Raw genomic sequence first — 144179 nt, 5'->3', positions numbered from 1 at the left:
ACACTATGCCACTCAGCACTGGTATCAGCGCTAGGACCGAACACTCATTCTGACAAGCTTCCTCACACACATGCATTCACACAAAACCACCTTGAATCATGAATCTCATCATTCTCATAAGTGTCTGAAAAAAAAGGGGAAGCGCCATCACTAACCCACCACCACCACCACCACCACCACCACATCCCCCCAACCCCAACAAATAATCACCTCCAAGGAGGAAATGAGAAGGGAGAAAAAAAAAAAAAAAACAGCAATCTTGTCTTTCAAACGAAAAGGGGAAATATTTTAAGGGGCAATGAATTTCGTGGAGCTGAATAGGATGTTGGTACATGTTTTACTAAAGGAAATATAATGGCAGACTATTATTAGATCACATTAATCACGAGTGTGCCAAAGGCAGTGACAGCCGTGCTGAAAAGGATTGAAAACGCTGGTAATGGATATAAATTACCCATTGTGTGATAAAAGGATTTTTTCTTCACTAAGAAGGTAAAAAGGAATAAAACACTAAGCGAGCCACTAAGCGTTGTGTGTACATATTTGCATGTGTATGTGTATGTATGTGTGAGTGTCCTGCTGCCTGTGTGTGTGTAATATGTAATAATAGAGGGTTATCAGTGCAGGATTAAAATTTTAAGGGAATCAGATAGTGACAGTGAGGCCTCGCATTAAAGACGCCAGTGACAGAAAAGAGGGAAGGATTAAAAACAGATTAAATTGGTTTGTAGTGACGGAGATGAAAGGAAGGCGGAAGAGAGGGGGGAAGGAGAGTGTGCTCTGACAGAGGTCTGTCGGGCTTTTGGCACGGTGATAATGAGTCACATCTCCCATGCACTGTTATTTATCGCCGACTTGGCTCACAAACAAAAGATCAATAATTTTGAGCAAATCTAATGTTGTCCTCATTGCTAATGTGCTCGTCCATCACATCTGCCATCTTCACCAAGGAGATGGACTGATTCCCTGTTTATTTGGAGATCAAATGCAATTGTATCACATGTCTCTAATAACAGAGGAACCCCCCCCATCCCTACCCCCACAGCCCCACCTCACTGTGAATATGTGTGGCGCCTTGGATCACGTCCCTGCATATGTATGTACAGTTATAAAGTCATGCACAAAGGTGTCATGTATGTGTAAATGATAATATATGGATCTAAAGGGCAATGGTTTGCCACTCCATTTTTTCGCATCAATCTTCATTTCTTCCTCAGACCTTGCTTTTGAAATATGAAGTGTGTCAACGGCCTGTCCCCCCACAACACAGGAGGCACATGGAGATCTGTCACAGCAACATACCCGATGTTCACCAGTTAGCCCTGCAGCACAGAGAGATGAGAAGACAGCAGATCCTTCACTGACAACTAGCCCTGGGTGAGACACTTCGCAGCCACCTGAACTCAATCAGGCCCCAGTGGAGGCGGCATTTGGGTATTTCATTTCATCTCCATCCCCTTACTCACTCAAGGTACGTTTGATTTATTTCTCAACGCCTCATGCAGGAACGCAAATCTCATTTGGAATCTAGCGTCACTTTTGTTGTGGTTATCTACATAGGAGCTACTTATTTTGGTTCTTTTCATCCTGGTAGGGTGTATGCAGATCAGAACAGACACTAATAAGAAGGCTGAGAAGTTGAATCCACTGTACGCACGGTGTACACGATTCACACTCACTCATTCGAAGTGATCTCATATTTGCAAAATGTCGACTATGTATGCAAGTCATTTGGGACTGTCTCTGCTTTATTTTGCCTACCAGCACCAACCCACTTTGCGCCAGTTACCAGCACTATGACGGTAAAGTCAGGTGGCAGGTGTAATGCACTAAGCTCCTTCCCCTTCTCCCTGGGTGAGGTGTGAGGAGCAAAACAATGACAGACAAAGGTCAACTGGCCCACAATGCCCCACCTGCTGAGGTGTTGACCTGCCAAACACACCCCTGAGGGAAGAGGAGGAAAGAAAGGAAATAATAAAAGACTCAGCAAGCAAATAGTTACTTAAAGAAAGAGCTCATTAGCAAGAAAGAAAAGGGGCCACCATCTACCAAAATAAGAAGAACTTGTCCAACTATGATCTGATAGCTCATATTAGCTCAGGGAGGGTTTCCAAAGTAATGTGGTTTCAATTAATAATTTCTTTCATTACAGATTCCTAAAATCATGTGACAAGGTAATTATAACTCAAAGACATTGCTGGCACACACTTAGACAAGCAAACTTTGGATCCTCTTTGATACAGTTCCTGTAAACTCCATTAAAACTATAGTTTTTTTTTATCTATTATTATTATTATTATTATTATTATTATCTAAATTTTAAAAATGTAAAATTTCTGAAGCACTGAGTGACATGGTTTAACTAAATTGAATTAATTTATATATGTATTTGTGTTTTTCAATGTTGTACTTGATTGATTTACCTTCGGTAAACCTCTTAAGAGTGCCTCTGTGTTTAAAGATGGCATAATTTAGAGTTGCATTGCCTTCAAATTACTGCTTTTGTTCAACCAACAACCTTTTTTTGTTTAACATCATAAAGTATTTGGTTTTTCCACAACCATTTACCTTTGATAGGCCATTGTATTAATACCGGTTTTCTGGAAAGTGTGAGAAAGGAAGATCCTGAACATAGCAGGTCGGGACCTTGGCAGGTGAAATAGTAAAGCCTTGACATAAGGATGAGGGCAGGGAGGCACACCATGACCCAATGCAACCCAAGGCACCTCCCAACTGCACCTAATTCTCTCTCTCACCGTGTCTTTCCTCCCCACTGTTCACATACCCAGACACCTACAAGCATGGCAGACTTCCTAGATGTTCAGAACAGTGTCAGGGCAAAGCTAAAGGTCAATATTTCTGGAAACCACGCAGATAAATAGCGACTGTGTGCTGTTTTTACACTACAGATCTTCTAATTAAACACTTTTTGATGCAATCAACGAAGAACTAGACAGCCTCGCCGGACATGGTGTCAAGTGTTGTTTTCGAGGAACAAGCCTCCTCAAAATCAGAGGCGCTGTTATAAATAGCTTACAAATGCGCACAGGGATCCTCGCCTAAACTGATTTTGCCTTCTTGTGTTTAACTGACATTCGTATAGCAGTAGTAAACATGCAAATATGCAGAGACAAATGTGGTGTTAATGACACAGCCACATCCACTCATCAGTGTAACAGAACAAGAGTGACACTGGTTTGCACTATCATACAAAATAACAGGTCAGTGCCTCTGATTCACCCAAAGTTGTGTGAACATTCTAGTCAATGCTGAGGCACATATTGCACTCACTCATCTGCCTGTTGAAATATATTTGATGAAACCTGTCAGAGCTGTGAAAGTTATCTCAGCTGAATATGTAATAAGTTACTAGTAAAGAATGATTTAGAACATCACTATAATGACCACCTTCCATTTTGTTGTATTCATTATTGTCACTGACAGTATCACTATCATCATCAACACCGTCATCTGTAATCATCAAGCCAATCAGACGCCATATTTTATTACAATGAATGTGGATAGTCAGTCCATGGTGATGATGCGGTGTTAGGATATGTTCACACCAACCATGTCTGCTTTTTTTTTTTTCTTTTTTACCCAAGTGGAAATAGATGCATTCAAACAAAGCCATTTCAAAGTCTAATGATAATTTTATTTGCTCACATCTACAATACGGTGTAATTTGAAATATTCCACGTGAAATCTAATTTAGCTAAAACTGCCCTCCAAAAATGAAATAGGAGCTCACCTTTACACCACATTGGATGAATCCATTATTTGCTGCACTGTCACTGTTTTGGGTTTTTCTGTGGGCTTCTTCTAGGAGGAACAGCTATGGTTAGCTTTAGTGGCCTATCTGAGACCAAAGTCTCAGATCAAATCATGCCATTGTCAGATCTTTACTACCTTGTTTAAGAATATGTTCCCAAAGTTTGCAAGTTAAGAAGGACTAGATTTTTGCCGGTAAAATTATCTAAAATAATTCCTATAGACCAAATTCAATTGGGCCAAATTTTCAAATCGAGAGTTGTAGCCAGACCAGACATTCAGTAAGCAGCTGGTAATGACAAATTTCAAACCAATACAGGTCATGTGATGAAAAATATGCTCTTGTTATTCATGGTCTATCTTTTAAATTTGAAAACATGACAAATAAACATCAAACGTTGCACAATTACAGAGCTGTAATCGAACAGAACCTCTGGGAGGATTGTAGAGAAAGTTGGATATTTCTCAATGTGGTGCTTCTAGTAATTTTTGGGCCTGTTTAGGGCCTGTTCATACCTTGCATTTAGATCCGAACACATAAAAGACAGGTGTGAACACCCCCAGGACACACTGAGATCGCATTTGAGAGATCTGATTTCTGACCACATTTGGATGTGGTCTGGGTCACATGTGTTTTCCAGCCTTTCCACTAGCTAGTCAGAACTTCAGCTCACACAACATAAAACACATCTGTTATATCTTTGTAAGTTAAGTCTTGTCCATAACTATTAAGTACATAGTTGCAGACATTTATGGATTTATATCCCCTCACTTTGTCATTAGTGTACATGCTTGGTTTGTCTATCAAGTGTAAATGTACCAGCCGTTGCGCAGTAGGTAATCCTATCAAATTGTCCATCCATTGTATTATTGAAAACAGGTCGACCAACCTGGTCACATTCATTAATGTAATGTAAAGTGTTTTAACTGACACTTGCAGTCCTGGGGAGTAAGTGACTGTATCTATTCAGATAAAGAAATAAAAAACTTGCGTTTTCTTCCACCACTGTCAAAAACAAGCAAACACAAAAGCTAGCCGGAGTTAGCTAGCATATTCCTGTGGATTGTTTTGCCTCCAGCTACGCCCCGCCCATTAAAAAAGTCATCATGTTTTCTAACACAAAATTGTCTATAGGAGGTTTCTTGGTCCATCTGACAGCTGACATTTTCATCTTTAAATACAAAACAAGAACCTTGAGCATATTATCCAACCAAATCGATTGATGGGTATTTTACTTATCCATGTTGGCTGATCAAAGATAAAAACTTTGCACAAAACTAAGTATACATCCAATGCCTGATAACAGCATTTACTGTGGATGAAACATACATATTCTAATCTTATATATATATATACGATAGGTCTAATCCACTTCAGACTGACACCAGCCAGTGTTGTTATCAGAGCACCCCTATCTCACTGAGCAGACAGCCTACATGAAGCCGTCTAGCCGGGCTACACTGACATCGCAACAGCAGCTTTCAGTTCCCAGCACCTAACACTCCGTGCGTAGCCCGAATACTGCCTGTGGGATTTCACCGCTCTAAAGAGTCATGTCAAGGATCTCGACAACGCATGACGTCTCCCTCAGCCACTGCTGTCATGTTCCCTCTGCTACTCACTTTCACCCTCCACCCCCCTCTCTTTCCAAGCCTCTCTTGACTCGAGCAGAAGACTTTCTCCCTGAGCGTTTTAAGTTGTCATTTTTTTTAAACACACATATCAAAGCTGAGAGTAAAGGGAGCAAAAAAAAGACAGATGTTTCTCTTATGCCTTTCTACTGAAGTACAATGAAGCTATGGAAGGGAAAGACAGAGAGAGGGAGAGAGAAAAGAGTGAAAAGACATTTGCAGAGATCTTTTTCCAATCCACATCCTTTCTCCCGACGACTGGCAATACATCATTTGTATGGATGCAATATTAAATTTCAATATCGCATGTCAAAAGGTACAAAATGATAGATCATAGCCTAACTAAATGAATTATTAAAGGCCTAAGCCTGCTATGCTATCGGCTTCTCTTACAATCAGCTGTGTCAGAAGAGTGCAGTTGGTGATACTGGCAGCATTTCAAAGCTTTGTCGTTTTTCTTTCTAGTCGCATCCCAGCTTTCTTAATCTAGCTTTCTGTCACTTATTAATGTTCCCAAGGAACTGAAAACCACTGATCTTTCCCACCCAATAAGCAGAGCCTTAACTCACATCCTTTTATTTCTCCAGAATCCTTTTTTTTTAATGAATGAATAAAGTCATAATTAAAAATTCAATATTGAACATAAAATAAGAAAATGTGTTCAGCTTTGTTAGATATGTTAAGTGCACAGAAGAAGGAAACGCTGCCATGGTTGAAGCGGTGAGTCATTCTGTGTGGTATGATTTATGTGCTCTTTATGTGTTCTGCGACCCTGTAAGTTTATCTCTATATTCCCTGTCTGATAGAGTGACTCCTTGATTGTCTCTATGTCGGGCCACAATAACACTGTTTACCGGACCCCACGGTTGATTCTAATTTATGACCAAAGTCAAAGGTCGCATCTTTGAAGCCTTGTCAAGTTGTGGATGACGGGAATAGAGAGGATAACAGAGGAGAAAACGGATTTTACGGTTTGTAAAGGACGTGCAAAATAAATGCTCACTCTTCTTCATTTGCATCATCATCTTGGGCCCCATCTCAAGCTGTAAACGGACCTTCTTAAACTTTAGAGGTATTTCCCAAAAGAACTATCACTGAAGACGCGCTTAAAAGCGATCAATGATTATCTCCTTCCCACTTACAGGAGGTTAAGATCTTAAGAAGATCCAGAACCTGCAGAACCTTGATGTAGAAATGAGGCCAGAGTAGCATTCACATTGTAATCCGCATATTCATTAAATTTACAGAAACTGCCTCTACTTGATATGACCTTAAGGGTAATACCTGCCTTGACTAGCTACTAAATCAATCAACCTTTACTTTCTATAAATTAGAACCACCTAGTGACATGAATCATAAAGGTCAGCAATTAAATTGTACCAGACTGTTTACCACACATTAAGGTCTAGCTTCACATTGAACAAATCCTGGTATAAAGTATATTTTTATGTTATTTACAAGTCCTGTGCCTTGTGTGGAAAATGTAATATATAGCATGATGCAAACCTATTTTCTAGTGAGTTCAGAATCCTCTTCACCACCACCCAGACAGTGGAAAGAAGCTCTTAATGGTATGTATATGCACTCATTCTCAAGTACTTTGGGAAACACATTTAGAAACTTAAGAAAGAAAATGCAATTAACTTCAAAGATGTGTGTTTTTTTGAAAGGCAATTATTGGAGTTCTTTTATCAAAATCTTAGAATTAGACCACGCGATACTGAACCAGATGTAGAGGCATCAACGTTTTAAAAAATGCCATGTTTTTTTCATATTTTTCTTTTTAATTTCACTGTTTTGGTGTGTATGCACTGCTGTTCCAGAATAACCAACTGTTGTCACACTGATTTGGGGTTCTTAAAGTTGTTTACACGGAAAGTAATGTGAGGTTGTTATTTCATGTATAGTTTGGCTGAGCTGACGGAGGATTCAACCAGATGCCATCCCAAATAAGGGAACAACCACCCATATTTGGGTTTCTGATTAGGGGTTACAGAAATTTAGATCTCTCTTTAATGAGCCTTGATGCCAGATTTGCACAGGAAGGAAAGTATCTTACTTTTTTATGTACGTTGGTTAGACCTACATATTATATGATATGAAGCAAGAGTTCAGTATAATACTTGAATATAGCATGAATATTGATACCAATGTAATGTCTATAGGATACATATTCTGTTGAAGCCAGATGGTTGGCTTAAGCTAACCATAAAGACTGAAAGCACAATCTGGAACTAAAGCAAATCTCCTGGTGGCTCTTATATCAAATCTCCACTACAGAGTGCCAAGTTAGCACGACCCTTAGAGCCACAATAGCCACATTAATGGGAAATGCGCCAGGTTGAAATAAACTGGAATTATCCTTTAAGTGTGCAGACTGGAGCTTGGTACTGATATCTCATCTAGTTCTGAGCACAAAAGTACATAAGCATGTTTCCTAAAGTATCAAACTATTTCTTCAGGACTCACCAATGCAGTAGTAGTCTTTTGCTGAACGTTACATATTCAGATCAGACGTACAGGGATGCACGTCACAAGGTTTGACAATTGGTGCTAATTTTGACAGTGAAAACAAGAAATACTACAGAGTTTATTGGAATATTTTCAACATAGGCAAATGAACCTGATTTCTGACTTAACGCTGAATTAAATTTAGTGACCTGCAGTGTCAACATCTTAGAGTAAACTGATTGATGCACTACACTCAAGAATTAGAAGCAGCGACATAAGGACTGAGACAGCGAGCACACAGGCACATTCATCCAGACATAAACAGGTACCCTAATGTACCTCTGATCTGAATCCTAGTGAATCTTCTGAATGAGTTCTACAATGGAAACAACAGCTAGCTGGGATAACGCTTATGCTAGGTGAGCAGGACGCACACTGAAAGCGCTTCTGTCAAATCCAGAGTTTAGAAAATAGATAGTGTAACTGGATTTACTGGTGAAAGTCAGTCTGTGGGACACTGACCTCATAATAGAAAAGAATGACACTTGAAACCATGGTTAGCGTACGAAACGATGACAGTTGAAGCCTCAAATGCTTAAAATGTGTAATTAGCTAATAAAATAAAAGAATTACTAAGATTTGACCAAAACTACTGCACATTTTTACTTTACTTCAGTTGCCAACTTAAATCTTCATAAGTCAGTTTCTAGTTTAAGTGTTTGAATAAAGCTTGTATATTTATAGAGAGCAGTACGGACTTGCTATATGCTTATTTCCGCGTGCTTTTGACCTGCTCAACTGTTCTCCTGTGCTTGTGTGATGTCCTCAATCTCTAACCCCCGTGAGGTTTTAATTGCAGGGTCCAGATTGCCAGGGCCGGTCAGGGCCTGGCGACCCCCATGAGAAGTCACAGCCTCCATTTAGCTTCCAGATCCCATGCAAACGAACACAGGGCCCCCGTGTTATCGTGCGAGCACTGGCTGGCAAAAATTCAATTTTCATCCCCTTTTGTATCCAAGCCTGCTGTCTTGCCCTAACGATGCTCTGTCATCCCCCCACCACCCACCACCCATACCATCCTCCCCCCACAAACACACACACAGGAACACACGTACCACACACACATACGCGAACCCCTTGTCTTGCCTTCTCCCTTCAACAACAGAACACAGTGGAGTCGTTAGGACCCTCTCTTCATTACTTCAAAAAACCAATCATTAGACACCAGAGTATATACGTAATTAGAAAATCACTTCCTTTGCAATCCCGGCTAAGTAGTTTACATACTGTAATTACAGGGACAAAATCAATTTTTAATCATTTCACTGATTGGGCTCATCAGCTCAGTAGGAACATTGTATCCTGCTTGTTGTGCGAAAGCAACATCTGGGCTAAAACAATTACCCTTTTGTGTTGTAGAGCGGCTCTGAAAATGCCTTGCTGCCACTTCCCCACATCGTGGACACTCTTTCTATCTCTATCCGCCTCTAGACACCTTTTTCCCTTTCCCTTCATCTTCCTTTCTTTCCACCTCTCCCTTTCTGTCTCTCCCTCCCTCCCTCCCTCCCTCTCTTCTTCCCACTCTTTCTCTTTCACTCCCTGCCCTTGACTTGGACATGGAGGATCACATTTAAAGCTTTATAAATCAATACGCTATAATAAGCTGCTCTTGACAGAGCGAGAGAGAAAGGAGAGAAAAAACAACATATTGCTTTTTTAACACTGCTTGCGTTTTCTTTTTTTTTTCATGCCCGTTATTGCCATTGATATTTTTTTATTTTTTTATTTTTACATTGCTGCCTTTTTAGAAAACAAATTTAGTTTGGTCTTGCAGACAAATTAATCTATTACCATATTACTACCTTGTACACTATATGAGTGCGTATGGGGGTCAGTGTCAGTAACAAATATGTAATAGCAGAAGATGGAAGTTCTCTGCCTCCTTGTTGAAGTGAGACATGAAGTAAATACATAATCCAACTTCAAACTGTGTCTTCTGTCCTGGTATGTTTCACCCTTCACTGGCTAATAAAACGCTTTGTATTCTTGTCTGAGAGAGGCCCAATCGATCCACATTAGTCTGAACTCCCGCTCCCTCACTTTGAAAACTCAGAAAATCAGATTTCAGAGGGGGGAGAAAAAAAAATCGGTTAATGCATTGATCACCCGGGCTGTATGCAAATCACATTTGCCTTTATTTTTTGCTGATCAATAGCATTAATTAACAGCTTCGTTTTAACAGCACCCCGCAATCCCGTTAGACACCGCTGTCGACCTCAGAAATCATCTTTCCCCCCGTCCCTCAGTAGCCATGGAAATGAACGGCACGTGGCAAGGGCCATAAATCAGGAAATCCAATTTGGCCATGAGCTCCAGTAGTAACAGTAAAATACGAGTGCTAACACAGCACACAGGTAGATCATCCTGTACTGGCATTAAATTGCTTATTTTATGACAAAAAAAAAAAACTAAAAAGAAAAGAAAGTTTACAACAAAATTCATAGAACTGTTAAAGGGACTCGTCCTGAGGAGAACTATATAGCCAGCATAAACAGTTAAATCCCTTCCCTTGCCTTGAAGGAGCTTTTGAGCTTTTCTAAAAAAAATATAACCCATTGGTGATGCCATCCAGGTTGTCCTTTTATACTTCAGAGTTCAAATTCATAACAGAATACCTGTGCTAAAACTGGCAGTGTTGACTTTGAATGATGTGGAAGTTTTCAATACGGGTAGGATCAATAATGAAACACCTTCAAGTTGTTTTTTAGAAAGTGCAGGATCCGGACATTTCAGAGCTTCGCCCCGTGCAAGGAACTAGGGGTCAGAAAATATCAGCTGTTTTGATTTTAAGCATTCTCATTGTAATTTGTTTCTCACAGGCCTCAAACTTCACTGTAATGAACCTTTACTCTTGTCCTTTTTTCTGTCAAGATTTTTCTTTTTTTAACTGGGATTGAGCATTTCAAGAAAAATACTGATGGTTATTTACGGGTTTTTAATAAAATAAAAACGTGGATAAACAACAAAAAACCAACAGATAGCTAATTATTGTATGACACGACAAATCTGTGTGTATGTGTGTGGTTGGAGGGCGGTGGGGGTCTGTGCTAACCAGCCTAGCTGCTGCTGCCAGAGATGCTAGTGTGTGGGATTAATAATGGACGCTTTTTGAAATTATTATTATTCCCAAAATGCTCTTTTGTGATTTGCTTTGAAGGGCATGCATGTGTGTGTGGGTGGAGGGAGGGGGGAGGGGGGTGTTAAGTGAGATTGGGGGAGGGGGGGTTGAGGGGTGGCTTGCTTGCTCATTTGGAGAGCTTTTCCAATTATACAATTAGCCAGGAATGTAGGCCAGCAGCCTTAGTGTTCCTGTACCCCGACCCTGGATAGCAAGTGCCCTCACCTCACTCTGTATGTCTCTGTTTCTGTCTCTCTCGTCAAGAAACACTTGAACAGATATACTTTAGACTTGACAACAGAAGAATATGCAACTGTGGATAAGTGAAAGTGACACCAGCTCAAAGTCCACAAGTTGGTTGAAGCCCTGTAGCAGAGACACAGAGCTGAAAAACGTTGACGTTCTTTCTGAACTAGGTTGCGTGTGAACAACCATGGCAGTACAATGTGATGGTCAAGTCACAGGGTTCAAGCTACTCTGGTCACTCTATGGCTGAAGTGTTTTTTTGCTCATCTCCCACAACTTCCACCGGGCCACAAACCCCCACAACTTTGGGAAGATGAGAATGTTAGTGGGACAGCAGGGTTGGGATCGAACACACATGGAATGCTAACCACTGGTGATTCCTTTTTTTTCCTGTAAAATTAAGTGATATGATAAATGGACTTATGATGAAGAACAAATTGTTTTATAATTTGGCCTCTTTCTGATTGTCCCCTCGCTCTTGCCTGGCTGCTAGCAAGTGTGCCGTACTGGGTTTAATATGAAGCAACAACAACAGCCAAGTGCCATCTGTTGGCATGCGGATTTTCTGTAATCTCTCTTTACTGATTACAACAATGACTACACAAACCTCTTAAATAATTATCCCGCAATGTAAAAAAAAAAAGCTAAATAATTATAATCATTAACTCCCACCAAGTCTGCCACTCCTCTAGCAAATGAAGGCTGTCAGAGAGGGAGAGAGAGATAAAAAGTGAGAGAGTGAGAGAGAGTTTTTTTTTTTTTCTGATGTGATGCCAATCATGTCTTATTTATACCAGCGGGGTAAAGTACCACACAGCAGTGACAATCTTAACGCAATAACGCTGAGGAGAAAACAGCGGAAACATTGACCTGTCTTCGCCACCACCCCTTCACCTTATGTTCCATTTTCTCGAAGAAAGATTTTTTTTTTTCCTAAAATGGAGTATGGGTTACATTTTGTAACTTGTCTGCATCAAGTTAACATTTGCAGCTAAGATTCCAGTGTCAGATTTTAGTGATCATTCCTTGGAATACATAAAGCAAGGCCTGGCAATCAGTGCCATTGATAAGAGGAGAAATGCATTTGAATAAAACTAACACCAGTGTCCAAATTCATGGCTGGCGTGAATAAAACACACCATAGTGTTCAAAATTTTAAAGGGAACTTTTTTTTTTACTTAACTTTTTTCTTATGTGCATGGTCATAAATGCAAGAAGCAAAAAAGAGTCCATGGCCTTTTTTCAGAGACATCCTGGGAAATGTAAAGACTAAAATACACCTAAGCACTCTGGATGTCATAATTTAATCTATAACAATTAAAATGCACAATTTTCAGTTGATATTTCAAATATAATTGACATAATATATTGGCACTGTGGTGTAAGCAACATTTTGATAGTGTAGTTTCTTAATGAGGGCTTAATTTACACAATGGAACATTTTGTACAATACATTTTTCAAGGTTGATCGTGTGCTTTCCATGAAAAATCGAATCCATCAAATCCAATGGAAGTATAAAGTGGCATAAAAGGAAATACTCAAGTAACTAGTGCCTACAACATGTACCAAAGTATAGTACTTACATCACGGCCATAGATAAACATGTTTTTATTTTCAGCAGCAGGCTTGGTACGTCTATAAATGCCTGTGTGTGTGTGTGCATGTGTGTTCAGGTCTGTTTATGCATCTCCCTCTCTCTATATAAGTCATCTTTGTGTGTGAGCGTCTTCAAGTTTGTGTGCGATCGCTTTGTGTGAGAAATGGTGTGAGAATACGTCAAGGGTAGCATGTGTTAGCTCTGCTTCCAATATGAGGGAAATCTGTGGCACATACCTCCAATATGACACAAGCCAAAACGACATGACTCACCCATGCTATATTTGATTAATACAACTACAGCCGGTGAAAATGTGTTCCTGAACAACAGGCCATTTTCATGGCACGGTGTGAGTGAAAAAAAATATATTATTACTATATATTATTACTATATACATAGGATGAAAAATCTGCTAATGGAGCATGAAATCTGATATGATAAAAAATGTAATCTGAAAATTATTAATATGTCATTCATTTTTCACTTTAGTAAGGCCTTTGTGAATGCAGGTTGACAGGCTGTTGTCTCAGCTGGTCTTTAGGACGACAGGTGCCATATACAGTATCTTTAATACCTGCTATTCTCAGTCTTATAATAAATGTTATACCATGAATTTTCCAGTCTCACAAGAAAAGGTTTCCATTGATTAGCACTTTACATGCAATCAATTTCTACAAACTGGCCTGACCCCCCCATCTCTTTCTTGCTTTCTCACGAAGCTGACTCCCTGGACGATGGCCTTTTACAAATTAAAAGAATACCAAGAAGTGAGGGTGGATGAGTAATTATTGGAAAGAGGAACAAAGGAAGAGGTGGGATGGTGGAGAGACGTATAGATTTAAGATAAATGCAGATGAACATGAGGCACCTGAGAACGTCAGGAATGACAGAGAGAGAAATCTTATTTTTTTGTCGTGTGAGCTCAGCTACAGTAATGATGACATGCTGATTACAGACAAGCAGGTAGGATGAAGTATTCTAACCTCACACTGCAGAAACATCCCCCAACTTGTCATGTGATCCCCCGTCACTACACATGGCACGCATGCACTGTAACAGCCCATCACCATGAGAAGGAATGGCCACGCTTATCCAGCTCCTGAAATAATGGCTTGCACCTGTTTACCATGTCACCTTTGTTTGCTAATTGTCTTCTACAGCTACATAGAGAGGAAATGACAGAGTTGGGCCTTTTGACAGGCCATGTGTGTCCATGTGTGTCAACATCTAATGAAGAGGCTAGTGCCAAACTTAGTTTGTGTTGCGCAACTTTGTCCAGCATGGATGCAAATTCTATAGGTGATTTGGGAGAAAACAAGAACTGGAGCAGTCAGTTGCTAACAATTTTTGTGCAGGCATTAGAAAGATTTGCCCAAAACATGTAGCCTGGTTTAGAACTGGTGACTGGGGGCTGCTAGCCTTGCTCAAATCATGCCACCAGTGCAGCAATTTCACCACAGAAACTGGATTTAAATCTGATTTGACACAAACTTGAAAGTAGTCCCGCAGATCAGCTTTGAAGGTGCAAAATATAAGATTTCATTTTCTCAGTATAATACCACCCAAACCTCAAGAGACAATACTGTAGAGTCCAGTCTACCCTGTTATGCTGACGTTTGGTTCCTCCTCAACTAATTTCACTGAGGCTGTTTGTCATCATTATCCATCAGAAAATACACAAGTCAGTCAGATATCCAGTTGCAGATGTTCCAATTTGCGGAACTGCATGTGCTGGCGCCTTGACCAGAACTTTCTAGAAGACGATGTCTTGTATCTCAGTGGCTACTTATATGACAAATGAATCCAAATAAAAGTCAAAGTTTTAACTATGTGGGTCAAGACAACACTGCTGTCTTGTAACCTCCACATGATGCGTCGGCCGATATTTGTCAATAATGTTACAGGATTAGCTTTATAGGCTGTTGTTACATTGCAAAGTTTCATCTCAAATGAAGTTACTTTGCTAAGTGGGCATCAACCTTCACTTCCCAAGAGCTGTCTCCAGCGGAGGGAAGCAGCGCAACTGTTAACTTTTTTTGCTTCAATTTCTGTCCCTTTTTTTTTTTGTGTGTGTGTGTGTGGGGGGGGTCACCTTCCACATTATTGACAAGTGGTTATAATTCTTCTTCTTCCTCCCATGTTGGACTGACGGCCGACTAGACTCTACTGCGACTCTCAAAGTACAAAGTGGTATTACGAGACAGGCCAGTTAGCTTCAGTAGCTTCAAACTTCAGTATAGATCCCTGCAACACAATCCTTGGATGTCTTGTCTGATATAATGTGACAATTGTTATTTATTTTCGTCCTGACAAAAGGAGAGGATCTCATGTCTTGAATTTTCTTTTTTTTTTTTCATGTTGTCGCTTGAAAACACAGAAAGCTAAACCAAGCCGATTCAGTCCATGATTTAAAAGAAACCCTATCCAGAAAGTGGATATAATAGTGGGTTTGAATCTGATGAAATGCCTTCAAATCACAACACTAACTAGCACGAGCAGCAGTAACATGAGCCAGAGGTGCCTCTTTGAGTGTCCGTTTGTGACATCACCATCATATTCTGCTGGCTTCTCTGTTGCCAGAGATGCAAACCTATGCACCATGATACCCAGAGATAGATAAACAATCTCAACTACTGCTACTTTGAGTGTTCATTTTGCAGACTATGCCCCGAATGGGATTCAGCTGTCAAATCACAGTCCTACTCTAATAAAAATGAGAATAAATTCATGCATTTTTTTGATAGAAGCCTAATGGGTTTGTAGTTTGAGGTTTGTCTATTCAAATTATTGTCCAACTGGAATAACTGAGGTGATGATTGTGAATGATGAACTCTCTCCTATAACTGATGTACTCCAGGGTCGTGCATAGATCCACCAAAAGATACCGTAGAGGCAAACTTCAAAAGGTGTGAAAGTCTCGGCAGTGTGACTAAGAAGCATGGCACTGCCAAACAAGTGTATGCTTAGTTGACTTTCCAAAGATAAAGATTTAAATGAAAACAAAACATAAGTGCACGGGTCTGTAAATATGACAGACACCTTTAATATCCTCCCTTTACCCGTGATCAATCGGTGTGATCGTACCTGCGCGACTGCCGCCTTTCCAACGAATGCCGGATGTCAGGAAGAGTGCCGACAGCTTCACAGAAGGTGGGACGACAAGAGCCTGTAAACAAAGCACACACACCAGGAAATTCACAGTCACCCGTATTTGAAGCTTGACAAGTTTGCAACACTGGCGACAGAAGAGAAATACCCATTAAAAAATGTCTGCTGATCCCCCTCCCCGCAAAAACCCCCCACTGCTTCATTTTTCCTCAGGACTTCCTGTGAAGACGTGATGTCATTTACACATTTATGAATAATCTAACAAATACATAAACTGTAATTGCTTGTGTATTTCAATCTCTCACTTTCTTTCATTTTCTTCTTCTTATTATACCTTATAATTTGACACTGCAATATCCAGGTGAAGATGAGGGAATTGTACTGGGATACATACTAGCATGCACATGGTTTATCATTTGAGCACTTAAATACAAGGTTGCGGCAATAAAAAGAAAAAAAAAAGATAAACAGGAAGCCTTGTTCTCATAAGCAGAAAGCCGTGAGAGGAGCCTATGAGGCTCGGCAGAGGATGTTATCTGATCCAGCCTTGAAGTTTCGCTGCTTAACACCAGAAAAAATAATCAGGCTGACATAAAGTATTTAAGTAAAAGACCGCCACTCCCCTTTAAAGTGGCATGTCACTTGGTAAGTGGTAGGAGAGGGTAGGAAGTCCTCTTTCAAAAAGGGGGAGACCGAAAGCAATTGGCTGCGACTTTTCATTCAGGTCATGATTTAGAGAAATTGTGGAGGAATTTCCTGAACTCCGACAAAAGTTTTTATGCTCGATTAGACGCAAAAGCTAAAAAAGTTGTATGGCTTTGTTCTTTGTAGGAGAAGTTAATTTATCCATTTCTACACAGCTGATTAAACTGCTTCAAGTTTACATTTCATTTTTTGTGACATTTCAAACGTTTGCTTAAATCTGTTGAAGTTTGCCTAGATGGTAATCTGAGAAATCTTGGTTTTGTATATTTACCTCCAATCTTAGAGCTAAACGCTCGATGGTGCGTTGTTTCTGCACCCCAATGATCCACTGTGGCTGACACAGAGTGATCAATACTGCCATCTTATTTGTTAGAGCGTTGTAGGTGACACTCACGTCTGTGATCCATTGATATAGAAATGCTGAAAATGCCGCCTCTCAAAGAAGGTTCTAAAGAGTGTCCAAGAAATTCTCCTGGCTATTGTGAATGTGTAAAGGCAGCCAGGCATGGAGAAGCTGGCTAGCTCCAGCAACAGTGAGATACTGGGGGAACACAGATGTGGAGGGTCTGCAGGAGGCCACCCAGATTTACCCACCACTACTGTTTCAATGGAGCGTCAAGAGTAAAACTCACGCTCACACACAGTGAGCGCACACACTCAGACACACTTACACACAAAGCCATGATGTTGCCTTAAGTCACAATCTAAATTGGCTCCCAAGGGCATACCGACTACCTTGTTCACCAAAGGCATTGTGTATGTTTTCTGAGTGCTTAGCATATGCTGCCGTAACCTGAGATCTCTCTCTCTCTCTCTCTCTCTGTCTGTCTCTCTCACTTTTTCTCTCTTTTTCTCTCAGTCTCAGTTGCACACACACACATGTACGCCAACACACAATGTTGCTAGAAGTTACTCTGTTTTTTTGTTTTTTTTCCGGTTACGTTTTTCCCATCAGGAGATTAATTAAATTGAAAATAGTTCACATCTACCTATTAAACCATGTTGCACCAGCCACCCACCAGACAAACATCAACAGAGACATAACTACAGACGGGGTGTTTGGGAGGGGGTGGGTTGGGGGTCTTGGAAATTCAGGGGGTAGAAAAAGAGGAGAGACTACAAGGTCTCAGATCACAAGCAATGAGGAATGTCGCATCTATTTTTCGTACTGTTGCATGATATCTTAGTAGTGATGTATGAAAAGTAAACATTGGTTTTCTCTGTAATATATATTTAACCTGCTGGTAATATCACATACATGCGGTATCAATCAATCAATGAAGTTTAATTTTCTGAATTCAGTTCAAAGGATGCATGATAATTCAGAATTATGATTTTGTGCAATTTTCAAAATTTAAAATGATAAATGTAGTCACAAGAGTAGTTTATTGCTCTAGCAGAGTGAAATACAACAGCGAGAGCTACTGACACTTGATTCAATATGTTACATCTCTGATTTGATATAAAGTGCACGGCAGAATAATGAAAATAGCTAACATTTAAGACAGTCTAACCTTTCCTGTGTTTACCTTATTAAAGAGTGTGTACCTTAACTGGTAGAGCAATACACACAGGGGGGGAAAACAATGTGTATAAAGCTGGCAGTGTTTAAGCAGGCGAGCGGGAAAGTAATAGGCAAGAGCAGTGAAGTGTTGATTCTACAAAAGATGCAGGGGAAAAATTGCACCTTAGAGCACACACACACACACACATAAAAGCAATCACACATATATGCACACACACACACACACGCATTCCCTCCCCCCCTCCTCAATATACTCCCACAACACGGCCGGCTGCCTGGCAGCCGAAGTTAACATTTTCAGAGAAAATATTCCTTGCCTCCAATAGTCCGATGTAATTCATTTTCCATCTCTGTTCATTAATCATTGTTAAAATTAGTGATCCATTTCTTCCACTCTGCCATCTGCACTCAGCTTCCTAACAAACATGACACCTCAGTGCATAATAAAAGCTGACAGCTACGAGGAGGCCTTTCCAAATAGCTTTCTGCATATGTGCACCTCCATGTCTTGATGCCGTTGTCAGACAAAAGTAGGTTATTTAGACCACTGGCTGGAGAGAGCTGCTTATGAGTATATGTACATCAGCACACACGTGCACACTCAAACATTTATGGACATTGCATGTATGTATAGTATATGCATGTATTGTATATACTATACATGCATGTGGCAATGAGTCTGAAGCCTATAAAGATATTGTGCTTGTTGAGGAGGCAAAAAAAAGTCACATACAAACGCATTAGCTTCCCCCCATGTACCAGCATACAAATTACAGATAGGCCTAATCTTAAATGGAATGTGTTAATATTCTCATAGGGTACATTTTTCTCCATATTAGTCAGCAAAGGGGTATATGAGTAAAATGAGAAAAGTGTAAAAATCTAAGATATAAACAATCATGACACTGGAACAAGCAAAATAACTAGAGAGGGAGAGAGAAAGAGGGGAGGAGAGGGAGAGAGAGGGATGCCTTAAAAGTTTTAAGTATCCTGTTTACCCCTAGACGGTTTTTGCTTTAATTTTAGCTCGAACAGTGTTTCGGTACTTTTCCATTTGCATTTGCTTCCAACAGCTGTGGCATGCGTGTGTATTTGTTATCAGCGCAGCTACACCGTGATCATACTCTGCTAAGCTACAAGCTAATTCGGCTAAGAAACAAAACAGTGGGGGATAGAAAGAATGCAAGTAAAGAGAGGGTGAGTCACTAGGCTCGAGGATACCCCTTTCTGGTCACCCGGGCCTCGTAAACACCCCATTAATTCACACAGTAAATACCTTGATGTATTGAATGATGAATGCTGTCCCTAGATAACCCCTAGTCACCCTGTGTTCAGTCCGGGAGCCTGAACAGATTTAGACTTAGGTGATTAAAAGGTAGCAGGCTTAACATTCTAGAAAACGTAACATTTATGTGAAAAGTGACAAGTCAATCATATTTCTTTGCTAGGTATTTAGCACAGGCATTCATAGTTTATTGATGCTTAAAGCAAGAATGCACCAAGGTATTTGCAGAAATATTGTTGGATTTCTGGGTTGGAAGTTGGGTGAACAGGAAGTGACCTCATCATAAATCCAAGCTGCACATAAAATCATTTTACACTCAGCCATTGCTCATTAATGAAACACGAATGCGTTATTTAAAGCATGATGTCTATTCTCGCCACCTTAAACAAATGTAAAATCCTTAAAAGTAAATCCAAACTCATTGACAAAATTTCACAGAAAGAATATTGCTTAACGTCTCTAAAACCCCTTTCTCTCTTTTGTGCTCTGTCTCTCTCGCTCTCTCACACATGCACAGCTTATTCTGAGTACCTTCCGCGAGTCTCTTGTTAACACCCCCCCCAAACTGTCCCTTCACACATCCACACACACATATGCACACAATCACAAGTATGCACACACATGGACACGCACACTTGTACACACACTTAAACTCAACAATCCAATGCTGCTGTAGTCCTCTGATTCTCTTCTGTACACACACACACACACACACACACACTTACACACACAGTCAGGATCCCTCCCTGGCGAGGTGTGTGTGTGTTTCTGCCCGAGGCACAGCACATTAATCTATATAATGCCCTCAAAGAGAAGGCTTTTTCACACCGCTAACTGCCAAGGACTACGAGGGGCAGCGGCTGAGCCATGATTCAGCTGTTAGCCCAACTGGCGTCCCTGCGCACACACACACACACACACAGCTCCACACACCCCCTCACCACTCTCACATCCCTCTCGACACAAACACACACACACACACACAATATGTGTGCAAGGCTATATACTGATCAATGGTAAACCTGGTTCTGGTTCTAAACAACTTTTATGGTACAGAGAAAAAAAAGTTATAAAAATATCAAAAATGGCACTGACATCTTGTTCAAATGCTTTATCCCTGATGGGATGGTTCCTGAATTAAGTCATAATGTTGACAATTTTAGATTTTATTTTACTGAGCAAAGTTATTACAGTTTCTATCATGAAGTTATTTTTTAAATTAAAATGATTTAGTATTGCCTGTGTGAGTATCAGAAACACTCTGGTTCTGTTTCAGATTTGAAAATCTGACCAATGGAATTTAGAAAGCAACCAAGCAAATAAAATCAGATGTGTTTTCTCAGTAAATTACCTCCACCACCATTAGAACACACTGCAAATGCATTGCGGAGCTTACCTTTGCCTTGGTGGTCTTTGCTATTTTAATTCTCCAAACTGTAACCTCTTTCCACTGTGTGAAGGTGCCCACTGTAGATTTAATATTCATTTGTTGCATGGAAGGCCACAAAACACAGCCCAGATCAGTGATTGGAGGACCAGTGCTCAGAGACAGACGGCGCGCAGAAGAGCAGCTAAATCATCTTGACATTCACCAAGAAGTAGCCACACAGAAAGCTACTGCTGCTGTTAGTTCTCCCATCGACTAATTTGGTTCTACTTAACCCCTAAACACCCCTCATGCACGCACCCAGAAGTAGATGCAAGGCAAACAGAAGCTGGCAGAGACGCGTGCACGCGCAACCGGAGCACACGCACACACGCGCCTCACAGTGACACATTTAATTCCAGGTTCTCAGCACATCTGAATTACAGCAGCCTGATGAGGGAGAGAGGGCCAGGCCCCTCTGGACTGATTAGCATCATTTAAGAAAGTCTTCCTTTTCCTTCTGCCTGCCTCAGTGACCTCTCTCTCTTTCTCTATCACTTTGACACCCACCTCCCAGCTCACAAGATGGGTGGCATTCCCGGCAGCAGAAGTCAATATGGAGCGCACTCATATACATCTAAGACGGCGGAACAACGCAAGTGCCTGTGCCTCTGGGGATATTTTATTCCTTAAGGTATTCATAGACAGCTGGTTGTTACCTTTGGAGTCCGTTTTTTTAAAAGAAAGACATTACTTGCAAATATATATATACGTAAGAGGCCATATGATACCGTTTTTTTCTGCGTGTGTAAAGTAAATAAGACAGGGCCTGTTTTATTTGTGCATATTTTTCCCCTTCTAAATTATATAAGCCTTGCACATGGCTTAAAATTTTGTAAAGCTTTTCTCAAAATCCTACTTATGGTTGCCATTCTGTGCCAAAAAGTTCATCTGGCCTGTAAATTTAAGCATGGATTACAAATATTCAAATCATGAGCTTACTGTTCAAATAAACATTTCCAACAGGGAGGGGAAAAGTTGCAAGGCATACACTTTCAGCATAATTCCTTCTCTGGCACCTCCCCTCCCCTCGCTCCTAATAAAACAACCACAGAAAAAAAAAAAAAAAAAAAAAAAAAGCAGGGAAGAAGGGGTTGGGGTGGGAAGGGGGTAAAAAACAAGAAATGCAAAAACAAAAGACAGAGTTGAAAGTTTGGCTTCTTCATTTACCGTGCGGCTGGATAAACAGTGTTGATGAAATATGTAATTAATGTAATTGTAACCACCTATGCAATTACAGTCAGCTGGGTGGGCTCGACTGTGGCCCCGATACTCCCTGCCATAGGACAATAGGGCACCTTATTACAATTTTAAAAGGGGAGGGAGGGAGAAGGGGATGAAAAAAAAGGGGGGAGGCTTAAGCTGGTCAGCTGCTCACCACATGGTAGAAATAATAGGGACTGAAGTCACAATCATTTCAGCTTTGGTTTAGCTTCACTAATCACTGCACTTTAAACTGGACAATATAAATAACTGCCAAAGTCATGGGCATCCAGGGACTTCTACGCTATAACTGTTAGTGATTGAGTACATTCACTTCTGATCTGCACCTGATGGAGGAAGTACTTGTGACCTTAAATGAAACGCAAAATGTACTAAAAGTAGAAGTCAAAGAACAAAAGTGTTCTACGATCATATATGAGCTACTCCCCACAACTGGTAGTATCTGTTATGACTTGCTGGAATACATATATACGTCTGTTTTAGTACTTTTGGCACATAGTATGACTTTTAAACTAACCTACAAAAGCCACCATCTCCAACATCACAGAAGGCTCAAAATAAAACAAGGCCTGGCCCCCACATATAGACAGCTACAAATTATGGATAAGGAAAATTCGAGCTAAACATACTGTCACCAGGGTAAAGACAAGTCAACTTTTGGCTTAAGGTGCAGGCCACAGCCTAGGCCCATTCACGCTGACAGCCGGTGTTATCCCGTGGATTAAAATAGCCTCTTCCCTGCTACCCGCCCCTGCCCAGCATTAAAGTCTTCCACATTTGCAAAATTGCAAACAGATGCAACTCAAGTACCTGCAAATAATCTGCCAAGACCAATTTCAAAAGGGAGATTTCAGAATATGCGGGAGTCATTAGAGGGAGTATTATTTCAGCGATGAGCGCGAGAGGGCCAGCAGTGGATCACCCAACCAGATGGGTTCTGCTGCCTTTTATTCAGGAAGAAAGAAGCCAACGTGTTCTTCATCTCCCCCATTCCACCTAAATGAAGATATATAACGTGTATGAAACAATTACGGCAGAATATTGGAAGTTTCAGAAGCAACCAAAGAATGTCAAATTTCCTTTCGAGTTTCTCAAAACAATCTTTTCATCTTCCTCCCAGCGAGGATGCTTTAGTATGGGGCTGACGAGGGGAGGGCTGGGGTGGTGTTCAATGTAAACGAGGACACAAACACAGAGATCTGAGGCTTTTATCGTTCTGTATCGAGTGTTAAATATGAAAAAGAATTAAAAGGTAGACACCTTAAAAGGGGCCTGTGGCGTATGTAAATGAAATATGTTTCAGAGCCATAATTTGCAACTGCTGCTGTTGTTATTTTTCAGACAGCTATCTGAAGTTTTTCTGGTTGCCTCAGTGAAGCTTTAAAGCGATGCACAACAAAGCGTTCCACCAATTAAAGACGATTTTAACACTAAGAACTGCGGCAAACTTCATTAGATACTCCATCCAGCTGCTGACAAAAAGCCATTCGGAATGCATCTTTAAGCATCCGTAATGAATAATGTATAATCAAAACACATTTTTTTCACACAAGCTATTCACAACATTGACCGGCCCTTATAACAAATGAAATGTTTATATCAAATGGAATTTGATTAGGTGACTGGTTATTATTTCTCGTGGGGAGGCAGAATAATAATCTACGACACTTAAAAAAAATGATCAAAATCACCAAGCCCTTGAAACAATACACATTCAATCAAATTCTTCATAATTGTAACAGTAGGAAGCATTTTAGGCATTCCACCCACAACAAACAGGCTTTGTTCTCCTGTTATGAGAGGCAGCAAGGGGACACAATCAAGTGCGTGAGAAAGTCAGGAACGCAGGATTTCAAGCAATTCCTCCCTCTTTCTCTTTCTCTCTTTCTATTCACCCCCCCCCCCATCCCCCCTCTCTTTTTTCAGGGTCGCCCATATTATTTGCTTCCTGTTTCATTGTAGTTGGCAAAAAGAGAATTTGGTAATTGAGTGGTACAGAACATGTGCCCTCCCTGCTCGTAGATGACAGATGGATTATAAAAACTTCAAAGGCAAGCATTTGGAGCACCAGGGGAGAGATGCTAGGTATTTGAACTATCATTCTTTACCCAGGAGACAATGACTGCCTGACATGGTGCATACATCAAGGAATAGTGCAACAGCACAGACATAATCCAACACACCCTCCTTTTACTCCTTTCCCATCTCTCTTCCTTTCCCTCTCTCTCACTGTGCTATATATTTAACATCCTGTTCTGAGCAACTTTGCGCCAAGATGAGGAACATAACAAGTGGGGGGGTAACGCTGATGACGGGAGTCGGGAGGAGAGAAGAGGCGACGCGGAATTTTATCTTTCCATTTTTCTATTTCTGTCTTGTCATCTTTGTTTGACTTTTTGCCACTTTCACAGATCAAACTTCGGTGTCTCCTTTCGCTTCCCCTGGTCAGTAAAATAATCTGCCTTTAACTGGTGTCTTTGTGTTTATTAAAAATACGGCCACATTAGCAGGCCTTGAGGAAAACTGTAATCACTGCAGTGCTGTATGTGAAGGGAAGGGGAGAATGGTGGGTGGCGACGCCTATAATCATCTTATAAGCATGATTTATGAAAAGGGCCATCTGCTTTGCCTTACTTAAGCACAGAGGCAACCTTTAATAATATAAGGACATGAGGAAAGTAGGGGACAGAAGGGCTTGAGTAAAAACAAGAAAGGGGGGAGAGTGTTCTACACAATGACACACGATGATTTCAACAAACTGGCAACCCAAATGCAAGCACCCCTCCTCTTCTTCTCTTTCCTCTCTCCTCTCCTTCTCAGCATCCAGCCATTAGTTCAGATGGCAGCTAATCACCGTTGACCTCCCCTGTCACAGCATTTAACCCCGGCCCCTCCTCTTGACCCTGAAGGAATTAGCAGCCTCACTGTAACACACACACACACATATACGTTCACACACACACATTTGCATACAACCCACAAACTATCTTGTGGAAAAAAAGATTGTTTCAACATTCTGTTGCCTCAGTTTTCAGGACGACACTAGATTCGTGGAGTGCAAGAGTCTCACACAGTTCATAAATTCATGAATGGTTCCAGATTAGTAATTTGACTGTTTATTTGTTTGTATATAAATATAACCAAAAGGTCAACATTTCCAAACTATTTCAAAATCCAAAGAAATTTCATTTGTAGACTCCTAAAATCCAGAACAACAACCTTCTCATATTCAATAAGTTAAATTCAGGAATGGCATTAAATAATAATTATAAAACTTGAGTTGCTTAGGTTTATTGTATTAGCATTAAATAATACTACATGGAAAAGGAAAAGGCTCTAACTTGACTGACGTTTATACCCCAGCCGCTGCCCTTTGACCTCACTGTGACCTGGAAACAGCTCCTAGCACTGGGGTGGGTGTGATAATGTAGGCATACGGCATATGCTATTGTGCTACATGCCACATACACACACACACACACAAGCATTTTCACATATAGACATACACACATGCCCCTCCCCATGTGGTCACCTTTTCAGTGTCCATCAGGATTGTTGGTCTAATCCTCGTCGGATCATCTCATCAATGCCTAGGCTGTTTATGTGTAATGGATCCATCTAACTCCCTCTCTCTAACCCCCACTGCCCCCCTTTGCTCCCTTTGGCCCATTCTCTATCTCCCTCCAGGCCTTCCAAAATCCCCTTCTTAGCCATTGTCACTGTTTTTTAATCTCTTAATTTCGTTTTATTTAGGTATTTTTTTATTATTATGTATTTATCATATTTCTTTTTACGAATTACGCCTACTTATTTTGTTCAAGATGTGAATTTGGAAGAAAGGCTACATTGTGGCTGTTGTGTCAGTGTTCTAAAATTAGTGTAAACTATAATTATATGAAATTACAACCATATAAATCCAGCAGTCAGTGTTCTATGATGTTCTGTGCAGCAAAATAATGTTTTCAGTCAAAGTGTGTATCCTTCAAAAACATTGACTGGAAGATCCAAACATCATTTCACACATTGCTTTCACCCATCCACTCATCAAGGTCAAAACCATTTTGTAATTTCTAATGACATTTATAAAATCTACCGACACTGTTTGTTTATCCTGAAACGCTTCAAACTAATTATTTCTATTTTTAGAATTGTTATCGTAGCACGTAAATTCAAACCCTACTTTTCAGACCGCTCCGTTTTGAGTTTAGAACAAATTCAAAATTTCCATAAAATTTTCTTGACAAACCTGTCAGGGAAACTGTATAATCGTTTGTCTTGTCACTCTTCCCATCCTTCCACACTCTCTTCATCCTCCTCTTTCGCCTCCTCCTCGAAGCCTCGCAGCATGTGTAAGCAGAAGCGCACGTGCTCCTTCGCCCTCATTACGAGCTAACTACACTGTTTGATTAAAAGCGTGTACAGAGAGGAAGAGAGGAAAAAGAGAGAGAGAGAGAGGAGGAAGAGGTGGGGGGAAGAGTGGAACAGGCCGAACCTCCATAATTAAGATCACTTCACAGATTACCTCCGGCAACAAAAGCGCGGCAAGCGGCCGCCCGCAGCCTCAGAAATTGGATGAAAAAGGGGTGTTGAGGAGGAGACTGACCTCTGCCGGGCTCCACATGAACACAAGTAATGGGTGAATCAGATGTCCCCCCCACCCCCCAACCCCCCAACCCCTTCCTCCCAACAGTTACTGAAATACACACACACTGACACAGGTACTGGTACATAACGTAGTCAGACAGAGAGTAAACTGCAGAAAGGCACATTGCTTACAGACAGAAGCAGAGTACTGTACACTGCCTGGAGAGGAGACCCAATCACTGGTGACAATGAGAAGAGGACCTCATTGCCAAATCAATTATCATGTTCCTATTTTTTCATTATTTAACAACAAATCTAAGAAAATAACAAGTTGCACCTCAAATACTGCAATTGGTGTATTTGCTGGCACCACATATGAAATGGGAAACAGTGGAGCTATATCATAGACATTGACCAACGGTCAGTCCATCAACTTGTGTTGTCCCTCTACTTTTGTTCTCTGTCCTCTTGCCTTCGCTCCATCAGTTTCCACATCCTCGCTCCAGTGTTCTCCTGCGCTCTTCACCTCGCGCTCCTCAGTCCACCTCACTCCTGCCCTGCTAACCAATTCTGATCTCTGGCAAAAAGGGGGGAGGCCATTTACTCTAATCACAGGGATCTAGCAAAAGCGCCTCAAAGCCCTCAGGGGCTGATCGGCAATCAGGGAGATGGAAGCTACAAGAGGGAGAGAAAGAAATAAACTCTACCTCAACTTCAGATTTGTAGAGCAAACCTCTTCTGTTTCTAATCCAAAGCAGCTCTGCCATGTGATTGTCCTGTTGGTGGGTGGGCGAGATCACAAATGGATGGGGGGGGGGGGGGTGTGGGGGGGTATGGGCAGTAGAGTTGAGCTGAAGGACTTCTTGTGACAGTGGAGGTGGTCACGGGCAGGGTGACGTGTGGAAGCATTCAGTCAGGACAGGAAGGGAATAAACACGTATAAATGAATGTGCTCCACTTTGCTTTTGATGTGACTGCTTAGTAATTTCAGCAATTTAAGGACTCCTCCAGCACATTCCATTTCTGAACTGATAACTGTGCTTTCATAGGATCTCATTTTACAAATTTGGTCTTCAGTTCTCTACTGGTTGGTTTTACTCAGCAAAGTATTTGTTGAGATCTAGGAACACGGTGGCATTGCATCAAATAAGTAAGGCACAGCAATAAACAAAGCCAGACAAATGGTCAGACATTAAAACTTCAAACGTTGAGCCAGATGGCGTAAGCCACATTTGGATGTAATGGTGAAAACTGACATGCAGGTAATATGTCTTCATTAAATTAAATATATATTACTTCATGTGCACACAATTAGTACAGCAATACAAGGAAGTTGGGTGGTAGTGGTGAATACAGGAATCTAAGATGTTTCCTTCAAATTAACACTTTGCACTGAGATGACATCAATGCATCTATTTTAATTATTTTAACATATTTAGACACAGTGGGATTTTTAGCTAAATGCTAATATCAGGATTGCCACAATTTCACTGAAAGTACCCTCAACCTTTGGTCCCAACTTTTTCAAAGTAAGTATAAGGTTCCCTCAAACTGTTGGTTATACATTGTCTTTCACCCTGGTGTCTTTCACCCAAAGACAAAGTAGTCCACTGACATTAGTGCGTCATGTTTGCTCATGACTAAACACCAACCTGCTCCACTCAGTTCCAGTAACTGATGGTGATGCAGGTGACTATACAACAATTCAAGCTGTGCTGCTGATCATGAGTAATAGCAAAGGGAACATTGACTTAAATTAAGCAAACTGATTTCACAAGCTATTTTAGAGATTTACTTTTTGAGTTTTAAATAATTCCCCCGGAACTTAATTAAGACTCCAAAGGTTCTTAGTATCTAGGGAATTATACTGCGGCGGAAACGTGGCTCATGTTAACATGTTCACAATGACGATGCCAACATGACGAAGTTAAGCAAAAAAAGTTGATCATGTTTGCCAAAAAATCCAAAAGCCGTCTGCTTTGGCTTACTTAAGCACAGAGGCAACCTTGCTAGAAAGGGGAGATTGTAAAATCTCTTTACATAATTTCAAAGCCAGAGACCAAGAGCTATTGGTGCCCTGACAACATTGTTTCAGAAATCTTTCATGATGGTCGTTTGCGGGAAACACATGTTTTGATCTATAAATGAATGCAGTTACTGAGATATGCAGGCAGCAAGGCTGACGCAATGTGCTGTATGAACCGATCGCTACAATGTTATCCTAAACAATAGAAATGACCAAACCTACACCTAAACTGTAATAAACTTGATTAAAAGAACATTCCCTGCCTGTGATTTGGTCCAAAATCTCTTCTTAAATCCAGAGTTATAATTATACACTGCACAGTCCAAACTGAGACATACTGAGACATCTTTCATGTCCTTTTCTTTTTTTGTTTAATAGGTTCCATAGACTGCTGACAATGAACTCAAAGTTTTTGGGACACATATTTTTAACAGTGAACAAACTTTGTTTGAACTCACTCTTACCCTTTGAGCCTATCATGGCTATCAACCACAACATGGATGAATATGCTTCAAATGTTTACTCCATCCCCTCTCTGTCTCTCTATCTGTGCACATCTGACTGTCGCATTTACCAAAGCAGCCGACAGACAAGCTGAACAAGGGCCCGAGCCCCAGCACTTCCACTTAACTCTCTCCCCATTACTACGAACGGTGTGAACGACACAACAAAGGAGATAAAATGCAGTTCTGAGGCAAAGAAAACAACTGCAGCTCAGGATGAGGAATAATAATAATAATAATAACAAAAGCCATGGTTGAAAACAACAAAGAAAGAGGAAGATGAGTAGGAGGAGGTGGAGGGTGGGGGAGTGGGGGGCTGGAGAGAGAGAAGATGATTAGGTGGGCCATTTGAAAATAAAAATAAAAAAGATGATTTGAGAAGACTGTCGGAAATTGTAGGAGATCTGTTAAGGTTTCTTTTACAGCAGAGGTGCGAGCGCATCTCATGACTTAAAAAGAGGTATTAAAGGAAAGAGCCAGTCGCCCAGGGAATTCTACCACATCAGAGGGCTTTCTTTTTGAATTCAACCCCGGTAATAACCGAGATAAATAATAGATAAATAGTATTTAGTTCCCACCTCGAACAACACCTTTTAAAGTAGTTCATGAAAGACTGACAGCTCCTGGCGAGCAAATGCACTTACACAAACACACATGCTCACACGCGTGCACCCACACGCGTGTTATGTGTGTTTTACCTAATTAAATAAAACACCAGGTGTGATCGACTGACTGTTTGTGCGAGTGTGTTTGCGCGTTTGAGTGCACGGACAGAAAAAGGAGATGCAAGAAAAAGAGGGACGGATCAATTATTTTAGATGAATTTCATCAAGTTCACATTAGGAGTTGTTTTATAAGCAATGGATGGTCGGTGGAGGTGCCAAAACAGTAAGGCTCTGTAGCTAGTAGGATGAATACATCAGTGTCATCAGTGTATCGTGTAATTACGCAAGTTTCTTTCTCACAAACCTACAAACGTCCTGCTGTATAGGGATGGAATATCGAACTGCATGGAATTTCAACGTTGCACAATCAATTGATGGATTATAATATGATCCAAGTTTGCCTCACATGTTCAGCATCACATTTTGAATATTTGAAGGTCAGGCTGCAGCACCCACAAAGATGCGTGCCATTCCTGGTTCTCACATTCACATTTTGAGTAAAGAACAGGTGAAGAAAGACTTGTCACAATCTTTTGAAAGTTGCTATAGTTTCAGTATTATGTTATGGTGCCACAAACATATTTTGCTGGGATATTTGGAAGGAAAGGTGTCCAATATTTGGTTGTAACGCTGGCAAGGATCCTTTCTGTTCATTTTTGTACAGTCCCCTAAGCCTGCCTAATATTCTCCGATTCACAGAGGCCTTTTGCTGTCTCCCAGTAATGATGTTCCATAAAATAAAAAACATTAAAAATAGGAATTGGTTTTGAATACCTTTCCAAACATAAACAAGTAGACACGTATTTACCTTTTTTTATTTAATAAAAAAAAAAAAAAGAAGAAGCACAGTAGCAATGCTTCGTCTCTCAGCAGCTACGCCTCGGAGATGTGGTTGTGGCTGCGCCAGACGTTTACAGAAGGCTGTGTGTTTAAAGCCTGGAATGCTCATTTGCCTTTTGGGTTTACTTATTTACTTTTGCATAAATGTAAAACAGTAATGTGGTATTAAAGGGCTTCTCAGGGGGAAAGCTGTGTGTTTTTAAATGCAGCCTTCTTAAATGCTCCCTCAGTTTGCTATATTAAGGACGGCTGATGATTAATGCAGCACAGATCTAATTTCTCTTGATTAATAATAATAATAATAATAAATTAGAAAAATAATACCAGACGTGAGATGAGCTCAACCCCAATACCCCCACCCCCCCATCCATATCCAGACACAGACACACACACAGAGTACACAAACACACTCCCCCTCCCTTGCTCAAAGTCATCAGATACAAAATGAGCATCCAGGCTAAAATGAGCAGCAAATAATCACAAAATTCCCAAAAGACAAATATAAAATGTAAAACGACTGCCTTGATCAACTGGAGCCCAGTAATCTTTAGCGCCAGCCACAGCTGTACCACCACTACTGTCACTTGAAATAAAAACTTAAACCTCTCACAGCTTTCGATTGAGTCTTTAATTCAGCCTGATGTGACATTAAAACCCTTTGGTTGACTTCCACTGGCTGTGACAAATGTACCGGCGCTTAATAGAGGTGTGCAGACAGGCCGGCATTTCAGTGACTTTTATCAAACTGAATTTATCAATGCAGGCTCCCAGGATCTGTGGCAGCAGCTTGTTCAGAGGGAAGCCTACAGATACCGTTAAGTATATCATCCTTCCTCTGTGTCTCTCTGCCTCGCTCGTTCTCTCCTTCTGCACGCCGCGTTTCTCGCTAAGTATTTTTTCCCACTCTGTCCTGTCATCACTCTGTCTATTGTGTATTTAATTCCGTCCCTCTGAGCCTACCTTTCCATGGATGTGATATTTAGCAGACTAACAGGATTGTTTTCTGAGTGGCAATTGTACAATCAAGAGATATATTTAGATCTAACTAATTAAAAAAAAAACATCTTTTACACCTTTACTTTTTAAAACAGCACTTGTAACATCATGGGTCATCAAATCTGCGTGGCTTAACAGCCTCGTGTCATACCAAAAAAGGCATCGTAATTGTCGGATTTTTGTAAAAGGTCAGGATATGTGGAACTGATGTACCATCCAAACCGGCTTGTTCCTGTAACTTGCAGGAGTAGCAGGTGGAGACACCCATAGGATCAAGGAACAAACTCACCGGTTTCTCCCGTTTGACTGGGGGATGGTTGTCTAGAGGATAATCAACTTGAACTGTACCATCTGATCTCATAATTAGCCTACCATTAAGCAAAGATGACAGACAAGATGTCTCTCTCGCTCTATGAATTATTTCTTTGTCTATAATTATTTTCTGGTAAAGTTTTTCGATTCGTGATCGTTTAAAGATGAAGCTCTAGTGCCAGTAAGTAACTTATTGTCATTTTCAACAACAAGTCATCAGTAATGATAAAGAATCACAAATTGAGTGGCAGATGGTATAAATAAGGAGTGAGAGAAAAATGAAGAAATAAAAAGCTGATGATAGATGGGAAAAATTTGATTTGGAAAGAGGATGGAGAGATGACGGAGGCTGCGGCGGAGAGGCAGGAAAAAAAAGAGTGAAATGGTGTAGTGAGGAGTGCGATAAGGAGGCTTTTGAAGGGTCCTCTCAGATGCTGGGATTGCTCAGTTCAGCGCGATCAGAGCCTCCGAGGTACTTGAACCTTGCCTGCCTTTCCTGCACCTCTCTACAGAGCTTCTGCCCTGCAAACCACCTGTAAACCGCTTTGACACATGATCCACTCCCACAGATGTTGAGTGGAAACATACATTTACACACACACACACACACAGAGAGAAAGGGAGAGAGAGGGAGAGAGAGATCGTTGCTTGCAGGCAGCTAAGCACGCACAAATGCTTTAACGCACCATCAACATTTAGTTGTTTTTTAACATTAGCACTCGATTAACAACTGGCTGTCCCACTCTGGAGTGGAGGAGCACTCACAGCAGAAACAAGAGAGCTACCTAATAGTCCTTGTGACACGTTGATTAAAATGTGACGTTTATTTATCTTTTTTTCCATCCGACAGTCCGTTTTAAGCAACAGATCCTTCAGTGAGACAAGACAAATAACCCGCTATTATCCGCAGCCATCACATTGGCATTAATCTTAACCTTCACCTCTGAAGGCCGAAGGAAACGGGATATTTGAAATTTAGTTAAGAAATTAGGCAGATGCCGTGCCCCACACAAATAGGTAAACAGAATGCCAACTTTAAGTCAATCATCCAAACTGAAAAAAAAAGAAGTGAATGAGAGAAATTATCAGTAGAAATGCCACCAATTAAAATAAAAAATCCACATGCATATTTAAGAATGGTGCTGAGGTGCTCAGTTACTGCAACAAGACTAAGCAACCTCCCCACAACCTCAAAAAATGGAGAATAAAAAATACAACGGCTCCTGATTAGTCTTTGTCAAAATATTTGCAACAGAGGAATTCCACCAGGCGAGCGTGGAATCGGCTCCTCTACAAAAGAGCCATCTTCCCTGAGTAACAAGTTGGTGCAATGAGTGTCGACAGAAGAGGAGCTGAAATCCCCCCTGGGCAAGAGAATATCCCGCTATTGTAGTCTTAACCCGCGAGACCTGGCTGGGAATGTACAGCTTTCACAGTCACTTCTCATCCTATTTGTAGCACTGCCGCTGATGTGTGAGTGCCTGGGCCTGGCCAGGTCACTTTTCTGCCTCTTCTTATCTCTCTGTCTTCCTCACGCGTTTTCAAATCTCCTGAAAACTGTGTTAAAAAAACAAGTCGACAAATATTTGATGGAGCATTTATCTTTATGTAACCCCACCACCATCGCCACCAAACCACTTTTTTTCATCTTTCTTTTTGTATTTTTTGTTCCACAAGGCAAGTTTCATTAAAGATCCAATTATGCAAATGAGGTGCTAGAGAGGCAGTTGAATATGCACTATAATGGTGTACAGTAATCGTTCGACACAATATACGGCATCCGGGGCCAGATTTACGAGTGCAACAGAACTGGAACGCCTCCGTCCTTTGGTGAAAACCTCTTGATCATAATTAAAGGTGCAGGAGTTCTCTCCAGCATTCTCACACCCTCCCTTTTCTCCCCTCTTTTTCCTCTACCGTTTCTCTCTTTTCCTCTCCCTCCATCTCGTGCTACTTTGGCGTGCTCATTAGCAGAGGTCTGGAAGTTTACAGAGGTCACATCCAAGACGCAGAGAAGCTAAAGAGCAGACATGACATGCGCCTCGCAGTCTGTGATGGTATGCGAAGTGGGTAACAGACATAACCTGCCTCGCGCACACACATCGAACCTTCCGTCTCATGAAGACTGGAGGTATTTACCACTGTCTTAGCTGAGCAGGGCTGAATGTTAAGCAGTAACAATTCTCTGCTTCAGGACCTCTGATTGATGTGTGCTTGCCTGTTTGTGTTAAGCTGTTGTCTGTGGAAATGACACGGCTGAAAACACAGTGCCGTTCGACACATCAAAAGGGAAAACAGTCCTGACATTGCATGACGCATCCTTAAATCCAAAACGCTAACAAACTTTGAGGAATAAAATACCAAACTAAAGCCAAACTCAATAACGCCTTAATGCCAAGGAGGCTCCGCGGGGAAGCCGAGGGAAAACAAAAAGAGAACTATCACAGCTAGTGAGGACAAGGTGTTATCCATTTTTTTCAGGACACATTCCTTGTTGGTGATATGAGTGCCTACTGATAACAGAGACAAAGGGTAAGGCCAGAGCACGGCCTGGACACTGGATCTGAGAACACGCACACACTGTCGCAAACTCAAACTCCCACATGCACTGACCTGCATGCGTGCACATTGTCAGATTTACTGAACAAAGCTTGTGACTCCTGATAAGAAGATCGTGATGGAGAAAAAGATTTCAGAAAAAAAAAAAAGATCCTCCTTGCACCCATCTCCATGCCCAGCTCTCCCTCTGAGACCACTCTGACTTCTTCTTTTCCTCACTCCCATCCAGACCTCACCAGCCTTCACCACCCACCCCAATTCCCCCGGCTGCCCAGACAGGCAGACGCTCCTTGTGATGGCACCCCGGCATGAGAGGACTGAGTCAAGCCTATCTGTCAGCGCCTCATCTGCCCCACACTCTTTATTCTTAGATCAAACTGACGTCCATGATTACCCCAACACCACCGTCACCCCAACCCGTCCACCCCACTGCTCCTCCACCCCCCCTTTCCTATCAAGCTCTCAGGGTAAAGAACATACTAGAAAAAATTTACACTCATAACGAATGAGATCACCTAGCACACAACAAGAAAACTGTACATTAACTCTTATTTAAACAGTAATTACAGTCTGATCAGTCGCACAGCCAGATTTAAATTGATAGCCCATTTATTCCCAGCTAATGGCATCTTCCATATTTCAAAATTCTTTTAATATTCAGAATGATCATATTCATAGTCAGAGCACTTTCTTTAATATTCTTTAACAGTCTGTTTTATTTTTTCCCTTTTTTTAAAAAAAAAACAAAAAAACGCAACATGTTAAATTCTGATTAAGAAATAACTGGAACATGACAGGCTTTGAGACATCAACGCCCGCATTCGGTTCACGAAATTCATTCATTACAAATTCATTCCACAAAATAAGATCCTAAACATGTGTAATTATGGGAAAGGTCAGAACAACAAATGTCTTAAAAAAAACTTCTTCCATGTCCCCTTTGATTTATCACCACGGCGGAATAAAACATAATTCCTGTCTGCCGTCACTCCCTTTGTGCTGGTAGCGGGGAGAAAAAAAAAAAAAATTCACAATTCAAATATATTACTGTTTGAGTTTTCTGTCTAATTTGTGTAATCTAGTGTGTGATAGTTTTGGTCAAAGCAAACCAGACTGGATTGATATTTGATTGCGTGCGTAGGTCTGCTTGTCATATTAGCTTCATACGGCAAATGCAAGCCCTGCTTGGCAACATCTTCCCCTCTCTGGCTTGACCTCTGGAGATCAAGGGCATGGAACTACAAGGCTCAACCCAGCATAACGCCTGTGTGTTACAGTCCCTCCAGCACCTTTCTTTCCCCCTGCGGGACACAGACACACTGGAACAAGTGTACACTGCCTCCTCGCCTTGCTGGCAGAGGGAGGAAGACAGGACAGATCAGAACCAGAATGGAAATGAAGAAAAAATAACACAGCCAGTATCCACAGCCATTCACCCAGTAGGTAACAGAGAGGAGGGGGTGGGGGTTGCTTTCACAATGACTGCACATATCAATTAATGGCTGGCTGATGAGCAGAGCTGGCCTGATCTTGCCTGCCCACCACCGCCCTGATCCCAGTGGACTGGGAACCCTGGCCTTGCAGCCTGTACAGCTGGAGCCCTCTCCCCGTAATTACATGAGAAGGGGATCAAGTAGCCACAGTGAGGCTGTCTGTCTGACTGTGGACTGCACGATGTTACAGATGCATGTATCAGAGGGCACAGGATAACTGGAATTATGTGTTGTCTAATAGATTATACACACATATTTTCTGTACTGCTAGATTATGTAATTTGTGCGACCACTTCACTGCGGGTTTGCGTGTTTTTGCGAAGGCACTGGGTGTCTCTGCTCGTGTGCCTACTTTATGCGCATTTGTTAAATGAGTGTGTGATTTTCAATATTGTTTGTTCGTTCCTTTTCCAAAATGTCAGCGCGCAAATAATTTACCATGTGTCGGATTGACAACACAGCAGCTTCAGTCGAGTGGGTCTACTCTACGGTGAACCGAGGGGCTGACTGAATGACTGACAGCCTGGTGAAAGGAGGACTGATTTGATACCATCCTTTGCATGCCATGCTCTCTCTCTGTCTCTCTGCCCGCGTCTCTCATCGCCCCCTTCTCCCTCGTTTGCAGCTGAGTGATGTGTATCGGCACAGTCAGTCACAGCCCGTGGCCCCCTTAGCAGCCCTGACACAGGCACAGGTGGAAAAGCAACTAATACAAGATCAACGGCGACCGCTACAGACAGGCTCCCAAGAACAGATTTTGAGCTCCGTCGATCAGAAAGTTGCAACACAAGAAAATGCCATATTTCTTGCGCTGCAATAAATCTCACACCCACGCCACAATATCTCATCCATAAACAAGAATTTATCCATTTGATTTGCAGCAAAGTGAAGATAAGTAATATTTGCATATTTTATAAGAATTGTTATTTTAATGGCAGCAAAAGTTATAATTAACTGGGCAATTAATTAGTGAGTAGTATGTCATATTGAAACATAAATTGACTAAAATATAAATACAAAAAAATAGACGCAGGCATAATACACATTAAATAAATTGCTAACAAACCACCGAGGCCTTGACACCAAATTCACTCCATAAATTCCACTAACAGGCCAATCTGCAGAGCGAGGCCTTTTTCTTAAACACAGTGTCTCTTCCCAGATATTTCACTGGAAAAGAATGACAACATTTCAACTTGTAGCAGCAGAGAGGTGCAGCAAAGGGCAAACAGGTCTGTGAGGCAGCCTGTACTGTCAGAGGAAAGGGGACAATTATCCATTTGATATTTCTTCTCCAATAAGGGATTGAAAGGAGCTGACAAAAGGGGTTTACGCCCAGACACTATTTCAGACATAATATCCGCCCTGTGCATGCCATTAGACAATGACAGCATCTCAACTCGCACAGTACATCTATTTATTCGTTTTCCTTGCACAATGAATTTGAGGAAGAAGCAACTTTTTTGGCTCAAGACAACTTTAGGAAAGGTTAGAGAAACAGAGGGAAACAACGAGATAGACATTGTTGAGTATTTTCAGAAAGATGGCACATGTATTCCCAGTCATTGTAGCTGTTGGAAGTGGGTGGATATCCCAGGTCAGATCATTCAGGGGTCAACTCGACTTCCAGGTCCTCCCCACCCAAGACGCACGGTGAAGCAGAGGCTTTAAATGGGATTACAAGTCTTAATCATCCCTGGTGCCACATATAATTCAATTTATGTTTTTTTTTTTCTTTAATTCAATTCTGACCATTTATATGAGCACATATTAGGACATGTGAGCCTCGATGTGGGAATTTATCAACCGGTTAGAGGTTTTGTAGCGCAGGGGAAAAATGTTGAGCCGTCTGTATATTTAGGATGTCCTAAAAATAAATATGGTCCTAAAAATAAAAACCCTCAGATTCTTACGAGATTATAACGGGAAAACTTCTGAAATCAGGAATGCAATGACATGTCACACACCCGAGCTCTTCCATCCCGTGGAAAATTATGAGCTTACGGGCTCCGTCATTTTATATTTACACAGTAACGGATGCCTATCAGTCTCTCGCGACTCGCTGTAACTTTCCCCCCTCTATCTTAAAAAACAAAAACTCCTATCCTCTACCCCATCCCCATCAAAAGTGACAGCGGTTCCCAAAAATGTCAAGATTTCTCGGCCGCTAATATGCGTATTAGTCTCCACATATGACATTTACCCCCCTCGTCTGAATGCCATCAAAACGTCTCCTCAAAGCATAATGCAGAGGCTGCTTATTCATAAGAGAGGTCGATCACTGCACAAAATGGCAGGTCTCACCGGCTCTTCTTCCATCTCACAAGTTTTGACACGTGGTGCCAAACGCACCGGTAAAGTTTAATCGCCCTCCTGCACTGCATTCTTTCAGCCCAAGTGTGGGTATCGGTAAAAAAGTTTTCCCGTGCAAACTCTAAACGGGAACACGGCTGGACTTCTCCAAAAGTCTCGCACTGCGCCGCTGATCTGTGTACCGCAAAGCCGTGCGCCCGAACGCCTTTTACGCACACGCAGTGTTAGCGAAACATACAGCGATAAGCGACCCATACTGTAATTTATTTTGTGCTAGAATAAATACTGTTCGTGGCGCGTTGAGTTGCAAGGTGTCGAACAGGGCAGCCCATGCCTTGGTCCCAGCTGCTGTTTTGTCGTCGTTTTTTACGATCGTCACTCGCTACAGATAATTGCACTGTTATTTTCTAATCATGATTGGGGAGACATCAGGGACCCCCGCTGCGATGCTCCCACACAAACAACCCCAATCCTTCCCAAAATTGACTTCCCAGCGAGTAATACACTCCAAGCTCCCGGTAAAACCCCACTTGCGTACTATAAGCTCCACACTTCTTACCTTTTAAATTTGGCGAAGCGCCGGCTAACTCCTGCGCGTAAACGATGCGTTGTAGGAAATAGTGTTCATTGAATAATGAGGCATGTCCATATGATTTGACCGGATCATATTCTTGTCGGATGACGGGGGTGTTGAAAAGTGCGCTTAGGACCTGTTAAAGATTGTCCACTCCTCGATCCCCTCTCTACAACTGCTCCCTGCCGCGCATCCTGAGTTTCAAATGAAAAACACGGCTTTATTACTTGTCTCTCTCTTTCTGTCCCCCTCAGTCTATGTCCGCTAACAGTAAACGTTTGCATTGATGCCGATCGCCCGGCATCAGCATATTCCCTTCATCTTTCAGCTTGGACTCCCCCTATCTGGTAGGTGAAATGCATTGTACCGTTAAAAAGGCACTCCATTGTAGAGAGCAGAGCCGACTGGTCTTGCGGTATTCGCCGTTGACGGGGATAAAAAGCAGCTGATGAGCCCAGCGGTGATCTGAACCTCGTTTAAATAAATAATCCCCTGCTCGTTACATACCCCCAGTTATCGAGGCAAGAGAAAGGGGTGATTCATAACCCCATTAGTTTGTTTCTGACCTTGAACTGCCCATAAACACTCTTTTATTTTAAAAAAAAAAGCTGCCCTCTGTACACAACCATTAGGCACCGAGCGGTAAAAATTGGCTCGCGTAACACCCCTTCGTGCGAAGACACACAGGTCGCCAAATTACTCCAAAAAGTAGAATTTCTTACCTTTCAAGAAAACTGTTTCGATTCTTTCCCCTCTTCTCCTCGCCTTAGAAACTCCAGGATAAACGAGTGTTTCCTCTTCTGCGTCCTGAGCGCCAGTCACCGCTTAAGAGAAGTAATGAGTGATAAAAATGACGCTCATCTATCTGCACTGTAACCTTGTGGCGTATTTAATGTAAATAAGCCTCGTTGTGCTGCCAATCCCCGTGCATACAAACGCATAACCGCTCCTCGGGGACTCGCTTTTGCCTTTTTTCCCCTCAATGTTTTAACGATTTATTCTTACTGCCTGAAAGCGCAATATGGTATGAACATAATTATTAGAAAATATGATATGTCAATAATGCGACCGGTCCATTCTGAATGAATTTCTACACACGTTTTTTTGAAAGCGCCTACTCTGCCTGCAAATGAAACTAATACTTTTCTTGTTTGAGGGTGATATTTCCAACAGGAGCCCCTCAACTTGAAGTTGGCACAACTTTTTTTTGCAATGCGTAAAACAAACAAGACGACAGGGAGACGTCCCGCATAGGCTGAAATGTTTCTTGCAACTAAACCCTTCCTTGTACGATGGTTTTGATATATTATGCTTCTATAGGGGGGTGGAAGAGACTGAATAATGCAATTATAGATTCAGTGTCCCAGCGTTGACAAAAGACAGGGCTTCAATAGAGGCTTTGTTAAAGGATTATATAATGATTATGGGGTAATTATGGGAACGGTTTGGTAATAATAAAAAAAGTATCAAGTGCTCTATTGCACGGACAGCTTGTTTTCTATAATGTAAGTGCATAGAAGAGTGTGATAAGACAGACAGACAGACAGACAGACGGTGCTGCTGACAGCTAGTGGCGGGTTGACGGCAGACAGCCCCGATTACTCAAAATGTCGAACCGAGAGGCACATTAATGCCACTGACTGAGATGCTATCAGATGTCCGCAGAACCGGACATGGGCCCACAATGGAATATCTCGGGGTCATATTCATAACAGCCCCGTGCGTAACCCAGTTCCACCCCTTCCACCCCATAACATACACACACACACACACACACACCCATGCAGGCGCGCACACACACGCTCTCATGATCCGGTCCCCTCTCCATGCTGCTTGTGCCAGGCTGTATGTGTCAGAGCGAGAGGGAGGCAGATACATGTGAATGGTCACTCTGACAGAGAGCACATGACACTCCATCTGCGGGCGAAACGAATGCGCACCTTACATCACGTTACAATCAGAATTATTTTAATTACATGTAGGGGCTGCAGCCTTCTTACAACTTCCCCACACGAAAAAAAATCTCACATTCACATTAAATACTGCATATTCATTTTAAATGGTAGCACATGCAGTTATTATTGCAAACTTTAAGGTACGTCAAAAATGCAAGATATATACTCGTTTGTGAGGATATATTTTCCTTTTCTTTTGACGATGTTGATAAGTATATATTAAGTTGTTTTTTTTAAAAAAAAATAAATAAATAAATAAATAAATCACTCACTTTCACTCTTGTGCGTGTGCATGTGTGCGTGCGTGCGTGCTTGTGCTCCCGTGTGTTCCGTGAGACACTAATAGAAACAGATAGCCTAAGTGTTGGCTTTCTTCCCGTTCCCAGACAAAACATATCTTTCTCTTTAAAAGATGCTCCGCATTCATTATGCACTATGAAAATCTGATTCCCATGCCGTTCCTTTAAATGGTTATACGGAATTCAGTTTGATGCATATAAAATTCTTTTTTCTTTTCTTCATTTTTTGAGCATTTCCCAACATAAAAAAAAAGTTTTCCTCCCCTAAAGAAATTAGCATAACCATTCCCCATCAATAATATGGCTATCTCTATGGGAGTGATAGCAGCAAGCAGTAGGGGTGTTTCTTTTACCGATTCTCCATGGATCAACAGCGCGTCATCAGCTCCTTTTGAACTTGTTATAGCAAGTCAAGTGATTCTTTATCGGCTGACAGCCCTGACAATCCATCGGGGATGGGAAAGCAGGTCAAAAGGAAGTTGCCATATGGACTTAAGCATGCAAATTTCTAACAATACATAGCACTGAGTGTTGTACTCTCACAGGCACACCACCATATATGTGTAAGCAGCGACGCAAAACTGTTTGCTAGGTGTATTGTACTGGCTGACACGCATCCCATTGGCTTATATGAACTGTATGGAGTCCTAGTAGTTTTTTTTTTGTTGTTGTTGTTTTTTTTTTTTTAAGCTCAATTCAGTTTAGTGTTTATTACACCACATTATAACATATGTCATCTCATGGCACTTTATACAGCAGCACCAATCTGATGTTTTTTTTAAGATGATGAAAGTCAAATAACATCTTTTTTTGAAAAGATAATTATTTTTTAATAATATTAACGATGGCTGATATTGCTTTCTAAAGGGACACGGACAGGGGACTGGATTCACCTTTAAGTCTGAGGGTATAAATTATTTTCAACATCAGTTGTACTAATTAATTGTATTTATGTGTTCCTAGGCAAATGAGCAGCTTTACCTGCTGCTTAGCTGCCGTTTATTCCCATCCTTTACGCTTCTAGATGAAACAACTATTTATCATTATTTTTGTAAGTACTGTGTGTGATTGATATTGTGAAGTGGAACAGGACAGTGCTCTAATATATTACCGCAACAAGTGCAACAGCTTCACATTCACTTCTCTTAACCCTGAGTACTGGTTTACCTCTACATTTGCATTAAGGCTTATAAACTATGATGACTAGTTATTTGTGGGCTCTCTGGTGAATACTCTGATGAATAAATTAATGTCAGACGTTACAATGTTGTTGTTGTTTTTTCCCCAAATTTAGGTCTACACAGTACAGCACAAAACATAGTAGCAAACATTTTAATATACTGAGCGTGTATGTGAGTGAGCTTTCCGGCATGCCAATAGGTTTAATGTAAAATGAATGGGTATATGCTGCGAATATATCGCACACAGAGAAGTTTGGTGCTGTACTGTATTATCTGTTCAACTGCACAGCCTGCGTTTGTGTGTGTGTTTGTGCTGAAGGGATAGGAGGCAGAGGGACTGTTGGCCGGCAGTCCTGGGAGGGTCATCACTGCCTTATTACTGCCATGTTAGTGACTAGCAGCTGAAGATGGCTCCGCTCCCTGCCCCTCTGCTTGGGAGTCATCCAAGACAGTGTGCTCCAAAAACAGACCGGCCACTGTTCACTTCTCAGATAGATTAAGATGTTATTCCACTGCTCTGGCCGTGTCTATCTGACTCTCTGTCTGTCTTTGCTCCTTACCAAGACCAGATTTATAACATGCCCTCCTGTTCCGCAACATCTCCAGAGGCCTTTATTGCTAATTTCAACTGGGAGTAGACACAACAATCTAAGACCATGGGTGCAATATGATAGCAAGGTTTTCATGCTGTTGCCTGCATGAGGTTAGGGGGAGCTACCAAATTATGTAGTCGAGGGTGAGTATGTGCATATGGCAAGTGTAGTGTGTGTGTCCATGTCTGTGTCTGTATGATGACTGCATGCGTCTTTAAAGCCAGATATTGTGCCCAGTTTATATTTAAATGCAAACACAGCCAAGACTTTGGCTTCCCCCAGAGGAAAATAGATGCTTTTCTTTACTTCAAATTGAGTTTCTCAAAGTCTAATTTGTAGCAACCCTTTGATGAACAAATGTTTTCAGACTATCCTGCTATAATGAAAAGGGAGTGAGTGCAATTTTAAACAATCTGAAGCTCTGAACCCTCTGTGACTGTAAACTTTAAAAATTAAACTTTAGAATTTGTATCAATTACACTTTCAAGTTCTGACAGGGCCTTAAATAACAGCCAGGAGCGCTGGCTATGGAAAATGTTTACCACACCAGATTCATTTCCACTGCAATCGTCTCCTCTGCTGGTGACATCAATTCCTCATGTGAGGCATTTACATTTTCAACAAATACACACTAAATACACACTACTGTCTCAGGCTCTCCCCTGATGACTGGGGTCAATGAGTGTGCATGTTTGTCAGCTCTGATCGTTAATGAAATGCTCACACAAATACAGCACAGGCAAATATTTAGAGCCGGGCCTGGAGATTTCATCACAGACAAATCTGTGATTCTTCAGGGAGCGCTGTATTTCTTTATTTTCCAGGATAGAGCATATACTCAAGATCAAACTCGTCTGGGCTTGATGAATGTGGAGAAGCAGGAAGTATACAGCCTTTGACCGATAACCAGTGTGATTTTAATTTAAATCATATGAATCAATGTCTGCCCAGAACCGAAATAAAATATATTTAAATGAAAACATCTGACTCTAATTGATTAAGAACAATGTTCTTCATAGTAGGTCTAGAATATCCCTGTTTTGATACTGATTTGATTTCTGTGTGTTTGTGTATCGTTACTTAGTTCCAGTTTGTGCCTCTCATGTGTTCTTATTACATTCAAGTCACAGCACTAAGCACCCGATGCCCACTTAAAAAAAAAGTAAAAATCTGGTGATCGCTGAAAAACTAAACTAAACAGAAGGTTGTTCAACACTGTACAAAAACTAGTTTTAGAATCTTCAAAAAATTAAGAAAAGATGGTAGTTGTTTAAAAAGTGGAACTGTGGAATATCTGGAAAAACTCTGAAGGATCGTGTTTGCAAGTCGGTGTGATCTGCATGCTTTCACATACTTATGAAGTTGAATTGGCACAAAATGAATGTGCATCTTTCTTATTGTAACTAATTTTATTCTCTTCACTGGCTCTGACTAGCTTATCAAGGTAAACATGAGCTGACCCCTCTTTTCTAGTGCTGCAAGCGATTAAACCGTGAAAACTGAAGCTCTGTAGCGACGGTTATTTACATGTGTTCACAGTTCCATTCATTTGCGTATGCTGTGTAACTTACTACTTGTATACTTCAACTATTTATTGTATATCTATGTTAGTGGCAGTCCACCACTGTGGTCCAGACTGAAAAATCTCTCCTGGTTGATCCAAGATGAGATTTGGTTCAGATATTCATGTAGCCAGAGGATGAATGCTGCTGACTTTGGTGATCCTCCGACTTTTGTATGCCTCCGTAAGGTTGACAATTTTGTCAGAATGAACTTCCATGACAACTGGCCATTTGAGTGATTTTAACTGCAGAGTAAAAAGCATGCATGCCAAAATAGTTGTTGAGAGAAGTACAATTGTAGATGGAAATATGTAAAAATGAATGGAAACAAGGGGTGGAACAGTGACGTGGTGGTTAGCGCTGATGCCTCACAGCAATAAGGTTCCAGGTTCAAATCCATAGGCCGACTGGGCCTTTCTGTGTGGAGTTTGCATGTTCTCCCTATGTCTGCGTGGGTTCTTTCTGGGTCCTCATGCTTCCTCCCACTGTCCAAAGACAGGCTTCTAAAGACGTGATTCTAAATTGGCCGTAGGTGTGCATGTGAGTGTGAATGGTTGTCTGTCTCTCTGTGTTAGCCCTGTGATAGACTGGAGACCTGTCCAGGGTGTACCCCGCCTCTCGCCTGATGACAGCTGGGATAGGCTCCAGCAGACCCCGCAACCCTTCACAGGAGTTACAGAAGATGAATGAATGAATGAATGAATGTAAACAAGTCAAAGACTGTAATGTCTGTTCGCGGTTGTACCGACTAGTCAACTAGTCGACTTCACTGCTGTGCCATGACGCTTTAAGCAGGAAGTTGACTAGTCACTGATCACGTGACAATAACAACCCGGGTGCCTCGGAGAAGACTGATGAAGAGCCTAGTCAGTCATTGCAGAAAACTAGCAGCGGTTCATCAGGTGTGTGGAAATACTTCACCAAATATGAAGCCCAGAATATGTAAGTCAGTCCAGAAATACAACAAAAGTACTACTACAATGTACACTCATCTGAAAAGGCATCTGCTAACACTAGAAGAGGAACGGTCCAAATCCTCTCAACAGCAGTCAATTAACAACTTCACTAAACGTCCTGTGGTAACAGAAAGAAGGAGGCTGCGCATCAACAATTTGTTGGCGAATTTCATCGTCTAAAGTTATTAGACCTTTAGCTCCATACACGGAAAAGGCTTCAGAGATGTACTGCTTTTTTTTTTATCACGGCCACATTATACATATACATATCTGCAGCGCACAGTATTGATAAGCTCATGTGTTTATATTCAGTTAAGTCATGTTCTATTAGTTGACATTGTTGCTGTGGTTGTAGAGTGTGTTTTTTGACGAGCAAGAGTCGCATATTAGAAGTGTCAGACTGACGGTGTGTATGGTGTTTGACGTGGGCTACTGCCGACAGTAGTTTGTGTTCAAGCTTCAATTACTTTGCAGGTAAGTCTCTGTAGCTTTTTTGGAAAAACTGAGTTGGGATAGTGCCAGTGGTGAGTCATTAGATGCCTGGGTTGGTTAAAATATTTTGTCAGCCAGTGGTCCACTAAGACCTTCATTCATTCATTCATTCATTCATCTTCTGTAACTGCTTGTTCCTGTGAAGGGTCGCGGGGTCTGCTGGAGCCTATCCCAGTCATCAGGCGAGAGGCGGGGTACACCCTGGACAGGTCTCCAGTCCATCGCAGGGCTTCCAGTAAGACAATTTTACTGAATAATAAGGTAAGTTAATGGTGTTGAATTATAATGATTGCAACTGTTTTTGCCCAGGCAGGATATAGTGTATTTGCAAGCTGACAAAAGATCTAAAATATGTTTTACTGTGCAACAGACTTTTTTTTTAAGTGAATGCTGAACAGCATTTAATAACTAAGAACTATCTTTAGTTTTTCAAAAATCAACAGGCATTATGTTTTTGGGAAACTTGATGTTTAGCTCTATAGGCACATGTGGGACTGTGACTATTCCTTACTTATATGGGTGCATACATGTATGTTGCTGTCTTCCTGAAAAATTAAGTCAACTGTGCCAAAAGGACATAATATTAAAAGGGTAGCAGGCTGTATCACTGAGTAATTTTATCCGTTGATCCACGAGTTAACAATTAGAGCAAAGCCCTAACTCTGCCAACCACATTGTGACACACAAAGTGACAGTGTGTGAACTTTCTGTGTTCAACTCTAAGTGTAGTTTCAGATTTGACCTAACTTTCCAGCTGTTGCTCTAAGCTTTTGAAGAAATTCTGTTTTCCCCACCACCATGAATAGACACTCCTGTGTACTACAACTCACTGTCTGCAGTCCTCTCACCTTTCCACCAGAGTCCATATTTCCTGGATAGTGTGCTATCATATTTTACTATTACCTATCAATTGGTTTCTAATCGCGGTAACGAGGCAGCTAGCTGGCTGGTGACAGAGCGCTAACGGCCTCGTAGGGAACATTAAGGAGGCCGGGTTATGCTGTGGGCCGTTAACTACCTACAGGCACTGGCTAATGGCTCCAAATGACCTCCTCAGTGGCTATTAGCACATAATTAGAACCTGCAGACCAGTGCTGACCTCGGCCGGACACACGTGATTACTCTTCTCCCCATGTTCTACCATATTCTCACTTCCTTTCCTTCCCCTTTCTTTCTTTTTCCTTTCCTATCCTCGTATCTCCACTTATTTTATCCCCATTTCTAATGCTGCAGGATTACATTGACTCCCTGCTGGTAAAACTACCACTAAAATTAATCTCTTCATGGTGTCCCAGCACAAAATCTACTCAAATATACTGTAGGTTCTGCAAAACTGAAAGTCACAAAACACAAGTCTGATTGCTGTTCTATGAACAGTTTCAGTGTTGGACGGAATTTAACATTTATTTAATTATTTTTTTGTCAATGGGTTTTGGTGCTTACAGCCCTTTTTACATTGTAGTTACCTCCTTGAATTGATTCAACAGTACTTCCCTAAATCAGCGGATAATGTGCCTCTGCGCTGAAAAGAGAAGCTAAATAGCAGATAAAGTGCACAGTTCTGCCACACCACAAAAGAGCTCAGTCACACTAACCTCTGTGTACACTTCAGCAACAGTCTCCCGTTACCCAGAACAAAAGAGACGCTAACTAGTGTCAGCTCAGGAGCGGCAAGAAAACAATGAAAAAACAACAAAGGAATGTGCTGATTTTTGTGTGTGTGAGGGGAAAATGCAACTCAGTACCAGTGCCTTAAATTATCAGTGAATTATCTCTGAGCCTGTGGGAATTATGTGGGTTATTTGTAACAAGCAGTCAAGGACAAGTGAGCCTTGTGTTACAACTATGAGATGAATACTAAACACAAAAAATTCCCGGCCAACTATCTATCTTTCCAGGCCATCTTCTAGCCTTGGAAATAAGAAACAGGTACATTTGCTCAATTCATTTCAAGATGAGTGAAGCTGGTGAGGACATAGAGTAGAGTGTAAATACTGCTGGACAAATGCTACTGGTACTACCATCAACACAGTCACACAGCTGTTGTACCCTCGGACATGTCACTGGTTTGGCACAATAGCACAGTATAGTGATGCTGAAAGAAAAGCAGTAGTCCTCAGTGAGTCTTTTGTAAAAGCCATACAGTCATGCTCCTTATAGGAAAGAGGACCATACCTTGTTTCAAGGCTGTGTCTTACTAAAACCTTTCTAAGTTTCTGGTAATTAGACAGACTTTGGCAGGAAATAATACAGCTCAAGAGCATATAAGAAAGGATGTTAATGAGCATATGATTAGCCACACAACTCAAATACAGCGTCTCACTAGAACGTACAGGAAAGCCTTCGTCCTTTGGCTTCCTCAAAGGCAGCTTAATTCAGACATATTTTTACATATTGCTTACGTTTGCATTTGTGATATCATGCACAAAGGTGACCCATTTTAACAGGTGACCCATTATCAGCCAAAAGAAAGAATGCTGAAGTTAAAAGAAACATAACATTGTTAAACTTAAAATGACTAACTAAAGTATGCTATGACGCTCCATAGGGCTGTGAGGAACTGTGCATCTGGGAGTAATTCTATGAGGGTTCATCGCTTTCACATTACAAATAGTCAGTCATCTGATCCTTTGTTAATATAAAAAAAGTTCTCCTTAGTAGTGGTTGACCAATATGGCTTTTCCAAAGGCGGTTTCCAGATGGCAATATTTATAAAGCAGGGTGACTGATATGTTTTGTTTTTTATGTTGGACTGATTTTGTTATCTATCTATTAAAAAGTTAAAAACCAAATTGCTAACTTTTGTTTTTGTTCTTTTTTTACGTTTATTGTCTGCATTATCACAGTTTGCTGGAGTAGATTAGTGTAGGTTATGTGTCACCGGTTGAGCCATCCCCTTTAGGAAAGTAGCCCTGTGGGTAACCTGTGTATGTGGGTGATCCAGTGGAAGTGTGTGCGATGCCACAGTTATCCATGCAGCACTTATCAATCATAAAGTGTCCAAATAGGCCCAAGTTTCAGTGCAACAGTTAACCCAAATATTAGGCCCTGTTCATGCTATGCTATGATGATGTCACTCCTCATCTCTGCAGAGTTGGACCTGACAGTAATGACTAGTTAGCAGCTACATGCAGCCAGAGTAAAGAAAGCCTGTCTTTAACATGCCACAACCATCCCATGCAATAGTTTTTCAAGGCTTGATACTGCTACCATTTCCAACTATTAACACTATTTTCTCACTAGAAGACTGGAATCAATCTAAATAAGATAACCATTTGGTATGTTAGAAAGCATGGTAAAATGAACATATTGCTGAACCATTTTCTCTTAGCTAAGGTTGTATGCAGCAATGCCATGTTTTCCATTCTTTCACAGTCCCCACTGATTGCCTGTAGGACGGTGATATTGACACAAGGCTGAGCATTGTTCCACAGCAGCAACATTAACAAGGCAATCTGCAGACATTTTTGTTTACTGGTCTCACGAGTGCAATTATTGGTCAATAACAGTTATCTCAAAATATCACTTAATAAGGTCAGTTAATTGGCTTCCAGTTCATCTGTTAACCACTAGCCATTGGTAGCAAAAAAAAAATAAAAAATACCCTGTTTCTCACTTTGTAACGATAAATGTAACTAATATTACTCATTTCTGTTTAATAGGCAAGTTGTGATGCATTAGTCAAACCAATTGTGGCAAATTATGTATGTAGAGTCCACTATATATGTATATATGCTTTTAGAGTTCCACAATATAAATGGATGGCTCCGATGTAATAGCTCCGCCAAATAAGTATTGGAGCAGAGGCAGCCAGAAGGGGGACATTGAGGTAGTTGCGGCAGAAGTGAAGGCGCACTGGGGGCCCTATCAGATTGGCGGGGGTGGTGGAAGGTGGAACTGGATGGATGTTCCAAATCCAGGTGAGTTGGGTTGTAGCTATCTGTGTAAATGTGCTCTGTCTGGCTTCCAACCTTTACGACAAAGTGCTGGCCTTCAGAATGAGCTCGGTGAAGATAAATGATGAATATATTTGACCATTTCATCTTGACCAAAGCACAGGTGTTAATGATGGTTGTATAGAGAAAACCCAGTTTGCCAGTTTAGCAATAGAAGGTTCAAAATGTTCAACAAGTGAGCCTTAATCTTTTTAGGGGAAATTTCTAGATATGGGTTAGCAAGGAAATCCTTAAAAAACTATGTAGTTTTACTAAGCTATTGTTTAGGTAATTTCCAACATAAACACCATCTTGGAGTAGTATGAAAAAGGCACTGCTGCAGACAGCAATGCACCAACAGTCCCAACCAAGGGACCCACAATGAATGGGCGTTTTAGTCGTGCAAAAATCACTTAAAAATGTTATACATGTGGATTTACAATAACATCATTTGTAGTGACATTTAGCCAGGTTAAAGGGGAACTACCGTTTTTACTTTGGTGTTATTTTTAGACCTTCAGAAGATATTTAGCTCCAGCGGAGCGCCGCGTATATCCATATAATGGGAGTGATCGGGGCACCAAAATGCAGCCTCTAAATAACGCATTATCTGCCGCGAAACTCGTTCATTTCACCAATATTTTGTTATGATACGCTAGTACCATTCCCCATTGAGGCCGGAGTTACCTGTTATCCATTCGCGGACGTGCAGCACTTTGTTGTTCTTTGGCCAGCTGTTCCTCTCTCTGCCTCCGCATCCTCCTTTCAGCAAGCTCCTCATTCATATACTCTGGCTCAAAACTGTAAGGACGTCCATCATAAACAAAGTCGTCGTCCACATTCTCAGAATTGGAAAAAATATTCAGCCATGATGCAAAAAAACAGCAGTAGCAAATTACAGGTAAACAAGCCCGGATGATGATAACAGGTAACTCCAGACTCAATGGGGAATAGCACTAGCGTATCATAACAAAATATTGGTAAAATGAACGAGTTTCGCAGCAGATAATGCGTTGCCCTGATCACTCCCACTATATATATATATATATATATAGTGGGAGTGATCGGTATGGATTGGTGACTAAAATCACACCAAAGTTATATGGGTGAGTAAACAATCGTATTATATGCCACAAATAAGGTCCAGGTTGTAAAAAACAGTAGTTCCCCTTTAAAGCCTAATGGATCCCATCATAATTTCTCCAGGCACTAGAGTTTTTTTTTTATGTGAATAGAAACATACATTGCTCAATAACACCTGCTAAGTAGACTGTACTACTCTATTACTTACAAATAAAATTCAAACGTCACTGGTAATGACTGGTATTGTTTTGACCATGTCATGAAAGCAGGATCATGCCCTTTGAAGTGTCTGGATAACGTGGACACCTTGTCAGGCATTATTTCTTACGTACATTTGGGGCATTTGCTGAAACAACTGATCTGGTTGTTCTTATTTCTCTTTGACTTTATGACAAAATATCAAAGTGCCAAAACTGCAAAACCAAAAATCAGTCTACTTATAGCACTTCAAAATAAATTCATACAGCATACATTAACTTACCACTTTCAGTATCATGACTCCATCTTTGATTGTCACAATATCCTGCATAAAAAGGAGCTCCAGCACGACTAGATCATTATTATCCTGACAGAGTGAAGCCTGTGCTTTGTGCAGTGGCCACCAGAGGTTGAAAAATGCTACTGCCGGTGAGTGGAGTGCAGAGGTGGGAGCCAATGTGAGGTCAAGCCAAGAGAGGAGTATTAAGATATCTCAATTTCTTGTCTTCGGCATGCATACACACATACACACACACACACGCACAAACAGACAGACAGACAGACAGACTGTCTCAGTCTGTTCTCAACAGTCCTCTGTCAGTTGTAATGCAGTCTTTTCTGCAAAACATTTCCTAACCAAAGGTCTCTCTCTCTCTGCCTATAGGGTTTATATTTCATATTTTTGTATTTTTCTGATCAAACACCCATACTTTTACTGTGGAACCACATATCCAAAAAAACGTTTTTTTTTTTAAAAAAAACACAAAAAAAACACATGGTAACCACATGGTGGTCACGGGCTTGCTCTCTAGCATAACATTCATAGTACAGCAGTACAATAGTACTAGTATGGATTGTGGCCTTGGTATCGGCCACTTATTGGGAGGAAGCACTGTATCCAAAAATAGCCTCTAGTTTGGATGTTGTCTTGATTCAGGGAGATTCCAGTAGGGCATGATATAGCAGTGCGCTGGTCAAATATTACGAACGTCCATGCAGAGTAGATATGACACTGGTGATCAACCATATGGTGGCATGTAAACACCCATGCATATGCCCATAACTGACTACATTAGAAACATATATAAGCACACTGATACTCCTGCACGCTTGCACAGGAATAAGAAAAGGTTATCCCTGGTGCAGAATTACAAAGGGATGCAAGAACGGATTCTTCAACCACTAAGAGAAGAGAAAGACATTGGAAATTACACTTCCATGTCATCCATTTCCTGGAGATGGCTGCAAACCCCTGGACACACTTAATCAGGAAAAGGGCACACCTCCGAGTATCCATTCTTTTGTAATGGCATTACAGCGCACAAGTAAGATTTAGAGATCTCTTAATGTGGCAGAGTCTTCTGCATAAAAGTATATACAAAGGTTAATATTGCAATAATATGTTCCTGGAGGGCATTGTAATCATTATCTCTCTGGTGGTATCAATTAGAAGCACTTTACTGCAGGTAATGACTAAGATTCCGGTACAAAATGACATTATTATTATTATCCTCATCTATAATTTCAGAGTGGATACACAAGACATGGAGAAAAAAAGAGAAGCATAAGTTCAACCAAAGGTAGGCTTAAAAAGTGAGAGGACTTTTATTGTTGGACTCGAGGAAGGAAACTGAGGCTGAATGGCTGATTCAAGTGTGGGCATGTGTGCTTCGAAACGCACATACAATACATGCACACATGCAGATGTATTGGACCAAATAATACACAAATAAAAACTTGCATCCTTTTATTCATGCCTTGATAGTCTGTAACAGTTTCCTCAAAGTGGCTTATGTCTTTGCATGAGTGCATGGGTGTGTGGGTAAGAGAGGGAAACCAAGCGAGAAAGGGAGATAGATCTGAGAAAGAAAGCTTCAGCAACCTGGCAACAAATATTTGCATTCCTCAAAGCACAAGGGTGTTGTTCTTTGCTCTCTTCTGTTTATTTAGAGTGACGGAGTAAGAGAGTAAAGTTTGAGAAGTCAGAAAATATGTATATTTGTGTGTTTATGTTTAGGTCCAAATATTCATAATCAACCTCCTAACATAAAATAATGAATAATTAAGAAATCAAACTAAATGGTTGTCCTAGTCGGCACTGAGTACAGAGAGGTAGGGCTTCCCATTTTGATTTTGCTGTTTTAGATTTAATAAGCACACACAAGAGCTTGCGAGGTGCCTATTTTAGAAGAATTTAATTGGACGTCGGAGACATCCATCATAGAGTTGTCATGGCACTGACCTTTCAACAGAGGCGATTCGTAACTAGGAAGTTACATGAGCCAGGTTGCTCCCTGCTCTGTCACACCCACAACAATGATGCTTTATCAGTCACACCACTTATCATCTTATGAACGTCTGATGTGCTCTCTGACAAACAAATCTGCTCATCGTTGCTACTGTTAAGATAATATTGAATATTGAACATTGCTTCCTATTGTTTCCTGTAAACTTCCCATTCGGGTCAGTATCTGAACTCTAATGCTAATGATAATTGCTACAAGTGGATGCAGCTTTAATATCATTGGCCCCAAAGAGCATGGGGTCCAGGTACTGTAATTAACCAAAAGCCGTGGAAAAAAATCCCTGCAAGTTAAGCAGTGGCTGATGTAGGACAAGATATTTGGTCAGTATGAAGAATTTATAATAGGACCCTAAACTTTCAGCTTAGAGGAAGAACAGATAAGGGCCTAACATAATTAAAACTACTACATCAGTTTAAGCTAAGTGTGCCACAGCTCATGGTGGAACACTCTATAATCATATTTGAATTGTGTTATGCTGCTCACTTAAATCCTTAAGATTTCAGTTCTTGTTAATCTGATGACACCTGTGGTTACTTGTACTTCCAACTTAATTTTAATATTTAAGTCCCAGAATTCCATATGAAATGCTATGGCCACCTGGAGCAGTCATTCTGTCAGAAATACTACAGAGTTTTTCAGGGCATTATGTCAGTGTCACTTTGCCTGTAGAGCACATTTAAAAAGGAAAGTTCTAAATTAAAAAGGTTCAAATTGAAACAAACTTTATTACACTAAAAAGGACAGCTCTCAAATTAAATTAAACGTAAAAGAGTAAAAGATACTTTTAAGAAGGGATTTTAAAACAGGCAGTGTCTGGGCCTGCTCAATGCGCAGAGGCAAACTGTTCTGGAGTCTGGGGCTGCAACAGCAAACGCTCACTCAACAACCTTGTTCTAAGTACAACTAGAAGTAAATGGTCAGCAAACCTGACATCAGTGGGATGTGTCAAAGAGATATGTCGGAGTCAGGTCATTCAAGTGTTTAAATTCAAATGGAGAATGAAATGAAAACATGTATGACCATCTGAAAACCTTTCAAAGAAAAAAAAGCAGACTTGTCTTTAGATAAGAGCCTCAACCCTAACCCTAAATATCATGAGCTCAGTTTGAAATTTTTAACATTTAAGGCCACCCAATCTTTGGTGGTCCAGGAGTGGTCTTACTGAATTATATATCTGGATAACAATGGAATGAAATACTTAGGGCACTAAGAAGTCCTGTGCCCTTAGGGGAGAATGTACAGGATGAATTGGACTGGCACAAGAATGGATCCCAGAGGGACTCCACAAAGGAGAGGTGCTGAAAGATACAGCGTTACTAAGGCTAACAGAGAAGCATAAAGGTACATGTCCCGGACACGGGACGCATTATGGGTTATCGCACTGCTGAAAGAAGGTGATCACAAGTGGCCCCACATCTCCTCCAACCGTGGTCTAAGCGATCAGATCTCAAATATGTCCTCAGTCTGTCTTGGGTGTGCTTACACCTGAACTACAACCTGGCCACTTGTGATCAAATCACCCAGGATGCATTTAAAACCACACCTGGACAGGATCAGAGTCATGGAAAGGGAAGAGAGGCACACTTGCTCAAGAAAGCTTGAAGTATCATTTTGGAATAAATAAATGAATGAATGGTTGTTACAGTGGACTGGTTAGTGAATCATTATGTCCTTCCTTACTCGACTGATTACTGATATTAGGCATATGTCACATCTGCGAATGCAAGCTTTGTAGCAAGCTTTCTTTGGTTGCAAGACCATTAAAATAGACACACTGAAGCCTCTCTGAGTATGCGTGAGTGACAGCCTTAAGATTTCAAACAGTATCTATATTTTCGAGACACATTCAGATCACCAGCAAAAACACCTCCAAACAGAGCTTTCTCCTGTCTGGCCAATGAATTACAATTCAGAATAATGGTAGTTTTGAGCATTCGATCTGGAAACCCTCCAGTCAGCAGTTTTTTATTCTTCCTTAGCACAGTACTGTAACTGTTCCGCCTGTGAGTACACTGAAATGCATTCAATAAGTATCATTTTAACTAAACAACAGGATTTAGACAAATTAATGTAAACACGTCATGAAAGAGGACTTTGAAGTAAGTGAGTCATCTTTGCAAGCACTGCAACAAAGGTGGATTACACAGGGTTGCACACCAACTAGCAGTATCCCCCTATCCATTGTATATACAATTTCTGTCACATTGGTTAGTTTCAACTTCCCCTTTATCCAAGCAATGTTCCTGTGTTTTGTATATGCTGTCATTTTCCAGACTGTTGCTTATGACATATGAAATCCAGTTTTGTTGACGAGTGCACCTGCAGTTTGGGCATAGATACATGGTCAGAACTCAAAAAAGCTGTATATCAAAGTCCTGTTTGCCAGACTTTGTTTACAGCATGTGTTTATCTTATTGTCCCACCAGTGTATATGTATACTTGAAACATCATGAAGAACATTACTCTTATTCTGTGTTATATTCAAAAACAAAATCATAAAATTTGAACGGGGCCTTTAAAGCGTCATGCCAGAGTTAAACAAGAAAAAAAGAGACTGTGGTAAAAGGCAGGAAATTCAGATGTAGTCTATGCTGTATCACATACAGATATATACAAAGAATGTGTCAACAATGATAAAATGTCAGAGCGGTTGCCTACTGAGGAACAAACACTTTTTTCAGATTCAGACCCAAACCTCAGCTACAAGCAGATAAAAACATAAAACTATGCCATAAACTCTTCCTTCCACACATGGTTTTCAGCACAATGCATGCATTTCTGGTAAGTACAAGAACGACAACATGGCATTTCGTGGCATTAAAATGAAAACGGTAATATGAATAATCTCTTATTTAGAAAGAGATGATGTGCTTCAAGGTACAACCAAAGGAATCAACAGTAAACAATCAGAGCAAGCTGAGTGGTTACTTTCATGCCAACAGAGCAATCGACTATGGGTCTGTAATGTTTAACCGAGCAATAACACCAGAAAAGAGGGAGTTATAATCTTAAGTGTCTCCTATATTAGCGCAGATGAATCTAAAGTTAATATGAACAGGGGCAAGGTTATAGCACCTTCCTGAATGGTGCCGCAGCACACTACGGCACAGCGGAGCCCGGAGGCAATAGGCAGAAACATAAGAGAAATGGAAAGGCTGAGCAATTCACCCAAAGGGATTAGATTTTAAATAGATATCAGCCCATATATGATTCCCTCTTTCTTTCTCTTGTCTGTAAGTGGGTGTAATTTGGAGTGCGTAATGAAGGAAAAAGAAGCTATAGGTTAATCTCATTGACCTCCACACTCTGGGGACGACGGGTTATAGCTAGGAGATATACACCCATCTCCCCCGCCAGCTAGCTCAGCCTGCCCTCGGAGAGGTAATGAAAGTTGTGAAAGTGACTCGGTGCGGGGGAAAAGAAATACAGTTGTTTCAGTATTATGGCATAATGAATATGAACTCTAAAAGAGAACCCTAAAACAAAGCTGATGAGAAATGTGACAGAGTTCAACTTGATTTTACAGGGTATGCTATGTTTAATTTCATTTGGACATTTAGTTCTTTAAACAAGCCTGCTAGCATTACAGAGCAATTGGCCCAGTGGAAGTAAGAGCTAGAGTCCACTCTCAAGTTCTCTGCTATTATGCACACCGTTACTTCCTTTACTGTTTCTGTGTATGCCTTGCAGGGCATGACGTCCAGAAGTGTGTGCTGTTGGCTCTGTTTTTATGATTCGTCCTTTCAAAACCACAAAAGTATTGAAAAAACACAAAAATCTTGGAGAGAGATCTATTAGTCAGTCGGGATTAAGCTAAAGGTGGCCAGTTCACAGAAAGTGATCAGATACTCTCCTATTTTAATCAACTGAGCATAATAGCTTGCGTTTTACCCACCTTGTGAGGCAGTAGACGCCACCTGAATTGTACTTTTGTTTATTTAAAGTCTTTTAAAATGAACACAAGTAAAGGATTATTGGGTTTTAGGCTATGAGCACATCCAAAAAAGTCGCCCTGCATCTCAGTATGATGCCTGAATGCATGTGCTGCCACTACTCTGCTAACGTGCTGCTCACGCTACAGTGTCTGTCTAGACACAGTGTAAGACGGCAGGCTTTTTCCACCACCATCAAGACAAAATGACAAATTAGGAGTGTTACTGTAATTCATTTTAAGAATAGGCCCATGGAAAGGTGGCTTCAAAGCTTTAGTATTTCTCTCGTTAAATATTCAGCAAGCATCCATCAACAATCAGTTATAAACATATTTCCTATGAGTTTAACACAGAAAATCTCAGTTAATCCTGCAACTTTACAAGACTGTAACACATCCTGATAAAATCCAGACTGGTTCTGGATAATTGTGACAGCCTTTGTGATTATTTCCAAATTTTTAACAATGGATTGATCAATGGATGAAATTGTCAACATATTAATCCACAGTAAACACAATCATTATGCTTGCATTATATCCAAAATGTAACTTAACCTCAACAAGCTATAACGACAAAGGTGTAACTTTACATTGCATGCATAGGTAATAATAATATAAAATGTATAATAGTATAATATTCAGAGGGGAATAGTACATTTTCTTGACAATACTTTCATACTTTTACTGAAGTACTCTAATCATGAAGGGAAGTACACTGTAAAAATGAAAGTATTTTTTTACAGTGTAGTACTAGTAATATGGTTTAAGTTGTCTTACATGAAGTGTAGATAAAGCTACTCTGTCTCACTAACATTATTCATCAAGTTGACCTGTTTTTTATTTATGAGAAGCAGAAACTTAGGATTCTGTCAATTCATATGCGACAAACAGCGAGCTAATATTAGACATCAGTGATTATTTATTTCATATTGTTTGTTGATTTTATAAGACTACCAACAACCAAGCCAGCTATGTATCAGTGTGACTCTGTCTTGGGTTCAGACACAAAATGCAACATTTGGATCGCATACATGGCAAGGCAATTCATTCTCAGTGAAGGAGCAATGAGTGATCTCTATGCTGTCATGTTAGCAGATTGCAGAGCACTCTGCACGGCCATATAATTTGGAGGCTGATTTATTGTTTCAGGTGAACAAGGGAGCTCAAAATCCATCTCTTGCCTACTAACTATGGTTTAATATAATTTTTACATTGAACTGGCTAAAAAGGATGGACAACCAAGGTATTTATTTTTAGCAGTGGAGAGCAGAAATCCGGGAGAGAGATGCAGTGGCTGCAGCTGCATTAGCCATGCAAGCAGATGTGGTCAGAAACTGAGCAGCAGAGAGCAAACAACGACCTTCCCTTCATCACCAACAGAAATGGAATCCCTCTGCTACCATGAAGTCATGAAGTTTCTGCATGGAATGTTTTTATTGGATGTCGCTGCTGATGCCAGCCCCAAGGGAGTCTGTGTTTGCCTGGCACTGTACAAAAAAAACCTTGGGTTTACACCTCCACTTGGACAGTGTGAAGAAAAAACTTCTTTAAGATCCCAAAAATAGATTGGAAAAGAAAAATCCAGAAGGGCTGTGAGGGCAGATGACAAAAGGGTGTCATGTAACGTTATGGTTGCACAAAAAGCTATACAAGGCTAGTAGTACACACTATTTGCGTGCCTTCAGAAATAGTGCTTTTCTGTATTCCAGATGGACAGTGAGTTACTTTTGGTCGCAGAGTCAGCTGGACACCAGGTTTAAATAGCCCACTCATTCAAGCTGGGTTGGCTGCTAGCTTGCAATGCATGCTGCTACTGGGCTGTGCAAGTACAACATCCCTTAAGACAAATGTCTTATTTTTGGGGTTGGTGTACAGTATTTTCATGTCTCAGGTCAAAGTGAAGTTACACACCAGTGGTTTGAAAGTCCAAGTGATTTTGACAAGTCTCAAGTCCATGTCATCTGTCCACACCTATACTATGGACTTAATCAGGGATCTACAACCTTTGGCAAAAAGCATGAAAAAAATTCAAAATCAGGCAGCCAAGGCAGAATCCATCAAACATGCGAAGTCTAGTCCTGGAGGAAGTCGACAACCTCAAATTTCTATGAATACCACAACTAAAGCAAGCAACCTTATTGCTTATTGCACTGTACAACATGGAAAGATATTCACTGATACTGAATATGGTAAGAAGGCTTTTCTCTGTAGATCAGCCATTCTGTTTCAAAGCTTACCGATCAAAGACACAATCAAATCAGCTGTGTTAAAAGATGCTCTGCTATTTGGCATTGCACCTGACAAGAGTGTGGCAGTGAACAAGCATGTTTTTGCAGTCATAGCATACTATGATCTGACTTTAAGAGAAGGGTTCTGCTGCATAAAACCAATATCCCACACAACAGTATGGACATAACCAAGGTGTTTATGGAATATTTTGAGGAGTGAAGGATTGACATCTGGAAAAGTTTTTCAGGAAAAAGGAAGTCAGCCAACCATAAAACTGTCCTGAAGATGAAAAACCTCTGAAGATGTCAAAGATGACATGTTCAGATCTTAGTGAGGTTATGTCTACAGTGGTCAAGGTTAGTTAAGCAATCTGCCCTGACACACTGACAGTCAGTTACAGTCCAGGCAGAAGGAAATGGGCTTCTTACTAAAACTCCCTCTCAACTCAGCAGTTCAGTAGCCACCAAGAAAGTATTTTATCATAAATTCTAATGCCATCAAAACCTTCCTGCGGGGACAGGCCAAGACTACCCAAAAGTCAAATACATGAAGCAGGCTGTGAAACTTAAACGCTTTTTCCTAGTTTCCTTGTTTTTACACTGTTAAAACGAAAGACCAGCAGGCTTACTGGAAGCCTGAAATCAAACTGTGCTAACAGGGACTACAAACAGCACACAGTGACCCCTGACATAGTGTGACCATGGCTTGTCACTAAACATATCGTAGACATGTAGACATAAGAATCCAAGGTGCGGTAGCAAAGATCTGCCAATCTGAAGAGTGCATATAATAACTGATGTGTGTATAAACCCGATTTGGTACATTATGACATAATGATGCCAAGGCAATGCATGGGCTTCAATAGAAGATATCAGCAGATCTATTGTGACTGTTGAGTTATGTTTGTTAGGCGCACTGACACTTTGGAAAGTTTTAGTCAAAGCTGCTCACAGTGAAGAGACTGTTCATAATAAATCTACATAAACAACCCAACATCTACAGAGAATGTGTCATAATAATTGTACAGCTATTAGGTGAACCATTTCACTGCTCTCGAACTAGAAGCCCTAATGTGATTTTATATCTAATGAGTTTGGACCTCATTCTCAAGTTCGCCAGTGTGATAACATCACGGGTTAAAGACTGAAGTTTTTAATGCCCTGCATTAAAAGAGGGGATCTTTACAAAGAATGTCACATTAGGGTTTAGTTTGGTTTGGTGTATGTTACAAATGTCCTTAAGACAATAGTGGAATTAGTGGAACTTGGCATTCCACTAATTCTGAAGAAGCTCACATAGCCTGGAAAGATAGTTTAGCAACTTATAAAAAAGCTCTCTGTAATATTAGAACAGCATATTATTCATCATTAATAGAAGAAAACAAGAACAACCCCAGATTTCTTTTCAGCACTGTTGCCAGGCTGACAAAGAGCCACAGCTCTGTTGAGCCATCTATTCCTTTAGCCCTCAGTAGTAATGACTTAATGAACTTCTTTACAAATACAATTGTAGGCATTAGAGAAAAAATCAAGGCATTTTTCCAACAGCTGTCAAAGATGTAAGTACATTGGCATTAAAAACTTCTTTAGAACCTGATCAATATCTGGACTCCATCCAGTCCAGATCTTTCTGAGCTCTCTTCAACAATTACAACATCTAAACCATCAGCTTGTCTTCTAGATCCCATCCCAAATAACTGTTCAAGCAGGGTTTTACATTAATTAACACCTCCATATTAAACCAGATAAATCTCTCTGTAATAACAGGATATGTGATTCAGTCTTTTAAGATTGCTGTAATTAAACCTATATGTAAAAATCCTACTCTAGACCCAGATGTTTTAGCCAACTATAGACCAATTTCCAACCCTCCTTTTATTTCTAAAATTCAAGAAAAAAAATGTTGCTAATCAGTTGTGTGACCATTTAAACAGGACGGGTGTGTTTTTTTATGTCAGGTTTTAAAATTCATCATAATACAGAAACAGTTCTGGTTAAAGTTACCAACAATCTCCTCATGGCTTCAGACAATGGACTTGTCTCTATATTTGTTATGTTAGATTTTTACATTTTACTACAGAGACTTGAAAGTGTGATCAAGATTAAAGGAACTGCATTAGACTGGTTTGAATCCTATCTGTCAGGCAGGTTCCAGTTTGTCCATGTCAACAATGATTCTTCTATTTATACAAAAGTAAGTTATGGAGTTCCTCAGGGTTCTGTACTGAGACCAATACTCTTCACATTATATATGCTTCCCTTAGGCAATATTATTAGGAAACACAGCATAAACTTTCATTGCTACGCAGATGACACCCAGCTATATTTATCCATGAAACAAATCAGCTGGTTAAGCTCCAAGCATGCCTTGAAGATATATAGGCTTGAATGACCCTAAATTTTCTACTTTTAAATTCAGACAAAACAGAAGTCATTGTATTTGGCCCTAAACCTTGGTTTCTTTGGATGGCATTACCTTGGCATCTAGTGCTATGTCCTTAATTTTCACATAAAGCAAGTAACCAGGACTGCCTTCTTTCACCTGATATCGTCAAAGTTAGGAACATCCTGTCTCAGAGTGATGCTGAAAAACTAGTTCATGCATTTGTGTCTTCCAGGCTGGATTATCGTAATTCATTACTGTCTGGCTGTCCAAAATGCTCTTTAAAAAACCTCCAACAGAATTAAAATGCCGCAGCAAGAGCACATAACAGGAATTAGCAAGAGAGATCATATTACTCCAGTTTTAGCATGTCTTGATTGGCTCCCTTTTAAATCTAGAATAGAATTTAAAATCCTCCTCCTTACATACAAGGCCCTTAAAGGCCTAACTCCATCATATCTTAAAGACCTCATTGTACCATATCATCCCTACAAATCACTTCGATCTCAAAGTCCAGGCCTACTTCCCAGAATTTCAAAAAGTAGAATGGGAGGTAGAGCCTTCAGCTATCACGCTCCTCTCCTGTGGAACCAGCTCCCAATTTGGGTTTGGGAGGCAGACACCCTCTCTACTTTTACAGTCAGGATTAAGACTTTCCTTTCTGATCAAGCTTATAATTAGGGCTGGACTGAACCATCCCTTAGTTATGCTGCAACAGGCCTAGGTTTCTGGGGGACGATGCACTGAGCACATGTCCTCTTCTCTCTTCTCTCTCACACTAAGCTCCTATCCTCTCATTTTTTTTCTGTGGCACTGAGCTCCTGTCCTCTAATTTCTTACTACTATATAGCATGTTAACTGCTGTGTGACCCTCTCCCTCCCTTTTTCCTTGCCACTGTCGCCTTCAGGCTTCCTCTGGGGGTATCAGGCTGGGTTTCTGGGTTTGTAAAGCGTCTTGAGATAATTTGTATTGTTATTGACGCTATATAAATAAAATTTAATTGAATATAGTCAAATCTTTGTCCGCGGCAGAGATAGTATATCGGTGTCCTCCCCATTCTAAGCAACTCATTTGATGATGACTTTGCAGGTATGTGATTATTTCCTGTCACGGAATCTCTTTATGACTTAGTGTAAATGTGTACACGTGTCAATGTTTGTCAGATGTCTACTTGTGTGTGTGTGTTCATGGTCTGGGTGGTTTGGTCTGCCCCCTGAGTTCAGCAGATAACATGCAAGGCTCTTCAACTCTGTCTGACTTTGTAACTATATCTGTCCTTACCTTCCCATGGAAATAAATAAAAACTCTCCTGCTACTCCCACTACATAAAGGGGAGGCATGCCTCACATAATCGTTTGAGACTGGGACAAACTTGGCCCATTGATATCTGTGTATTTATTACGCCTATGGCAATATAAGGCAGAGCAAAGTGAGATATCAGCTTACCTTGAGCGCTGCGAGAGAGAGAGAGTTTAAGATAAAGGATATTTAATATCCAGTGCACACCGACAGGGGCCTAAGCCTCTAATAGCACTTGGGGTTTCAGAGCAGGTAATGCCTTCATCTTTGTCTAAACACACTTTTATGGACTTTAACTGTAATGATATAAAGAGAGAGGGGGTCACAGATAAATGTAGCGTAATGGCTCAAAGCTGAAGATTAGCCATGTATCATGTCTGGGGGATAATGCTTCAAGGCAGTTCTTCCAAAAGGTGTTATCTCCTGCTGAAGAAAGACAAGAGAGGAAGACACGCGCACACATACACACACAGGCAGACACATACATTAAATAATGACCTCCTCTTTTTTCTTGTCTTTTTTCTGCTGCCTTTCTTTTAACAGTGCTTTGCATTTTGTCACATTGTGTTAGAGTCAACGGCGGGGGCATTTGGGCTGTAATGAATCTGTGAAGCCAATGTACATCACTGGCAACAAACATTACCAGGGCACCTCCTGTGTTCGAGGACCCATTACCTTTGCTTATTTTGTGTCTAAATGATAATGAGAATTCATGTGCTAACCTATATCATTTAGATCTAAACATGAATCTTAAAAAAGAATGTGATGAGTCCACGTGTTCTCTCATACCGACGGCAGCACTTACAGGCCATTTGGCATCTTTTTTTAACAGGTCAATCATGTGATCTCTACATCTATTAAGGAGGAGGATGAACCAAACAACAGCTACAAACTGTAGTTAACTTGAAGCGCGAGGGAAGGGAAAAGAATAGCGTTGTTGTCCTAATTATGCGCTGGGGCGATGCATTATTTACCAGTCCAACATACATCGACAGCGCTGGATATGAGTAAAATAATTTATGATAAGATTCCCCCCCGCCTTTTCTTTGTCTCTCTGTCCTCCACACTACACCTCACCGCCCTTTAAATCAAACTTCAATAAAATGTGCCACCTCTATTCATTTTGCATGATGCCTCCATGAAAACCATCAGGACAAGAAGACCTGTTATTCAAAAATTCTCCGGATAGTGCAGGGTCAAAACAACAAAACAGCAGCAAGGAAAAGACGGCAGCTCCTGTAACTCTATAACTCACCGTGGGCCCCTGCTGCAGCCTAAAAGAAAGTGAGAAAGGCAGAAAAAGAGCAGAAAGGTTGGCTGGGGACACCACAAAGAGACTACACTGTCCTGATAAAAAAAGAAAAAAAAAAGAAAAACAACAACTCAGATATTTTACTTTATGCTTAAAACGTAATGACATTTTAACTTGAATCTCATCTCCATGGTTTGTAATCCCAAAGAAACGTTCTTCAGGACTCCATGTTTCCATAGATCATGTGCATAAAAGTCTGTTTCCAGATCATGCTCCTCTTGTTTGTCAGTGTGACTCTAGAAATAGCGTTGTTAATCATTTGGTTAGATGGCCCGCCAGTTTGGTCAAGCCAGAAACCATTAGATGAGTTGACATAACATTTTGCCTCCCCTGACCTAACTTCTAGGACTGCAAATAAACGTTCTGAAGATCTACTAAATGAACTGGCCTTTTTCCAGTTTGGTTAGTTCCTCCCACAGAAGATATTCGAATAACTCTAGTGACTAACTATACTTTCTCATGCTGACATACTATTCTAAGATGTGACAACACCATTGTGCCTAAGGAACTTCAAGCTCAAGTTCTGAATGATGTTGCAACACCAAAGATGTCCGACAGCATTGAACTGGTACCGTTTGGTATATGTGATGTTAGGTGGTACTGACATGTCAATGGCCCAGCAGAGAGTAGTGATGAAAGACAAAAAGTGATTTGTCAAAGAGGTACTCTAATCATATAGACCAAGCACACCCACCTTACGCCTTTCAAACTCTGCATCCTCAGACTGTAATGCATTTTCTTCTGTCATAAGAGTGAAGCCTCCATGTTAAATGACATCATCAATCTGCTACTCCCTTTAAATCTACAGTATAATGCGCAAGACGACATTAAACAGGTGCTACAGGCTGAGGATTACTCACCGCGACCAGTCGATTTCTTTAGTAAAATCAAGGGAATTCCCCAATTAAGAGCAGCCCTATTCAGTCACTTATCCAGGAAGGTTGGGTTGAACATCTGCGTGCATGCAGATATATTACCTTGCTTTTTATAATGCACTTGGTGTACTCAATGGCCCTCCATTCTCTCAGCAGTGAGTGCAAAGCTTAGACACAAGGTTTGATGCAGTGTATCTGCACATGTGTGTACAGTGTATGTAGGCTACCTGATTTCATACAGTGTGCTGGGTTGACACACATGCACATTCTAGCAGTATGTATGTGCCACCTCTGGCTAATGACAGATGCAATAAAACATTTGTAAAGGATGGGAACATCCATCATGTTGCGTGGGGCACGAGGAAGCAGCCTAGCTTAAAAGCACAACAAGAGTCCCCAGCACAGGGCAGGGAGAGATAGATAGAGGAGGGATGGGATAACGAAATTTATATCATATTACACACTGAAATGTGACCTCGTAACGACATCAGTGAAATTCAATCAAGTCCTTGACTCAGTATTACTTAAGGTAAACCAGTGTCCTTCCTGATGTGAAATGAGAAAATTTAATCCTGTGTTGTTGTTTTTTACTACTCCTTCAGCTTTGGTTGCAGTTTGTGTGATTGAAGCCAAATGTGGGGGAAAAAACTGACCATAAAAAACATCAACTTTCCAGATTATACTCAGTAGCTGCAATAATTACAGCAGCAAAGTTGCAGCAATACCAATGGAGACAGTTGAAGTTTAGTCAGGCAAGAGTGACTACTGATGCTAGAAACCTATAGAAAAATATAAATAATTACTCTTAACTAAACAGAATGAACATGTCAGATAAATCCTCCACACAAATAGCTGATAAAATACAACATGAATTTAAACTAGACAGCAGTGGCTGTCAATAGGCTTTAATGCTGTCACTGCATTAATATCTACAATGATAGACAATGAGGCAAACAGAAAAAGTTGCGTCTTTGTGACAATTTTGCTTTGATCAAAGCAACTGTAGCCACGGGAGACATGGATTAACAGCCATTTAATGATGAAGTAAAGTTTGTGTTGTGTTGCGCTTGTTTGGTGTTTGTTTGTCTATCCCATCCAGCTCTGAACAAGACAAGCTGGCAGGGAGGATTTCTTTTTCTTTTTTTTTTTTCTTTTTTTTTTTCTGGTTACAAACTCGTGGGTGTGTTTGATAGAAGGCATGAAGGCATGCAGGCACAGTGTTGCCTGTTGAATCACATCATCAGCATCAACAATAAAAAAAAGGAAAAAATGGCAGGCAGATATAAATGAATATTCCTCACCTGTCTGCTCATGTTGACTCCTCTTGTTTGGATTTCACAGTGGGGGAAAAAAATAAAGGCGTATATTTACTTTTAATTGAAAGGAAATTAAAGACGCATCCACATCCGCATGTGACAAAGGAAGATCACAAGGCTTGGGAGTGATGATAGCTTTTGTTTAAGATGGATTTCATAAAGAAAACCCCCCACTGATAATGATGAAAAAAAAATCTTGGACATTTCTCCAAATACAATTACCTCGGCATCACCTGATTCAATCAAATGCATTTGCATTCTGTTTGCATGCAGCGTTCCGTGAACCGGTAAACAAGGCAGGCAGAATAAATCTGATGTGTTTTCATGCTTATGGTTGCTCTTCTGTTTGCTACATTTTATTCTGAGTATTTGAATTTTTATGAATTGGTAAATAACTGCACAAACATACGCATAGCCGTGTGGAAGGATGTTCTAAAGATGGAGGGGCATATTTTTGCAAGCCAAAAAGGAAAAACTGAGAATGTTAGCTCGTGTTTTGAGACAGATGTTGTTTGGTCAGCAAGCATGGCAGATTAATATTTGACTGTGTCTGATGTGTACTTAAGAATGTATCAAAGAAGATGCATCGTTTTGGGGCCTACCAGAGGATGTTGAAGCTGGCACGATGCCAAAAAGCATAAGGCCAGACTTGGCACCAGTCAGTCATATACTTACAGCCTGGATAGCTGGATAGAAATGTAGTGATTACACGAAGGTCTTGTTCTTCTAATCCCTGACCTTCTTTCTCCCTGGACACTGGGAACAAAATTCTCACTCTGGCTCATCATTTTACACACAGCTTACGTTTAATTTTGCATGGAGAATACTGATTGGTCTGCAAACCTTAAAGACAGGTAGGTTTGTACTATTGTTTTGTCAGTTTAATATAATGCATGGTACATAGAAGTGTTCATTCAAATTACTGGTGTAGTTTTAGCAGTTACTAGATATGTATTGTCTTTTGCTTGCAAGACAGCAGTGTTAAAAATGACTTTAAGTAAATCTATTGACAGCAATGCGTCTCATATTACTCTGAGAAAGATGCACGTTTGCTAAACATACTTATCCGCAAAGTGAAATTCTGAGTTGCAAAATATAGTGAATGTACTTACTGTACCGAGTTACATTTCATTTCTAGCAAACAGCCTGCATTGTGATCATAAATTTGGGACTATGTAAACTCTACGTGGCAAAATAAAGAGCAAGTAGCACAAGTACAGTCATTAAACAGCTGAACCACCCAAGTAGTCTCAGTAAGACAGCAATATTTCTTGTAAACATCGGTTAGCACTAGCCAGCGCAAGCTACAGGTTATAGTTTCACACACACAAAAAGCAAAATCTGAAAAATGTTTCCATTATTATAGGGACAAAACAATACAATAAGTAGTCATGTCATGTTGCCTCAGAATTTCACTATGTTGAAAAGCAAAAACCTTAAACTCAGGTGTGTTTTGTTGCTTATGAATTCAACTGTTATTTCTGAACATAGCGCTATATTAAATAAATCATCAGGAGCTGCATTAACAATTAAACAGCAGAGATAAAATGACATATTACATACACCATAACACTGTGGAACCACTATCTTTATCTGTCCTCTAATTATCTGTCAACTACTCCTCCCACATATGGCCGTCAAACCACTCATCTTGATCCAGCTCCACAGTGGAATACACAAGTGGGGTTAAAGGCCAGTACCATCATGAAACAATATCGCTCCTCTTCCTCCATTTACAATGATAAAGTAATGATGATCATCCTGTTGCTCTTGAGATCACTACCCTGACTGATATATGAACCAGTTCTAATAATTAGAAGAGGCCATATTTGTCCTATGAGTTGTTTTTTTTCCTACTTGTTTAATGTTACGTCTGCTGAGACTCAATTACACAGTGGACTGAGTGAAGTTCAGGTAGCTGACATCTTACTTATGGCGTGCTGTTAGCTTAGGCACGCTGCACACACATCAAACATATTGTAGAATGTCAAACAAAGGGTCCGAGGTATGGTGGGGATATATATATGTACATTATGAAATACATGAGAAAAGAATGTACATTATCATTCCTTGAAATGAATGGAATAATCTGCTAGGCAGTCATAGTTATTTCTATTTATTCAGCAAATGTTGTAATACAGTAGTAACATTATATCAATGAATGAGTACTTCAAATCACTGTATTCCCTGATGGTCTTTAGCTACATTTTTTACTATGCAGTATGATTGTTTCCTTTCTAGATCAAGAGCCCAGGCAATGAGAAAAAAAAGCCCCAGTATATAACCCTGAACTAAACAAAGATTCAGACTCAATAGACAGACCAACTGTCATCGTTTTGTAACTGGTTAAAGCATGTCATTGTCAAAGGACTGTCGGAGAATTAATGGAGCCTTTGAATCCTATTTTTAAAATTGTAGTCTCCTTGTTTTCCATGCACAGGCATTACATGATGACTCACAAATAAGCACATATTGAGAGTATTTTTCATTTCTAATGCTGGTAACAACATCACAGGGCTTAAATACAGTTTGTGGACACAGTGGGGAAAGCAAGGGAACAGAGAAGCGTACAATCGACGGCATACCACTGAGATGTACTGTAATAACTAAGGAGACTATTTACCCTTAATTGATATGGCCTTTCTTACCATGAAAAGAACAATTATTTCTAGCACCGCACGCTTCTTATGTGCACAGTAAGCTATCAACACAAAGTGCCCTGAATGAAATGAACAGAACTCACCATCAAACTCTTCCAAAAAAAAAGGGAAAAAAACTGGCAAAGCCTTTTCATCTTTTTTTTCCATTCCCTAAGCACCAGCAACAAGCTCAGAGATGATAAAAATATGGCTGCATAATGCCAATTTAATATATCAATGGTATTTGTAAGGAATTTAAGTCAATGACACATTGCGAGCAACAGCATAAAACAAAGGGTCCTTGTTAAAGTGGATGCATACCACATTCATGGCACTGCATAATTTTGCTGGAAAGCATCCTCAAGAAAGTCATCAGTACTGGTTGGCACTATGCAGAACAGTTTTGTTGATCACACAGATCCCACTCTGTCGTGTCCCTAATTTAGTCCACGGTTACAGTTTTGTTTAGTTTTTGTCCACTGTCCTGATGAAAAATGAATGTTAATGTTAAGTAGTAATAATGCATGATGCCATGAGTGTAAAATGATTAACCTCAAAATAACTTTCCCAAACAATATATTTTGGATTCCCTGATATACTGGAGCATTTCATGTTGCTCCGATGCTTATAAAAGAATCTGCACATACTACAGAAAGGAGCGATGGCGTGACTCTTTATATGATGCATTTATTGCTCATTACTCACTTTAAAAGGCCGATCTCTGACAGTATACAGCCACTAGCTGTGAGCACAGCTGCACAACTGCTCTGCCTGGATGTGCCGGCGGAAGCTGTGGCTGTCGATAGGGTTACTCCTTGGACTGCATTTGGCTGCATTTGTGGTTTTATCCGCGGTGCTGTGGTTATACTGTATCTAGCTGTACTGCAGCCATTTGACCCTGAAGTGCTTCTATGATAGATGTATTAGTTGTGGAAGTCAGGAATACCGTGGTGTCAGTGCACAGCTATGAAAATGCACTGCACACACACACACACCCATACACACACATATATACAGCACCACAGCACATAGTTAATGTTACACCCATTAACCAATGTGTCACAGCCATAATGTTAACAAGCACAGCCACGACGAGAGCTACAGCCGGTCCTAATCAGCTTCTACGTTGAGTGGTGAGAGATCTCACCACTCATGAGTTCACTAGAACTACCTTCTCCAGATGTATTTGTGAACCCACTGGTGTAGATTTGTGCCGGAACAGTCACAGCTGAGGCCCCGCTGACTTGTTCATAGTTCAGCTTAGTCGTTCTCTACGGACCAGATGAAATTCAAATGTTATTGTAAGGAAAAACAAAGGTTATTGTGAGGTAGTGCAATTGTATTGAGTGGTAATGCAGTACTTATTGTGAGGGAACAAAAAAAAATAGTATTGAAAAAAAAAGAAGAAGAAGTTGGTCTCTGGTTGTGTTTTTATTAATGTCCTTATTATTAGACACTTACGAGCTAGCAACGAACTCACAATTAGTAGCCACTAAAGATTAAATGTTTGCAGTAATGAATGAGAACTTTAAGATTCAAGAGTCAAAGACTCAATGATTAAAAGGTTCTAACAGAGGTGAATCTGAATTTATGACGCTGTAAAGTTTTTGCTCCTTGAAAAGCTCATCCATGACCTGGGTTGAGGATCTGGAAAGACAGACAGGACTTCTTTTCTTTACTTTCATTGTTCCCCAATGTCTTCATTGATTTCCATTCCATTACACAATTACAATTACAATATTCTTATGTAGCACAGTCCCATCAATTCTCTTTTGCCATCTCTCTTACTGTAAGAGCTGAAATCAATACAGAAATAAAGTAAAACAAATAAATAAATAAAATATGACAGTATTGAAAATAAAGTTTAATGGTACCTCTAGCCAAAATATATAAATAAATTAATACATAAATTAATTAATACATAAATAAATAAATAATAGACCTGCACACATCCTCTTTCTTTGTTGATCTCTCTGACTATTTAGTTTGATTTTCCTCCTGTAAGGGCTCCCCTACATTAACAGGACTTCTTTCAGTAATTCCTGTCTCGTGCTCTCATAAAAGATGTTAAGGTTTGAGGAAACAGTGCTATATCATATTCTTTTGTTCTTCTCAGAAAATTAGATTGTCTGATTGTCTGAACTAACGTTCGGGCCCTCTCTGTACTCTCCACATTTAAATACTTTGTTTATTTTGTGGCGAGATAGAAAAGTCAGTGCTGTAGAACATAAAAGCAATCAGTCTGCGTGATTTAACAAGAACCTGTGCCCATTAAATGAACTCCAGCGCTATTGGAGGAAAAACGATCCACAGCACATCAGCAGTTTCCCCACCGTCCCCCAGACATACTGAGACACAGCCTGCTCTCAAAATGGTACTTCTGCTTGAGAGTAGAGGAGGAGGAACAATGTACAGCGAGCTATCGATGTACAACATCACCAATGGAAAAACAATTAAATGAAACTGATAGAAAAATGAAGACAATTGCTGGGTGAGGGGAAGAGTGTATGCGTTTGTGCGCGTGTGTGTTTGTGCGTGGGGGTGTGGGGGGTACTGTCTGTCTATCCCTGTTTGCATACCTCCTGGAGGCACAAATGTCAGCTTTGAGCAGTTTGTGGACTCCCCACTAAGCTCTTGGCCCGCACCGTTCCAGACTGGTTCTATCTTCTGGACTCTTGGCATGCCATGCATGAGCTGTGGCCATCAATGTGTCATTCAAATGCCATGGCTTCACAGTCACCACTTACTTCTGTGCTCATGGATATCAGGGTTACTATTTTGTACTTACGCTTATCTGCAGAGGTACCCATGCTCTCACTGTTCCTGCTTTCTGGAATAATTATACTAATATATATATTTATCTGTCCATTTGGAGTGGCTTTGCTGTATGATGCTGGGATCTGAATAAAAAGTAGACTCTATATCTGTTATCTTTTCATCAAATTAAAACAGTCAGCTTTTAATCGTTACCAATATTAAAAATACAGAAAATGATAGTGAACGATGTAAAGACTACAATAAAATATTACCTGTATATCACACAACATAATTACTAAAAGTATTAAATAAAAATATAATAATAATAATAATACATGTTTTTTTTTGTTTTTGTTTTTTAAAATGCTTATCCAATCCTCCTTATCCCTGTTAAATTGATTTTTTTATAGGCTTTGACAGCCCATTTGTTGTGTCACAAAAACAACACAAAACACATGGGTATTTTAATAAGTGTAACTGAGGACAATGAAAATATTCGTAATTTAATAAGGGGAATCCTGTCAGTTTTTCTCTAAAAATACTTCTGAATTTTGAGGTACATAAATTGCAGCTGATCTTTTTTTTTTTCTCCTGAAGAGGACATGACCTAATAATGTTAGTCCACCTGTTCTGTCCTGCCCGACCCTAACCCAACCCACCAACGTGTTCCTTGCAGTTTTAAATGTAAACTCTAAACTGTTAGCAACGTAGAACAAAGGGTTTGATTGTGCCAGGGGACTCAGATCATTGTGGGCTTTATGAGAAATCTGTGGTGTATGTTATTTTCTTGTGTTTTAAAGCTAATCTGACGAGAAAAGAAAAAAAAATCAGGAAAAAGGGAAGTCTGGCTTGCTAAGAATGTATAGGGTCAGGATTATATTCTGAAATACTGGAAGAAAAAAAAATCCTAACACAAGGAGCAGGACACAGACAGTTTTGCAATCAAGTCTGTGAGAACCTTCTAGATACAAATTTGTTCCACCGGGTTATTTTTATATTGTCATTAGTAAAGTTGAGTAACCACCAGTGTAGCCACAAATGACAATTGTATGACAATGACAGATGATTAAGCAGAGGCAGAAGTACTTCAGTAATGTCACTGACAAAGCACATTAAGAAAAAGAATGCATTACTTCATTTTTCACGAGTGTTTAGGCCTGTGCATTAAAACACAAGCTCAAGCCCTTAGAAGGAAGAATTCATTGAATGATTAATATAACGATGATCACTCCTCTTTTTTTCCTGATATAAACTTAGTGCACATGGCATAGAAATACAATTTAACTCCCAAAATGTAACAAATAAACCACCCTTTTGCAGGGGTTTGTTGTTTGTCAACGCTTTTCATCAAGGCATTAACTATTGAAGACAACTGCCAACAAAAGTGATGACGCCAAAAAAAAAAAAAAAAAAAAGAGGAGGAAAAAAATAAAGACACGGCTAAAAAAAAAAAAGTGCTGCTACTGTAAAACGCAGGTATTGTTTAAAGATAAAGAAAAAGAAGGGGAAGAAGTAGCGAGAGTATGGAGCCCGGTGGCAAAGAGAGGAGTGACAATGCTGGTGCTAAACAGCTTTGGCAAGAGATGACAGGAAGCAAGTGAAAGAAATAAACAGTCAACACACTTTGTTTCTGCTTCTTAAAAATATCCTGTCCCGTTTTAAATCCTGACACATTCTGTGATGGGGCTGTGCAGGGATGAAGGGGGTGGGATAATAAATTGGCGGAGAGAGGTCTAGCTTTTTAACCAGCTCCGAGGCGAGCGTGTGTTTTTTCCCCATAGCTACTACTACCATTGCAATGTGAATCCCGGGGCCCCTATGGATTTGCTTTCTATGTAGTGCCAGCACTCACTAAAGAAAAATCCCACATGGAATATCTAATCCCTTTCAAACGGGTCGCGGCCGGCGCGGACATGACTTTGCAATGTGTGAGCAATGTGTTGAGGGGAGCAATAGGAGGAGGAGGAGGAGGAGGAGGAGGAGGATGGTGAAGTCATATGCTCAAAGTTTGGTTTCAAAACATTCGCCCCTCTCTCTCTCTGCGTCTCCCTTTGATCCCCACCGCCAACTATAATAATCAGCTTCTCCTCCAAGTATTTATCAGATAGAACACAGACAAGATTACATCGAGAGCAAATATGTGTCCCTATTATGCTGCCAAGGAAGGACTCGCAAGACTGACAATAGCAGAGGTGACAGAGTGAGAGTTAGAAATGGGGGTGGAGAGGGAGACAGCAATGTGTACTGTTGGAGATGGGGAAAGGTTGTTGTTGAACGGAGAAGAGCAGCAAAACGACAACTCATTATCCCAAAATCGAAAACATCCCAAGCACACACACACACAAAAAGTATGCGCTCACACTTGCAGTCGCATTTTGTACACCACTTTTGTTTGCGTGCTTTGTCTCTGTCATTTTGCTTTACTTATTTATGGGACTTTACAAGTTCCTTGGCAGAGATGCAGAGCATTGCAGTTTATGTCTAATTTAGTAAATATCCTTTCGCCAGTCAGGCCTGTCAGCCATTGTTTTTCTCTCTTCCCTATGTTCTTCCGTCCCCATCTCCCCCTCGTCTTCCCTCGTCTCCCCCATCGCCATTTGCCAGTGAGAGACAGAAATCAAGTGCGATCCAAACAACATATATTCTCTCTGATTTCACGCCCTTATGTTTGTGGGTGTCACTGTGAAAGTTTAACTTCTGAACTATGTGCCACAGACAGGGCCAGGTAACTAGTGCATGATTCCAGGCTAGCTGTATGAAAAGTGTCAAGCCCTCATTGTCATTTAATGCAGAAGGGGGATAATAGCCTGCCAAACAGGCAGACAGCAGTCTCCTTTGCAGTACCCTTCGTTAACGATCACAGCGTGGCGGTGGTGGCATACAAAAGGGAACGAGAGACGGGAGAAAAGCACGAACAAGAGCAAGAAAGATGAAATATATTTTGAATGTTTTATGGAAAAACAATCTGACACAAAGTAATATTCATCTCCTATGAATCCAATATTCTTTTAGGAATGATATTAGATGGTATCTATTATATCTTCCATTGTGTTCCCATCTGCCCTTTTCAGGATCTAAATTATGTGCATTAGTACGTAAATGGGCTAATGCCTGTCTGTATTTAGCTGGCTACATGCCGTGAATATATTCTCTGCTTCAAGAAGTAATTGGTAATTACAGTGGTCATTTAGGCAATCCACTGTCTCCCTGTGATTCATGTCATTCTTAAAAATAACTAGCTCTTAACCTTTGACAGAATTCTACAGAAACTGTTCATCATCGCCCCCGCTTTGATTAATTTTTACACACATACACACACTTGCACACAATGGGCACAAATATGCTCAGAAACAAAGATGGACACACACCTACAGTATGCACTGACACACAATTGTGTAAGAGTACTTAAGAATGGAGGCACACACCACCAGGCCATCTTTATATGAATAGAAAAAGAGATTTCCTATATCGAGGAGAAGGCAGAATATCCCACCTCTGACACCATTAGTTCCATTTCATAAACAGTAAGACGACACATATATACAGGTCATTTAACTTATCTGCCCCATCCCCCCTCCCTACATCTCTCTATCTATCTTCTCCAAATCTGCCGGATTTATCTCACCTCATTCACAATAAACTGTCAAGTTTTTTCATCTTTTCCATCTTCCCTTCTCTCCTCCATGTTCCCTCAGTTTAAACAAGCTCTCTCAGACACCAGTCATTTCCATGCATAATGATCCTCCGTAGACAGTGGTGGTGGTGGTGGTGGTGGGTGGTGTAAAACTGGTATTGTGTGCAAGAGATCATCAGGTTGGCGATATTAGCATCCAAATACTTATTCGCTTACTCTGATGCCCTCCATTACTGAGTTCTCCACACAACTCTTTTGCATCTTCAGAGGCTTCTGTATGCAGAAAAAATGTGTCATAGTTTTCTTATGCCATCACCCACCAGCATATCAGCAATTTTACAGTAATAAGCAGGCATAGGGTGCGTTTCATAAATACTTCATATCACTAGTACTGGTTTTATGAATCTTTAATGGGAAAGCCAATGACCTCAGTCTTGATATATAGAGTAAAAGCCACGAGGAAATAAAAACATTTTATCATTTTTTGTAAAATGTTATAAAAGGCTTATGTAATATATTTAGACATAAGTGGCTCCCACTAAGTCCAAGCTTATTGACTTTGTAGTTAGTTTTAGTTTTGTGATGTTGTTCTGTTTATCTGCTCTGATGAGACTTGTCAACTTCTACATGCGACATAACTCAACCTTCTTCCCAAATAGTATTAATTTCAAAAATTGTGACAAGGAATATCTGTTTTTCATGATTCTCTAGCGGCAAGGGAAATCTGCTGAGGCCTTATTGGCTTGGTTGGTTCCTGGGTCTCCTGCAGAAGAAGCAGAGGGGTAGAGAGAGGGTAGGAGGACTGTGGTTTCTGCAGTGGTGGAAGCAAAAACTGTATTCCAAAGACTCAGTCAGTGTTCAGTCAGAGATAAAGATAAAAACTGCTGATTGGTGACACTGAGCACTTTGAGGAGCTCCATGAACAGTCCAATATGTCTTCTGTTGGGAATGAAGCGGAATGCTAACCCACATCCCTTGCAGGAGTATCTGAGGAAGTCAAGAAGTTGTGGATCAGCTTTGCCCTCAGACTAAATGAGTTGAGTAGAGTTCACTTTGCTGAGATGCTTCCTCATTGTTGTGGAGACTGAGACAATACCCATGAAGAAGCAGGCGGAGGTGATAGTTCTTATTTTTAAATAGTGGGACCAGCATAAGCACCAGCTATCATGAAATATGTGTTAAAGCATTTTTGAATGAGACTTTGAAAAAAACTTGTATCCTGATTGAAACACAGAAAATACACATTTAGACCCATATGATGGTTAAGTTAAGCCGTCATCTCACAAAAAGACAAAAATAATCAAGACGTCTTGTGGCGTCCACCTTAACTAAGAAGATTTACATTGTGCTGTTCATGTAAGGCACCCCAAAGTCCACCTGACATCCTGGAGGAGGACCACGACATGATATGTACCAGAAGGCTTAGCTGTCTCTATCTGATGTTCTTTTCAAGTTTTCAAGATTCTTCTCCTTCCTCCTTGGGAGCATTGGAGCGTAAAAAAATGCTGCTCTACATTGATGCCATTGATGATCAGCATCCTCTTAGCCCCAACCACTAGTCTTCTCCCAAAACAGAGCTGACATGAGTTATAATGCCGTGAGTACTTAATGATGCACAGGCCACAGTTATATACACATCAGTATTTCCATCTTATGTCATGTTCTGGAGGACTTGCATCAAGGTGATGATTAATATAAATTGACCAGAGGGCTGTTCTCAAGTGTCAACCATTCCCAACAGGTCATCATTCAGTTATGCCCTTACTCTGCTGCACAGCACCTCACCTTCCACTCACTCAATCAACCCAATTAGTATATATATATATATACACATTCGCTCCCACATGTGCACATACATTCACTTATCCTTATTCACATTCACACACCTGTGGCAAGCACTGTGAGCGATTTGGGGTTCAGTGTCTTGTTCAGTTGCACTTCAACACATGGTCCACATAAGAGATTAAACCACCAACCCTCTGCTTTGTGGAAAATCCACTCTACCACCTGAGCCACAGCTCAGTGGACATCGTGAGCATGCTTCTATTCTTTCATGAGACCCTACATTGTGCCCTCTGGCCCTCAGCTGATCTGTCTCCAGATGTTGGTAGATAAGGGACATCTATGATTAACTTGTACGATGGAGCTGTCTCATACTGACACAAAGCGATCCTTTAGATCCTTTCATCCTTCCTATCTGTGCGATGCATCTGGGTATTCCCCGAATCACTCAGTTTTAAGTGTGCTAGACAGCTGTGACATGTTGTCAGATCTGACACTGTTACTCATATACCAAGAGGTGTTCCTCTAATCCCAATATGGATTAGGGGTGTGCATGAGGACTATTACAGTGTGTAATGCCCCACTCTTTTGCAGCATCAAGCATATTCCATGAAGAGAATGTCTAATTCGTTGTTTGCTTGTTTAAAGCCCATAGCTTTTCTCCTTATTGCAGTTTGCATGTATGGCCATGTTCTGGAATATGTATTCTTCTTGTGGGCCTTCTAAGCTGCATGCCCCACTGGCCCTATCTCTGCTGAGTGAAGAAAAAGCTGACATAGTTTGGGCAGAACTCAATTCATGGAGTTGTTACATACTGTGGGTGCAGTGGTAAGAGAGGCTCGTGCTTGACATCCGGCGTGAAAGAAAATCTTCAGGATTGTGCACGTGAATCCAATAGCAACAGCTGTTATAGTGCTCCCTCTACACTCATAGAATCAACAGATTCATCTTAATACATCATCAAATCCTAACTATATACAAATGAGACTAAGGATTGAATGTAAATTATTGCTCAGTATATGCACCTAAAACACATCTCAAATCTACCTCTGCTGGTAGAAGGCTGGGGAGAGGCTGTGAGAATCATGTTCTTTGATTTCTCCAGGGCTTTCAACACCATCCAGCTTGTCATACTAAGGGACAAGCTGGCGCACACAGGAGTGGATCACCACCTCACATCCTGGATATTGAACTATCTGACGAATAGACTACAGTATGTGAGGACACAGGACTATCTGATGTGGTCATCTGCTGCACGGGAGCCCCTCAGTGAACTGTCCTGGCTCCCTTCCTCTTCTCCCTCTAAACTGCAGACTTTACACATCTCTCAAGCACCTGTCATCTGCAGAAATTCACAGATGACTCTGCATTAATTGGCCTCATCCAGGATGGGGCAGGTGAACACACAGGTGAACATCCACAAGATGGACTTAGATATAGTGGACTTATATGTACCTGTATGTTCACCTGAACAAAAAAACTGGACTAGTCTGAGAATGCTTGGGCACTTTATAAGGAAGGCCAGAGCAGACAAAAAAGAGACTGAACTGTTTTGTTTAATTTGTTGTTTTTGTATTCATTTAATGTTTACTTTTTCTGGTTTTGTGCACTGTCCTTAACAATATGATGCTGTAACAGTGCAGATTTCCCCACTGTGGCGTAAATTAAAGGATCATCTTATCTTAGCAGCATCTTGTCCAGTGATGGGAATAACAGCGTTAAAATAAACGGCATTACTAACGGCGTTATTTTTTTCAGTAACGAGTAATCTAACTAATTACTATTTCCTCCGTTACAACGCCGTTACCGTTACCAACATTGAAATGTGGTGTATTCAGAGGTAAAGCTGCCGTTTTCAAGGTGGAAGTATAGGCATTACTTTAACCTCACTGAGGTAAAAGGCAAGAACGTACACGTGAAGTGTACATTATGCTCAGAAAAAAAAAATAATCTAATTCTTGGACGTATTTAAACTTTTTTTTTTTTTTTAAAGTAACGCAATAATTACTTTCCCTGGTAACTAGTTGCTTTTATAGTGGAGTAATTCAGTTACTAACTCAGTTACTTTTTGGGAGAAGTAACTATAATTAATTACTTTTTAAAAGTAACGTGCCCAACACTGATCTTGTCATAGCAGCAAAAGCACAAATTATTATGGTCATTTGTGGCATTGCAAGAAACACCCACTCTCATACATAAACAAGCAAAGAAATAATAATTACCCACAAAAAAACACTCTTCCCATTGATACCGTTATGATAGAAGTAAGTAAGCACACCTCCAATAGCAAATAAAATGTGTTGATTGTGGAATCAGTAATACACAGGTGGAGTCTGCAGCAAGTAAACCCAGAAACTAGAAAACATTTGTCTCGTGCACAGGGTGATCTGTTTTGATTCAAAAAAGCAAGTGTTGGTGTGTTCAAATTCCAGGTATCATTAATGCTGGGCTGGGCAGATATCCTAAAAAGGAAATAAAACAACACATAACTTTATGAGCTCACACTATGCCTGAACTGAATGAAGCAGTTGACAATCTGGCAAGTTTGGATTTTCAGGTGAAAAACTTTGGGATACCTTGTGTTGTAATAACAGAATACCAATGCGGGAAAAGGGTGTATCAATGATGGACATGCGAATTCCTCGTCCTTTTTTTTCCTCGGGGCTACTAACTGACAGTTTTTGACAATATTCATGTCAGCATACTGATGGTTCTGGAAAATGTGTTTGTGTTTGTAAATGGCTTAGGTAATGGATTGTGGGCCTCACTAGTTGATTACCAATATGGCTACAGCCTTATAGCATATATCCTTTGACCACAAATACTTCCTGCCATGCACCGGTTACTTCAGCCCACACAGGTACACACTTAGAAAACAAAGTTTTAGGTGTGTGGTCCTTTTTCTGTAACTTGAAACTGTGCTGTCTCCTCTTACTTTTCCTTCCCATAGGCTGTCTGGTGTTGTAAGGCCTTTCATTCCACTTTCAAAAGAGCGTGTTCCTGCTTGCTTTTGGACCTTGTGGCAGCAAACAAATGTTTACTAGTAAAGCTAGCCCCTAGAGACTACTATCAACTGACCAAATATAGCAGTATCACAGCCTACCCTGATTGTAAGGCCGTTGCCCACACACCCCTACTGAAAGCAAATCCTCTTGACCTCAACCCTGGATAGCTACCTCAGCTATGGCATATCATACATAATCACCATCATAATAAAAAGAAAATAATAAAAACATCCCAAGGGAGACTATTTTGTCGGACCATGATAAGATTACGTGCCAAATCTAGGAACGCCACCCATGGTCTATCTTCAATAAACACACCTATTATTAGCTCTTCGACATTCTAGCTCATATCTTGCCAGCTCATAGTTTGGTAATTGGGGAGCACAACACATGCAGGTTTTACATTAAAAGGGTGTTGTTTCTAGCTTCAGCTTCAGTTGAATTACTGGTGAAGGAACCATGTCTTGTATTCCTTTTTCTAAACTAATTCCCACCAACAAGAAAGTATTCTTTTGTTGGACTGTAGGCAGCCAGGAAAGCTTCAGTAAATCCTGATGTGTCTTTGGAGGCCTTTGGGTGCGGTTCTTTGACCCAGATGCAAAGATGGGAATTCAGGATTTCAAGAAACCTGCTTAAATTCCAGGAGCTATCCACTCACGCAACTCTTTAGGGTGGACCTGCACCTGTTTAGGTATCTCCCCTTCTCCCAGCACACTGGAATAGAACCCTAGTCAATAGGTCTCTGCTCTTACAGTATGTCAAACTTCTGAAAAACAGCATACTTGACTTTCGTTTAGCCCATAGGATGATAAGTGTCCGTTGCTACGTATACACTCCATACAGTATATTCACTGCCTGTCCAAAAAAAGACAGTATATAGCAAGTTCCCCTTGATTTAACTTAGCAAATAGGTACTAGCCTCCTATTGGATAATTACTGCATGGGCAACTATCTTTCAGCTGGCAACAAGTTATTTAACCCAACTGATGCAATGAGTAGCTTCTCATTTCTTAAACAACCATGTTGAAAGACACATCCCGTGGTCGTGGAAAAGGTGTTAGCCTGTTTAAGAAGGGTCAAACCATTGGCATGCATCAAGCAGAGAAAACATCTAAGGAGATTATAGAAACTATTAAAACTGACTTAAGAACTGTCCAACACATTATTAAAAACTGGAAGGATCGTGGGGAACCATCGTCTTGGAGGAAGAAATGTGGTTGGAAAAAAATCCTGATTGATCGTGATCAGTGATCACTTAAACGTTTGGTGAAATCAAAACGAAGAAAAACAACAGTAGAACTCAGGGCTATGTTTAATAGAGAAAGTAAGAGCATTTCCACACGTACAATGAGAAGGGAACTCAAGGGATTGGGACTGAACAGCTGTGTAGCCTTAAGAAAACCACTAATCAGTGAGGCTAACCAGAAAAAAAGGCTTCAATTTGCTAGGGAGCATAAAGACTGGACTCTGGAGCAATGGAAGAAGGTCATGTGGTCTGATGAGTCCAGATTTACCCTGTTCCAGAGTGATGGGGGCATCAGGGTAAGAAGAGAGGCAGATGAAGTGATGCACCCATCATGTCTAGTGCCTACTGTACAAGCCTGTGGGGGCAGTGCTATGATCTGGGGTTGCTGCAGTTGCTCAGGTCTAGGTGCAGCAACATTATGTGTCCAAAGAATGAGGTCAGCTGACTACCTGAATATCCTGAATGATCAGGTTATTCCATCAATGGATTTTTTCTTCCCTGATGGCACGGGCATATTCCAAGATGACAATGTCAGGATTCATGGGGCTCAAATAGTGAAAGAGTGGTTCAGGGAGCATGAGACATCATTTTCACACATGGATTGACCACCACAGAGTCCAGACCTTGACCCCATTGAGAATATTTGCGATGTGCTGGAGAAGGCTTTGTGCAGTGGTCAGACTCTCCCATCATCAATACAAGATCTTGGTGAAAAATGAATGCAACAGTGCATGCAAATAAATCTTGTGACATTGCAGAAGCTTAATGAAATAATGCCACAGAGAATGTGTGCTGTGATCAAAGCTAAAGGCGGTCCAACAAAATATTAGAGTGTGTGACCTTTCTTTTTAGCTGTTAAAATTGGTAAGTTGGGCGAGAGGATTCTGAATTTAAAACCTATAGATGTTAAGCCATGGCTGCCTGAATGTCTGATTTGTATGATAGGCTGTTGTCTTGTTTTTTTCTTGTATAAATGTTTTCTGATCAGTTATCATATAACAGTAAACTAATATGAGACTACATGGGAATTCATATGAAAAGGAGGTTAGACCATGAGCTGTGATCCCAGATTTTCTATATAGCATATACATATATAAACTCCACATAGTACAATTGAAGACTTACAAAGGGATATGTGTCTGGTAACATTTTATTAAATTGGTATCAGATCTAATGGATGGATGGAGTGTTTCTGTGACTTTGTCTTGGCTTTTCATCACTCCCACCGACTGCTGCCACCTGCTCTCATCTCATCCAGGCACAGATGATCTAAAATTTGCCTATTACTGAATATGTACACCTACTTGAATTCATACCTCAACAGACTTAATCAATAGTGACTCAAGACTGCAGACACTGGGAGGATAGAGAAAAGTTTGACACATGGAGAATAAGCTGCAACAGAACTGAAAAAACAGCACCTGAGCAAAGATTATGTGCGATTTATAGTACCGCGTCAGGTTGATGCATTGCTCCCAGACCCAATGCAGGACATGAAACGCAACACTGCCTAATCAAGGTGGTTGCTAGTAACAGAGATTAGCCTAGCTTGGGGGCCTTAGCTAAACGGTAAATTGGGTGAGCGTGTTTTACAGCCAGACATCGTTCTACCCACCCCACTCTCCACCAAAGATCCACCCAATAGCCCATATTTGGATTATCTGAGCAACAGGCACTCCTATAACATTAATTGTGTAAAAATCTTGTGCCATTAGAAGCCATATTCAGTCCAGACAATTAAATCCCTGGAGGGACTAGACAACACAGCACAAAGAAAACACAAAGAATTATAGACAGCAATGATGACCCCTTGTATATATTTTTTTTGTTTAATTATCAGTATCATTTTCATTTTTTAGCTAGAATGTTAGCAATTAGCTTGCTAAGTACAGTAGTGGTTCATAAAATAGTCCTCCAAGTAGTCTCTGTGTCACTACCTATTGTTCATGGATCGGTAATTGCTGCTGGTGTGACCAGGTTAAAATGCTGCACGCATTTGCCATGACTGAAAGAAGATAACTGCAATTTAAAAACAAAGAGAATCACAAGAGAAAATGGGGCTCACATTTATGGATAGGAACTACATTCAGAAATATGTCCTGCTGATATGTATTTAGACATTAAAACCAGATAAACACGTACAAACCTGCGTTTTCTCAGCAAAGGCTTCATTTTATCTGGGACATTTCCAGACATAAAATCAACAGCAGTCATAAAAATAATTACAAAGCACTGGATGTCCACAGTCAGTGTCAGTATCATGTAAATAAGGAGTTAATGTGTGTTTGTGAGAGCACTCAAGTTGACTCCACACTTGGGATGTGACTTGGGGCCATTTAGCCATGACCATCAGATAGCATACTGGTGATGCAGATGAGCAAAGTGGATTTGCCATGATTGATTTGACAGAACAGCGGAGCGATCATGGGGACTTTTTAGTAGAAACATTTATGCACATCAATATTCATCCATGTGCCTCTCTAAACACATGTATTCTCGTCAAGGCTGATAGCAAGTAAGAATTACACAGCGAAGCTAAGGTTGATGTTAACGATGTTAAGTCACACACATGCCTATATTTTTTGTTCTGTGCAATAATGGGCTAAGACAAAAAGAAGAAAACAGAATATGTGTGAGAAAGTGTTAGACAGGCAGCGTTCACTCTCCACTTGGCAGTTAAATATCTTTGCATGAAAGGTAGAGCTACTTACTCACCCAACCCTGAATCCCCTCTAGAGGAAAAAAATCATCACTGATGGATATAATTTTAGAGGAAAAATGAGTCAAAGAGGCAGAGAGAGGATATAAAAGCAGATTATATTTAAGCAGTAATCAGGACAGTGAAGAGCTTGGGAGATTTTAATATGTTTAAATGTTCTTAATTGGGCTCAGAGTGGAGTGGGGCCCCTGAAAGCATCCACCCAAAACAGTGCTCTAAAGGTAAAAGCAGATTGGCTTTTATTGAATTGTAATGAGAAGTGGGAAATTGGATGTTAATTCTGTCCCTGGAGTAAGTGTGCTCCCTTTGCTCGGTGCGAGGTGTAGCTGTAACGGGGTCGTGCGATTGAAGTTGTGTTGCATCTCGTTCAGTTATTTAAGGTAAGGGGGAGGGCGTTGCTCAAACTTAATAGATTTTGCACTTGGTGATATATGTGCCAAATTATGTGTGCCAGTATTTGTGTGTCTGCTGGCACATATCAGCACATATCAACTGGCATGCACATCACCACCAAACACACACCCCGATGTGTACTCATGATGTCTATAGACGGTGTGATCACGTTTAGTGCTGACACTGTTGTCACCTTATTGAGGCCTTGTAGGAATTAGACCCCAGAAGATCTGCTCCAAGCACACTCCAAACACACTCTAAGCCGTGTTTCACTGCAACTCCGGATATTATTGAGATTTCACACTGGGAAGGGAAATATTAGTGTGACAAACATATCTGCCAATACAAACTTGCATCTAAAAAGGCATAGCGACGATGCAGCTCAAAAACAGCATTTCCATGCACTCTGTCCCTTTGAATTATAAAATCAGCTTGGCAAAAGAAGCGGCACCATAAAATTCAGCTGTGGTTTTCTTTCAGCCAAAGCGCTTTTCTTTTGTAGGGAGGGGGAGAAAAAAAAGGAGGGAGAAAAGCCTAGGTCTTAGCTGTGAGAGCAAGAGTGTGGGGAAAAGCATGGGTCCATCTGGCAGGGGGAGAGGCAGCTTTGTGGAGATTGGGCCCAAGACACACTGCTACAGAAGGGTCCTTCTCTACGACACCTGCAGAATACCTCAGAGCTTCGACTGCCTGCTTGCTTGCATTGTTCTACACAAAGTACAGGCATACGCCGCCACAACCTCTGGTTGCCCTCACCCAAACCTGGGAACAGAGGATAGGCCTCTCAGATTACATTATATCCCTGTACACACATGCACAATGTGTGCACATGCAGAGACTGAAGTCATAGCAGTGTCCTGTTGGCCGATATTAACATGCATACATGTATTGATACAGAGAGAGAGAGATAAAAAAGAAAGATAGAATCTAATGAAACAGATAATCACAGGGAGAGGGAGCGACAGAGCAGCTAGAAGAATGAGAGAAAATGCAAGAAAGATAGAAAGAGAGAGATGTCTCTTTTATTTACTCTCATGCTTCAGTGCTTCTTGTTAAGAAGAGGGAGGACATGGGGGCCTTATCACCCAATTTGCTGCCCATGTCTGTGTGCTTCTCAATTGATTTCTCTGACAAAGTCCGGAATCATTTTTCAACTCTCCTTCATCCCCTCCTTCTCCCTTCCCAGTCAGTCTCGTTCTTTATCTGTTTCTTTCTGTCTGCCTTTCCCTCATATATCAGGGCACGCTCTGCCTTTCTGTCTCTGCTCTCATCGACATTTGAAAAGGGTGCTCGCTGCTACTACATATACAGCACATAAAGATGTCTAAGAGACAAGCAGACAGAGTACATAACATATCCATCATATGTGTTAAATATAGACTATTTCACAGATGTTTTATGAAAATGAGAATTAGGACATGCTTGAAGCACACTGATGACAAATCCTCTCTAAGCTTTAATTAGGAACGTTGTAAAAAAAAAAAAAAAACAGCCAGTGTACTGTCACGTACAACTTTTAAAGTGTATTAAATGCTGCAATCATATTTAAAAACGTTATAATCTCTCTATATAATTAGAATTTTATGCGTAATTGAGAGTGCGAGTCACAGGTCAAGGTGAGTGTTAATTCTCACACAAAACCTCATCTGCAACACAATGACAAAACTGCCACAGTGAGATTAATGAAAACTGCTAAAAAAAATATAATATTATTAGGCTTACGACGTTCTCCTGCAAAAACAGGACAGCTGAAACCAAATCTCCTTATATGTTGCCTTCTGTTTCAGGGCTTTATTCTCACATTCACCCCACAGCTAATGTCTCCTAAACATCCATTTTTACACAGCTACTGTACTGATCAAAAGAGCTCTAAAAGTATCAAATATGACATCTTGATAATGTCTTCTATAGAAGAAATCTTTTTTTTCCTAATGTTTCAAAACTTTATGTTATTAACACTTTTCAAACTGTCCTTCTGTCTAGTTTTTGAAACACATTTTGTTTTGCTGCTGTGTTAAGTTTAGACTAGATGATTGTCGTCTATTTTATTATCTATTTTTTTTTCTTGCCGTGGACTCAATTCACAAACCTTGACAGATTTTTTTCCCCATGGTACGTCTTCCCATTCTCTCCCATTCACTCCATAGTACCCTTCCACACGCATAATACAGTTTGCCTCCTAATATATAAACGATTAAAGGTCTAAATTAACTGGACATTGATAATAATTCATTCTGGCTAGATGTATTTGTTTCGTTATTTAAAGTGTGCTGCATTTTAGGATGGCTGAATGGCTTTGCTTGATGCATGTTGTTTTAGCACTGAGCCGTCTCTTGAGCTACTTTTTACATGTTAACAATTGATTTTTAACATTATATCATCGTGAATACTGGACAGGTACACTCTCAGTAAGTGGTTAGCTGTACAGTCACGTTTTAGTTCATTTGGTGCTGTATAAGTATTTACGGTTAGCTCCTTATGTCACATGCTCAGACTGCTGGACATCGTTAAAACAGAAAATTGGCATCAATGAGCTGAAAAACAATACACTTGACTTTCTTTGAAACTGGTTATTAATATAGGTGATAGAATCAAACTAATAAAAATTAAGATTTACATTTTGTAGTCTTTAGTAGTCATTTAAGTTAAATCAGGCACATGGAAGAACTCCCCTTCCCTAAAATCTATAACATTTGAATTAGGTGCCACTAATTAGAACCTCTGTGGAGAGTGATAGGTAGAATTCGTCTTATTTACACCTCTGACATCTAAGGTCTGGTGTTCTCTTTGCTATTAAAGTCAGTGATCAGAGTATGACAGTAAGAAAAATCATTTACAGTTTAGGAGAATTACAGCAAAACTAAAAATTGCCACTTAACATATAAAAAAACAACAAGCTATTTTTCTGGACATGTTTGGTGCAGCCTAAAAAACAGCCAGTGTACCGTCACGTACAACTTTTAAAGTGTATTAAATGCTGCAATCATATCTAAAAACGTTATAATCTCTCTATATAATTAGAATTTTATGCGTAATTGAGAGTGCGAGTCACAGGTCAAGGTAAGTGTTAATTCTCACACAAAACATATAAAAAAACAACAAGCTGTTTTTCTTGACATGTTTGTTGCAGCCTAAGGACAACAGAGATTTTCAGGAAATGAACGTCACACTGCAACTGTGAAAATAATGCAAAGAACAAGAATCTAAAATCTTTAAAAAGTCAACAACTTCCATGTGACGTAGTTATCACACGATTGTAATATTTGATTGTTTCTGATGTTGCAATGCTTATTCCCTCCAGTTCAATATGAACAAAAATGTAGCTGATATATAGTTGTAGTAGAAAATAGTAGAAATATTAAATACTTTCACATTTTAGAACTGATACAGTAAACATATTAATACACTTGGTGAACCCTTAGTCTAGGCTTTAGGGCAGCTATGTTTGGAACCACTGCACGACTTCACTTTTTGAATATTCCACAATGTCTTTTTACATATAGTGAAGAACTGCAGCAGTACTAAAATAAATGATATGTTGCAAACAGGCTGAAGCTGTGAGAGTCTAAAGGGTCCTGCTGGGCCGGATGGGAGGAGGTCTAAACCAAAGCACTGGCTATCAGGTGATCACTCGACAAGGGTCAAGTTGTTAGGCTGATCCCATGAAGAGGCGAGGGGCCACTGCTAACAAGACCACTTATGATGGTGGCAGCTTTAAGTATAGCAAGCCATTAGAGGATCATTGCTCACATTGACTCAAGTGTGAAATGAAATGTGTGGAGAGATAGCAAAGAGGTAATCTTACCATTATCACAGGGTCATCTCAGGAAGACACTGATAGAGGATTCTTGTTAACACAAAGTATGAAACACAGACTTATAATGATACTTGTGCTTGTTAACGCTTCTATTGTCTGACTAAAAGAAGCTTTTGCATGTTAAGAAGGAGCCAGAATGACTGGATATAAGAATCAGAGCAGAGAGCCCTCACTGGCGCTTATGCTATTTATCAGTCAGATGTGCCACAAAGTAAAAGATGCATTGCTTTCTAGAATGACGGGATTTAGGTTTGAAATGTGACAATTTCAAGTGTCAGATTATCGCCAATGGCACTTCAGAGCCACCAGTGATACTCCTCTGGACTCCATGTTGGGTTTCCACTGATACTGATGGCCCCTATTGATCTGAGGACAGCTCATCTCCCCCATCCCCCTTTCCCCCCACACATCGTGCGTGGCGAGATAAAGGCTGGCCAGGCATGAAAAGTTGCAAGCCAAAAGTTTGAGCTGAAGAAAAGAGAAGAAGAAAAGAGGAAAAAATGGAGAAGTTTAAGCTGTGGAGCCCTTCCCCTGAAGGCAAGCTGGCCTGCCATCTGTGCAGGCTCTCTAGCCATAGCCACCACCCCTGGAAAAGAGAGAGGAGAAAGGCAGCAGGGTAGAGGCAGCCAGGGAAGGAGGGAGGGAGTAAATGATGGAAGAAAAGAGGGAAAAACAGCCTGGGTACATGAAAGAGGTAGGAGTGGGTGAGAAATGTAGGAAGCGATAAATGGACAAAGGAAAAAAAGCAAAAAGAAGAAAAGCTACGTAAACAAAGGTAGTATCATTCTTGACTGGTGTGTCAAAGATCAACCTCTGAAGCAAACAACTAACCACAACCACTTCTGATGACAACAACATAACCTCTCCCATAAGGGTGAGAAGAGAGGATCCACCACTGCCTTGAGCATGAAAGGAAGCGCTTGACAAGCAGACATGAGCTTTGCTTGTCTGCCACTGACACTGGGTCCACTTTTTAACGAAAACGCATCCCAGTTTTGTTGCCTTTTTTTTTTTCTTTACTCCCCTTTCCTGGGAAAATCTGCCAGAGCTTATCCATCGAAGCCAACACATGAACTTTCAATCAGGGATTAGCCGGATTTTCCAATGTGGATCTTCTTTTGTGAATTTGGCCAGCGTCGCCTGTGTCGTTGGCAAAGGGAACGTAAATAGAATATGATCCCTGGGCCAAGGGATTGCCTCGCTTATTTCAAAGAAAGACTTCAAAAACCGGGCCCACTTAGCCCGCTCCATGAGTGTGATGTTTCTGTGGTTTGAAGTGTGTCCTCCACATCAGACCACCAAAAAAGTCCAAGAAGGCATGGACATATGCTGCTCTCATGCATTTTGTCCATGAGGACAAAAGAAAGGGAAGGAAAGGACACAGTGTGGTGTAAAAGAGCAGGGAAAGGAAATAAAACAACTGCTCACACCCGTAAGTGAAGGGTGGCGGAAGTAAATTAGTCCTTTACTAGTGAGTATAACATCCCTCTATATGCTTGAACCCTCCCCTTCCATCCGCCCCCTCTATCTCTATCTTTTCATCCTGCACCCTCCTCTATTCTGTCACCATTGTCCCCTGTGCTGACGTCCAGTCTTCACAGATCTAGATGCTAATCCTAGCTTACCGTGCTGGCGGCTCCGATAAGAGAGGCCCCACCATTGAACAGCAGTGTGTGTGACTCCTGTAGACTCCAGTGCTCTATCAGACCACTCCATGTGGCCGTGGGCCACCGCCGAAGTTGGACCGAGGTCTATCCGAATGAGGGTTTATATTCTGGAACACACATGGGCATGCAAGCATGTACAGCCATGAAGAACTATATAGAAACACATGCACGCAAACACAGGCACTGAGCCACTCAGACATAAAGAGAAACTCTCTGATTCAACAACTACCCGTGAAGATTTAAACTTCCACATGGACAGAAGTTTTATCTTAAAAAGGAACAATAGGCAAATATGCCACCCAACTGAGCACTGTGTTTGTTCTTTAAATGTCAGAATGAAAATCCCCCCTACTTTGAAGAAGATAGGGCTTTAATCAGCCAGCTAACGCTGTTGCATCCATCATTCACTGCTTGGCTCGGTCATGGCAACAGACTTAACAAACACTCCATGTTTACTCAACAGCAAGTAAAAAGATTATCTATAACTTCATTCTGTCTTTTCCTCGCTTTTCCTCTCTGTCCATCTGCCGGAGATGGGTGATCGCCTCATATTGTTGTGCCTCCTATTGTGAGATCCTTCTCATCAGGTGGATAGGCTCCCACTGGGCAGCACTCAGGTGTGTGTTTGGAGGGGGTGAGGGTGGAGGTTGACTGTTGCAAACAGGCCTAAAATCAGATATTATGAGTAAACGTGTTGCTAGTGATTTAAACACATTCTCCGTCTAACCCAGGCAGTGAAATCAGATGAGAAAGAATTTCTTAAGGTCACACAAACAAAAAAAAAAAAAAAAAAAAAAAAAAGTGACTGACAGCAAGTACATGGTTAAAGCCTTGCACTTGCACATGACTCAGGGGCACAGCACAGCAGCGCTCCAGCTTCCTCCCTCACCTATTCTTTTCTATATTTCTTTTTTTTTTTAAACGTATTTTACGGCATGGAGATCCTTGTCACACAACAAACTAAAACAAAAAAACAAAAAACTAAGCAGTCCTTTTGTGTGTGTCTAAGAGTCGCTTGTTTTCCAGTTTCTCCACGGTGGTGTGTGGCAAAGTTGCAGCGCTTTTTGAGTGAATATGTGTGTGTATGTGGGGGTAAAGTATGTGTTGTTCAAGCCACCTAGGGGCTTGAGGGTGTGTGTGTGTGCGCGCGCGTGTGTATGCGCACAAAAGAACCTTCCTCTTTGCCCACCTATCTCTCCCAAGATGAGAACCCCCTCCCCCGGGTAAAATCCACAACCTCCAGCACATAGAGATGACGGGTGGGGTGGGGGATTAGATGCCACGGCTGAAAACCACGCTAAATTGAGCCCTCAATGTTTATTTTTACACTTTGCATTGTAAATTAAAAAGATGAAGAAGAAAGGATGGAATTTGAGGTATTGTCACAGCTACATCTTTTTTTTTCTTATTTGTTTTCCTGCAAATGAGATTGTTCTCCTTGACTAAGAAAGCAAATGTTACAGCCCAGGGCACAGAGGAAGATGATGCATGAGAAATCTGCCCAATATGTGTAAGAGTCTGTGTATGTTTGTGTGATGGAAAACGTACAATGCACTTTGCAGTTTTCTGTGGATCACATGTTACTATGAGCACTATAGGCAATATGTAAAAGGATTATGAGTAGATCGTAATCATGATCCTCCGAACACAACTATTTTACACACTAAACAATAATTCTACTAGGTGATACTGTATGGTGCGGTGTTTGATCTAATATGTTTCAGAGCACAGTAATGTTGCAGCACTGCATATATTTTCAATTCAATTTATTTATATAGCGTCAACAACAATACAAATTGTCTCAAGACGCTTTACAACATCCGGTCTTAAACCCGGCCTGAAACCCCCAGAGCAAGCCTGAAGGCAACGGTGGCAAGAAAAACTCCCTTTTAACAGGAAGAAACCTTGAGCAGAACCCAGCTCATATGGAGGGACCCATCTGCCTTAGGCTGGTCGGGTAGAAACAGAAAAGAGAGCAAAACACATACACATACACAATGTAATATGCACTGTGATGTTCACACTACAACGTACAAATCTTCATTACAAGTACTGCACAAATACATTTTGTAAATTAAATATGAAAAATAAATACTTTAGAATATCTTAAATGAATATATCCAACAGTACTGTATATGAAGAAGCTAAGATTAGCTTCAAAAAGTTAATGAAGTGCGCTTTATCCTGTGGATGTATCAATACTGATACCTAATGTGTACACCATTACATGTAACATATGCACGTTCACATCAGACTGTTATTGATCCGTTGAACAACGTATAAAGGAAAACACAGGAATCCGGGGAACAAAGCGAAAAATCATGACTGAAAGCTGATTCGTAGCTAACGTGTATGTGTCTAGCATTAAAATTCACTCGCTATATATCTTTCTCCCCCTCACTTTTTGTGTATGCAAGCATATTTGCAAATGTGGCGTGATATCAATGTCAGCTCTCAAGTATCTGATCCCCCCCACCCTTCCATTTTAAATTGCCGACAACCACTTAAATACAGTATATCCCCCAAAGAGTTGATTAAGCAATTCATACATACAAAAGCCTGCCTGTCACTATTTAAGATATGGGCCAAGATGTCTCCACATTTTTTTTTTCTAGACATGTTATGAGGCTTCTTAAAATATAATACTACATTTAATGTATTCCGTTATATTCCTCTAAATGCTTTCATCAGTCTCTGAATGGTGAGAAAATATGCAGTTTCATTATCTTTCAATCGTGGTTGATGAATGTATGCCAAAGGCCTATAAACTGTACATGTGTGTGCATGTGCATGTGTGTCATTCTAGGTCAATATATGTTTCTATATGCGAATTCTTTACAAAATCTGTGTATGGATGTGCTCCCATTTGTGTGTTGAGGATAGGATGGGGTAGAAAGGAAAGCAGGCACAATCCTCTCTCCTCTGTCTCTCCTCAGTTATTTGTATCAGGGCTGCGCATCACTACGTTAAAGTCTCTATTAATCAATCTCCCCTCCTTTTTATTGTATCACCATGCACTGTGCGGAGATTGCTAAATAAAAAGACATTTCTGTATGGGGAGGAAGGGGGAGAGAAAGAAAAAAAATGCAACTGTATTCATTGGACCTTAAAATGTTTTGATGGCTTCTGGGAGCCACATTATATTTACATAGGAATGTGTCATTAACGTCAATGGTGCAGCAGAAACTATTAAACTAATACAATGCTAAAGCCAACAACCTTGAGAATTTGATTAAAGGCCTTTGTTGAGTTTTAAAAACCTTCCATTCTCCAGTTAAAACAAAAGACTGATGGATTCGGCTGCGGTTATAATTCAGCTGTCAACTTCCATTGACGCTTCTGACTGTCACAACTAGACGACATTTACATACTTTATATATAGACCAAAACAAGGGGTCTGTACGCCGGCAATCATAATAGCAGAAATTTCTGGAAACGTACACACACACACAGACACACGCGCAGACACACACAGCCACTGTTTGTCCTTCATTTCAAATTAGCCCGCTGTAATTTTGAAAGAGGCTGCAGGCGTTGTTTGCTTGGCAAAGTGTTGCTGTTTTAGTGCATCTTTAATTCTGCTTTAATTGTAAAAGCGTCTACCCCCTCTCACTCTGCCAAGTGCTCCTTAGTTCTTTGCTAATCGGAGGCCTTAGCTCATCTTTGTGTGGATATTACAGTGCCCATGACCTTCTAGGCCTGTTAATTAGCTCACATGTATTGTGCGTCTATGAGGGTGTGTGTAACAGGAGACCAAACGCAGCATCTTAAGGGAGACTTCTACCATGAATTTGCTTTCCCTCTCCCCCGCTCAGTGTGTGATATTGTCGACTCTCTCTAGTAATTTAGTCTTATAGTAATATGATGATAATGTATGCTCCTGAATAGATGGGGGACACGCAGCATCCTATTTAGCACCTAGCTGTGTTATCCCCTGATCATATTTTCAATATAATTATGAAATTTCAGAAAATGCATGTGGGGATGTTTCGACAAATAGGAGCCATGGCAAAGCGAGACCCTATTTGTGTTTCATTATCTGTTGGAACATATTTTACAGTCATTGTGAGATATTTAACATTGTTTTATCATACCCCCGAGATATCTTACACACGGATCTAATTAAAGTCACCATTTTTGCCCAGTATCCTATTTAAAAAATCTATATATTCTATATAATTATGAAATTATGCATTATTTAATATATAAACCCCAAAGCTCCTTGCAAGTGGCAATAATTTTAATCAAAAGAAAATGAATAGATTCCCCCTCTCTTGGTCCTGTTTAGAAGCTTAATTGGAGAATGGAGTAATTCTTGATTGTTCTCAGAGTTTTCTCTGCCAAAATGAAAAATACAACTGAGCGAATTAGTATGAAAGCATGCATGAAATCTAGTTTTAAATCATTTACGAGCCATGTAACAAAGTGAATATGATTACATCGACTTAGGCCACCACTTAACAAACTGTCTGTGTGCACACACCTCGTGTCTGCGTGCGTGTGTCGGTGTGTGTCTGTGTGTGTGTGTGTGTACATGTGCACATAAGAGGAGAGCCTGAGCGGCGCGTTACGTGGAAGAGGCTGTGTCATCAGTTTTTTACGGGAATATTACACAGAAACACATTGTTGTCTCCAGTATTGTTGTGAAAGTAGCCCATTAAAATGCAAGCATGTATATTAAAGAGCAGAGCTGCCTTTTGATGGATAGTCATCTGCCTATGAATAAGTGTGCATATTGATTGGCAAAAAAGGTGAAAAGCAGTTTGACACAATTATTTCTGAAAGGCCCTGGTTATCCCACATGATTTAAAAACCATTTTAAACGCCTGTCACTTACATTCCTTTCTATGAGACCCCAATGACTCCTGAAAATAATAATTATGTAAAATGTCCAGGAGATATTGGATGTGGCAGGCTCTATGCAGACGCTACGATACGTATTGATATGCATCTATAAGAGAAGATAGAGAGAATGAGAAAACCATTACCAGGGATGACTGTCCTCTCTGTCTTTCTCCGGTTCTCTTTCACTCTGTGTTTCTTTTCTCCAACAGATCCAGATTTGTTAGGCCCGCATGTAAGGAGCCTCGTTTGCTAATAAGGCAGACTTAAAAACTTACAGTTGCTTAAAAGTAAACAGTTGTGGATGCTTACTAGCAAAAAGATGAATCTCATTAGGAAATATTAGATTGACTGATTTAGTAGCCTACTGGAGGCTGGACTGGATTTACCATACAGTGGCAACGCTGCAATGCAATCATCTGTACTTTTGCAACATGGACTAAAAAATGACAGGTGGGGATTTTCTACTCTGAAAGGGTTTTGAATTGAAAGCCATTGTCAACCATTCATCCCCTTTCTCTTCAGTCCCCCTTATTTGCTGGATTAGAGTGTAGAAGTGGAGATTTTTCTTTAGGTTTTCAAATTTAATCAGCGGGAGACACTGTGAGGAGATAAATCCAATGAAGCAGGCTACCTGAATTCTATTTTCTGTTCTGTAACAGAGAAGAAATATGTTCCCAATTTATGGCCAACAGGACATTACTAAGTGTGTTACTATTTAAATTCACAAGCAGACAGCCAACCTGGCAGCAGTGAACATGCATCCTAATAAACAATCACTCTGCATGAAGATGAATTTATAAGTAGTCAATGTCTGGTGTAATATAATCAGCCTAGCATGTACTGTGGTTAGCAAGTTCAAGAGGTGACAAAAGATAGTACACGTTGTGTGTGTGATCACTGACTAGTGCGTGTTTCCGTGTCCAAGTGTGGTTGCTCTAATCGCCCTCTCCACTCATTGTCGTCATCATGGCTACTCTACTGCATTCCGGTTTTACTTTTAACATTTTGTCTTTCATGAACAAATGAGCTGTACATCAAATTTCATTGCGGCAAGGGTTTTAATGGCTGTTTTACCCTGAGAAGAAAATCCTATCTAATTTACTAATCTTAGACATTAATAGATTGAATTGGATTAATTAATATAGATCAAACGTATTTTGTTATATTTTATTTTATTTTAGTCAATAATTATTGTCCAGATGCCAAGGTGACATGATCTTCAAATTGCTTATTTTGCCTGACCAAGAGGCCAAAGGTCAGAGTATGTTTACAAAGATACTGTATAAAGTTAGAGAATCAAGACATTCAAACTGCTGTATTATTTAAGTTTAAGAACTGTGAGCAAGAAGGGAAACATGAGAAGATTTTCAAATCCATTATTTTTTCTATTACTGAAACCTAATATTTTATTCTTTACAGTTTTATATTGCTATCTTTATATTTTAATTATGTTTTTATCCATGACGGGTAGTTAATTTACATATACATTTTCCTTGACACTTATTCTATTTGTGTAATCCAGAAACCAAACCATGGTCCTTTGTAAAATGAGCATACACTGCTCATGAGCATAGTGACGGGTCAAGTAATCGTTCATTTTGGACCTGTTTCTCCAAGTGCTGATTGTTTCCATCTGTGTCACTGATTGGCTATCACTAATATTTTTATAATCCTTTTGTATCATAATTCTTTAGCGAACATGATTCAACCTTGAATTACTCTTTTATGGTGGTGTCACTACCTGGAAACCACTATGAAGGAAGATAACTAGAAAACAATATCAGAATCTGCCACTTGAACAGTCTTTACCTGAAAACTGTTTTTATGGAATTTGCAAGAACGGGTGTGTGCAGCTGTTTGTGTGCAAACACACACACAGACACACACACACACTCGCTTGTGTCTGCATGTGAGCCGCAAGGTGTATGTGACTGCCTGAGTGCATATGCTATGTGTGTGTATCTGCACAGCGTGTGCTTTTGTGTTTTTAATGTACTGTAGTTTCCACTCGCATCAATCATTCCATACAATTAGCCCAATTCCCGCTCAATTTTCTGCTTTCTGAGGAGAGCAGCATTGCTGACTGCACAGGCAGCTGTCTCTGACCAACACGCGTGCGGCACACACATGTGCGCTCGCAGTCTCCACCCATGCTTATAACACACACGCAACCTCCGAACATGTACGGTGCAAAGAGGACAGCAGGTGTCTTGTCAGTGCACAGTATGTGTGTGTGTGTGTGAGTGCGTGCGTGTCAGTTTTCATTCATCAGCTATTTTTCGTTCTCTTTTGACTGGGCACACCTCTTTCTTTCCTCCTTCTCTGCCATCACCCTCAAGTGTCATTTGTTTACCATAGCAACCGGATTAAATTAGGGGAAGTGATTACGGCTTATTAACAACCAAACGCTGAAACGCTGTCAGTATATTCTTATAATTTGGTATGTAAACACTTTGCCCTCATAGCTCTGTCTTACCAGAAATTGCTTTGTACAATTTGTGTGCGTGTGGGTGTGCGTGTGTGTGTGCGTTAAGCACAAGTGGTGATGGTTGGGGGGTGGGGGGGGTTGGGGTCTCACTCATAATAAAAATATAATTATAAATCAGACAATAGCCACTCGTTGTACCCCCTCGAGCTACCCACCCACTGCCCCTTTAATCACCCTGTTCTTTCTCTCACACACACGTACACTCATCTATGACGTAACAGCAAATGCCCATGCCCCCCCCACGAAAAAAAGAAAATTCCCAGGTACCACCAGAGAACCACTTGTAATGAACAATAAAAAAGCTAACCTCTTCTCTTTTTTTCCCCTCCTTGATTCTAACTAATAAACCCACTAGAATTAACATTCACACTTCATGTAATGAGGTGCGGGGACGGGGTTGGTGAGGGGGGTGGGGGGCAGACTTTAGTTCTCCATATTGACTGCTCTCGCCCCTAGCCCCGCTTTGCATTTAATACAGTACTCCGAGCCAAAGTGATTGTCAAATTATTTCCTTGTTGTGTGGAGAGATATTTGTAATTAATATTAAAATTAAGCATTGCGTTGATGCCGGGTGGTGTATTATTACAAAAGCTGCTAGCAAAAGGCCGCTGCGCTTGCCCACTGCTCTCATCTCATTTTGGCTCTTTCTCTTTTTCTCCCTCTCCCTTGCATCAAAATATTTCTCTCTGATCACCTTTTACTCACCTCTAACTCTCTTCTTCCCTGCTCATAGTTTTCTCTCATTCATTTACAGTAAACCTCTCTTGCTCCCCACCCTCCCTTCTCTTTTACTTACCCCTTTTCTTATCCTGCTAATATTTTCTCTCCCTGCCCTCCCCTCTCCTTTAAGACATCAATTATACACCCACAGATTATGTTTTCACGGGGTGTCCCACCGGTTTTGGCAGAGTGCTTTAGAAATGCAGGATCATTTTAAATAAGCATCTACTCACAGAAAAAGAAAAGGGGTTGGGGGGGGTGAGAGAAGAAGAAAAAGAAAGATGAAGGAGTATGCGAGATGGAGAGAGAAAATAGAAAAAGAGAGAGGGGGCTGCTCTAGGCCAAGAGAATATGAGCAGGTGCAGCAGGGAAAATGAGTGCTATAAACAAGCCTAGGTCCTCGTAATTTATCATTAATCTGGGTGCCTGTGCTCGCAGTGCTGGGCTTATTCTGCATGCTGATAGCCATGTCATATTTCTTATCGCAGATTTGTTTATGCTCTTATCCTTGTTTCTCAGGCTTTACACTTACTGCTATGGCCTCAGCTATTACCACGCTGGCATTTGGAGAAGGGAGACGGTAAGTTGTGTATGTATGATGAGCCACAAACAAGAATGATCCATGAATGTGTCACTTGGTCTTTAATGGATAAAACCAACAAAACACAGTGGTTGAGCCTTGTACAGAGAAAAACATACATGTTACATTTAAGGTGAATGCAGCCTTTCATAGTTATTACAAAAAGTAAATCAAGCAGGAATCAGCAGCATGTTAACAGTTGTGCCTGGGCTTGCTGTTGAAGTCCCTCCTTTGTACTGCAATATCTGAGTTCCTCAAACTAGAGACAGATTGCCACGGAAATCAGTTCAACTTTAAAGAGGCTCAGATGGGCATCAAATCTGTCCAAATGTTCTGTACATTGACAAGACACACCAGATTTATCATGAATTTCTCATATTGGATTACTTCATTAAAAATGTTCCAACCATGTTTACTTGAATAATCAACCAACTAACTGTATCTAAAGCAACAACATGATCTACTTTGGAAAACTGTAGCAGAAGCATAAGTGTTTGAGTGACTGTCTCGAATGTTTATTTTTCATCAAAGTTAGGACGATTAGAATGCCCCCCCCCACCCCCCCTCATCCACATTTGAATTGGTAATACTGCTTCTTTGTTTACTCTGTGCAATTTACTAATGAAAAATATGTGCAGAAGTTATTGATTCATGACCGTAATTGTTTAATTATTAATCAGTTTAGTCTTATATTAGCAATTTAAATGTAACAGGGAGCTTGAGAAAACTGAGACGCAGGTTCAAGTTTATTTTCTTTTTTCTTTTATCTGCCATCAGAGATGGCAGAAGACATCAAAGACAAAATTGCATGTGCTAAAAATGTGTAATATTAAATGCAAGTCTTGCATGTAAAGATCGTACCATATGAAGACAAACACTTTTAATGTTTGACTGAAATTTCCTTTGAAAAAATGTCACTGGTGGACACATTAAATCTTAAAAGGCAGTTGATGTACATGCACAGTACATGTTACACAGGTGTTCCTCAGCACTGGTACAAAGCAAGACAGAATGTCATGCTAGCAAATGATTGCAAATGAATAAGGCAAAAAAACAAACAAAAAAAAAACAGAAAAATAGATAGATATTCAATTCTATTATTGTTAATATTACCTGGGGATATTCACTTGCAAAATTGTACATGATAATTAGTGACTTTACATAATCAGCTACTGCTTCTTCTCTAACCTTCCTGCTGTCATCATAAATAGGATGTACTTTCACCAAAAACTTGACTACCCCCCTGTGGAAGCAGCTGCTTTGCCAAGAATCAGAACCAGAACGCTGGATAGCGGAGGTTGTGTGTAATGGAGGCTGATGGTTTGTGTCTCTCTTTGTCTCAGATAAACGACTTGATCCATGAACAAGACTTATTTCTCTGCGGTGGCAGTTAACACAACAAAGGAGTGGATGCTTAATTGTGCTGTATTGTAGCTAAACAAGATTATCAGGGCACAAGATAGGGCTGACAAATGATAACATTAACAGCTACAGGTTACAACTATGGACTGACACTACTGCACAGAAACACATGAGAGCTTGTCCTTTGGAATCGCCGCTAGCACTACTATAACAGAAGTACTCACACAGTTTCATAGTCTTTCAAAGGTACACGCGTGTTGCACAGTGGAAGAAAAGGTGTGCCTGAAAGAGGCTTCTCATGGGGGTTTATTTCAGTATTTTTCGGTATTTCTTCTAAACACACACTTTTAAGAATGTGTCAGTGCGTTGTAAGCACTTCACATATAATTTCATACCGTTTTGTCCACATTGTGAAGAGATTACCTTAACATCTTGGCTTTTGTGGCTCTGGCTGTAGAGCACTCATCTCAGGGCAGGCAGTTAGATACTGGCCTCTGCATTTGCCAAATCAACACAGAGGTCAGCAGGAATGCTACAATTGAACATTTTTGCTGTTTGCTATCTAGCATGTCAAGGATTACGTTAAGATAGGGTTAAGGTAGGTTACAACAGTAATTTATTAGCCTGGTGTAGCCAGATTCAATTCTTATTGGAATGTTAATCTGGTAACGGTCCATTTGGATTTCATTATGGGATGTGTTTCAACCGATACAGAGAAAAAAATACCTCTGCACGCAATTGGATAGGCCTCCAACCAATCTGAGCCATTCAGTACCATGTCGCTGTTACTCTTCTGTCTATCACTGCAAAAAGGCCACCACAACAATTTGACTGGCCTGGTAGATCTTTGCCTGAGCATAATCAGTTCCCAATTAAGCAAGCACAGAGCAACTTTCTACCACAAAAAAAATAAAAAATAATTAAAAAATGTTGGCGGGGAAAGTCAAGCTGGCTTTCTGACTAGTAATTTTGTGGTTTTATTTGCTTCTATGCAAATAAAAATTCAAAATAAAAAAATAAACTGTCGTCTTGCTGTTTCAGAAAAGCTAACATTGGTCATGTCAGCACTTTGGGTTCAATCACTGGCCAATAATACAATGATTTCAGATTTGAGCAGGTAAAAACAACTTTACAGCATCTGTAGAAACACTAATAATGACTTAATGTTACACAGCAATTTCACATATTTAGACTGGTGCATTGTGTGGTGGAGTAGTCAGATAATTACCTGTGTCAGAAATGGCTCAATTTCACCCCCCAAAAAGTACACTTGTTACTTTTTCAGAGATTGGAGCAAAAGCTATATTTCTTTTTGTCGCCATGATAAAAGTAGCCTTGGCTAACAGGCAAATATGCCTTCAACATCTCCATCACTACTGTTCATACTTTCCTAAGCTCTAGAAAATGAAACTAGCTGGCATACAATACAAAGTGACTGAAAACTTGGCATACTTTAACGCTAATATGGCTAGTTCTACTCGCAAGTCAACCGGTTAATTTGAATATCTGAATGAGCTTTAGGTACAGATCAGGACAGATTCCAATGCAAATTGTGGCAACAAAGTTAAATAAATACCATATTTAGTTGCAGCACGCTACTAATCCTGGGAAATGTCTGGGAGTGAATGACCACAAAAAGTTCTTAATAAAGGATAAAAGCATCAGGCAAACCACCCTGGCTTTTAGAAGTAATCTCAAAACTCTCTTTATTCTACTATACAGTTTTTCAGAGGAACAGGTTCTGAGTGTCTCAGAGATGCCCATTTAAAGAAAGTAAAAATTTCCTTTTATTCATATTATTATAATTATTACTACTTTATGAAAAGTTATTGTTTTAAATATGAATACCATTAAAACACAAAAAACTTGGCATACTGGCACCAGTCTCTTTGTATGAACAATGCAAAACCATTGCTTTTAAGTGTCAGGCTGCACCAAAAGTTATTTCCATATGACGTTAGTGCAACAATACACTCATTCTTCTTCTGAACTAAAAAGCGCGGACAGGACAATGATGTTTTCAGTTGACGATGTGCGAATACTGTATGTGGGCCCTTGTTCTCACAGAAAGGGAAAAAGGTCACTACAGGACTGTCACGCCCCAAGGTCAGTTCAAGTGAAGTGCATAATTAATGATGTGGCTCGAGGGCGCCAAACTCATTTTCAGCTAAGAAAACAGAAAGAAAGGGTTTGATACCTAAATGAGATATTTCTCCATTTGAAAAATGTGACATCTGCGCTAGCAAAAAATACTGATGGAATTTAAAATATACATGTTGTAAAGTCACAGTTGAGTTTAATGGTGACACGTTTTAACATGTTTTGTTATTTGTGTGTGTTTTCTGGCTTTATCAAAGCGCATCATGTGTCATTCTTTGGTTTGGTTTTGATTGTTCTTTTACGTTCCTTCGCGTTCTTTCAATCATTCTGAAATAAAACGCTTCAGACATCTAAACTCAGAACACACAGGTTTTTGGAAATGATATTGGTGGATTTTTATCAGAACATGGTCCCATCTGACAGAAACCCAGGTGGGGTAGCAGGTGCCTTCATTCTGTGACCAATCCCAGCGATTAATGGATCAATTAAGTTCCAGGTAGATGAGAAACCAGCTGCATCATCCTCAACATTAGTGACTTATCTGTGAAGACCTTCATCGGAAATGATCAAAAATATGAAAGGACACCACACAGGGGTTGTTACTGAGGCTGTGATTGAGTCTTATGTGTTTACTAACTGAATGACTAATGTATTAGTCAGTGGCCTTTTGTCACAGTTCTAGGAAGTGGCTCTTTTCCCTCAGCACTTAGCTTTTGCTTCAGTATTTCTATAGACGCTCTGTATTGACAGTTTGAATAAGGGCTGGACCTCGTCAACCATCTTTTCAGTGTAATACAACGAACAGGAGCCCCAGTGCAATTTGCTAGCATTTGCAGTCAGCCAACTGTCACACTAAATTTACAGTACATATTACAGTTAGGAATCACTACAGCTAATAAAACAGTATTACTACTGTGGCACTAACTTGTCTGTTGTGTTTACCTGTGAAAACAGGGCAATGCAACTTGTGTTAATTGAGCTGCTCATTTGCAGAGACTAATTTTTAAATATTGTGACTGTGCATTGTTTACATCCATGTTTTGCTGTCTTCTTTCTTAGTGCACTTTGCTTGCAGATAGTGTGCCATTAAATCGGGGATTTGTATCGCAACCTCCTTGTGCTTTGGATACAAGTGTGGGGCATCATGACCATGTAAGTTGTTTCAACTTGAGCAAATAATGGCAACTGCAAAAGCAACACAGAGCCCCGAAAACTCATTTAATTTAATTTTAATTTTAATTTAATTTAATTTATGGGATATAGACGCAGTAACCTACGCATGTAGCCTACGTACGTGAGAGCCATTTATACTTGTGCACTTGTCAGTCTGGCTCTCTCTGTGAAAACGCCACCCAAACACTAGGGGGCTCTGTGTCTTTTTTGCCAGTCCAGTTCATTTTTGTTTCTACTTCCTGCTTCACTTTCAACAATGGCGACTGAAACTTTCGCCGAAATTTCATCCAAGACGAGTCATTCAAATGTTTGTATCTCTGAACCTCCTCAGTTAACCTTTCCTCAATGTGTTCCATCTTTATTGATCCAAAACAGTCAATTTGAAAATTGCGGAGCTGGAGAAGCAGCCGGAAATACTAAAGCAGAAATATGCTACCACCAAGTGAAAACAGTCATGGCTTTTGTGGTCTGTGTCGCCACGGCACAAAGTTACAATTCTGGGGAGGTGCACAGCAGGGTACTGTGTTAGGGTCTGCGTAGGGTCTGGGCTAATGCCAAGGTATAAACTACGCATAACTTTTCCAGTCAATCAGAATGGACCCTTATTAAAATAGTGCATTATATTTTAGGTTGAAAAAAAAAAAAAAACACATCGTGTGTATCAAAAGAGGATTTGACCTTCATTGTTTATTACCCTTAATATTTTGATAAAACAAGGTTCCATATCGGCCCTCCGAAAGAGCCAAGATGCAGCAATATAATTTAAAGTTTGCTAACATCCAGTAATACTTGTCCTACCAAAACAGACAATACTGTAATAGAGAAACCCAAGTATATAGAACTGAGCCATGCTGCCTTTTATTCTTCAGCATATGTTTCATGCATACGAGAAGCAGTGTTTTAGTTCTAGTCTCCTTCTAGACAGTTCTAGAGACATTCCTTTCATTTCAAAATACTATTTTAATACAATGGGAGCAGCATTTGTCTGTTATTACTGCAGATTGGAAAAGCACCAAGTACAGTGTATTGAAGCTATATTTACTCGGTACTGAATATTCAACATGCAGACATAGTTAATTGTAAAGGATTATCTAGGACTGTGTTTGGTATGCTACTTAATGACCTAGTTAGATATTGGGTTAAGCTAAGAGCATCAAAATAGACACTAGCAAGTGTAGATTTCTTATTGCGGCTGATCTCTTTCTGTCTTAATATGTGTTGCTTAATATGTATGTGTTTATGTCAGAAATCTAATTCTAAGGTTGTCATCACACTCTCTCTCGCTCTCTCACACTCTCTTTCTCTCACAGCAGTCAGTTAGATTTTAAGGGCAGTAAATTGTTATCTTTTCCCCTCTGTAGGAGTTCCTCTTTGAAATTTACATCCAATCTATAATGGCCCTTAACTGGTACCTACTTAAATGTTACAGTGTGATGAAAGGAGGAGCTTTCGGAGAGCACATCAAGTTTCAATACAGTTCTGTCCCACTTTTCGCACGCATGGGCTCGATCACGCAAACACACACAAATGGCCTCCACAGTCACCCACTTTTACCCTCTCAGATATTCATACCAACACAAGCGAACGGATGCGGAGACAGGCAGTGATGTATGCTCACCTGAGCTTTGATGGGTGCAGTACTGTGAATGACAGGATTGATTCTTGGGCACCGGGTTCATTTACATATTTTTACTTTTCTCAAAGCATCAGCACACTTAACACCCCACCACCACCTCCACCACCACCCCGAAAAATGTTTCTATGCTAAATGCGTGTGAGTATGTGTGAGTGCACACCTCACGGCTGAATGTGTGTGTCATAGTGTGTTATTACAGGGGAGAGAGGGAGAAGCTTGTCTTTTTCAAGGAACACCCCCAGAACTAATGTTCCACACCTGTGCACAGCGCGGCACTCTTTATCGAGCATCACAGGTGCACTGCATTAATTGTGGGAGAAACCATTTCATTGGGGGGGGGGGGGGGCAGTGGTATGGGGGTCCTCCTGCGCCTCCTCCTCTTCTCTGGCACGCATTCAATCACTCAATATTCACATCTAAATTGCTTTTAGCTTTGAGGGTTTGAAGGTTTTAACGCATCTGCGTGAATGATATCAGAAGATGAGCACCGCCCTGTTTTTCTTAAATAATGACACGTTATGTTCATTTGGGATAGGTCCAAGTGTGTGTGTCCCTTATTTGTGTCGTGCCAGAGATGGCCTTCCTGCTGCACCTTGGAACAATCATGAAAGTATGACCAAATACATGTTGTGTTTGTAATGTTCTACTGGGTTGAGGAGAGCAGTAATTTCTACATTGTGTGTGTGTGTGTACGTGTGTGTGTATGTGTGTGTAGGGTTTAAACACCTGCGGGACCCAGAGGTCAAACGTATGAGACTGCCCCCCTCCGGTGATGCAATTACCATGCGTAAATACCTTCCCCACTCTCTCTCTCTCCTCCTTTCTCTCGTTCTCTTTTTCTTGCACTTCAACAAGGCATTCTTTTATATCACCTTCTGTCACTTCCGTTCTCCTCCGCTGCACTTTTTACCTCCTTTAATTTTTACCCATCTTCTACCACCTTATCCTCCTCTTTCCCATCGCCGTCTTGTTCTCTTTTTTCCACTCTCTTTCCCATAGACCACATTATGACTGTCTGTCAATCAGTCCATTTAACATCTGCTCTGAGAAAGGCAAGGCAGACAATAACACATCATGGTCACTGAACTGAATATCCCTAAAGATTTCAGAGGAGGCCTCTTTTTTTTTTTTACATTTTCCTTGTTTTTTTCTGTCTGTCTCTCTCCTTTTTTTCCTTCTTTTTTTTTTTTGGAGGTCCAGTAATGAGTTACAAAAGGTCATTGGAGCATTGCAGCTGCTCATCCACTCGTGCCATAATCCATGGCACTCATGCCTGATTACCTCTCCAATGGTCAAAGGTAGGGGAGGGAGTAAAAACAATGGGTGCAAAGCATAAAGCTCCTCCAAGAAATATGGGCCAGGGGTGTTATTTTGGAGGGTGCCAGTCAGAGAGAAATAACCCTGAGCAGATCCATTTATTCTTTTAAATCAAAATGCTTCGGCGGTGGCGAGCAGTGAGGGGGAAAAACATGACACATTTTCTCCCTTCCCCTCCATCAACAGCCATTTTGATCTCCACAATTGACCTTCCATGGCATCATTTACAATGAGTCATATCACAGCCACAAAGTGTTAAAGCCGCAGCACACTTGCTTGTGTGTGCACACAGACACATGCTCAAACACATGGATAATCATTCTCTTTTCTTGCCCACACAAGCCTGCAGGCACACACACACACACATACACACACACACAAGTTGTGTTCCCAGGCATGCACACACACACATACCTCAACATTATTACACATGCACTTGTGGGCATAATAGCTTTAACTAGACCAAATTGTCTGCCCTTCATTTGTATGTCTATGGCGACCCACATTCTCCATGACTCGCCCTTTGACAAAGAGGGGTCATTCCCCCAGCAAAGAAAATGAAGCCCAGTAGATATTGTTTGATTGGATTTTTCCTTTTCAAGGTTTCAGGATCATTACAGGAATTCATTTGAAGTGTTGCTGAAAATGAAACTGCGACCCTCTTCCCGCGTTTAATTATTCTAATACCACTTTCTTTTTTGCTCTCATTCTCTTTTTTGTCTGTCTGCAAAGTGTGCCATTTCGAGAAATTAAAACCATCAGGCCAGACCTTAAAATGAGACCAGGGTGGACTAATTTTCAGCCAGGAAGTTATTTTGTTTCTTCTCAGCCATCTCATCTCTTTCCTCTGCCTGCGCACCACCGCCTCCAATTTTTCAATTTTTTTTTTTTTTTATCATCTTCGTTCTCTTTTTTTTTTCTCAGAATCATCCCTCTTCTGTATTCACCACTGTTTTTTTCACTCTGACCTCTTATAACTTCCTCTGTCTGTTTCTTTCCCCTTCTCACTTTTACAGTGTTTCCATCACTTTTGTCTCATCCCTCCAACCCCCAGCCGTCCACATTTTTAAACACAAGCCAGTGCATTGGTTCCAAACCAAATGTGTTCATTCCAACATTTCAATAAATTGAGTAGGGGAGGCATTAACGTTAATCACAGCGACCACATTGTGCTTTAGACACGTTGGTGGGATTATGGATTACTATTAGCTGGATGGAAACCGATTCTTTCATTTGAATTCCGACTTCCTCGTCTTGCTAAAATTAAAAAGAGAACTAATACTTCTTGGACAATAATACTTCTTCTTGGACAGGACTTTGCTCTCTCTCTCTCTCTCTCTGTCTCTCTCTCTCTCTCTCGCTTGTTCTCTGTCTCTTTTTTCTCTTCCTGATCTGCAGGAACACCCAAGAAGCAGCAAATGACAGACAACAGACAGTTCACATCTCCATTTAAATTGCAGCCACATGAAGCTTATTGTTTCATTTAGAAACTGATACCTCTGTGGTTGATAATGTTAATTTCTCCTGCTAAGGCTGATGCAGTCTGTCTCATTTGATATTCACAGTTAGTTAGCGAAACTGGCCATGCTACTGTACTGTCAGATTCAGTGTGGTGTGGTCGTGCTCTTTCAGTGCATTCATTGAACATGCTGATGGTGTTGGTGAACATGTGACATGAATGTATTCCTTAGCAATTCGTGAACAAGGAGAGGAGTATTAATACAGTGAAGAACTTGTACTTTAACACTAATGGCTAGTTCAACTTGAAATGCCGCATGCTACTAATCTTGGGAAATCTTTCTTTTTTGTAGTATACAGTTCTTCAGAGGAGGAGGTTCTGAGTATCTCAGAGAGTCTCATTTAAACAAATGGAAGAACGTGAACTAGTTCACTTTTTTGTGGACTGTGAACAATAAACATGATGTGTGAACTTGTACAGCACTGGCTAGAGGAGCTCTCGGGGGAAGCCGTAAGACATTCAGTAAGAAGTTTAACTTTGTAAAAGGGCTTCCTATGTGCTCGTATTGAGTTTATTCTTTAATTTCCTAATTTGGGTGAAATTCTTACAATAAGCTTAGCAACCATATTATTTTTTGACAAAAAGCATTTAAGCACTAGAACTCTGGGATGTGTTGTAACTTTTAAGAGGTTGGGCCGATACATATAAACATACAAACAGCAATGGTTTTCACTACTGAAAAGTGAGCCAAAAGCTGGTCCACGCAAGAGTTTTGAGGTTTCAGCTTCAGTGAAACATCTGTGCACATCCTGGAGCTTTATAATTAAACCCCTACAACCCGTTGGTATGCTGCATGCTTACACTACAGCTAATATCACGCTGCAAGACTACTTCAGCAGACAAAGTACAACTAATCCACCTATCATCCAAACATAAACTATTTATTCTATAAACTAATAACGGTGTACATAAATCTATACAAGTTATTTTTGTCTTCTAGGTGGCAAGGCATTTATGGCAGGTTTTGGCATAAAATATCTCGATCTCCTCCTTCTGGGAGGATAGTCACACAGCTAACTGCTAACAGTCTGATGGCTGACTTCTGTTTTCCATATGATACTGTGTAAAGGTAATGAAGAGTGTCTCAGCTTTGGGGTTGGACTTTACATGGACTTTACAGTAAATTTGTTGCCAGTGAAAACAAAGCAGTGAGTTTAAAAAATCTGGTAGATCTCAACACTACTGGGGCTGAGTGGTGTATATCTGGTCATGCTGTAGACATGTGTAACAGATGGCTGGAGTTATGGTATCCACATTGCCCTTTTTATCTTGTCTTTACTAGAAGAATTCTTGTCCTCTGCCTCCAGTGCTGTTTATAAGTTGAAAAACCTCTTGTTGAAGATCTCTGGACATGACTGGATGCAGTAAATAATCCAGTAATATCGAAACTTAATTCATTAAATGTACTATTCCAAGAAGCAACAATTGATTTTTTTGGACCTCAACATCCTAAATTGGAGTTGTTCTATCTGCTTTGCCAAACACAGTGCTGAAAGAAAAAAAGTGTAAATACCCTCCCAACCCCCTATTTCATCTCAAATAAGCCTGTTGGGACTATTTTGAGAGAGCCAAGTAGCTCTGTAATTCACACAGTCACAGATTTAACAGGAATGATCATTTGTCTTATTTGGTTTTCTGTTTGAACATTTTTCATTTGAAAAGTTCCGTGTCCACCATCTCCGTCAACTCTGGGACAAAGTGGAGTATGATTTAAACAGAGCTCCTCCTTGTTAAACATTTACAATATATGTTTAACATATGTACACAGATATCCTGATGGTAGGGTTTTTCATATGTAGGAAAGGTGTCTTACACATTAAAACCACTGACAGGAGAAGTAAATAACAAAGACCATCTTGTGACAATTCAGTGTTCTGCTGGGAAACTTTTGGACCTGTCATTCGTGCGGATGTTACTTAGACATGTACCACCCACCTAGACCAGACCAGTCACCCCCACCCCATAGCAATGGCACTCCTTGACGGTTTAGGAACTACTCAGAAACATGAAGAGCAGGACAAGGCGTTGACCTGGCCTCCAAATTCACTAGATCCCAAACTGATTAAGTATCTTTGGGATGATCCACAGAGGCCCCTCCCCTCAACCCATACTAACAACATTCTGTTGCCAGACACCACAGGACACCCTCAGAAGGCCCATGTCCATTATATGACGAGTAACAACTGTTTTGAGGGAGGAAGACCTACACAATATCAGGAAGGTGGTCATAATGTTATACCTGACTTGTGTATTTCTTTAAGGTTGTGAAGCAGTGTCCCGTCTAGTGCTTCTAGTCAGTGATGGCTGGACTCACATTTCAACAAGAGCAACATCTTTTCTTAACCTTAACAAAGAGTTTTGAGTGACCTAACCATGGCCATAAAAGAAAATGTTAAGCAGCCATAGAGACAACAAATATGACATGGTGAAATGTTACACAGATACACAAGCCATAATCCTACATATCCTACAAAAATCCCTGTCCTACTTTAAGTTTTGAAATAAGTGCATGCATATACTAAATCACAGCTACATTGATTTTAGGAACCCAAAATACAAAGTTTATAAGGTTTTTGAGGATAAGATTCTGAGGTGCTTTGAGAAAGCACTGAACCCCCTCAACCAGGCAACACAGTGTCTGCGAGTGTACGCATTACTGTGTGAATGAATAGATGGTAATGCAGAGAAAGAATTTCCGCTTGAGGGATGAGTAAAGGAAATACCAAAAATAACATGTATACTGTACATTTACTGCATATTGTATAACTATAATGCCAGTTATTAATTAAGAGTTACTGGGCATCATACTAGAAATCCCAGTTTAAGAGTCATCACAGTGCACGCCAAAGCTTGACAGTTGTAGTTAAGATAACTTAAAAATATACCATTCCTTAAAACTCAGTTTGGTTAGTTCACATTATCTGAACAAGAACCAAATTGAACCTGTCTTCCTGTTATTTGAACGTTTTAACACCTTTGGCCGTTATTTGTGAGAAATACAGTATGTCTAAACTGTGCTTCAGCAGAAGACATATTTTAGTGCTTGCCGTGCTTGTGACAGATAGGTGTAGGTGTTAATATGTGAGCATGAATGGGTTGGAGAGAGAGAGAGAGAGAGAGGGTGTGTGTGTGTGAGTGTGTGTGTGTGTGTGTGTCCCTGACGCTGCTGTCACCAGTGGATGGTATATGTCAGCCTTGACGACATGCTGGCTCCACTTCATCACCAGCTGCAGCCCAGCTCAGCTCCAGAAAAACTGGCAAACTGTTTCTCTGCCTGCCTGCTTGACGCACAATAAAACTGTGTCTCCATTAGACAGGCCTCTGCAGGCCTGACAGACACACACACACACCACACATAAAATTTAAACACAAACATGCAACCATGTGCAGACATCACTGTAGTCAGACACGTTCTCTGATAAATGTGCAAACTGATACACATTCACACAATGTCCTTGCGGTGTGTCCACGGTCCGTGCTTCTGTGTCCACGTGTGTGCGTGCGAGTGTGTATCTGTGTGTCTTTTGTACCTTTTCTAGAGACAACTGCTGTCTGTGCCAGATACCATCATAATGTTGGACAGGTGTACAACATGGTAATCAGGGATTTGCGAGAGAGAGGGTGTGTGTGCGCGTGTGTGTGTGAAAAAGAGGGAGGACAGACAGAACAAAAAAGAGAGAAAGATGAGCAAGTATGCAGTACTAGTGTATTTTTCCCAGAAACCTGTATTCGTTCTCATCCCCCAGTTGCGTGGGATTGTACCTATGTGTGTCTGAGAGGTCTTTCTGGACAAGGTCAGGATCCTCTTCCCTCATTGCCCCACAACATTGCCCCCATTACTCCCCATTACAGTCAATCACAGTCCTTCTCTTCCTCCCTCCTTCCCTCTCCTCATCTTTCTCTTTTACATGTTAATCGCCACCCGTCCATCCTCTGTTTTCCCTCCCTCCTTTCCCTACTATTTTCTGCCGGTCTCTTGGCCATGGAGCTTAAATGACAGGCTGTCAGAGGACAGTGAGTGCTCTGGCCAGGTTAGTTAATGTGTTAGTTACAGACACACCTGCCAGAGAAAAAAAAAAGCAACATCGGGGATCTTTAGATAACAAAGGGCTGATGAATGACCAAATTAATCAAGCAGTGAACAAAGTCATCAAGTTTGCACTTGTTTTAACAGCCAGCACAGATCCACGCCTTAAATTCTCATATTCATTTCTATTCTCCACTATTGTGCATATTGCGCTGCCCTCATAGATGCACACACATTAGCACATAGCGCTGTCAACCTAAATGATACTTTTCAACATCTTTCCATTTGCACCTCCTCCTCCTCCTCCTCTCGCCTTCCTGTGCCTTAAATTATTCAGATCTCTCTACATTTGATTTAGCATGCCTCCTGTCTGCCATTTCCCCCTCTTTTTTATACATTTCATTATGTTGTATGACTTTAGACCCACTGGCTGGAAAATGACAATTATTTTGCTCCAGCAGCCAGCTATTAACAGAGCTGAAGAATACATGGAGTGGCGTGCAGAGCGGAGACTGCAGAGTAAGAAAAAAACACATGCATGGTGTACATGTGGTTGCACAGAGAACCACACATGCGTTCATGTAAATACTGTATAGGCATATACTATTAACCAAATTGTATGAAATGCATGTGTGCAGCTACTGCGCAGTTTTTGTTTTTTTTTACGTCTTTTTTCCATCTTGCCTTTTCTCAGATACACTCCCATCTATGCACACGCTTATTGCGCTATAAAGCAACGAAAAGTTTGGCTTGTGGCCGAGGCCACGTGAGGAATGATTTCATGGAAAGAGGAGAACAAAGAGAGAAATCTGTCACAGCGGAGTAATGCCTTTTAGATGTACCTTTAGCGTGGCGGGGCTAGAGAATTCAACCCATATCTAATGGTAGCTTGTTTGGCCTTTTCATCAATTCTGCATAAATATATATGAGCCACAGGGAAACATACAAGGGACCTAATAGAAATGAATGAACTACTCAACCATATATTTGCCGTGAGAGATATGCAGCCTGTGATTGGAAAGGGCATCCACTATCTGCAATATTGATAATACTTTTCAAATTTCATCTGCTTTTGTTTGCGTTCTGCGGCCGCCTGTTTAAACATGGTGAGAATTATAATGAGGCCAAACATTATCTCCACCAGTTGTTCTAGGCTGAACATATAACTTTATCACTGAAATGATTCCCATACTTTGGCTGCATTGTAGCGTTTCCATTAGAGCTTGGCTATCTGACAGAACTCCAACCAATCGGCAGCAACAGTGGCCCACGTCTGGTGGCCAAGCAGTGCCTGAGTCTGTGACATGGTGTGTGTGCTTCTGCATGTGTGCGTGTGTGTGTTTGTGTGAAATGTGCCAGGATGTATAATTGTAACCATCTCTGATCAAACAGGCTGGAGGACAATGTGAACTTGCTCTATTTTACCTTGGATGGTATTTGTTTAACATCACACATTTTGTGTATTAACACCACTTCGCATTTTAGGGTTGTTTTTTAGACCTTTTATCTTTGATTCATTATTTCAGCATAGCGTTTGTCTGGTTCTGCCTGTTTATCTCTCTGGTGCAAATCATGTCTTGACAACATATAGACATCTGGTCACTACACAAGGCTGACTTTTTTTTGCGGTAAGGCTGAAAAGCTCTTCAATGATACACATGCACTTTCACGTCCACTTCACAAAGTGATTGCCCGGGTGAGTATGTGTGAAGTTTGACATTCTCTCTCCAGATTTCTTTTTTCATTCATTGCACATCTCTTTCACAGTCTCTATAGAATACCCTAGCACTATGAATCCCTTCCAAGACAGACCGTCTGTGCACAAATATTGTATTTTGATATTTAACAAGTGTCACACCTCACCGTCTGTACAATGGCTGGCTTTTTACCTTGCCTTCAAATGTGACCATAGAGCACTTATAGGACTTTAGCCTTTACTATGGCACAAGATAGTTCTCTTCTAGCATAACCCAGCTGCTTCAGATTTGTCTGTGGTATCATTTGGATGTGAGTTGACGTTTGAGTTGTAACTTCTGTGAAGATATAAACTCTGAAGATGTAGAAACGGGTGTTTTGAGCATCAGTGGATCAAAAAGACCGTAAGAACAACTAATAAGTGCCTTTTAAATTACAACAGTGCAGCCCAGCATGCCAACCAGTGTGATTGTTTGATCCATCTTTCTATTGAAAGGCAGGTTCAGAATGGAAAAGTGTAACATTACATTTCTATATGAACAAAAGAATATAGAATCTCCCAGCTGAAACAGTCATGGGGCCCTCTAAGCTTGTACATCTTTAAAGTTATAATATCATGCTAAAATGTATAAAAAAAAACATATGATTAGAACAGTTACTGACCACTTCCCATTCATTCTTTTAAGGCATAGATTAGTAGTGCTACATATATGTGTAAAACAGAAGCAGCAGACTATAAGTAAACATTTATTCTTTTATATGTTATTATTTGCTGAGATTTGCCGTAGATTTTGTTCTATTCTTTAAGACGTGATCCTGCCTGGCAGCTACATTGAAGAATGCTTTCAAAAGGTTCTCAGCAGCAGAAGTATGCAGAGGTTAACTGTATTATATATCCTCTTAAGAAAGCGCAGGAATCAGTCTTGCATGATTGCCCCTCACAGTGCCTCACACAGGGGAAGAGAGAGCAGGTTATCCATGTAGAAATTGCACAGCAGATATCATACACCACAGCTCTGTCATGCACAAAGACACTGGAAAAAGTACCAAGACGATCTTTCATCCCAGAGTCGCTGAAATCCCCAACACACACACACACACACACACTTAGAAGAGCAGCTCAGCCCCCACACAGGGACTAAGGGTTATTTGAACTAAAGCTTTGTATGGGGTTACAGGCAGCGTTCAAGCTCTAAGACCAGGGCTGGTCCAATGCCTACCATGGACTTATGGTGATCTTGGTGACTTGGCCAAACGTTGCAGCCCAGATCGAGCTGTGTCACCAGGGATAGACATATCAGAGGAGCTCAGTGAAGCTGGCAGATCATGATAGTCATCTTAGGGAGAGGGGTCCCAGTGATTAAATCCAGGCTGTTGGATCCCACCCTCTGGCACTTGACCACACACATGCATGCGCACCCACTCACACACACACACACCCACCCACACCACCTCAAACACACATACACACAAAGATGCATGCGTGTCCAGAGTCCCAAACCCAGGATCATTAATATTTGCACATTATAACCCTCCTCTTTTCTCACACTGCTGCCACCAGATATACCAGCTGGGTCCGCCTATCCATTACCATAATGCCATCAGTGTGTGTGTGTGTGTGTGTGTGTGTGTGTGTGTGTGTGGCTATATCCGGCTAAATGTAGTTCCTTGTGTGAGATTTTGTTGTCTGTCTCTCTGTATTTACACTTGCTGGTTCTGTCCTGTATGTTGGTGTATGTAATATTTATGCATGTGTCTTTTCTCTAGCCTCCTACAGTGGGCACGCATATTCAAAATGGATTTAAGGGCTAAATTGTATAATGATTTCTGGGAAAACAATAAATTGAGGTTCCAAATAAAGGCCATTATGGAAATGAGATTATAGAGCAATTGAATTAGGCTGTAATCACTGTTTCTATATATCATTACAATGCAACTTTATACAGCATTACTCTGCCCAGGGCTATAAATGACAAACAGTGTTTCTTTGTGGAGTATTTCAGGAAATCCACAAGGGGAGGGTTTAATTCAGATTCACTCAATGCATCTCCACCTCCGCCACTTTATTTCAAAATTCACATTATTCCCATTGGGTCAGACACATATTTACAAATTTAACAATTCAGTCCGGTGCTGCAGAACAAAATATGCTTAGAGACAAAATAAACCACAAATGTCAATATTTTCTACTAACCTTGAGTTTTTATGAATGGATTTTCACCTACGCCAGCTCCCCTTGAGCCCACATAAAATATAGGGATATATACTTTGGGAGAGCGTAGTTATAGAACACATGGTCTCAGTCAAGTAGCATGATGCTGTTTGACACATTATATGATGACCATTGCACCTTCCCAGGCAGGAAGAAGTTGTAGTCAGGGCATAATACCAGAGAGTATCATAACCCAGCTTATTGCAGATATTACAGCCTTGACATATACAGCAAACAAGTAACAATGTCTGCAATAAATAGTATATCCATCAGAATGGATTGACAAGTCTCTTCTTACACAGAAAATATATTTCAACTGGATGTTGGCCACCACTCATAAAACCCAAAATGATGGAATCCTTTTATTCATTGCTTTGTTTGATTGTTGTTATGAATTTATTGAATAAAGAGTGACTAATGGCAGGAGTTTTAATGCCTCGAGTAGCTGAGATTGTACAAGTCTGGGGAGTGGATGTGATGAAACTGCTGCTTTTCCAAGGCAATGATGCGTTAACCTGCTATGACGCATGTCAATACATCAAGACCCCACCTTTGTGAGGTTAGGCGGAAAAAAACACACATTTGTTTTGACATGTGTTAAGCGTGTATTTCTTCCAAAGGTAGAAACTTCAAGCCTAACCAGGTAATCTGTATCAATTTGTCCCTTAAACACCTTTGATCACATACGTGCATGAAGATCTTTGAAATTCCCCATAACAGGGATTATTAATCTCTCTGTCATCTTGCAAACAATAGTCACATGCACTGCTGCCAGCAAACACACACACAGTCTATCATCACCAATGAGAGTCCTCTCCTCCTGTTTTCTGTGGTCCATGGGGATTTGTCAGTGCTCGTCAACCAACCGTGTCAACCGTGACAGTCGTCCAGATGTCTCCTGCTGCCACAAAGATGACAGGAAGGACAGGAAGAGAGGAGGAGTGAAGAGATGGGGAGAGAAGAATATCCCTCATCTGACAAACACTACGGTGGGACATCCATGAGCAATCAAAGTCAGAGCACAAAGAACTAGCCATGTTGACAAGCACTAATAAAGTGAATTCCAAGCCTGTGGTACTTCAGGGAATACACAAAGTTTGTGAGAGAATGGCCTGTTGGTCAGCTTATTTGCTGAAGCATAACTCAGACATTTTTGCAAAAGGACCTTGTTTTATGATATTTTCACTTCTGACCAAATATACATCTGCTGCTTCCGTCTTAAACTACTGCAGCTCAAGCAGCTCTGTAGAGCCTCTGTGAAACCTACAAACACACATGAACATTTTTTTTTAATTCATTTGTTTCTGTGACAGCTCTTCAAGTGTATTATACATTACTTTATATAGAGGTGCATATAAAAAAAATAACTTTGACCACTGCTGTTTTGATCGTGGGACACTGATATGTAGGTCTCTCATGGACTCTTGGCAAATACTATATGTAATCAGGGACTAGACTCCAGTCTTTTTGATCATTATCGGCAGTTGATGAGTGTTATTGGCTCACAGGAATATTTCATTGATGGAATAAGGAGTATGATGGAGTATGTTGGGAGAAAGAGAGGGCAAAAAACAACCAAGCAATCCATGAAAATTGTGGTCGTAAAAGCCACAGCAAATAATAGCGACCAAAAAGGAGAGCAGCTGGAAGCAAAATTGTTAGATTCTCCTGCCAAACCTGCTATACGCTTGTTTTTTATGTGCATAGTTGCAGTATATAGCTGCTAAGAAAACATGGTAAAGAGCAAATATTTGCAGCTCAAGATGTGTAACCCTTACATTCTCACTATCAAATATTCACGAGCTACTTTCTTTTCTATAATGTGACACATTAAACTCATATGGAGGGCATGACAGGGCAGAGATCCAGCAGGCTGGTGGCCTGTGCCAGGAAGTGCTCTACGAAGCACATGGTGAGAGCCTGCAGCACCAATCAGCCTGTACTGAGGCTGTCAATGGGCTCATTAGCACTCATTACAGCGACCTCTTGGGCACCTGGGTGCCCTTCAGAGCTCTTAGGGCAGGGGGGTGTGGATAGACTGTGGTCGGGGTGAGGGGCAAAGCAACAAAAAACAGAGTAAAAAGAGGACAACAAAAGATATAGTCAATTTTTGTCTTGAAACTGGAGCAAGGAAAAGCAACATGAGGATAATGTTGTTAGGCTACTAAAACTCGGGTAATGCGGGTAATAACATACATACAGTAAAAACTGATTTGTAGATTTATGTTGTACTCTAGTGATGAAAAGGAACTTTATTACTGAGGTGGTAGAAATAACCTCCACTCGTTCTTAAAGCATGCTTTAGTTAAATTCACAGTGAATTTTTGTACAATGAATTGGCCACAGTTGTACTTCCTCAGTTTGTGTGCTTTGCTCCAAACAACACATATCATAGCTATAGCTAGAAACGTGGCAAGCAACATGTGGATGCTATTGCTACTGACCAAAAAAGAAATTTTTCTCTGTCATTGCCTTACACTCATACAGAGGTAAGTAGGAATTTCCCTAAAGTGGAAATATTTTCAGAAAGCTTGTCTTATTAGCTTTGTGTGGGAGTACTGTAGGGCCCCTAAGACAGCATCATGGCCTTATGGCTGTGTTGTCACTTGAGGGCAAGATTAAAAAGAATGTACAGAAAGAAACAGCATAGAATGTGTAAAATACTATATCTTTACCAACCATGAAATCAACTCCAATAGCCCCACCAATCTGATATACTCTTACCTTGTCCAAGCTACTACCACACACTATCCTGCACATGTAAGTGCCTCACGAAATGAAAACTAACCCAGAGTTCTGGCTGCCACCATGAAACCCTGCAGAGAGCTGGACCAGCATCTGTATTAAAAACATACACCCGCAATTAGGAAACACTACCGCAGCATATTGGATAATCATTTTGAATTGAATTTAAAAAAAAAAAAAAAAAAGTAAGACATTATTACATTTGAGCTCTACATTTTAATTTCACATGCTCTGACTTAGAAACAGCTCAATAAATACAAAGTTGCAGAAACACAAGCAGCCATAGGTTTGCGTGTCTGGGAACTGTCTCATAACAAAATACATATAGATTATTAAGAGTGGGGTGGTGGTTAGCACTGATGCCTCCAGATACTGGTGTTTAGGTGATGTATAGAGCAAGACATATTGTATATAAACGCTTAAATATCAATTTTGATTTCATGGGGACTTTAAAAACTTTCAGAAGCATCAGAGCTCCTGCAAGAATCAGGATTCCAGGGGAAAAAACAGAAAAGTTAGCATATCTTTCCTCATAGTTAGTAGATCCGTATCTCACAAGGAAAAATTCAAATTATTTTACGTAATGAAGCTATACTAAATCATAATTATAAGATAAGGTATCCAAAGAAGTAAATGCACACCTCAGAATCGCCTCTCTTGATGGTCCTCAAGGCTCCATCACGCTCTGACATGCGTCGACAGGGACCAGGTGAAGAGGTTTGGGCATCTGGTAAAGATTCCACCTTGGCATCTCTCCTTGAAGGCTTCACAGACATGGCTATTTAAGAGTACACTGGAGTGCAGACCCAAAATTTATAGGAAGTATTCAATATATCATATTACATATCTCATCTGCTTTGGAAATACCTCAGGATACTTCATGGGGGACTAGAAAACACTGCCTTAGAGAAAGATATCTTGAATACTTTGCTTAGCCTGTTGCCCCCTCGACCTTAGTTACGCAGACGAAAATGCATTGATGGACGGAGAAATGCACTGCATTTTTGTACTGCTGCAAACTTCACTCTTCATCTGTTATTGACCCAATAGCCCTGGATCTTAAGGTCCCACACACTACAGTGTGTCATAGAAATATATCAACAGCCGTAACAATGTGGCTTGCTCATGTTCTTTCATTATTGGTCTTTTCATGAGAGTTTTAGCTAAGAAGGAAACAAATCACCAGATTTATCTTAGGCTTGGTTTTAGAACTATTGATAACAATTAGTGATGTACCGTACATAGAGCATGACATTGGATCTCCTGTCTCTGCTCATGGATGGCTTTGATTGTGGGCGTTTATCATGCGCATACCAGAACAGATCTTAAAGTTTAGAATGGAGTTACACATATTATCATGGGTGATCTATAATACTTTTGCCTTTTGTGGGATAACTAAGAAACAGTAGTATATATTTAAAAGGTTAAGATATTCATTGACAGTGCCCTGTAGCATAAGCATATCTATAACAAAAATCAGCTACCTAACAAAAAACTAAGAAAACCTTAAAAACAGATGGGCTGAGCCAAAGAAGGATTCCCCAGACCTTGCAATGAACATGAACACTGGATGAGTGAAGAAGGCAACTCAGACAAAGAAACAATGATTGTCTGCTTCTAAGGCAAACACCAGGAAGTCTGAACACTCTACGGTTTCTTTGTGTGTTTTTTTCAACTACTTTTTTGTCCAATAACTTTCTTTGAAAAATGTGGTTAAGCAGCAGAGTAGGGTTAAAGGTAGAATAGATTGGTTCCTTGGGGAAAACAGGGGCATTACAAAGCAGTGCTGAAGCAGGGAAGGTAGGTAAGTAGGACAGAGTCCCTTTAAATGGAAGTAAGGGGTGGAAGTGCGGAGCAGACTTTTTTAGTGCCTTCACAGGGGAAGAGCATCGAACTGTCGAGATAGGAGGCAGTGGTATAAGGGGTTTAAAGCAGTGTAAAGGCAGCTCAGTGGAACATAATCCAAGAGGCCTTTTGTTCTCTTTGAAATGTGATACTATTGGTTCATGAAAAAGCACTTCAATTGAGCGACTGTATTGAGTGGGTGTGTGAATTTGATTTCATTCCAAACAGCATTTCTAATCCATATTCTGCTCAGGTGTCACCAAAGATGAAATGCAATTAATGGACCTCATCAATCTGTTATAACATCGTGCATAGAGAAAACTGTTAAAAGAAAAGGGGCTGAAAACACTAGAGCTGAAAATGAGGCCACCAAGAAGAATACTTACAATAAAGCAGCCGATTCATAACATTTGCTCTTCATATTACTCATACAACAGATTCCCACCTGGGAACAAAGTTGCCTTTTAACAGGTAATGTCAATGAATGCCTGCTCCTAACATGACACAGATTGTTCTTGTTGAAAAGCTTAAATCCACCCCCACCCATTTATTGCACCTCAGACACCGCCATAAATGTTTTAGAAACCGCAGTACAAAACGGAAAAACACAAAAGGATAAATACTCGACTCCCTGTAATGGGGATAAGACCCCGAATATGTTTTGGAAAGACAATCAGCATCATAGCAGCTCTGTGTGTCTATTTACATTGTGGCCACCATCGCTCCCCTCTCCTCCAACAAACAAGAGAATGGGGGTATGGAGCAGAGGAATAATAATAAAAATAGAATAAGGAAATATATTTTGCATATTATTTTAAGTAACTGTTCAAATTTCATTTCAGAATGGTAATCCACAAAACAAATATGTAGCGGCATATTTTAAAAAGAGGCTCCGCTCGCTTCAATTTCCTATTGTGGTGTTACGCCGTGTGTTTGCTCTTTGTGTCTGTTTGAATTGATTTGCACAGCTCGGCAGACAAGGGCTGAATGCTCAGACCAAGAATCCATAATTTCATATGATCTGATAGTTCTGCAGTATTACATTGATTTTTTTTTCCTCTCGCTCTCTCTCTCTCTCTCTCTCTCCCTCCCTCTCTTTGGTGTTAACAAACAAGCTAAGGTACCTGCACTCAAGGATCCAGAGCAGAGCCAAAAGAGGCATTTTGTTCAGGCTAAGGTGATAATGTGGAGAAAGGGACATGTTTGTTTGAGGAAGGGGATATGTTTGTTATGTTGTTATATGAGGAGATACTTCCCATCTATTTCGCTATAGGGCTGTGGTATCTGAAGCCGCATAATATCCACAACTAAAGACTTAAAACACTGCTTATCTGCAGCTGGTTAGTTACACACGTAACATACCTATTACCACATACACACAAAGAGCAGTTGTCCTGATCTCAGAGTAGATTAGATATTTGCTGTGATGAAAATCAACGATCCACCTCAAAACTAAAGGCCTGCAGCAATCTTTGGGGGGAGAAAATAGTTAAATACTGTTAAACTCTCTGATACCTACTCATTTGTCAGGGTTTGCACTGAACAAATCCTACAAATTAAACGGTGTACTTTTATAATGTCATTCTACTTGCAACTTTTTCCTTGCAGACAATATCGATGTGTGACCGCTAGGTGCTAGTGACCTTTATTACGCTTTGTAAATGACCCTGCACAAGTTCTGTGTCAGGTTTTATACTTTGGCAGCGAATTTGAAATTTGGTTGACCCAAACTGACTCTCATAACATAGAAAGTTCAAACTCCACATGATCGGAGTTGACAGTCTATCCATGAGGACTGTATCAAAAGAGCGGGCTAGTTAATGGAGTCCGAGATTCGGTCTGAATCATTAGGAACATGAAGGCATCCACTTCCGTGAACTGAGGGCGAAGGGCATGTACAATAATTTATAATGCATGCACTTATATGTAAATGCTATTTTCATTGGAGTTGCTTCTTTTGAATGATATGAATGCCGTTCTAGTTGTGATTCCCCCCCAGTGTAGTTACACTGAATTGGCCTTTGAGGAATGAATAAAGTATGTTTAAACTTAAAGAGAGAGAGAGAGAGAGAGAGAGAGAGAGATTTCAATATCACCACAAGATGTAACAAAACAGATATTATGATGCCTGCATATGCAGAAGTACCTGAATAACTGTGTTCATGTGATGTTATGCTACGGCAAAATGAAAAAAAGACTAAGATCTCTTACAGCCCAGACAAACAGTGCCTTATCAAGAAAACTGAACAGCAGGAAAATGCATGTTGCATGATTTATATGAAGCAAAACAAGAATAAAACATATTTGCACTGTGCACTGAAACAAATGAGGTTTCACTCTATATCAGAAAAATCAATACAATAACAGGCTCTGTGCGCTATGCACCCTGTATGCATGCTTAATAAGTACTATTCTCCTGCACTGTTACACTAAGGATACAACCTGCAAAGTTACATATTATGATATCAAGAACCTTTTTCTCTCTTTTTTTTTTTTTTTCTTCAAAAAACTCCATTCTCAAGCCCCTCTTTTGGGATTTGGTTTGAAGAGTGGGGTGTTAAGTACTAAAACCACAGTTCAGAAGAGGCTTATGTTAAAAGAGTCATCCTGAGACACTCACCCATCGCCTTAAAAAGAGGGAGAGAGAACCGTGATGCTATCACCTCCCTTACCTCCTGTACAACCACAACCCCACTCCCCGCAATCCGTTTCCACCTGCCGTCAACTTTCACGCACCTGTCACAGACTTATACAAATACTTATCTCCAGGTAGCCGGGCAGGCTAACACCTCACACGGAAGACTGTGGGTGGGCATGTGTGTAGGTGTGGTGTAAAAGAGACAGAAAGACAGAGACGGGGGAGACAATCAAAGAGAGCAGCTCCGAGGCAGAGAAAGTAAGTCAACGATAAAGTGAGAGATGGGGATAGAAAAGAGCGATTGGGTTGAAAAGCGGTAATATCCTCTGAGCACTCTCCTATCAGTGGGGCGACAAAGCGGAGTGAAGCCCAGGTATTAGCCTTCCCTCTCCCTGTCTCGCTCACTCTCCCTCTCATTCTCCCACCGCGTACCTCTTCGCACCGCCGTCTATTTTAAGCCATTCCTTCAACATGCCGTGTCAAACAAGCCTGAAATCCCTGCTAATACTAGTTACCCCTGAAACACTGATCTTACTGCTTTCGTTAGACAAGTCACCCCCCACCCTCGTTCACCACCACACACACACACACACACACTTTCAAGAGGAAAAAAGTTAGAGGAAAAAAAGTGTTTTGACATTGCCTTTACATTTTGAGCCCATTAAATCCCAGGATCTGTCTCACTTCTACCTGGATTTTTTTTTTTTTTATTCCCAGAGATAAGCCAAATTAATATGAACTCACCAGGGCCGGTTTTAAATGCTTTGTGTTATCCAAAGCCCTGCGCTCCATCTCCCTCTCGCTCACACTCTCTCAAAGTTATCATGGGGCTCATGATAGCCTTTAAACAAGCAAGGTGAAGTCCATTAATTAAAACTTGCTGCATTCCATGGGAGAGGGAAAGGGGAAAGAAGAGGGGAAGACTTCATAATTTAGCGAGCCAAAGGGCTTCCCCTATGGTGGCTGAAACAAGAGGAAAAGCAGCAACCCATCTCTAAAGCAGAGGCATAAAGATGGCCACTTTAAAAAGATGCAGCGTCCCGTGCATAGAGCACTCACCTTGGAGACAACAATGAAAGCCTTTTGATGTATGGCAGCGCATAGGACACAATATATTCACCGTACAGAATGCTCTCATATGGCTGGTCTCACTCTTAAAAATAGTGACACAAAATCAAGATTCAAAATGGGTCTGTGTGCTTCTTCTGATGTTAAGTGCAATGGTGCACTTAACATCAGGGAGAAACCCCAATGCAAGCCATGTAAATCAATCTGAGTTATATTGCACTAAACTTTATGCAATATACCCTCAGCTTTCATTGCTTCTATTATGCACATTTACATACAGTCTACACAAACATGCATGGATAGCAGTATGTACACACGCATGCAGTACACACACAAACTCCCTTACACGCGCACTCATAAGAAATCTATTGAGTGTATTTCTCCTTGCCAAGGATTTTTTTTTTTTCCGAGTCAAAGATAATACAATTCCTTTTTTTCTTATTTCCTCACAATACATCTTTCAGTTCTGCCTTTTCCGCGCATGAAATTCATTTTCTAATGGAAATATTTGTTTTGTAAATCAAATATGTATTATGCACAGAATGCAAAGCACAAATTAAATTATGTTAATGAAATGAAAGAGATATGAAATGCATATTTCATGGACAAAACATAACCCTGCCGAACAGCCATTTCTTGATAAAATCTTTAAACACAATCTCATTCGGAGAAAGACATATTGCCATGGCAGATAGCACCTCATTAAAATGGTCTCCTTTAATATCAGTGCTTAGTATATATGGGATTGTAAATAACCACTGGGGAAGAGGAACCAATAATGAAATACTGTCTTTAATAGCTTGCCATTGATGTCAGCATAAAAAGTCTACTAGAGGAATATTGGAAATTGGGTGTGCACACACATAGTCAAAAGCTGTAAATGATTGCATATTTAAATAGAGCTGACTAAGGAAAAGATGATATAGATATTATTAATAGGCAGAAAATTATGCTGACCTTACATAATTCCACAAAAAAAGCACAGACTGTTTTAAATTTTATATTGGTTACACTTAATGAATAATAGATTCTGTAGCTGTTGTTGTGCAGTCCATGATGTTAATAAAAGCCTAAGAATAGGAGCCCTGCTCTGCCCAGCCGACTAGCAAATGAACTAGACTGGCTTTTCAGCAGAAATAAATACAGCAATAAATACAAAAGGAGGGGGACGGGGCGGTAGGAAGTTGGGGGCGAGGGCAAAGAAAACAAGAGAAAACACTGGGATGGTAGGGGGAGAGAGGGAAAGGGGAAAGTTACACTAATCGGTAAAGGAAGGTGCAAACAGACAAATGGAGAACAAGGTGGGAAAGAACAACCGCAAGAAAACAATCCGGGCTCCGTTTCGGCATGGTGCAGGTTAGATGACACTTCTAACTGCAACTGAGATGGCTGTCCTTTCAGGGCACGTATTTTTAAATGGCCTTGGTTTCACTAATTTATTTTGGGTTAAAAAGTAGACCTTATTTGTTCCAAAGAACAGTCCAGAAGGAGGGATAGCAAGACTGAATAAAAAGATCAGGTCAACTGACTGAACTGAACTCAGCTGGCCCCATTTACATAGTAAATATATCTCTTCTGATTTTGTCTATGGATTACTTCTTTTGTTAAGTTATGTTATGTTCAGTGTTAAGAATAAAGAATTAATGAATCATGTTGTAATCACATAAAGACAACTTAAAGGAGACACTTTTTGTCACTTTTTAGTTCATGCTTCCATTTTGAAATACTGCAGTTTCTGGGAGATAAAAGGGAAACAATCAGTATCAACCATAGACTGTATAAAGATGGGCAGCGAACTCCTCCTCAAAAGTGAAGCCAAATCAAGCAGAGCTCCCCCTGGTGTCTGGCTGCAGTATAGGTCATAAGCTCCACCCCCAAGTCCCATGTTAGTGGGGAAAGTTTTAGTTAAGTAAGTTCTGTTTTAGTTATTTGACGCATGCAGAAACAGAATGTGACATCGTGAAAACTACAAGCTGCCATACCAACCGCTCCATGAAGCAGTCCTGTAGGCCGTGAAAGGTGGAAAAAAAATAATTAAATAAATCAGTACAGTCCATAAGCCAACATTTCTTTGTAGCTGATGGAGGTAGAGCAGAGCGTAGTATCAATTAAACAAAAAAAGTGAGTCTGGAGGATGTGTGGGTGGGTCATCGAGATCGTGGCTCCACACTTGAGACTCTGGCTCCAAAGTCACAAGATGGTGCTGCCCATGTCCCCAGGAAAATAGCGTCAGTTTTGCCAATGCAGGGAAGTGGGGACGCATTGTCCATATTTATATACAGTCTATGCTATCAACCCATTTGCAGCAGAAGAATTCAACACTTTTTGACATGGGTGTTGCAATTACAGTGAATCAGAAAATGGGAAGGTCCAGTATATTAATGCCTGTGGTCCACAGTGATAATGAATTAAAAATCAGACACTTCTCGTCTCTTCTCTCTAAACACATTTGCGTACATTGTTTTAAAAGTCGGGCGTTTTGATAGTGTTGTTAATGCTTCTTACTTCATTCACAAAAGGGATGCAGAGGGGACACACGGGCTGATGCAGAGAAGGGTGGCTAGAGGAAAAGAGGAAGTGTTGTAACAGAAAGCGATGAGAGAAGATGATTGATCTAACTAGCACAGTATAGAGAAGACAGAGGATTCAGTCAGATCAGTGATATAAGAGAGATTATTCAAAGGTGGAACTGCTGATATACTGACGAGATTAGTGCTGTGAAAATATACATAGAATTTATCAGTTGTTCACTTAACATCAACAGTAAATAGATATGGCACCATATGGGTCTTAACTATTGAAAGGCAGACCACCCTATACGCATTATTACTGTATTATTTAATTGGGTAGTCGGATTGGTAGGAAACCTAAGATTAGGCGCACCTAGGAGACATAGATCCATGGAAGAGCCCAACATCGTGCAATAGATGCTGGAGTTTTGTTAAGGCTAAATGAAATCCAATTTCACTGTGTATATAGCTGACAGGTTTAAATGTAAGGTGTATTATAAGTGTAATCCAGACATAATCCTGAGACAAGACAGGTTATTCTTGGATATTAAAGGCTACTGAGAGACAGCAGGAAGGAAATGACGAGGCTCTCTGTGTCCGTGCGGAGTGTGTATCTGCGGGAGGGAATCACTGGAGAACAAGGAGGAGAAGGTTTGTCTCAGTGTCAGTAAGGAGGAAGGTTTGCCGAAGAGCGGGCCGATTCTTGACAGGAGGTCATCACACCCAGTCGCTTTATATCAACCTCACTTTACACGCCTAATTTACCCACCGGTCCCCTTCCACTTCTCCTTTCTCCACTGCCCCCGAAATTCCCATTCTCTTTTTCTGTGCCTAACTCTTCTCTTCTCGCTGCGTCTCTTTGACTGTTTTTCTGGCTGGACTGTCCTGAAAGTGGTTACATTCAGGGCTTCGTCCTTTGCGCTTTAGAGCAAAAAGTAAGCAGTGCCTGCCAGCTCAGGGATCCTGACTTGAGTGGGATTCTGTACTCACATGACATGGCTCCTCTCACTGCAACACATATCCAATGCACTCTCTTAATCACTGCGGCATATTTAAGCATATTCCCCTAATTTTTTTTGTCTGCATGCCTGATTCCGCACACACAAAAGTCATGCTGCTGCTTTGTGCTGCTGACGGCATTTTAAAGGCGACTCTATCCCATATGAGTCTGATTATGTCTTTTGAATTACCGTTTTTGTTTGCTTCACGTTGCTCCTGGCACATCTAACTGGCGATTGTTCGTGTTTTCAGCTAACAGAAACAAACGCAGGACGCAGGGCTAAGGCTGCAGTGTTTGCACCCATGATGTAGTGATACGTGATTGGCTTTCAAGTGTTTGTTCTCCATTGAGATGCCGCTGATCACTGCTCCAGTGTCCAAGTGAGTTTTTTTTTGTGCTCGTGTACATTCTTATGTGCAAGGGGATGTTTATGTTCTGTTCAGCTGATGCGTGTTCTGGCCTGACTCTTCGTTCTTATATTGGAGTTGGCTAAATATCCAGCTTGGGTTGGCGCCACCACTAACAAATCTGTTGTCATATTTTCACTTTTCCTACCTCTTTATTACCAGCCAAGATTAGCGTACACATTCATGGGGCAGGCTTCTCATTTTCGGCTGTGCTGACCGCCATTTTGTTTCTAAATGGTGACAAACCAGCTGTCGCTCCTGAGGCCACAAAAAAACTTGTCAACATGCCAAAGAGAAAATAGTCTATCAGGTTTCAATAAGTTGCATCACTTTTTCTTACAGCTGTTCGATTGTGATTATTACAAAATGCAATTATTTGCTCTCACTCCCACAGATAAAAGAGTCTTCTCCAGTTAAACAATCTAATGCCAATTAATCAGGTGTCAGAACATTGAAGTTCATCTCCCATTCGTAGATCCACAAATCACAGCCTATCTGTAGTTTTAATTCAAGACTTTCAGTATTTGGAGCAGGTTGACTGTGAAATGTGGCTCATATAAGTACATTTGATATTAGCCTGTACTCCACAGTGTGTATACACTATGTGCAATATATATTTAATTCAGACTAAAAAGCAGATTGAAATGACACTGGATAAACCTTAATTTACCTTTTTTTTTATCTCTAGACCTAATTTCTCCGTAGGTCAAAGTTGTATTCTGCGTTGAAGATGGTCCTCTGTATGTCAGGGATTATTTTATCATCTTTCCAAAACCAAATATACAGTTGGTCAGGGCAAATTAAAATGAGCACACCCAGCTAAGTAATTTACCTACAGCACAAACATTTCTTCCAATATCAAGTTAGAGGAAAACTACATTTGTAAGAGGGATTATATACTATCTATTGACACATCCACCGGATTTCTAAATATGTAATTATTAGACTTTTCAGAAGCTTTAGCAGCTATGTTTCAGGTAATCTGCTCTCCAGCAACATAGGCCATACTAGCGTGGGAAACAGCTTTTCCTTTTTAGGTCTTTCTTTTACATAAATCGAACATAATAAATATACATACAATACAACATTAAAACCACTGACAGGAGAAGTAAATAACGTTGACCATATTGTGACATTTCAGTGTTCTGCTGGGAAACTTTTGGACCTGGTATTCATGTGGATGTGGACATGTAGCACCCACCTAGACCAGACCAGACACCCCCACCTCATAGCAATGACACTCCTTGATGGCAGCAGCCATCCCCAGCAGGATGCAGCCTGACACAGACACACACAAAAACGGTTTAGGAACAACTAAAAAAAACATGAAGAACAGAACAAGGTGTTGACCTGGCCTCCAAATTCACTAGATCCCAAACTGATCAAGTATCTGTGGGATGATCCGCAGAGGCCCCTCCCCTCAACCCCTAAGACCCAAAGGTCCCCACTAACAACATTCTGTTGCCAGACACCACAGGACACCCTCAGAAGGCCCAAGTAAATTCTCAGATGAGTCACAACTGTTTTGGAGGCACAAGGGAGATCTATTCAATATTAGGAAGGTGGTCATAATGTTATGCCTGATCAGTGTATATAATAACTATGTGCAACACTTCTCATTAACAGTCTTCGATTACGTGTTCACCAGTGTATATGGAGGCCTGTGCATGTAATTTGTCATCTTGGTAGCCAAGAATTTGGAGGATGAGCTTCCTGCAGATTTGAGATGTCATGCCTTGTAAACATGCTTACCTAAACATCCCCCAGTCTATTGTGTAAATATCCTGTGCTGGAATTATGCTACCGTTACATTTTCCATTTCTGAATCTGGACTTTGTCATTCTTTATACCACATCACCTGCACGCAAATTTGCGAATGCAATATGTAGTTTTGGGGAGTCATTGACAATGGACGTATGTTGTTGCATGTATGGAGACATACTTGTAATAACGGCCTGTCTTAAGACCACTGTGCTAAGGTATCTGAGGGTGAAAATTATTAATGGATTTGAAGGGAAATTTCACTAAAAATAAAAATAAAAAAAGCCAACAAAAGAGCAGTGAAAAACTTGAGTGCTGTGGATATGGTTTCTCAGTGGTTTGATTACAGAGCACAATCAAACTTTGCATAATAATCAGAAATGAGAGGAGGGAAACCCTCCATTATTGGCCCAGCATGGTGACACTGGAGAGCTCATTTCTTCATTAGATATTATCACCACATAATATTTTGTTACAGTGGTAGAAGCACTGACCTATTAAGTACTGAGCTAATGTACAACTGACTGACTGTTTGGTGTTGTGTACAATAGACTGAATTACTGTGTAGTGTACAGACAGCTGTGTGAAGCATACAGGCAGCTGATAAATGAAAGGCAAACCTGAAAAAACCTGAATAGATTGAAGAAAGATTAACAAACTTGGTTTGATGCGGACCATATGGGCTCACTGACGGATGCATTCAGTATGAAAGTTATGTGTGATTGGGTTTTACAGTAACCCAATCAAATCCCAAAAGCACATCTATCTGAAATGTTGGTTAGACATGCTCTGTCCCACATCATCAAAATGCCAAATATCTTCAGTTAAAATTCTGTTCAGCCCACCAGAGTGTTGGAAAATCTATAACAAGCAGCACTTAAACTGCTTTGGAGGTTTATGTGTTAAAACCGCATGTACCCTAAGATTGTTTGTGACCCCAAACCACCAGATCTTACTCTGTGCTCATACTGTAACTAAATGAACATGCACAGATATCCATGTGTAACTACAATTGTGGGGACTCGCTGTTGACGCCTTCCCTAGCCCTTTACCGAAACATGACATCTGAATGTTTGACCCAAACCCTTACTCCAGCCTTGATTTAACTGGAACAGTAAGCCTAAATCTAATTCGTGACCATCATTTAAAGGGGTTCACTTTGTGAGTTTCAGCATTTTGTTCTCCAAAACCCTGGAGCTTTCACACACAAGATATATGTTCTACTGTGAAGTGGTAGATATCAGTGGATGTGGTTAACTTAAGACATTTTAGGAAAGTTACACACATTGACCTATTTATTAATCACTCAAAAATACAATTTAACTAAATACGCATATTATGCAACTTTTTCCAATATGTGCAATGTGAGCTACAAAAGACACATTTAACATAGCTAACACAACGCAAACATTGGTCTGATACTAAAAGGAAAAACTGGACATATAATATATAATGTATTTAATAACAAATCAAAGCACAAATTAATTGGTTGCTGGAAAGAGTGGTAGCTAGTTAACAAGAAAAGCACAGTTTCTAAATGATAAGTGATGCCTGCAATCTTGTTTTAGCTTACAAGTGTTTTCCCAGTGGCCATTGTGTCAAAGAGAATCTCACAATGTCATCCCAATATTTGGCAAATGTTGCAGTTCCTGTGTGGGTTGAAATGAACAAAATATCGATCATGTAGGAAACAGCGGTGAAAGTTTGACATTTCACAAGCCCTGTATGCATGTTGCTCTTAATTGGATTCCAAATATCAGACATACTAAAAGAACTAAAAGAGCAACAGGTTGAAACATTGGCCCACCGTCAGGAAAAATCACTCTGCAGCCATCCATGCGCTTTCTTAACACAGACCATTGTCCCCATCAGTCTTCCTCTTTTCCTCCACACAGAGTAGGGGAAACTTGGTAAATGTAGACAAAGACCATATTGTGATGAGTTGACACATTGTGTCTGAGTGGAGCACAAGAGGGAATGGAACAATGGCACAATGAATCCCCATTTTCTCAAAGCTTAAAAAGACCCAAGGAAAGGAAAGACGTTCAAATTTAAAAATGGGACACTGCATATAAGCAATTAACACCATTCTTCTGCTTTCCTTTTGAATCCTTGAAGAAAATACTGTTGAAGAAAGGATACCAATGGTAAATTTGGTGGTAGAGAGAGGTGACCTTGTTAGGTAATTAACATCTTATTCTGAGTTTAATTAGACAAACTAAATCAATTCAACCTAGGAATGAAAGGAGGGCGCCTCTGAAAACAGGAAAGGGAGAAGGAAGGTAAATTCTGTTTTAATTGTATGAAAGCATTAAAAATGCACCTGTTCGCCGGCAAATTGCCTCACTCATGGAAATCCACAGGGAGATGCAGCCCCTATTCAAAATAGCATCAAGTTGTTAAGATAGCTATTTATGTGCTTGGGTACATGGAAAAGGAAAACAGAGGAGGGGGGAAGAAATCCAAATTATGTTCCTTGTTGTTTGCAGTCCCCCTTGTTAGGGATTCTAAACAATGCCTCAGAAACTTTTTAGATTTAGTGCTTTGTGTCTCTGTTGGCTTGTCTTCACCAGCCAAACCCTGTCTTAACCCCCTTTGGTGTGCAGCAAATAGACTCAACCTCCTCACAATCATTTCCTTGATGTTTTCATCCTCTCTTTTCCTTCTTTCTCTTTCCTCTCCTCTCTTCTCTTGAGTCCCTGAGCTACTGCTTTATTTGCATCTGGTCCAAAAATAAAGTAAAAAGGGCTTGCTTTCTTGTCAAGATGTGTTGAATGACAGGCCAGTGATGGGAGACTGTATATGAATCAGAGATTCATCAGAAATTTAATTGAGATTGGGTCCAGAGGTCATGAAGTTAACGTAGCGGGGAAGCACTGGCCTCGTAACCAAGATTGATAGCATGACAGTAGCCACTTGACACCACACTGGCACTTCCGCGCGCGTGTGTGTGTGCTGGTGATGACATGTACTGTGTTGTATAGTGGATGATATCTGCAGCTACCACAGCTGTCAGGTTTTTTTTTACAGTACTTACTTGTCAGTCCAAACTCTGCTGATCATCAGTGTTATTTTGTAACACTTAATCAAGTCCTCTTGAGCCACAGAACACATACTCTAAAACTCAAGTGTGCTGAGCTTCATTTGCAAAAATCAGGTATGTTCAGTTTGAACCTTTGTTGCTGAGAGTTAAACCAAATCTCAGCCACATTCAAAAGTAAAAACTGGGTTTGTTCAGCATTTATTTGTTAGGATTTTGTCAGGATTTTTGGTGTTTGCTGAACAAACTATCTCTAATTTAATTGGATTCAGATAATTTTTTGCCTGACTTACTCTCATGATGGGTCTCTGGCTGTAACTGGTATCTGTATATTATGATACACAGATCAGATTATTGTGATAGGCCACGGGTTTATCAATAAATGAATGCTCTATGCTACACTGCCTCAGTGTTTGACCTTTGTTTTTGCACAAAACACGTTCTATCATGTTATAATAATAAGTAATACATTTATTAAGATACAAGATAAACTATGTTACAAGGAAAGTTTCTTGTAAAGAATGAAACAATAAATTAGTATCTTTTAACAATGTAATTGTAATGTAAAAAAAAAAGAGTTTGTCAATAAGTAAACTTTGGGGTAAAATGAAAAACTGGGATAAATATATATATATATATATATATATATATATATATATATTAGTCTTGGGAGCATCAATATGTTGTTGATTATATGATTTCCTATTTCTCTCACAGTGAAAAACATAGCTTCTGAGGCCAAGTTTGAGGGAATTAAAAATCCTGCATAGCATAAGATTACATATGGGACACAACAATTAATTAGATCTGACGTGTTTACTTTTTGTATTTGAGGAAAATCGCTTTTGATTTTAAGTAGCTTTCAAATTCTTACAGTAATATAAACAATTCAATAGAAATCTATTGTAATTGACAGGGTGTTTACTGTGGTGTGCTGTTCTGTAAGTCAGCATTACTTTTACAGACATGTTACAGACAACACAGAAAGTTCTTCTTGTAAAAAAAAAAAGCCTCTGGAAATGGCATAGGCAAAGTAACTAAACACCCTACCAACACACAAAATGAAAGTCCATAAGTTTTTTTTTTAGAGCGTAAACAGTTCTCGTATTACAGAACAAAGAAACAAGTAGATCAATACAAAACGCAACACAGCTTCCTCTTGTGTAGCTACAAGGATCCAGTGGCTATTCTGTATTGAAAGCAATCCCCATGGTACCAGGACATCCCTCCCCACCCACCGACATTTCTGTCTCTGTCTGTATATATAATAAATTATATATAAATTCCAGTGTGTTACCACAGTCTTAGACATTGCTGTTTGTACTCCACTTGATACAACAAGATAAAGAAGGAAGAACCTGTTTTTCATCCAGCTGAATGCAAATAAGAACAAATAGAGGAGCTAAGCAAACACCCGTGCAGAAAGCACACCGTTGGTCTGTGGTGAAAACAAGTTGTTGATAAAACGGTGAGGCCTGTGGGTGGTTGGAGCCCGCTGCTGGTCTCCCACAGTCAAACCGCATGCAGCAGGTACAGAGCACTTGCACCTCTGTAATTGGCCACATTGATGCTCTAATAACACGACCCTCACCTCCTGGACCTGGCGAGCAGAGCCTTTTCTCTGTTTTTCAAAAAAAAAAAAAAAAATGGGAAGCGCACAAAGCTAAGAGAGAGCAAGGGAAGGGACAGACGGAGATAGAGAGAAATAAAGAGAGGCCAGGCCACCGTGAAAAGACAGCCAGTGAACAAAACCACTCCACCTTGCATGAGACGAGCTCCGATTGGCAGCGCTTCATCTGGCCTCAATTATAGCGACTAATTAGAGTTTCACAATTTTCTTGTTTGAAGTATAAAGAAATGACAATGGAGGTCATGTGAAAAGCTCTAATGCAGAGCGTCATGGCGTAAAAAATCCCAGACCTTAATCCAACGCTACCATGTGCCCTCTATGATAACACTGAAGACAGAGTGTATAGAACAGTAGAAAATATAGTGGCAAAAAAAGAAACGTTAACTATGTTGTCCTCTACCCCATCCCTCCCTTCTTAAGTCCTTTCCTCCTTTCATCCGTGCTTTCCCCTGGATTTTTTTTATTTCAAGGCTTTTTTTTTAATTTTATGCCATCTGGCCCTCTCATCTTCCACCATAAAAAAAAAGAAAACTAATTCATGTTCCGAGTCATCCGCATGATGAATAGTGCAGGTCCAGGTGCTACTGGTGTAAAAAAAGAAAGAGAGAAAGGGGGTGGGATGGTGAGAGAGAGACATTGACAGATAGAAAAGGGGAAACGGAGTAAAATTACACATGTATAGTAATTATGTGTGTAAGCCATTATAAACAAGACATCTTCTTAAGGATTGTACTCTTTAGAATCTATCTATCCATGACCCTCATATGACCACATGTATATTGTTTATAAAGGTTGTGAGGAGACCCATTTCTATTGTGCCTACACTGTAAAAGATGGGGAGAGCAAATGTATTTGGTCGCCTCTTCACAAGCTATGTAAATGTCCCTGATTACCAAGTCCGCCCATAGACCTTTGTTGCTGCCATGCCCCATCTTGGGCTACTCTCATTTCCTGTCCTCATCAATAAAGGTAAATATGCCGAAAATGTGAAAAGGCTCAGGTGAGAGTTAGATTTAGCCTTAAAGTTCTCTTGAAAATTTAAATTAAATTCAGTGCAAGTGGCTTTGTAAGACTGTACTTAAACACCAGTGAATGAGAATGTGTATCTCAAATTTTACTGCATGACGAGATGGTTAATTAGCAGCTAAATTTCTACACAACATGTAGAAGACAGAAGAAACACCTGCAAAAATCCTACACAGGCCCTACTGGGACTAAGATTCAGATAATTCAGGCTGCTGAAGTGAATTAACTAAACTGAACCTGAGCTTGTTTTTGGAAATAAAAAATGTTGAATTTATTCAAATTTACTTGGTTTTGTAACTTTACAAAATAATCATGGTATGGAGAGAAGACTAAATAGTGACAAGATTTTGGATCTGGTACCAATGTTATTTATTTCTGGTTTTATTTTAAAATCATATCTCTTCATGTAGTTTTTCTAACTTCCTGCTTTTGTGCCGTGCATTACCTCTGTCTAATCGTTTAATCAGTCCCTCTCAGTACATATTCCCTTCTCACCAGTCCTTAGTCAGATTCTCCTTGGAGTCAAGTTATCCAGCTGCGTCTTGTATTCCTTGTGTTTGTCTGGTTCTGCTTTAATTTGTTGCGTAGGACCCTTTTGGCTCAGCCGTGTCTCTAAGTCCTTTTAAAGTCTTTGGATTGTGTCCCTGTTATTTGTATATCCTTGTCCTTGAACTTGCTCAACGTCTCTACACTTCCACTTACTTACTAAACATGTCTGACCTCAGGCCTTGTGTTAAGGTTATGGGTTTGAGTTTACTTAACTGTGTCCTGTGCCCTGCCTTTGGATTCTTCTTCCATGAATGTTACACAAGGACTAATGAATTGTCCTAAAAACACACAGCCATAATCGGTGTTACATTTCTATTGATCACATTTATAACTTCACCTTTTGATCTAAAACAACCAGAAAGATAACATGGATTGGCCTGGCTTTGCTTTCTCTCTCTCTCTCTCTCTCTCTCTCTCTCTCTCTCTCTCTCTCTCTTGCTAAAAAGTGTCCTATTGAAGAGATTTCAATCATCATAATGAATCTGAGTCCAGGCAGCAATCTTCCTCACATAAAGAAATTCTAAGAGGTTATGGAATTTGCAGAATGAAAAGCTTTGAGGAGGTAAATGGCCACATGTGGCATGTACCATGTTTTATGAGGGTGTGTACACTGACTTTGGTGTATGTATGTGTATCTATGTATGTATGTATGTATGTGTGTGTGTACGTTGGAGGCATGTAGGATCCTCCTGGTATCCTGGGACGCGTGGACGCTGTAATATTTAGAGAGCATCATTCACAGTGCCAGCGTGGGAGTTTAAATTCTGCTGACCCAGACTGCTCAGCTGTATGTGACAGTGACAAAGATAACTGTTAGTGGTTTCTCCACTTGTCACCTCACGTTTTCACAAAGTGAGGTGATTCACAAAGTGAGAAAAAATTAAAGTCGCCTTTTCTTACACACGTAGAGGCATAACAGTGTTGGTAAAGGTTTACCCGTGTGAGTATGAGGATTTGTACATTTCAGCAGTGTATCAGTAGTGAAATGCAGCTCACCCACAGGTAGATCCTTATAGGCAATCCCAAGTTATTTGGCCGAGAAGGGAACCTTAACATTTTCACAATATGAACAATCCAATATCGTTTATAATTCTAAACCGTCACGACTTCACATCGCCTGCTAACATCACACTGTGTCCCATTATCCTTCGACAATAGCTGGCTCTGCACCACCTGAACATTCTGGTCAATAAAACCACAGAGAGACTGTGGAGTTGCAATAGAGATGCCAGGACTGGCTGTGGCTGTAATGAACTCTTAAAACCAGGACGTCCTGGCCGGGGTGTGCACGTACAAGTGTGTGTGTGTGTGTGTGTGTGTGTGTGTGTGTGTGTGTGTGTGTGTGTGTGTGAATCCGTGTATGTACTGTATGTAAGCGCATGAGCATTTGTCAGTGTTAGAGTATGGACACATATGTACATTTACTGGTATGCACACTGGTGATGGATAATGAGTATGCACGTCTGACAGTGTGTGTCTGTCTGTATATGCGTGTGTGTGATCGAGCCCAGTAGCTCATCAGTGTCAGGGCTGAAAAGGTTGTGGGATGAATGAGAGCAGAGAATCAAAGAGAGATTACACGTCTGACCATGTATCATCCTCGATATATTGAACGCAGCCTTTGTGGAGATGGGGGCCGCTTATAAAAAGTGGCATTGTGCAGCGGCTGAAAGAGCGTGTGGGCTCAACTCCATGACTAATCTGTCCCCCCGCATTATTTTATTCAATCTTCCCCCGACTTTATGTCTTCGACATTTTGCTACACTCAGTAACTTTGAGTTGAATGGACAATTTTAAAGATTTTTAAAAGGCATTTGCTCAGGCCCGTACGCTGGGAGAACAAAAAAAGAGACTATCTCTTTGTTTCAGCGCATAATTTATGACTAAAAACGGTCCTCCGACTAATTCTAGCAGGCAGGGTAAAGTCTTGAGCACATTCTTTTTAGACTCAATATTGAAAAGAGTGCTGAATTTCTAAAGGGAAACGTTTGATAATGCATAAAAGGATTCCCTTTCTCTTTCTAGCCTCTATAACCCACTTCACCCTACGAACTCACTTAGACAAAAAAAAAAAAAAAACACCAGTATTCACTGGCACATTCACACATGCATATGAACACACATTTACTGACACAATTCACTCTCCATTTCTCTTCCTCTCTCTGTACACCATGCTTGATCCTGACTGGAAAAGGATGTCACATACCCATATGACTGTGAATGACAAAACCCTCCAGTGTCACAGCAAAGAATACAGCATGAGAATGCATTTAACTGTTGTGAACACTTGGAAAACCTGTTGTTTTATGTCATATCTACCCTATGCCATTTAGTGAGCCCACTCTTTAATCCAGTGACTGCATAACGTACAAATGTAAGGACTTCCTAAGCAGGACCATGCTTTGTTTGTTTATCAAGAATGTACAACTTTTTTTTAAATAGAACATTCTATAACTTATGAATAAAAAGTTCATAAATAATAACAAATAACAGTTATATTAATTAATAAAGCACACTCTTACTCAAGTAAACACTGCTCTACATGGAATGGTATACCCAGTAGATTGTGATGGTTTATTTAAGCTCATGTCGAGCTAGTGTCAAATAGTCTTCTATTTATATAGTGTTTTTTTACCCATTGTTACTCAAAGCGCTTTACAGTCACAGTGACACATCTACTCATTCATTTACACAAGCACACACATTCACACACTCGGGGGTTGGTGTCTTGCTCAAGGACACTTCCGTATGTGGTCTATATACCAGGAATCGCCAATAAAATTTTAGTGTATATCACACAATGATTTCACAGATCTTACAAAGATGCTCTTCTGTGGTGTATTTTCTGGTTTCTGCTCTTTGACAATTGTTACAGTCTCACCTTATATGTTACAACACGCGTAAACTAACTTTCGTGTGGAACAAACAGTAAAGGAAGTGGGTAAAATGTTGTTGTGGAAGAGAGAGTAAATTAATCAAGTATTAATTTACTAAAAATTTTTTGTTTGATACACATTTTATGTTTTCTGAAGAGATGTTACTTTTCAGTATTACAGGAAAATGGAGCATAGCCTTAGTTTAGACAGAACCCAGCACCTATGATATTGCTATTTGATTTGTGTCACATCTTTCATTAATGCTTTACAATCACTACCTCATTCACCATTGGTGAGTCCAGTCAGGGTCATGTGACACCTGAAGTCCCTCCCTAAACATCAGGTGAAGAGAGAGCTTGGAAGGATTAAGGCCTGGAAAGCTGCGAGTCCAGATGGCCAGAGGTTGGAAAAGCTGTGAAAAACATCCTGCATGGTACCTGTGCCTAAGATTCCACATCCCAAAGATCTGAACAGCTACAGACCGGTGGCACTGGCATCTCACCTGATGAAGACACTGGAGAGGCTAATCCTTGCCCATCTGTGCCCTCTGGTGAGCTCATCGATGGACCCGCTTCAGTTCGCCTACCAGCCCAGCATCAGAGTGGATGACGCTGTTATCTACCTCCTAAAAGGAGCTCTCTCTCACCTGGAGAAGGCTGGGGACACTGTGAGAATCATGTTCTTTGATTTCACCAGTGCTTTCAACACCATCCAGCCTAACACACTGAGGGACAAGTTGGTGTACCACCTCACATCCTGGATAGTGGACTACCTGACAAATAGAGGATACAAGACTGTGTGTCTGATGTGGTCATCTGCAGCACTGGAGCCCCTCAAGGAACTGTCCTGGCTCCCTTCTTATTCTCCTTCTACACTTCTGACTTTAGATACTGTACCTCACAACCAGCTGTCATCTGCAGAAATTCTCAGATACTCTTATAAATACCTGGGTGTTCACCTGAACAAAAAACTGGACTGGTCTAGCCATGCTAGGGCAATTTCTAAGAAAGACCAGAGCAGACTCTACCTGCTATGAACACTTAGGTCCTTCAAAGTGCAGGGAGCACTACTGAGGTCCTTCTATGACTCTGTGGTGACATCAGTCATCTACTACAGAGTGGTCTGCTGGAGCGGCAGCAGCTCAGCAGCAGACAAGAAGAGACTGAACAGACTGGTGAAGAAGGCCGGCTCTGTTCTGGGCTGCCCTCTTGAGCCTGTGGAGGTGGAGGGTGATCTGAGGATGGAAGCAAAGCTGTCATCCCTGATGGAAACCAATCCCACCCCCTCCATGGCACTATAACAGCACTGGGCAGCGCCTTCAGCAGCCGACTGTTTCACCCGCGCTGTGTGAAGGAGTGTTACCGCAGGTCCTTCATTCCTGCTGCTGTGAGGGTGTTCAACCAAGTTTGCTCCTATAGAAACAATTGTAGTACTACTGTTGTATTTCATTTGTTATTTTTTGTATTTATTTAATGTTTACCTTTCCTTGTCTTGTGTGCACTGCCTTTAATACCATAAGTTGCAACACTGCAAATTCCCCCACTGTGGGACAAATTAAAAGATTATCTTTTCTTATGGTAGCCATACTATTATGCTGATACACTCATGGTAATGCTGTTTGGTGCTGCAGCTCCCTAAACCCACCCAAACCTTTTCCTGATGTGCTGTATGATGGTATTGTTGATTTAATTGCATGGCCATAGATGTTTCTTTTTCAGGGGGAATAGTTCTCAGTACTTGTTTCTGCTCAGATGTTTTGAAAGCTCCATTAAGAGCACCATGACCATTAGCTATGAATAACCATATGTCATCCTTTCTTCGATTTTAAATAACAGTCTGTTAGACAAATTAGTAGGACAATGGAGCAATATTTGTAAGTGTGTCCCCCTTTTTGGATGATGGTAGGATATGTACTGCATATACTATATTTCTGCTACAGGTTTCATGCTACCCCTGCTAATCAACAACAACACAGATAGTCTTACTCTAGTCCTAAACAGCCACAAAGAAAGTAAAAAATATATTTTAAAAAAATTAAGCAAAATTTTGTAATTTATATAGCCTACAATAATAATTGACTGCCAGCTCAAAGCGCTTTACAGTCACAGTAACACATCTACCCATTCGCTCACACACCACTGCCAAGCACTGGGAGCAACTCTGGGTTCAGTGTCTTGCTAAAGGACACTTTGGCATGTGGCGAGTTCTAGGGATCAAATCACTAACCATTTGGTTCAGGGACAACCCGCTCTACCTACCGAGCCACAACCGCAAGACGTATTTGCATGTAAATCTCTGATTAAAATCGCCCGAGTGTTATTTTACAGAATTGAGAGTGGAAGAAGAGATCAAAAATTGAGGCAAAGCTTTAAGGTAGCTAATGGGTTCCAAGAAGAAGTTTTGTAGTTTAGTACTTTCAAAATTTTAAAAAGCTGTGAAACTATTTATTCAAAAAAGGCATTTTTCAAAAAGCAGAAATGCTCATGTTCTATGTCTGCTATGGGTCCTCTTCTCTAGGAATAATTTTAAAAAAAATCATTTAATGCAGTTATAATTTTAGTCAATTTATTTTTTGTAAACTCTGCAGCATAATTACTGTTAAAATGTGTAAAACATATTATATAAAAATGGATTAGTATAGCTAAATTTGACATCCTGGTTTAAAGTTCTCTTTGTAAAACATGTTTGAAAGATACCGCTACATGGAGAAAATGTGATTTAAATGAGTCCCCTTTGTACAATATAACTGAGGAAAGGACTAATCTGGTAGACAATATACCTTACTTAAATCCACTTTGTCCATTCCCATCACTGCATGCAGGTAGAGGGTTAGGATCAGCATTTAAGCTATATGCCACTGATTAAATGGCAAAAACTTCACACCACTACTGTCATCTTAGTCAAACCGCTTTTTATTCCTCTCAGTTTTTCTTCCTCTCTTATACCCATGCAAAGACACACGCACACACACACACACGCAAAACACTCCTCTTTACCTTCAAAAAGCCAGGGGAAGGCAGTCTGCATGAATAAATAGTCTAAGTGCTTATATTTCTATTCCTGCTTACCCAACTGCTAACAAGACCCAGTTCACAGTCAATGAGCTACTTCGGCATTCATGAGGATCACTGACAGTCACTTTGCATTCAACGCCAATCACAAACAGCAGAAAAAAGAGCACACACACGCTAACACACATAAAGAAATGTGATTACAAGAGGCATTCTGTGGTGCTTCAGCATTCCCCAGTGTTTTACCAAAATAAAACAGGCATCCCATACCCATCCAGGCAGTTTGAAGCGTGCACATACATGAGGATAGCGAGCAGGAAAACATGATTACCCTCCACGCATTTAGAGGTCACTAGCATTAGGAGATTAGGTAAAGTAAGCAATCATCATTTGGATATTTGACGATGAAACTATCCTGTTAAATTGATTATAGTGGTGCGCAGGGCAGGAGAGGGTGACAGCCACACCTGGCGACATATGGACTATGTGTGTGTGTGTGTGTGTTTTTGTGTGTGTGTGTGTACTTGAATTTCTCATGTTGTGGGGACATACATCTGTTTACACAGCTACATGGTCTGTTTCTGGGACAAAGGGTTACATGTTAGGTTAGGGTAAAGGTTAGGATCGGTAGTAGTCGTATTGGTGTTAGCTAAGGGAAGTCTCCAAAAAAAAATAATGTAATCAGTGCAATGTCCTCTGAAGTGAAGAACACACACACTCTCTCTCTCTCTCTCTGCCTGTGTTTGTGTGTGTTTGAGATTTCCCATCATATTTCATAATGTGCCACACCTGTCCTCCTTTGCTCTGCTCCTCTGTTCATCCTCCGTATGCATGAGGGTTTTTAGTAACAGGTTATGGTGCAGCCTGCAATTTATAGTATAACTGCATTGTGTGAAATGGGAACCAGTAGTTTGTTGTACGTTTTGTAGGGATGGGGAAATAAACTACTTCTATTATGTGTGCACTAGGTAGAATAGTCAACACATATGTTTAGGGGAAGCATTGCTATTTATTAAAGTATAAAAAAGGGAGAACAACCAGCATAAAACAAGTATATTACAAATTATGCAAGAAGTTTAACCTATAGAAATGCATTGTGTTTTGTAAATCTGTAATGTGTTTTGCATGTAACAGCAAAAGCCTTGACATAATAAAAAGGGAGACAGTACAATTACAATATCTTCCTTGAAATTTAGTGCAGTGGATAAATGAACAAAAGAACTACATGAAAAATACATAGTGCAGCATGTGAGTGAATGTACTTAGTTAAGTCCTCAACAGTTTCTGTGAGGCTTCATTGCGCAGAATGTTAATGTAACTCATTTTGTGTCAGTATTTTTACTTTAAAATGGATGTCTACTGACAGTCTGTGTGGTTTAAATTTAATAGGTTTCTCACTGACATACAAATGTGCGGTATTAGAAACTAACTGGTCCCTAATGCAGCGGCTAATTATGAATACTTTAAGGTGTAAATTGCTATGCACTAATTCATGGAGATGTTGCATTCATAAAATATGCGGTAAATAAAGAGTAGAATTCATCAATCTGTGAAACCTCAACATCTTTTCACTCTGGCCAACACCATTCAAGTACATTTAAAAGCAAAGAGAAGTTCAAAATAGTTAGCCGTATCTTTCTCACAAGAAATTACTTGCCATCTGAAACGCAAGGGCAAAATGAAACTTTTGTGACGTATACTAAGTTTTCAAAATAATCATAATAAAAGGCACCAAATCATTAATATTTTTATTGTACCTATTCAACAAACTGTTAAGAGACACAGTAGCTGTTTGTTTTTTCTTTCCCATTCAACAGCATGCAT

Source organism: Chelon labrosus (genome assembly GCF_963514085.1).
Source record: "Chelon labrosus genome assembly, chromosome: 3".
Classification (NCBI taxonomy): Eukaryota; Metazoa; Chordata; class Actinopteri; order Mugiliformes; family Mugilidae; genus Chelon; species Chelon labrosus.
Note: the sequence above shows the minus strand (reverse complement) of the source record.